The 134,185-nt window shown below is 50.2% G+C and overlaps 6 protein-coding genes across 16 annotated transcripts; 3 read left to right on the top strand and 3 right to left on the bottom strand.

Annotated features, from left to right (window-relative positions):
- The first annotated feature begins 8,794 nt into the window (after positions 1 to 8,794).
- LOC122370035 (chondroitin sulfate N-acetylgalactosaminyltransferase 1-like) lies at positions 8,795 to 12,902 on the top strand. Its single transcript, XM_043345275.1, has 3 exons — positions 8,795 to 9,005; positions 10,816 to 10,873; positions 11,631 to 12,902. The coding sequence occupies exons 1-3, from the start codon at positions 8,798 to 8,800 to the stop codon at positions 12,853 to 12,855; spliced, it is 1,491 nt and encodes a 496-aa protein (XP_043201210.1). The 5' UTR covers positions 8,795 to 8,797; the 3' UTR covers positions 12,856 to 12,902.
- Positions 12,903 to 19,104: 6,202 nt separating this feature from the next.
- LOC122370033 lies at positions 19,105 to 52,583 on the bottom strand. The gene is made up of 6 exons (XM_043345273.1): positions 52,311 to 52,583; positions 46,718 to 46,923; positions 30,428 to 30,563; positions 28,314 to 28,447; positions 27,368 to 27,614; positions 19,105 to 20,330 (listed from the first exon to the last, which is right to left on the bottom strand). The coding sequence occupies exons 1-6, from the start codon at positions 52,366 to 52,368 to the stop codon at positions 20,257 to 20,259; spliced, it is 855 nt and encodes a 284-aa protein (XP_043201208.1). The 5' UTR covers positions 52,369 to 52,583; the 3' UTR covers positions 19,105 to 20,256.
- A 7,321-nt stretch (positions 52,584 to 59,904) lies between these two features.
- On the bottom strand, positions 59,905 to 63,010 carry LOC122370037 (deaminated glutathione amidase, chloroplastic/cytosolic-like). Of its 2 annotated transcripts, none has more exons than XM_043345281.1 (2): positions 62,696 to 63,010; positions 59,905 to 61,716 (listed from the first exon to the last, which is right to left on the bottom strand). In XM_043345281.1, the coding sequence occupies exon 2, from the start codon at positions 61,692 to 61,694 to the stop codon at positions 60,288 to 60,290; it is 1,407 nt and encodes a 468-aa protein (XP_043201216.1). In that variant the 5' UTR covers positions 61,695 to 61,716; positions 62,696 to 63,010; the 3' UTR covers positions 59,905 to 60,287. The 2 variants fall into 2 exon arrangements, with proteins under 2 accessions (XP_043201216.1, XP_043201215.1); XM_043345280.1 differs by having other exon boundaries at positions 62,411 to 62,951.
- A 15,512-nt stretch (positions 63,011 to 78,522) lies between these two features.
- Positions 78,523 to 85,630, top strand: LOC122370034. Its single transcript, XM_043345274.1, has 7 exons — positions 78,523 to 78,672; positions 80,739 to 80,869; positions 81,421 to 81,670; positions 82,089 to 82,142; positions 82,503 to 82,615; positions 82,850 to 82,917; positions 84,924 to 85,630. Exons 1-7 carry the CDS (start codon positions 78,525 to 78,527, stop codon positions 85,066 to 85,068), a joined length of 909 nt encoding a protein of 302 aa, XP_043201209.1. The 5' UTR covers positions 78,523 to 78,524; the 3' UTR covers positions 85,069 to 85,630.
- A 3,636-nt stretch (positions 85,631 to 89,266) lies between these two features.
- LOC122370031 (RAC-beta serine/threonine-protein kinase-like) lies at positions 89,267 to 124,704 on the top strand. 10 transcript variants are annotated; one of them, XM_043345267.1, is made up of 13 exons: positions 89,267 to 89,358; positions 89,616 to 89,734; positions 91,516 to 91,653; positions 103,981 to 104,081; positions 108,804 to 108,937; positions 111,886 to 111,989; positions 112,777 to 112,942; positions 113,355 to 113,552; positions 116,356 to 116,547; positions 119,689 to 119,817; positions 122,672 to 122,809; positions 123,141 to 123,305; positions 123,704 to 124,704. In XM_043345267.1, exons 4-13 carry the CDS (start codon positions 103,997 to 103,999, stop codon positions 123,878 to 123,880), a joined length of 1,488 nt encoding a protein of 495 aa, XP_043201202.1. In that variant the 5' UTR covers positions 89,267 to 89,358; positions 89,616 to 89,734; positions 91,516 to 91,653; positions 103,981 to 103,996; the 3' UTR covers positions 123,881 to 124,704. The 10 variants fall into 10 exon arrangements, with proteins under 10 accessions (XP_043201202.1, XP_043201201.1, XP_043201200.1 ...); XM_043345266.1 differs by having other exon boundaries at positions 89,269 to 89,353; positions 89,674 to 89,738; XM_043345265.1 differs by having other exon boundaries at positions 89,269 to 89,358; positions 89,674 to 89,738.
- Positions 124,705 to 124,926: 222 nt separating this feature from the next.
- On the bottom strand, positions 124,927 to 127,101 carry LOC122370030 (serine protease easter-like; the record flags this gene model as incomplete). Its single annotated transcript, XM_043345259.1, has 4 exons — positions 124,927 to 125,502; positions 125,973 to 126,149; positions 126,475 to 126,661; positions 126,972 to 127,101. Coding segments are annotated over 4 exons (619 nt in total), but the record flags the coding sequence as incomplete, so codon positions are not given.
- Positions 127,102 to 134,185: the final 7,084 nt, after the last annotated feature.

Below are 134,185 nucleotides of genomic sequence, written 5' to 3'. Positions count from 1 at the left end.
ATACGTGAATATATTTATTTACTTATTTATTCATCCCAGCACTTACAAGTAGAGAGGCTGAAGCTTGTTTTCTTGCTCCAGCAATCCCCTCGCGTGGACTCATCAGTGGCCATAAATGCCTCTTATACGAATAATCGGAGGACACGTGATGGCTGACCTGACCTGACCCGGCCTGTGTAACCGCAGATGTACAAATATGCAACGATGAAAACAAAGACGGGGTCCGAAATCGCAGTCCCAACATTCATCAAAAACTTTACTTCAAGAAGGTCTTGCAGGTTTTTATGTCCTGAAAATTTGGGCCATTTATCACTTAATTGACCTGAAAAGTCAGCTTATAATTAGGACCTTTTGGGATGGCATCGGTTTTGTCTTGTCAAGAGCACACTGCACACGTTGTTTTTTTTTTAGGGAGCCTTTAGCTCCATCAAAAGAAGGTTGAGAGGACTGTCCGATCCACTCTCCCTATACCCCTATACCTAAACGTCTGGTACGTTGGCCTCATTGGCCTCTGTAAAAGGCGAATATACGGACATGCATATGGGTCATAATTTATCATAAGATTTATACCTACTTTTGTGTAGGTAAGAAAAACACCAAAATCTTGACAACATCGGACACCTCAGGGAATACTAAATGTCCCAAACGCCTTCTCTGTAACTTTCTGTAATACCTATAGGTATGTAGAAATTCCTTTATATTGCGTTTTTAATTACTTATGTTGCCTGAAATTATGTCTTTCTTGTTTCAATGCTTAAGTACTGCTTAGAAACGTTGCATGCTCTGTGTTCTGTGCTGTAATTTTGTTGCTGTGAAATTGTGACTGTTTGCTTTGAAATGACTGCTGAATCGCTCCATCAGTTAGTAGAGCGCTTATTAGCCATCCACTAAAATCATAGCCATCATCATGGACACAAGACAAATGACCAGCTGTGCACATTGTGCTGCGTGCACGGCCCAAGGTGCAAGTGTCGCAGTTTCCTTAACCCTCGCCGGCCTGGGGGGGGGGGGGCGGGTGCCGCCCTCCCCCCATAGGGTTTTTTCGCGATAGCTCCGAACACGCTGGCGATAGAGAGCTGAAACTTGGCATACCTGACCTTTGATCCAAGCCGCATCTTTTGACACAAACCTCATTTTTGGGTCAGGTCAGGTCACTGACCTATGACGTCATAAGTGAACCTCTGCACGGTCTTCAGATGTCGCAACATCGCAACGCCCTCACTGCCAGAGGAGATGTCACAGGGAAATGAAACTTGCAGGATCTAGTATCCATTATGAGTCCCACAACTTGCATATCTCGGATTTTTCCTAAAGGTCATATGAGGTCAGGTCATTTTCGTGACCTCACCATTATAAGTCAATGGGGAAAAATGAAAACTGCTATTCTGGCGCCGGGAACGATCTCCAACTATCTCAAGCACACAGAATCGCGATTTTATGCACTCCTTGCAAGGTTAGATGCGTCACTTTTGCAATGTTGACCTTGCGTGACGTCATTTATGACGTCATCAAGGTCATATTAGTTTTTCGTCAATAACTCTTGATCAAATTGAGCTAGCGAGTCGGGAAAGCCACCAATGGACTCAGGAAGACCCGCCGAATCGAATGATATGCGACATGACCCCTTTCGACCAACTTCGTGACCTGGGAGTGCTGACCTGACCTTGACCTGAGGTCAACACCCCAAGTTGACCTGACCCGGACAAAAAGTATATCATTCGACGCACCTGAGCGAGACGAACACGATGCTGCCAAAATCGGCGCTCTGCGGCCGTGTTTTGCGAAGTTATTCACCAAAAACTGAACCGTACCTTGGGGCACTTGACCTGACCTCAGAGGTCACCGGTTGACCTAGGACCTTAAAATCGGGTACCAATCTCTGCGTCTCGTAACGGCGCACACGCTCGTTTTTTCCGCGACGCGCTAGCTCCACCAGGGGCGAAACGGCGAGGGGGGGTCGTAACCCCCCCCCCCCCCCTCGGCCGGCGCGTATGTAGAAAACCAATAGGTCCGGCGAGGGTTAAAGTAATAGAACAGACATTATTCTCAATAAAAATCATTGAACGAGTATGACGCCCGCCGGAGTCGCAGCAGTGATACTCCGAGTGCGCTGAAGGCAGCACCGGATAATAATCAGCTCCGGCGCGGGGTGCCGTAGACGTGTCTGTAACTGCCGTACGGTGCAGGCTCACTGCTAACGCTCGCGTGATGCATGGCCATCAAACGTTTTCTACGGGCATAGCGCTACGTCTGCAGCTTACAACATAGCTATCACTCCTCGGGAGTTGACATTAATTACATCGGGCCAAAGCGATTGACAGGCTGGAGGAGTATGACGTCAAATAGTCTAGGGCAATTCAAGGGGTGATTATTTAGAAATGTTAAATTTTGGTTGTCAAAAGGCACGCCTGGCTCCGATTTCCTGTTGTCGGAATCTGTCGGGTGTCTATCGAATGGATTCATAATTATCTGTCATCAGCGCCCGATCACACGACGAGGCGGCAGGTCACCGTAACTTCCCGGTCTGGGAGCAGCGGTGCCCTCGGGCTGGCCACCATCTCTAGGGCTCCGCCCTACTCCCGGAGACGCAGTACCCCAGCTGCCCCTCCGGTTGGACCGTCTCACAGTGACGCAAATGGGATTCACGAGTGGCCATAAATACCGAAAAGGCCCAAGTTTCAAGTTCACCTAATCGAATAAATCGTCACATGGCCAGTCAGGCAAATGTTTGGGGTGTCTGAAAAAAAACACGATTTTCATGTTTTTGTCAAAACCGGCCTCGTGTATGATTGTCAGAAGTCGTGACATTTTCTATGCCGTAAAATGACTGTCAGATACTCGCAACTTCAAACGCCGCTAGCGTGCGTTCACTTCATAAAATGTCAAAAATTATACATGGCAATGATCCCCAAAGTTTGCTGCTTCTAATGCGGGGTCATAAAAAGCCGTATCTATTTTGGTTTGGCGTTGATCTAACTATTTGTCACCTTGTTGCAATCGCAGTTTTTTATTTAAGAATATTTGCTTCCGTTTCACCTACAGCAGTTTACACAGTGTGTGCCCGTTAGTGCACCATGCCATAGCATTCCCTAATCATTTCTGAGCCGCACTGTGAAAGAATGAAGGCGCTAGCACAGGGCTGACCGGCGCTACTAAAATTTTCGTCCGTTGCGGTCGGGTGCCGCGGTGCGGTGGGCGGCCCGGGCGGTCGCGCCGCGGGCGGGCGGCCACAGCGGGGGTTCGTCGGTGCATCCCTCTGCTGTTCCTAAACGAAGTGTCCTAACACCTCGCGACAAAAACCAACGGATTGCTCTTGACCAGATCTCGCGAGTGAGCATATTATTTTGACTTAAGGTAAATATTTGACCTACTTATAGCAGGTCAAAGTTAAACGTCTGTCGAAATTGCAATCCGTGGTGAAAGCAATCCGCCCCGACTGCGACACCCGACCGCGCCGGACAAAAACTTCAATAGCGCCGGTCTGCCCTGTGCTAGCGCCTTATTTCTTTCACGGTATGACTCAGAAATGGTTAGGGATTGCTATGGTATGGTGCACTAACGGGCACACACTGTGTAAGCTGCTGTAGGTGAAACGAAAGCAAATATTTTTTAGTAAAAAACTGCGATTGCAACATGATGACAAATGATTAGAGCACCGCCAAACCAAAAAAGATACGGCTTTTTGTGACCCGGCATGAGAAGCAGCAGGCTTTAGGGATCATTGTCATGTATAATTTTTGCAGTTTGTATTTAATAAACGCACGCTAGCGGCGTTTGAACTAACAAGTATCTGACAGTCATTTTACGACATAGAAAATGGCACGACTTCTGACAATCATACACGAGGCCGGTTTTGATAAAAATATGAAAACTATGTGATTTCAGATGCGCCACATTTCTTTGGTTAGTCATATAGCGATTTACTCGGTTTGGTAAACTTGACTTTTTGGTATTTACTCGTGAACCCCATTTGCATCAATGTGGCGTCTGAGTCACCCCACCTCCTTCGCCTCTCCGCTTTTCGAATTGGTCAGCTCAATAGCGTGGCCCACGGTATTTTCCGATCCCAATCTGCTCGCATGAATTTGGGACTGGGCCCGGAGTCGTTTTTAGCAGAAATGAATGAGTTCACAGACGCAGCCACAGGGTGGAAAGTAATTGCGCGAACACACTTTTTTACGAATATCTTTTTTTTTGCACACCTGGAGTTCTTTAGCCTTGCCTGATACCATGTATCACATAACGTTAGGTGATCCGTGCTGATACGAAGGAAAAAAGAGATACACATGAAGTTTTATTTGTTAACCTGAACATACCCTCCCTTGTTCGCGATACACTGGCGCATGCGTTCAGGCATGCTAGACACCAGGTTATCTGCACCTAACCCCTCTTCCATATAAGGGGGGGGGGGGGCGAACGGACCCCCTCGGTTTTTCATTAATAACTCGCGTAAAAAGCGGCCGCACACAACTGAACGTTTAGTACCCCCGCTTTAATCAATTTTACGCCAATTCTGAAAATTTCATGAGCCTGACCCAAATGACCTTTGACCTGTGACCTACTTTTCGAGACCATGTTTGGCTAGAATCGCGATTCGGCGTATGTTGGCTCGCATTAGACGCGCGTTTACAGTCTTGTGGTCTCAAGCGTTAACCTTCCAGGTGGTGAGGGGGCCATTTTTTGCCCCCTCCCCTTTGGTTTTTTCGATATATCTCCAGCACCGCTGCGGCGATCGTCACCAAACTTTCGGTACCCTCCCTTGAACAGCTATTGCACATTGCGACCAAAAATTTGTCCAAAGGCTCTGATAGGCTGGCCGCTATTGACGACAGAGTGACGTCATTTCTGCCATTTTCGACCCAAAAAAGGTTTCGCGGGAAGAGCTGTCAGACCTACAACTTTAGAGATACAGAAAAAATATTCGACATAAAAGGTGTACACAGGGCTACAAAACTGCGATCTCGAATTTTTGAATTTTTTGTATTGTGACCTCAAAAATTAAAAAAATAGATTTTTTGAATATAATAGCCGGAAAATCCAAAAAGTTTTTTTGAATTTCGAAAAAAAACGGAATATATGTGATAGTCCCTACCGCTTTCTATCTACATACCAAATTTGAGATCGATACCTCTTTTTTGACCAAGTTATAGCGAAAAAAAACTGTTCAAAATTGATGACGTCAAATTTTCAAACTCAATTGTTAGCAATTCTAGACCTCGTAGCGCAAAACAAAGACCATCATTAGACTCCCCGTGACGAGCTGCATCGAATCAATACTCATTTTATGCAAAACTATCAACTTTGAAACTTGACATTTTTTACCTGACCCTGACCTGACCTCCACCAGAAAGTGACCTTAACTGTACCTGATGGTTTTTTTAACCAACACCATTGAGTTGGAAATGAAAAATTGACCATAAAACATGCATCGCACAGCCTTAGTAAAGTTGGGTTTATGTGGTGACCATTGGTGACCTGACCTGTGACCTGACCTGGTATGACCAGTGACCTCTAATAGCAACATATGTACTAGACAACTGACGCCATATCGCTGATTTTCTACAAAATACGTTTTCCTCGGTGTTATAGCGCTTTCCCTAGAAGACCCGTGAACGGTGAAACAGTTTATCTTTGACCTGGCCTGTGACGTGATCGGTGACCCCGAGGTCAATGAAATTTGGTTTCCTTCGACAAATTTGACAGGGCTATCGAACGCCGTTTAAATTTTCCGGACCCGTCCAATAGTTTCGGAGATACGAGGGGGGGCAAAAAATGCCCCCCCCCCCACCGCGCGGAAGGTGGCCGTGAGGCCCACCGTCTGCCGGGTTAAAACATGTGATATGATGTTGGTCCCATGCATTAGGGTGGGTGTCAAGGTCACCTGAAGGTCAGTGTAGGTCAGGTCATTGACCTTTGATGACCTCGGCTCAATTTTTCGAGTTTTGCATGTTTCTAAGCTACTTTTTGGAGGTGAATTCGAATTTAGCAACCATTTGAACAAATACGAAGTAGTTTTGGTGCCTTCGTAACATGTTACGAAGCTGTAAGAGGCGGTTGACACGTACTACGAATACCCGACAGGACCCCTATTGGTTGACCTGACCTGACCTGACCTGACCTTAACGCAAGAAGACATCTGTGATCAAAACTAACATGATATTCGTCATAAGCACCCCGTAAAACCTCGTAGCAGCCACACTTCACGACGTTTTAACACGTCCCGATTTTCCCAGCCTTTGGGTCATTGACCTGACCTGGAAAGTCAACCAATGGATTAGGACCTTAAAATTGGGTATCATCTGCTTCCTCTTGTCACGGGCAACACGCTCCTTTTTTCCGCGAAGCTCTACCTCGATCAGGGGGAAAACGGCAAGGGGGGTTCCAACGGACCCCCCTTTATACGTTGGCGGCTGGCAAAACACCAATAGGTACGGGCGGGGGTTAATTAAATATTTATTTTAGTCTGGCTTGGAGTCATGGACCAATGTCGTATTTAGGTAAACATAAACCAACGTTTCAATGCACCTAAGTAAAGGTAAGTTTTACGCATTTAAATACACATGTTTCGTCTTTGCTCTTGCAGGAATCGTGAAGGTTCTCGAATATCTGGCAAGGAGACCAGACATTTGGAGGTCTCCATCCATGGTGAAAGAAACCAGTCCTAGCACTTCCGATGCTTCCTTCACCACACAGGCCACACGGATCATAGAAGAGCTTTTATACACAGGTCAACGATGCCTTAGGCAAAGGGTAAGTCGCACAGGTATGTACTTACGCTACCTATCTAAAACAGGGCTGCTTGCGACATCACAGTGCTCGGAAAAGGCTCATGAAATGGAAGTCCGTCATCACTTATTCTAAATGCTTGCTCTTCAGCGAAACTTCAAATGTTAGCTGCCTTGCTATTATAACTTTTTTGCCATTTTGCCTTTCTCACTAAACTATTTCTCATGAAGGTAGGGCTCATTCCGCCACACATTTACTGGCTATTGGATAAGCCAATCATCAGCCACTGAATATAGGTAAATTTCCGATGACGTCACACCTACCCAGCCAATCAGTGAGTCCAGATCGCGAACGATGAACCGCTCCACGGTGCCGTCAGCCAACGGCATGAACCGCCAGATCATGCCAAACTTTTTGCTTAGATCGCCTAGTCCTGGCAGGTCGTGGACGTCACAGAAGTCCACGTTGTCGTAACTGAAAACACACGTCATAGATTGGCAGCCAAAAAAATAATATGCTTGTACTTATAACTGTGAATTTGAACGCTCAGGTATTTTCAAAAATCAATGTTGCTTGGGATTATTTCGTGAGGCAAGATGGATATTGACATGGAATATAGCCCAAGCCCATGAAGGTAGAAGAAGAAAATCCACAAAGGCCTTACTTCATTTTATTTAGAATTTAGCAACCATTTGAACAAATACGAAGTAGTTTTGGTGCCTTCGTAACATGTTACGAAGCTGTAAGAGGCGGTTGACACGTACTACGAATACCCGACAGGACCCCTATTGGTTGACCTGACCTGACCTGACCTGACCTTAACGCAAGAAGACATCTGTGATCAAAACTAACATGATATTCGTCATCAGCACCCCGTAAAACCTCGTAGCAGCCACACTTCACGACGTTTTAACACGTCCCGATTTTCCCAACCTTTGGGTCATTGACCTGACCTGGAAAGTCAACCAATGGATTAGGACCTTAAAATTGGGTATCATCTGCTTCCTCTTATCACGGGCAACACGCTCCTTTTTTCCGCGAAGCTCTACCTCGATCAGGGGGAAAACGGCAAGGGGGGTTCCAACGGACCCCCCTTTATACGTTGGCGGCTGGCAAAACACCAATAGGTACGGGCGGGGGTTAATTAAATATTTATTTTAGTCTGGCTTGGAGTCATGGACCAATGTCGTATTTAGGTAAACATAAACCAACGTTTCAATGCACCTAAGTAAAGGTAAGTTTTACGCATTTAAATACACATGTTTCGTCTTTGCTCTTGCAGGAATCGTTGCGGCAATCGCTGTCACTCTCCATCTGGCAGGGAGTGGCGAGAAGCGCTGAGATTCTGGCTCCTCATATTCTTGAGGAGAAGTTTCCCGGAGAAGCAAAGATGCGGGAGTGGATGACTTCGCTCGGTCCACTTGATGTCCCCAGCGAACGCCGACCGTAAGGCAGGGAGGCGGGTAGTAGAGGAAATATGAAATACTTCTCCGCTGAAAGACTTTGGGATGTGAAGGGTCAAATATAGATGTGCAGAAATGGGGGCCCGAGGAGCGAATGACTGAGCGGTAGGCAGTCATGTTTAATCGACAGCCGAATAAGTTAAACTTATTCGGGAGTAAGGTAACTACCTATTAGAAAATTCCTCTCTCTCTCTCTCTCTCTCTCTCTCTCTCTCTCTCTCTCTCTCTCTCTCTCTCTCTCTCTCTCTCTCTCTCTCTCTCTCTCTCTCTCTCTCTCTCTCTCTCTCTCTCTCTCTCTCTCTCTCTCTCTCTCTCTCTCTCTCTCTCTCTCTCTCTCTCTCTCTCTCTCTCTCTCTCTTTCTCTCTCTCTCTCTCTCTCTCTCTCTCTCTCTCTCTCTCTCTCTCTCTCTCCCTCTCTCTCTCTCTTTCTCTCTCTCTCTCTTTCTCTCTTACTCTGCCTCAGTCTTCCTCCATATTTCCCTGTTTACTGAAGAAACCTACAGTTTTGGCCACTTCTTCATACGTTATCAACGATTTCCTCTGCGTATCTGTCTATCTTACCATCACCTTACCACACACACTGATTGCGGGCTGGCCACATCCTGCCAATGACGTGGCTATCGCGGCCAGTGTTCGCGATAGCCGCGGAGCGGCGGTATCGGAGCAGCGGCGCCGCGAGCGCCGCACTCAGGATGCGTCCGTCGCGTCGACTGTGCCTGCTGGCCGCCGGGCTGGCGGTCGCTGGCGCCCTGTTCCTGCTGGCACCCGTGACACGTGACAGGGGCAAAACGAGGGTCCGACGCAAACTGCCCGAAGGTGAGGTCGAGAGGGGAGAGTCCGTTGCGATCATTTATCTCGTACAAGGTGTGCCAATCTCAAGCAAAGTGGATGTAGGACGGTATCTTCAACTGTTCGTCGTGAGTGCCATGGGTGGGGTAGGTAGACGTCTTATGCGTCGTATATTGTTCGCCCATTTACGTTCAGCCGACGTCTTGGTATTATTTTATTCAATGTTATTTCTCTAAGTGTACTACACTCGCCATCCACATGTAGGGATATGATAATGTGTGTTTATAGTGCAATGAATAATGATAGTGCAATGAATTATAGTGAATAATAATGAATAATGAATAAATAATAACCCTCCTGTTAAATCGTCCACTCTATTTCGACGGAAAGTCACTGCATGAGTTGACCTCATAAATTGTGAAGTGTCCTTACTTGTTATTTAGTATCATACGGTAAGTCGTTCCGTTTTTCTCACTACCACTTAGTAAGGTTAGGCTGTCGTAAAAGTGCAGGTTCGTGGGGAGTGCACCGTCTATCGCACGCCGTTTGCGCACGTGTCGCGGTCGTGCCGGTCTTAGCGACACCCGGTGTGTCTCACCGCCTCTGTGAGAAAAGATAGGTAGGGGAGAGTGGGGCACATTCGTGCATGGGGCACATTCGTTTTCAGCAGTTTATGGGAACACGAGTGACTGCACGAGCTCAAGGTAAATTATGGAAATATGTCCATCATTGCCGCCCTTCGTTCACCGTAGAAGACAACACTGTACCTGCTGTCATGCTTGATAAAAACGCAAATTTGTAATATTCGTGAGCTTTCCAAACTTTTCTCATATCATCCATTTTCGTGATCCTGACTCGGAAATGTGGTTCAGCTTTTCAAAATTGGGGGTGAAGAAGCCCACTCTATTCACGGAACTGCTGCAAACTTGTTTGTTGAAAAAGTGTCATTTTTTCAAAAAGAAATTTTGAAATATATTACTAATAACGTTGTGGGGCAGGTTCGTGTACGCACTGCCTGGGGGCACATTCGTGCATATTTTTTTTTAGTTTTTGCGATTTATGACTTAATCTGTAGTAGGTTTCTCTAATGACGCTCGCCTGACTCAGTCTCGACTGCTTGCGACGTCGTGACGAGCAATTCACGCGAACTTGGCGAGGTCACGGAGGCCGGCAGTTGGCACATTCTTGTTGGCCAGCCCATTCTTTCTACATTTGTTGTGCAATGCATTCTTGTCGAAAGGAATCAAGTGAAATGACCCCCTGCCAATTTCCTTTGGTAAATTTCTGGTAATGCCCGGTAATTTCTCGAATTTTGCCGGGTGAACGGAAGTGCCCCATCTCTTGAACGAATGTGCCCCATAGGTGGGGCAGTTTCGTGCAAATGTTCAGAGTTTATAAAAGTCATTTTTTCTAATGGAAGCAATAATTTTATAGGATAACTTTTAAGAGGAAAACTATCTGCAATAGTTCCTTTCCATACTACAATCAACAATTTTGCCATTGCACTAACCAAAGAACAGATATATGGGTTTATCCATTTTTTGCACGAATGTGCCCCACTCTCCCCTACGTACGTTAGACTGCGTCATGAAATCTGTCAGGCCGTCTGTCTAATGTTGAAGTCAAATGTGAAATAAAACGATGGCTCCAGACTCCAGTCATCTGTTTTACATGTTTAGCGATGCAATCGAGGAAAAAGTGTGTGAGCGTCCTTGAACGATTTCATTTGACTTGCAAGTGTAAGTTGGAAGTTGTCGGCATATGAAAGCGTTCTTAAATTTAGTAGAATGTAACTGCTTTAGCGTGTTATGACTGAACCCTTCTCTACCCGTTTCAGTTGTCGAATTGGCTGCAACAGAGGTTGAAAATAACACCCGATATGACGTACCTCCAGGGTAAGTACCCATTCGCACTACACAACACAGCCTTTATATTTACCGATAAGTATGTCACTCACAGTAAATGACTTATATACAATCATCAACCGATTGTGATAAAGGCATCAATGGACTGCCGGCACTCCGTGATTGTGCCCCTTGTCGAAATAGGGCTTAATGTTCTCTTAAACTTTACAGTGAGTAGTATCCGTGTCAGTTGAGGAGCGAGTTCCTTTTTCACCTTTTCAGTTCAACATATTTCAGAGCCATATTTGCCCCATTTCTTCAGATTTAGGCAAGGTATTGCCATGGATTAGGTATTTGGTATTCAGGAATACTTCATCCATGGTATTGCGTTTGAAATACGTACGTATACCTTGCCGTCCGTCATTATCCGTAGACGTCATCAACGTCCTCAGTCTTTAATTTGTCCGGCTCCGATTAGCCAAGTGCTCTGCTAGGATATCAGTCAATACCGACACTAGCCCACAGCTGCCCACGTATACACAGACAATGTGCGTGGACATTTTGATAGCGTATCGTCCGTCTCGACAATGATAACGGCTCTGCATAAGACGTGAGTCCGACTCAGGGTCACCGTAACGCGCCCAGTCGCCGTGCTTTTAATGGACAGGATTAGTCAGGAGCTTACGTATATTCATACAATCTGTTGCACTTACGGAAACATTTCTAGAGATAGATTTGGCTTAGAACGTTCATTTGCAGCAATCTTATCGCGGAAGTGAGTCATCTAACGCACCTCCTCCTCCCTCAGGGTTGAGCCGTACCCGTGGCACTACTTTGAGATGTCCAAGGGCCGTAAGATGGTCATTGAACCGGGGGCTGAGGAGACACGGCGTGGGCCCCGGCGCGGTCCGGAGCTGGACGAGCTATCCGCCGTGTTCAACATCTCGCTGGCCGAGCTGCAGCAGCGCACCGGCAACGCGAACTACTCGTCCGCGGACACGCTGGGTGGCCGGTACAGACTGCTGCCCGGCGCCGCCGTTCAGTACGAGCTCTACTTCGCGAGCCGTGGTGACTCACGCTCCGGGTTCCACACGGTACGCGTGACACGGCCGCTGCAGCCGCTGCGCGTGGAGTACTACGGCCTCGGCGGCCACGAGCTGGTGAACGTGCTGCTGCCCTACTACTCCCGGCTGGAGACGCTGCGCCAGTTCGTGGGTAGGTTCGCCGCGCTCGTGGAGGCCGGGGAGGAGGCCGTGCTGACAGTGATCCGCTACACGGACGGCTTTCCGTCGATGGACGCTGAGCAGCAGAGGAGGGACGCGGAGGGAGCCGCAGAGGTGGTGCGGCAGGCCAACAGTCGACTGGCGGCGCACGGGGCCGCGCCGCGAGTCCGCCTGATCGAGAGGACCGGCACCTTCTCGCGGGGTCTGGCGCTGATGGAGGGCGCACGCGCCTGGGACGGGGAGGAAGACGTGATACTGTTCCTCTGTGACGTAGACATGGTGTTTGGCAGCGAGTTCCTACAGCGGTGCCGGGCCAACACCGCCCCCGCGCGCCAGGCGTACTTCCCGATCGTGTTCAGCACCTACAACCCTGCGATCGTGTACAGTGTGCAGAACAAACCCGTGGTGCCGATCCTCACCAGCTACGAGCAGGGCACAGTCATCAACCAGGAGATGGGTGCGTGGACGACGTTCGGCTTCGGCATGAGCTGCCAGTACCGGTCCGACTTCCAGCGCCTCAGCGGCCAGTTCCTCAACATCACCGGCTGGGGGCTGGAGGACGTGAAACTCTACCAGCGCTTCCAGAAGAGCGACGTGGAAATTGTTCGCATGACCGACCCGGACCTGGTGCACATCTATCACAAGAAGGAGTGCAACAAGCGGGAGGTCGGCAAACGCTTCAACTCGTGCCTGCGTTCCAAAGCCGTAAAGGAGTCTTCGCAACTCGGCTGGGGACTGTGGGTGTACAAAAATGTTGGAGACACCGCAGACGTAGAGAACTTCCTGTTGCAATATTACAGCAACGGTTGACAGTACCTGTTGATGCTAGGAATCAATATAGGTTTTTCCGATGTCTATATCCGGCGGGTGATGTTCATGTCGGTCTCGACGCGACGTGTGACACGCTTTTGGTGGTTTTAGATAGCCGATACGTCATCACAACAAACAGCATTTTTTGTGCAGTGACGTTACTTCATTTGGCTGAACTAAAGCGGATTAGGAAAGTTTGAGATGATAAAACGTAAAAGCGATGTGCGTCAAGCAATCACTATCTGCATTTCCGTTGGTGAGGTTTCAATGCTTTCGTATCAATATCTGCTTGTCGGAGAAAAAGACCGATAACAACGTTATCTTCCGTTAACTATAGCGCCGCACAGACTCTGCTCGAACGTTACATTGGCTGATGATCGGCCGGCCGTCCCTCTCACGTTATGTCCATTCCTCCATTCCTTACGCGATGTGAGAGGGACGGTCGACGAGCTGAAAAAGAAAGAAAAAAAATCGAACCCGACGGACGCTCCTCTCGGCGCGCGGGAGCGCGCCTCCGCCGCGCGCGCCGAGCGCCCACGCACTGGGGAAGCGTCTCCCGTCCCCTCCCGTCCCGTCCGAGAGGGCCGCGCCGCCGGCGGGGCCGCCCCGGGCGGCGGCGCGGCTATTCGGAGGACCGTCTCGCCGCTGTCCGGCGCTAGCCCGTTAACGAACATATAACAACGTTATCTTCCGTTAACTATAGCGCCGCACAGACTCTGCTCGAACGTTACATTGGCTGATGATCGGCCGGCCGTCCCTCTCACGTTATGTCCATTCCTCCATTCCTTACGCCAATCACACCCGACAGGACAGAATGTTATTATAGTGATCGGTGCTCCAGGAGGGACGCGGCGTAAAGTGGCCTGCTCAGGCAGGCCAGGCCGCGGCCACGAGACGCCAGGCAGGAGGCAGGGTTGGTTGGCAAACAGCACTGATCACACACTAGGAGAATGGGCGTCGACTCACCTCTGTCACTTGGTTGGAGTTTGTCAGCGCCCAGTGGAGGGCGGGGGCGCGCACAGGGGAGGTAAGGGCGTCGCGGCTCATACTGGGCCCGTCGCGGAGGCTGTGGTTGTCGAACCTCAGCCGATAGTTGCCCGCAGTGTGCTATTCAAACACAGCCGGGTGAGGGCGGGCGCCCCGTAGCACAAACAACGGTCCACTGGTGGGGAGGGTGGCGTCTCGGGCGGTCAGCACTGTGCTGTCTCCTCCGGCAGACTGCGGCTGGGCCGGAGAGCGCGTGTTTGCTGTTGGCCCCGACAATATGGGGGCAGTAATGGGGAGGGAGACTACGCCGTCCGGTGCCCGAGCCGAGCCAGCTGAGCTCGGTGTGCGGTCAAACGGTAGATTGGCGGTGGTGTGGCGTCAGCATCCGATTATAAACTGCGCTGGCTCGTCATACCAAGCCATACATATGGTCATCATACCAATCAGGGGCCATACCGAGCGTCTGTGCTATGAATCGGGTTACAGATCATTCTGTGGTCGTTAGACGCAATATAACGTCAGTGGGAGCACCGGTCGGCGGTATTGTAATGTCAGAGTCCGAATCAGTTGGCGTCGGCGCCATATCAGGGTCATACCGAGCGGCTGTGGTATGATATCAAATCACGAGCCGTCCCTGCGCTCGCCAGACGCAATGTGACATCAGCGCGAGCACCGGTCAGCGGTGTGGTTACGTCAGATCCCGGGTCGACCTGAACCGACATCATGTCAGGGCCCCTTTCGCCATTCTCCCGGCCAATTGCGGCTGCCAGAGCCGGAGGGGTGTTCACGGACACCGCACACTGCTGCGTGCGGTGTGTGCGGTGCGTCCAGCAGGCGTGGGGGTAGGCGGCTCTGACGTCACGGCTGCGTGCGGTGGACGGATTCCTGTGGCCGGTCCCGACCGGCCACAGCGGTCGCTGTGTGCGGTGACGGAAGGCTGACGCAGGGACGCAGTGGGCGGAGCTTGGAGGCTGTGTGCGGTCCAGCCGCACACAGGGCCCGTGAACAGCCCTCTGGCTCGTCTCCCCGTGCCATGAGCACTATCAGCTGGTGGTGCGCGGGCATGGGGTGCGCGTGTTTGTTGTTGGTCCCGATAACGTGAGGTCGGCAATGGGGGAGGGGAGGGGAACTGCGCCGTCCGCTGTCGGAGCCGGAGAGCGCGGGTGGGTGTCGTCTTACAATGGACACACGCGGAGTGGGTCTTTAACGCAATTACCTGCCAGCGGGATGCATTTACACCTGGGTCGGCAGCCACGATGGAACGTCAGCGTGTTCCCGGCCGGCGGGGGTGTGCGTTGGAACGGGTCAATTGGCGGTGGTGTGACAACGTCAGAACTAAGGCATGAGTGGGCTTGCCAGTGAAGTTGGTGACGCGATGTGACGTCAGCGCGGCCACCGGTCAGCGGCCCCGTGCCGGCAGAGCCACGTCAAATTGCGATGGCTTTGTATGGGCCATACCGAGCGGCTGTGATGTTCAGTTCACGAGCGGTCCTGCACTCGTAAGACGCGATGTTAAAGGGGGACCCTCCCACCTTCAAAAAAGTTAATGAATTGGCATGAAAGTAGCGACCGGCCAGGAAATCTGGCAGATGATTACCCGCTGCGGCTTCCTGGTCTCCACACTGTGGCTAATTGGTGTTATGCCAGGCCGGCACAGCACGTCCCAGTCGAGAGCTGTGTGCAGAATACCCGGATTTGCCGCCATGGCCTCTCGTGCTTTGGCGTCGGCGGCCCGAGTTTCGGCGAGGGGCCGGTTGGCGTAAGTACGCAGCAGCCACGCCATGTAACTTGTCAGCTGGAGCCCCGCCGCCGGGAAATGGTAGGCTCTGTGAGCCAGCAGTTCGGCTACCCGGGCCAAATAGTGGGCGGTGGTCGTCAGCGGGCCCCCTACTTCATCCCCCGAGTCGTCGACCGCGACGTAGCGGCCTCGGTGGCGGAGGTCCTGGGCGGCCTTGGTGCTGACCCCGGCTAGCTGGAGGGCGGGTACCGGCGGCTGCGCGTAGGACACTACCGGTAGCTGCTGGTGGTCTTGTGCGCGGTCCGCCGCCACCCCTCGCTCGCGTGCCTTTAGTTCTGCCGCGGCTACGCTCTCACTAGTCTCGCCGGCTGAGCGTCGGTACTCGTCATAGGGCTGGATCATTTGTGGGGGCAGCCCGTGCCCGGTGCTGGCTGCGCCGCTCGGCTGGGTCGCGGGGGTCGGGCGGTTGTAGGCCTGGGCCGTGGGTGTGGGGCCGACGCCGGCGAACTGTTCATTCCCGGGCGCCGGCCAGTTGGGCGCGCCCCCGGGCGCCGGCCAGTTGGACGCGCCTCCGGCCGCCGGCCAGTTGGGCGCGCCTCCAAGCGCCGGGTAGGCGGGGGTGTGTGCCGCGCCTCCCCATGAGGGCGGGGCCGCGGCGCCGGCCGTCGCCGGTCGGCACAGGGCAAGCCGGTGGGTCTCCGGCTCCGTGGGCCCGTGTTGTTGCTGGTATGTACCGGGGCCGGCTGGGGGCCCGCCGGCGCGTCAGCTCCGGTGGTCGTCTGGTGGGCGGGCATTGCTGTAGGGGGTCACGGGCCTGTCACGTCTGCCCAGGGGCCACCGATCGCGCTCCGCGCTGCGGTGTTGTCCGTTGGGGTGAGCGGTCGGAGTCCTGTAGGCCAGGATAACAGGCCGTCAGTTAGGGGCGTTGTTTGCAGTCCTGTGAGTGGGATGAAGGCGCTTAGGTCCACTGAGACGCCAGTATCGGGGGGGGGGGCGTTGGCGACATGGCGGCCTCGCCGGGAACGTCACCAGCGGTATTATGGGTACGATAACGCTAGGGTGACCGGTGCGGAGAGCGCGAAAACAACCCACGGTCAAACACCAGTCGGGCGGGAAAAGTAAACAATGGACGGTCAGGTGTCAACCGCACCACACGTTCGCCCACCGCCGTTCGACCCCGTGACCCCGTTCTTGCGGGCGGTGTGACGTCAGGACTGCTGGGCCAGGCCACGTGGTTAGCGTACGCGCGGTCACCTGATGCGTACGGGCCGTACGTGGTCGCATGCGGTGGTCAGCGTGCGTTCGATCCATTCGTGCGTACCGCTGTTTACCAGTGTATGTGAGCCGACAATGCTATGGGACGGGTCAGAGTTCCATTCGTGCAGACGGGCTGCCAGTTGCGCTATATAGGGCCAGTCAGCGATTCATGCTTGCGCGCGCGTCGGTGTGAGCGTGCAGACCATTAGGCGGGGAGCCGTCAGCGCTCCGGTGGGCCGTTCAGCGGCTGTCTGTGAGCGTGCAGACCAATTAGGCGGGGAGCAGTCGTGCGTGGAGCAATCAGCGCTCAGAGGGGCCGGTCAGTGCGTGGAGCGATCAGCGCTCAGCGGGGCCGGTCAGTGCGTGGAGCGATCAGCGCTCAGAGGGGCCTGTCAGTGCGTGGAGCGATCAGCGCTCAGAGGGGCGGTCAGTGCGTGGAGCGATCAGCGCTCAGAGGGAGGGGCCGGTCAGTGCGTGGAGCGATCAGCGCTCAGAGGGGCCGGTCAGTGCGTGGAGCGATCAGCGCTCAGAGGGGCCGGTCAGTGCGTGGAGCGATCAGCGCTCAGAGGGGCCGGTCAGTGCGTGGAGCGATCAGCGCTCAGAGGGGCCAGTCAGCGGCTACTCGAATAAGTACGGGCTGTCAGCGTGTGGAGCGATCAGCGCTCAGAGGGGCCGGTGATCAGTGCATGGAGCGACCAGCGCTCAGAGGGGCCGGTCAGTGCGTGGAGCGATCAGCGCTCAGGGGCCGGTCAGTGCGTGGAGCGATCAGCGCTCAGAGGGGCCGGTCAGTGCGTGGAGCGATCAGCGCTCAGAGGGGCCGGTCAGTGCGTGGAGCGATCAGCGCTCAGAGGGGCCAGTCAGTGCGTGGAGCGATCAGCGCTCAGAGGGGCCGGTCAGTGCGTGGAGCGATCAGCGCTCAGAGGGGGCAGTCAGTGCGTGGAGCGATCAGCGCTCAGAGGGGCCGGTCAGTGCGTGGAGCGATCAGCGCGCAGAGGGGCCGATCAGCGGCTACCCGAATAAGCATGGGCTGTCGGCGCATGGAGCGATCAGCGCTCAGAGGGGCCGCCTGGGCCGCGATGGTGGCCTAAACGACGGACAGGTAGTCGCGTGCGCCGGTGATATCTTACCGGTGATGGCGTATCCTAAGGCGGCGTGCTCCATCGTTGCACAGGCAGATACTGCACAGGAGGGAACTGCTTAACGCGGCACTTCGCTCTCCAATCTCCTCTCGCTGGTAGACTCTTCTGCGCGACGTCAAGCGCGAGACACACGCCCATGGAGACGGCGAGCTCTCGCCACGCACGACGCCCATCTGAGAGGTATTTACCGGGGATAACTGACCTGCACTGCTTAGGAGCACGTCACATCTCGGCCTCCGGCAGTGTACCCCATGGGCGAGGCGGCTACAGAGGCCAGAGAGACGGAGACAAACACTTATGACACTGCAGGGTGCCGCCATATACATGGCCAGAGGGTACGTCACCGGTGCCGATGTAGATCGCAGGAACGTAGCGGCGTGCTTATCCCACGGAGGCAGACACTACAAAAAATCGAACCCGACGGACGCTCCTCTCGGCGCGCGGGAGCGCGCCTCCGCCGCGCGCGCCGAGCGCCCACGCACTGGGGAAGCGTCTCCCGTCCCCTCCCGTCCCGTCCGAGAGGGTCGCGCCGCCGGCGGGGCCGCCCCGGGCGGCGGCGCGGCTATTCGGAGGACCGTCTCGCCGCTGTCCGGCGCTAGCCCGTTAACGAACATTTCAGGTCAATTATTTTAACTGCAAGGCTGAGTGTTAAGGTTCCTCGCGGACGTACGCATGTCACCAACGGGATAGCAGCTTATGTTTTAAGCCGCGCTGCCGTCTCTAGAAGCTGAGGCGTCACCAATGGCTTATCGGCACGCATGACATGCATCGTGATCTGCGTTAGCAACATAGAAAGCTGACGGCTGACAATAGGTGTGTGTCTTACGCCCCATCGTATCTTATTTTAATATTTATAATACAGTATATCTTGCGAGTCTTGAAATATTATCTTCGTCTCGCTTTAAGTTTTCCTGTCTTTCTGTCCCGATTACTCTGCCTCTTTTCCCTCCCTTTTAATCAGCTGAGCTGGTCTGATCAGGCTTGTGAAACTCAACGCATTTATAATAAATTCTGACATAAAACCTGCCAGAATCTATACCACCCCTTACCGCCAAAAATCCAGTAACAAAGTATGCTGCTCGTCAACTAACACCTTTAACCTGAGTAACTCGACGCAAAAACATCCAAGTCATTAGTGAACAGTGTGCATTTGTGACAAACTCAAGCATTCACAGACAGGACGGTCATTCGGGTTCTCAACAACCTGTTATCAGCGATAGGCTTGCCGCCAGCAGTGGGTTTATACCCCGCAATCTGTACAGGCATTCATACGAGTACGGCAAGACTCACCGAAATAAACATCGGCACATTATAAATATCAGTTCACCGTCCTCATTCTGCTATCGACTAGCATTTATCACAATGACAAAGCCCAGCAAACCGCCTTCCAGTTATACCTATCCGCAGTATTCAACATTGCGATCCCACGAAGAAACTGTCGGGATCGATCTTTGACTACCTGAATACAGGTATATTGTACACGGCTTTCAGCCAACAGGGCGCACTTCGAATGTCACACATGACGACAGTAAGTGATCAAAGTGTCTGGCAAACAGACAGTAGTCACTCACCAGCCGCCGAACAGAGCGGGTCACCCCTTAGAACACAGAACAAACGAGCGAACAGTCCTATACGACAGTAAGCTCGCATCAGATAGCTCACACGTCGTGGTCAGATTCTCACCGAACGACGCGCTCACACATCTCACTTGGAGTCTTAGATGCGGTAGCCGGGGTACAACACAATTTGACGGAATTAGACGCGATGAGATGCACATTGCCCGTCAGACGTTTGACTTGTCGACGAATCCACTATGGTCGGTTGAAAAGTCCACAACCGACACTAGTCTGTCATTGCTCTATCTCATGCACAGCTCTGTGGCATATCGTTGGTCTCTGGTCGTATTAGCACGCGCCTCTAGTGCCTTTCGGCACTCACACTCCCCTCCTACCTAGCCGCCTGCAAGTGACAAAGTAGACGTTCCGGCTCCGCGAGCTCTGGACGATGCAGGGAGACGAGCGCTCAACTGCAGGATCTTTGGAAGAGCCTTCTCCCATCAGTGGTTTGCGACTGTTCGAGACGTCTCAGATCAATCGGTAGCACTGTCCGTCAGACCCTTACACGTCTCGAAATATCACCGTATTACGGCGCTGCGGCTCTAGCGCTTGGGAGCTCAGATGAGACCCACCCAGGTGGCACCAGACGCGCCCTCGACGACCGCCGTCCGACGAGCGCTGCTGCCTGACACACGAGTAGGTGGCGCTGCCGGGTCCCGACTGTTCATCGGGCGAGGATGATGCCCACAGCGAAGAAGATCCACCGAGCCAGCTCCTGGCACAGTGTGCATTTTGAGTCTGAAATGAATGGGAGAAGAGATAAAGGTGCATAGGTTTTGGAAAATAAGGGCAATGTCCTCCAGGTCACAGCAGCATTTGGAATCACGACGAATAAACCGATAAATACGTGGGTTTATTATAAGGAACACATCATAGCTCTTGAAGTTCACTAGGCATTCGAGCGTCTAAAGAAGTTGACGTCGAGCGCAGAGGGTTATCATTTCAATGCAGGTACCACGCCCATCCTGCCGAACCCGGCGTAATCCAGGCTCACGTGTGCATGACCGTATCATGAGCCCCACCAGAACTGAATTTGAGCTGGTTAGGCCTGGATTCGGAAATGCAACGATTTTGATCCGTTCTCAAGGAAGGGATACACCTTGTTTTCATCGGGAAAAAATACTGGCTTACTAACAGGATATATTGTATTTCGTGCTTGTATCGCTACATAATTATGCTGGTTTTAGGTTGTCGACCACCGGGAAACATGCAGCTTCAGTTTATAGATAAAAACGTTGTGTCCAGGAAGCAAGCGACAGCCTAAGCTGCTGCTGACAGCCGAGAGGCGGGTATACCCATTCAAATTGTAAGGTAAGAATCGTGTTAAGGAATGACCAATTTATTGCGCACTTCCTGATATCACAGGAAAGAGGCAGCTGCGAGTGATTTACCGTGTACGCTCTTGCTATCATCCCGGATGTATGCCAAGCAGAATCAATACTTTAATCAACTTCATGTGAACTCACTCCAGGAAAGGTATTGAATATAGGAAAACTATAACGGAAGATGGGCACATCGTGCCAGGGGCGTCGTTTTGTATAGGCCTGGGAGTGCCCGAGCACTACCAATGTTCAGCTGAGCACTACCAATGTGTTGTTGAGCACTACCAACATTTTTCTTCACTTATTGAGAAAATTGCATTCAAACATGTCATACAAATAAAATGAATGAGGTTCTTATGTATAAAATCAACATGATAGCAAGTAACTTCAATGGTAAGTGGTAACTATTGATGAAAATCTATAGACTTACTCCACAAGTAGATTGAATTTGAATTGGTTGACCAATTCAATCTTCTTGTAGCGTACCTAAGTCCATAAATTTCCATCAATACCTACCTAGGCATCATTTTCACTTTCCACATCATGTCATTACGTCAAGTAATTTCAAGTTATGTGGTACCTACCTACCTACCTACCTACCAAGTTTCACAATAGTCAGGGGCGTCGTTTTGTATAGGCCTGGTAGGGCCCGAGCCTTGTTTATTTGGGCCCTACCAATGTTCGCTGAGCCCTACCAATCTTTTGTCACTTATCAGTTGATAAAAAATCAAAATAAACAGATAAGCAAATATTAAATAAGCACATATGCAAGTACATAAATAAGGTTCTAGCCACAGTAGGTGCATGTAGCTGATAATGAGGTTTCACGTGTCTAGGACTCCGGTCCTTAATGGATTTCAAGAGGCTCGAAAACGCAATTGGTTATAGAGGTCCATAACTGCCTCTGAGTCCCGCATACCACGCGACCGCCCCTAATAGACCCCGATCCGTCTCCACACCAGCCGCTGGAGGCCCTACACCGACTTCGGAAGGTGCCGCGGTGCTTCAGAATAGGCCATAGGTATATATTGATTTGAGTGGGTGATGCAGCCTGATTCCCCAGGGTTCAACGCCAGGTCATTACCGCATCAGACCCCGAAAACTGAAGCTCGTAACTACGAGGGGCGTTCAAAAAGTTTCGGGCCGAACAATGAAGGAGTTGGAATTTTGGCCTGCAAGGCGGTGTGTTAAATGATGTGTTATTGGGATGTCCACTTACGCAAATTAAGTAAGTGGCCATTAATTAAGTCTCTTCTGTGATTGATTCGGGCTTCTATTCGTAGCATAGTTCGCCATTTCGGATAGGATGGGCGACGCCCAGAAGAGAGCAGTGATTCGTTTCATAGAAGTTAGTGCAGAAAAGGCACCAAGCGTTAACCCTCGCCCTGGGCATTTTTCATAACACGGCCTGGCAGGGGGAGGGGTCGATGCGACCCCCCTCCGCTCGTCAACTTTCCAAAACAGGGGCACACAATTGATGATGTGCGTCCATTCGATAAACATCGAGGAGAGGCTATAGGGAAGCTGACGTAAAGTGTGCACCTGATCCGCGACCACGCACCTGCGTACATGGGCGGGATGACGAACAGTGAAGCGATGAGCTTCGAGTTGTTGTCGCATCCACTTTTTTCTCTCCGAACCTTGCACACTCTGGTTAGTGGTTGCCACCTCTTCCCCAACATAAGAAAATTAGCAGCGGCAACCTCGCTAACAGCAGGGAGACGAAATCAGCCGTCTTGGACGTGCAGGATGGGTCAAAACCCACTTGGTTATGGAGGCCTTGAGGGCTCTCGCGAAGCGCTGCGCGAAATGTGTTTGTCTTAACGGTGTTTATTTGAATAAATGAACTTTTTGATCTAATGAGTCAATGCTGTATCTCTCTGCTCCTTCATGGTCGGGCCCGTACTGCCCGTAGCCTTCTGAACGCCCCTCGTACTGTCATCCTTTTATTTTGGCAAGCAGGTCTTTCTAACTATCGTTGTGTTTCCAGTCCTCGTTAGTTGTCGAACCCTTCAATTGGCGTGGGTCTTCAAAACCGTTCCTGGCCCCGCAGCCGTCTTTTTTAGTCGGCTTGGGCCCTCAAAGCTGTTCCTGTCCCCTTTCAGCACAGCCGTCCTTTTAAGTCGATGTGGGCCTCTCTCAGAATGGCGTGCATTCCTCCGACACTATTGCCTATATAACTGCACGTTTTGTGCATGGCGTCCGGTGTGGACCCAGATTTCCAAAGGTTTTTTTTGTGTTTTTTTTTTTTTTTTAGATTTCGGTTAGTCTTGTCAATGACCATGGCGAAAAATAAGTGGCCGAAATCCGATGAGAAAGGCAGATTTGGGGGTACCCTACCTTGTAAGCCCCGTCATATATGGCCAGCCGCCGCCTTTGGGCACTACCAATCATTTTCGGAAAACGACACCCCTGCATCGTGCCCACACCTGCTCCACAGTATCTGCTGGTGTAAATGCCCGGTGTCATCTGATCAGTGGGACCGAGCCAGACCATGGGTGGCCCCACTGGTCCACACAGGGTTACCCAGCGGGGCGATCTGGGTGACCTCACCACGGGTGATCAGATTTAGCCCGCCGGCCCCTCTCAGTGATCAGATTTGGCCCGCAGCTGTCCGACCCGCACTGTTCGATCCCCAGCACTGATCGGCGGTGACAACAGAGGTCTTCTAATACCGCTGGGACCGATTGCCGGGTGACTGGATGGCTGTTGTGTCACGCATGTGTAACTGTTCGTTAAATACCTAAAACGTTGGTATATGCATAATGATAATGCATTTGATCAGCTTTTAAGTGCAAGGCGTTTATCACAGATAACTTTAAAAAAATTAAACAGCATTCGTTATGGATTTCAACAGAAGGGCCTCACCAGAAAGTTGACAGCAGGTACTTATCGCGTTCTAAAAAAGTGTTCTTGAGCGTGATATCTCGACTAACTACTTTATCCAAAAGTAGTTTTGGATAAAGCGGCTCTTTGTCGAAGATAGTTTACCACGTAGGTGACCGTATTTTACGGTAATAACACGCTAGACGGAAGCGGTAATGCGTGTGGGGGCGAGAAGCTAGAACGATACACGGGCTCTAATCAGGATCAATTTATCATCGCTGATGGCCTATTAGACTCCCAGCAGCAGAGTGAAACCAAATACGGACGTATGCGCATCTGGCTGACCTTATCCTCACTTCTGTATGGAAATATGAAATTGCCAAAATAAATTACTGTATTAAAAATCGAGATATTTCGAGCACAGCTCTTCGTCGGTCGATTGTAATTATTTACACACATAACAGGCACACAATGTCGAATTCGTCTCAAGTTCTTCAGTAATGTCGCAGTAAGAAATTTAAATACACAGATCCCGTGCAAATTGATCACCCTAGTTCCTACCTTAAAAATATATCTAAACATAATTCCCCAGTTAAACTAGCAGTACATATATAGGTATCTTTCAAGAACCAATTCACACACATTTATATACATTATTTTGGAAGAAGCTGCCATGATGTAGTGTTATCGTTAATTTTGGGCCTGGCGTCTCCGATGAAGATGGATTCAGCGATTCTTCTATCCGCTTCGTCTTTGCATACACGCAGGATTTTGGCCGTCACCGAGATGTCGCGTCGATCCATCTCAGGGTGCTTATGCAGCGCATGCTCTCCTAGGGGAGTGTCCTCTTCTCTGTTAATGCCGTTCCTCCGATGCTCGTTGTAGCGGAGTCTAACTGGCCTGCTCGTTTCTCCGATGTAGGTGTCGCCGCAGTGACTGCAGGTAAGTTCATATACCACGTTTTTGGTCGTGCACTTGGACTGTAGCCCCGCCTGGCATGAATGACAGCACCTTCGTCCCGAGGGGCAGGGGGCTGGGTTCAGTCGTGTCTTGACCAGTCGTTTCTTCAGGGTGTTGTTGGTGGTCCATGCTATCTCCACTGGTAATCCAGAGTTGATTGCAACCTTCTTCACCTGAGCAGCCACCTTATCATTAACGAAGGTGAAGAAGGTTGCAATCAACTCTGGATTACCAGTGGAGATAGCATGGACCACCAACAACACCCTGAAGAAACGACTGGTCAAGACACGACTGAACCCAGCCCCCTGCCCCTCGGGACGAAGGTGCTGTCATTCATGCCAGGCGGGGCTACAGTCCAAGTGCACGACCAAAAACGTGGTATATGAACTTACCTGCAGTCACTGCGGCGACACCTACATCGGAGAAACGAGCAGGCCAGTTAGACTCCGCTACAACGAGCATCGGAGGAACGGCATTAACAGAGAAGAGGACACTCCCCTAGGAGAGCATGCGCTGCATAAGCACCCTGAGATGGATCGACGCGACATCTCGGTGACGGCCAAAATCCTGCGTGTATGCAAAGACGAAGCGGATAGAAGAATCGCTGAATCCATCTTCATCCGAGACGCCAGGCCCAAAATTAACGATAACACTACATCATGGCAGCTTCTTCCAAAATAATGTATATAAATGTGTGTGAATTGGTTCTTGAAAGATACCTATATATGTACTGCTAGTTTAACTGGGGAATTATGTTTAGATATATTTTTAAGGTAGGAACTAGGGTGATCAATTTGCACGGGATCTGTGTATTTAAATTTCTTACTGCGACATTACTGAAGAACTTGAGACGAATTCGACATTGTGTGCCTGTTATGTGTGTAAATAATTACAATCGACCGACGAAGAGCTGTGCTCGAAATATCTCGATTTTTAATACAGTAATTTATTTTGGCAATTTCATATTTCCATACAGAAGTGAGGATAAGGTCAGCCAGATGCGCATACTTCTCATGATGATATTCCTCAGAACGCTTAACCACTTACCAAATACGGACGGGTCAAATAACGCCAGAACAAGGCAAGCGTGGAAGAAAATCCCCGTTATAAAACTTATTTTTATGGGAGCAGCGAGCGTCGGTGGAATTGTGGAGCCATCGATGTCCCACCCATGGACTCGCCACTGACAAGAGAGTGGGACGAGCCCCTCCTCTCTCGCGCGTTATCGGCTCAGTGAGGCCAAACCGGGGACAGCCTCACTACAAATCACAGTCTACGAGACTCCAAAGCACCGCCGGCGGGTCGTAGAGTGAGACAAAGGCCTCCCCTTCCGTCGCTCGTCAGGCGGCGCGCTGAGGGGCTCTGAATAACACTCGCACTCCTCCGCCGCCCCCGGGGCAGCTCAACAGCCCCATCAGCTCAAGCCGCTGGCCAAACGGTTCCCCGGCGGCCGGCAGAGCGCGGAAAATAGCCGCCCCAGCGGACCCACCGGTCACCTTTCACCCCCGGGCCACAGAAGAACCGCTGACAACTGGGCGAGCAGAGGTGGCACAAAAACGGCGCACCAGCCGCGCTGATCGTGGCGCACCGGTGGCATTCGCGGCTCACCGGCGGCGAGTGATGTCGTCGTCGACTAGCCATTAACTAAGCTCGTTAACTAGGATTCGTTAATGGGTCACGGCGTGGGAAAGAGCTGATTCGTGGTGGGAGGGAGGCGGGAGGCGCGCGGGGGTGGACGTTGGGTGGCGCGCGGGGCGATGGGAGACCAGAGAAGGGCAAAGAAGCCGTCGGGAACACCTTAGAGAGTGGATTGAGCCGTCTTAGTGAGCCGCCCGAGCCGTTTTGAGTGAATCCTAACCGCTCGAGCTAGCCAAATCGTTTTGGATAAAGTATGATTTACCCAAATCAGCCGTCTAAATAAGGTGCCTTGGAAAGATTATTGAACTAAATCGACCAAGTTTCGGGGAGTTGATGTAAACCTCTCGAAGAGTCTGACCGAGCTGCCTGAGGGAACTTGACTGACCCATTTTCTTGGCTGTTGACTGAGCACTGAACAGCCTCATTGACTGAGCAGTGACCAGTCTCGCTGACTGAGCACTGAACAGCCTCATTGACTGAGCACTGAACAGCCTCATTGACTGAGCACTGAACAGCCTCATTGACTGAGCACTGAACAGCCTCGTGATGAGCAGTGACCAGTCTCGCTGACTGAGCAGTGACCAGTCTAGTTGACTGAGCACTGAACAGCCTCATTGACCGAGCAGTGACCAGCCTCGTGAGTTGACTGAACTAGTCCGCGGCAGAGTGTGCCGGGAATGTGCTGCCGGCGAGCAGAGACCGTACGGAGACCGGAGACCGCAGTGTTCCCATGTGAATGGGAACCAGGATCATAACGCGGCCAGACTTTAATTAAAATCCACAGTGCTTGCCGCTTAATGGACGCTCATGGAATGCAGTTAAGCTATTCTTAGCATTTCATTATGTTTATTAATCCAATCATTATTTACAGCTGAATAACATAATCTCATAGGTCGGAAGGAGGAAAGAAAATAGAGGCCACTTCAGGCAACCGATATGTATGTGTCCTCAGTGCGCCGGTACATAATTGTGTCGTGTTCCCTCTCTTCCCGTCCCTCCCTCTCCATCTCCCTCTCCTCTTGTGCCCACCTCTGGCGGCCGATGTGTCCTCTGTGCGCCGGGAGAGCTCCAACGGCCGACCCTCGGAGACGCTCAGCTCGCTGCTCCTCCAGTAGAGCGGCCCCAGGGGGTCCTCCAGCTGCGAGACGCACTTCAGCTTCAGATCTCCCGCGCGGAAGTGTCGCGGACGCACGCGGAAGCTGAGTCCGACGGTGACCGTCTGCAGATCGTCGTCGTCGATGCTGGGAGGCCAGAGCTTCAGATGTGTGAAAGACGCCTGTGGGGGGCAGGGAAGGGTGTGAGCGCAGATGAACCGTGCACGCCTGCACGGAGGTAGGGACACGGAGGATTGCCAGTACCTCAAGACAGATGTGGAGATATGGTTAGAGGGTTTTAAACCTCGCACTGTGCAATGTTGATGAAAACGTGACTAATCGCAAATCTAGCAGCTTACGCAGAAATATTTATGAGCGGCTATGTGTTACTCAAAGTGCACAGCGCAATGAAACCAATATAACGTTAGCCTGAAGGCGTCTGCGCCCCAGACGCCATGCTAGTAAACGCACGTTGGCGGTGCCTTGCAGCTAATCATGTTGCACTTACACAAAGCCATAAAAACACACTCGGCACTAACAGTAAGTGGCGCTAATACTCAGGAGCCATTAGCTCGCGCTAAAAACTCGTACAGACGCACTAACAACATTACGCGCCATTAGGACACCGCAGACACCGCGCCAATAATTCAATCGCAGATAGCCAGAGCACAGACTTCCGCGAAACGGCTATTGCGGTAAAGATTTGACCCATAGATATACCGGCACTGCGCATACAGATCTTTTATTAAAAGCCTACCTTCCCAGGCCCAGTCCCAGCCTACCTGGACCGTACAGTACAGGGCTATGGACCGATCACCGGACCAAACAGAAGGCGACACATCGTAATTCACACTGGACAACATCATCGGGGAGTGTCTCACCCGTTCGTTGTTGATGTACCAGGCGAGCTGGGCGGCTGGCTGACTCCTGAACGAGGTGCAGTTGACCGTGACCCGGTCACCGACCTCGTACCTTGGGTTACCGCCGGTGATGATCGGACCGTCGGACGGAAACACTGCCGGGGAGGTGGGAAAGTTGCATATGGGGCGGCGGAGGGGCTGACTGTGTGTCGGAACTGTTATAATTTATTTCCTCCCTGCCTGAATAGAGGCGGAACCGTACAAAGACTCGATCCTGGCTTCCAGGCGTCTTGGTGTCTATTGTCTAAAGATATGTAGACGTTCCAGACTCGCTGACTGTCAATGTCTGCGCGACCTGACCCAGCCTCAGGCTCCGAGAGGCTGTCACTCAGGACAGCGCGAAAATCACATCCTTCGCCACCCACTCTGCACTGCGGTCTGTCAGCGATCGGCGAAATAGGTCGCCAGTTCCGCGCCAGTAAACCACACCACCGACTCGCATAAACACGAGGCTAGTGCTGCGCGGGGCAGGTGAATGTTGTGCAGCGGCAGAAAAAAGGTGTCTCAAACAGCACTAGGGGAGAGCGGGGTGAGTTGTATCATGTCCAAGTTGTATCAGGGCGAATTGTGCCAAACTTATCCAATAGAGAGCGCTCGTGACACGACCAGCCGACGAGGTTTTCCGGGCGCCATCTCTCCCTGTTCTGTCGTGTGGCTGGGTGGACGCGTCTCGAGGTGAGAGCCGATTTTATGTTTTTTTAATGTCATTCTAAAAAAATAAGTTGCAGGAAAATGTGTGTTTTGGGCATTTAGATGTGCACGAATTTGAAAGATCTCCGTAGCGGTGGTGAGGGTAGGTTCTAAGGCTGCGTGAGTGAAAATGGATTTCTCCAGGTGTCCGCATGTTTTTGAGCACGAGGATGTTTTTTCCAAGATGGCGGTGAGGTACATGTTGTATCAGAGCTGGGTGGGGTATGTTGTAACATGTATGTATGTATGTATGTATGGGTTTGTTGCTTTTGATCGCGAAAGCTAAGTCCTGGCTCGCGTTTGTAGGTAGCTAGTCAATACTCGTTCCATTTCGGCACAATCGGTTGGCTGCTTTGCTCTTAACGGGTCACTTTTGCGTCTAGTCTGTTGATGTTTCGTTCGTTTCGATGTTTCGTTCGGATTGACCTAAGTTTGGTCTAATAAAGGTGAAGCCTTTGAGCATATACATTGTATTAACCCCATTTAATGTTGTTCTTATGTTCAAAACCAGTAGCAAGCACACTCCCTGAAACGTGAAATAGTGATACAAATTACCCCACCATGTGATACAACTCACCCAAGCCATGGGGCAAGTTGTATCAAAAACATTGTTCTATTCGGCAGACCGTAGAAGAAAAATTAGTAGAAGTAGCGGAAAAGTTACTTTGCACAAAAAAGCAGAAGAATCAAGGAAGGAGATAGCATGGAAATAATGAGTTTATCACGGATAGTTACGAGGTTATGGGTCTCGGAGTAAAAACTGATACAACCCACCCCACTCTCCCCTAACTGAGAGACCGTGAGGGCGAATGTTTTACAAAAATTGCCAACGAAACATGAGAGTGACCTTATAGTTACCTTCATTGGTAATGGGCTGATGAAGTTATCTATGGTTACTAAGTCACAGAAGGTATTATGTACAGTTTAAACGGAGTCTTGTCCTTGACATTTGGCAAAATCGGCATTCCTGTACTTCATTAGCGTCATACGACAAGAATGTCCGAGCCAATATAACTGGCGAAAAGAAAAAATCAAAGACTTAAGTCAGTTTCTACTGTCTTGCAAAGAACGAAATTCGAGCTTATAGACAAGCTCTAGAAGGATTTAGGCAAAAACCAAAGCCGACTCGACTCTCAACAGGTCTAATTGAAGTTGACATGTTTTGAAACAATGTCAGCTCTGTTCTAGACACCCTTATTTATTTAAAAAAGTGAGCCCTCCATATCAACGACGTGCTGGACAGCGGACACGACGCCTGTCAGCCTCCTACGCCCGTCCCAATTACAGTGATCGGAGGCACGACACACACAATGATTGCACCATCCCCTGCAGCCTCTCCTCCTCCCCTCCCCCACCCCATCCCCACCTCACCCCTCCCCACTCACCGACGACTCGCACGTTGCCCTTGCCCTGCTCCGTAGCAAAGGTTGGCTTGTCGAGCGACACCTCGCACACGTATCCTCCCGAATAGCGGAGCGTCGGCGCCGACAGACGCACGTGCGTCGCGTTCGACGAATCCAGCTGAAACGACACACAGCTGTGACGACGGCCAGCTGGTGGCGGGGGGGGGGGGGGGTAAACCGGTACAGATGAGCGGTGTTTTTGTGGTGGCGATGGCCGTCTGCGGTAAGGCGTATTGACGCCACAGAGCACAGGTGTAGGCGTGGAGAGGGCCACGCGACGGATATCAGCTGACCAAAAACTGTAGTCTGCTACCGTGATTGGCTTATAGGGCTTTCCCGTATACATGTTTTTCATTTAACCCATTTACGCCCTTCGTTGCGTTTTCGCAACGCAAGTAAGCATCGACGTGATCGAAGCTTGAGAAGTGTGTAATGGAGGCTAAACGGTGAGACAGGTTTCAGTGTGTATGGCATGGTTGTGCGCATGATGCTACGCAGTTACAAGTCTGTGCGGTCGGTAAGTTACTGCCTAGAGCTCCCTGAGGGAAGTCGAAGGTCTTGTGAGTGATGACGTCACGAAAAACAACATAAATAGGCTAAGTGCTCAATGATATCGTAATGAAGATTGTGTAAACATATTCTGCAGAGTCCCTACAATAACTTAGATATGCATTTTGTTAAGAAATTATGCTGCAAAAAGGGTTTGTGACTATTTTCAAACATGACTACGGTGGCGTTGCGGAAACGCAACGAAGGGCACATCGGGAAGACAGCGATGTTGCGAAAACGCAACGAGGGGCACATTGGTAGGGTAGCGGAAGTATGAATATCAACAATAGACTTCACTCGTGATACGCTGTGGGTTCTTTCTTTCTCTCCCCCATCTTCCTCCCTCTCTTCCTCGTTCCCCCAACTCTCTTCCTCCTTCTCCCTCTCTCTCTCTCTCTCTCTCTCTCTCTCTCTCTCTCTCTCTCTCTCTCTCTCTCTCTCTCTCTCTCTCTCTCTCTCTCTCTCTCTCTCTCTCTCTCTCTCTTTCTCTCGTTTTGTAGTCATGAGGGACGTATGTTAAGTGCAAGGTGCGTTTGCACTTAAAATGTTGCGACATATTTCACATTTACTGCCTCAAACAGCTACAAAGACTCCTTTCTTTTTCTCTTACAGGTTATCGGGATGTTCGTTCACTAAGCAATGTGTTCCCTCCCATGCATCTGAAAATCGCATGGTAGGAAGAGGACAGCTGTATCAAACGGTCGGCGATGCTGACGGACCTGAGAGATAATTAGGTCCTTTGGAAATTGGATCGACTATGTACAGTAGGTCTATTAAAAAAGTCCCCAGCACCAGTGGGCGCTGCCTTCGCTGAGCCGAACCCCCGTCTGCCTGTCCCATATCGCGCCGGGCTCAGGTCAGGTAGGGTCAGCGGGACCGCTCGGTCCGGCCCGCGGGCGGTGGACGGGCGGCCGGTAACGCTTTCCGCCAGCCAGCTCTGTAGAATCCAACAAACGGGACGGCCACCGCTCAGCGCAGCGAAACCGGTGTTAATGAATGGCAGTAGATGTTCATGGCCACAATGATTATGAGATAGTCATTGTTAGCCCGTGCCCCACAGGAATGCCTAGACTCTCAAGCCCTGTTGGAGTGGAAATGGGGATTGAGCATCATTCTTATAACTCAGCTTTGGGTATTTAAGTGGTATTCGAAGTAGCGTCAAAAGTAGCAAAAAGAAGAAAAGATACTTCAGCCAATTTTAGATCGGTTCAGAGCAAAAGATCATGTCACCAGAGGTCATCGATGATAAAATTTTGCTTGGACAGGGTGCGTTGCGCGCACCGGTGCATTGGGTTTCCAATTTCCATGGATGCATCAACAGACTCGGAAGCTCATAACGCTAGCGTGGAGCCGAATTCATATCAACCGCCGCAACAATGCATGGCAGCGCAGCGCAGCGTGCTGCAGCGCGGGGCCGTGAAACACCGCCCACGGCTATCCATGTCAGGGCAATCCAACCCACGTGATTTGCTCGGCCCCAGCGGAGCATGAGGCCCAGGACTCCCGCCCAGGCCCCCTGTCTCCCCCTAATTCCTGTCATCCTTACCACTCTGTAATTGACCGAAAGAGCCTAACCTAACACAACAAGTAGCTCGTTTACCGCTATGTCTGAATAATATTGTCAGATTTAATTAAGGTCAACGGCTAAGCACGTAAATAACAGCAACTGCCATCATCGGTATTATGAGAAAACCAGTTGCTTTTCCACAAACACTAAAAGCTCTAAGCTAAACTTGCATGAAATTAATTTTACCAGCCTCGTGTTCCTCTTATCAAAACGCTTCGAATGAATCAAAAGTTGATCTTTAACCCGCGCCCCGTAGGGCTACCGGCGGACCCTACCACCCGTAGGGGGGGGGGGGCGTTTCGGCCCCCCCCTAAGATCTCGGAAAGTTACCGGCCGATTTTCAAAATTCAAACGGCGTTCGATAGCCCCACCCGGGAACTACCTTGTGACCAAATTTCATTGACCTAGGTCAAACCGATGACGTCACAGGTCAGGTCAAAGGTCAGATTTTCACCGTTCACAGGCATTTCAAGAAATGTGTTGTGAAATCGAGTAAATTGGTAATTTATTGAAAACCATCGATGGTACATTGTTCGTCAAACACATACTTTGCTATCTGAGGTCACTGATACCAGGTCAGGTCACAGCGAGGTCAGGTCACCGGGGGTCACATTATGAAAGTGTCGTGTGATACATGTTTTATGGTCTATTTTACATGACAAATGCGATTATGTGGGTTAGGTAGCCTTTGGGGCCAGCTTAGGTCACGGTTTGGTGAAGGTCAGGTCAAGGTCAGGTCAAATTAGGTCAAATTTCAAAGTTGATATTTTTGCATAAAATGGGTATCGATTCGATGCAGCTCGTCACGGGGAGTCCAATGGTGGTCTTTGTTTTGCTCTACGAGGTCTAGAATTGCCAAAAATTGAGTTTGAAAATTTGACGTCATCATTTTTGAACAGTTTTTTTTCGCTATAACTTGGCCAAAAAACGAGATATCGATCTGAAATTTGGTATGTAGATAGAAGACGGTAGGTACTATCACATATATTCCGGGTTTTTCGAAAATCAAAAAACTTTTTGGATTTTTCGGCTTATATATAAAAAAATGCATTTTTGATTTTTGGGGGTCAAAACTCAAAAATGTTAAAAATCCGAGATAGCAGTTTTGTAGCCCTGGCAATTTTACACCTTTTGTGTCTTGATCATTTTTCTCTATCTTCAAAGCTGTAGCCCTGACAGGTCTTCTCGCGAAGGTCTTTTTTCGGTCGAAAATGACAGAACATGACGTCATTCTGACGTCATTTGTGGCCAACCTATCATAGCCTCTGGAAAATTTTTTGGTCACAATGTGTAAAATCGATGCCCGGAGGGGTCCTGAAAGTTTGGTGGCGATATCTCCAGCCGTTTGGGAGATATCGACCGAAAAGGACAGGGGGGCCGTTTCGGCCCCCCTACGGGGCGCGGGTTAAAGGTCATTTCAAGAATTTGGCCGATGTTCAAAGACATGACCTGACCAGAAATGGTCATGATGCATAGCAGGATATTAGATCCGTATCGTGGAACTTTACAAACACTTTAGATGATTTCATAACTTAAGCAAGCATGTCTATCAAAAATATTTATTACATGGCTCACGTGTAAGCTGGGTGTGTGATCATGCTTACGAGTATCTTGAACGCAACTGATAATGTTCTGTTGGCCACAATTTCTATATTTAATTTATCCTCCCGGATTTCATATTTTTATTAACCCTCGCCCGTAAACGGCGATCTGCCACCTTCGCCCATGCAGGGGGGGTTGGTGCGACCCCCCCTTGGCGTTTGAAAACGGAGCGTCGTAGAGCTTAGCGGAAAAGACCAACGGATTGCTCTCGCCGAGATCTCGCGATTGGTGGTATATTTTTTGGTCCTAGGTCAACATTTGACCTACTTTTGACCGGTCAAAGGTCAAATTTTCGGAAAAATAGACTTTTTTCAACTTTCCGCGGCGATTGCGGCAAAACGGTGAGAGATATCGACTTGAAACCTTCACTATCGCGTTCCTTGATCAATTCTCTATCGTTTGGTATGTATTTCGTTTCCCTAGCTCTAAAAATGGCGCGTTGGGAGCGCCGGAAGTCGGCAAGGTCACAGTCGGCGGCAGAAATTCGAAAAATCAAAATTTAAATTTTTGAAATCTGATTGTATTTTTGGATTTCGGAGGTCCATTTGCTCCCTATAGAAGCTAATATTGCTGCATATTCCCATTGAGGTGACAAGAATTAGCAAAATAGTGGTTCGGGCGCTTTTCAAAAATAGTACCGGACGCTGTTCCTCTTGTGACGTCATAGCTCCGTGACCTGACCTGACCCGGTCAAGTTTCTTATACCATATGATAGCCAATACTTGCCCCAACATGCATGGGCAGTTTCATCACGATCCATCAACCGATGTCCGTACCACCGGCAGGAAACCTCGGGCGTTGGCACTCAGTTTGTGAAAATCCGGCCGGAGGCTGTTCCCTTTGTGACGTCATAACTCCGTGACCTGACATGACCCGGTCAAATTTTTTTTCATCAAAAGATGCGCAAGGTTTGCCCCATAAGGTACCCAAAATTTGGCGGCGCTGCGCGCCGCCGTTTTTGCACTATTTCCGAAAAGCCTCAGGGGGGGGGGTGGCACCAACCCCCCCCCCTACATGGGCGAGGGTTAAGCCGGGTTCCCACTACGACCGTTCAACATCTTAAAGTAAAATAACGGGAGAAAACCGGCAAGATCGGCAAAATCACAGCATGCATTTTTACTATCTCTGCCGGTGGTGGTGGGAACCGGGTATTTGACACGTGTTTTCGGATGGAGACATTTGTAAGGTTTTGAAAGTTTGCTCCCCATGCTGGTTGGTTGGTGAGGTCGCCAAAAAGTTGAACAGTGTTCAACTTTTTGAACGTTCTTGAAGGTTTGTGCAGATATTAAATGACAATGATAAGCATTTTTAGGCAGTGCATAGAGCAGGAAGCCCTTTTTGGGAAGTTTCTTGATATTCAAAGTGAGAAGACAAGCAGCAAGGCATGAAAGGTGGTGCATTTTTGCGGATAAAGGCTATATAACTCTAATTATATACATATGTAGATGTAGGCGAGCGCTAAGTGGCGATGAATAACAACTTTTCGGCAGGTTTACCGTAGGTCTAGTGCAATTTATTCATTTACCTACCATCAGCGCCTGGAAAATAAGAATCTTACAAATAATGTCATGCCACTGCAAATGCGGCGCAAATAACAAACGTTTATTTACATCATCTAACAGTGATACATAGCTGTAGCAGCACTTGCTCTTGTGAAACTAAAGGCAGAGTTTCCGACAATCGTGGCCACCGGCGTCGTCGCTCACTTATTACCTCAAACGGGCGGCCACTCCTCGTTCAACACACGCAGCTTCCGCCGTCGGATCGTCACTGAGGGCCTCATTCGAGGCTCAAGCAATCACAGTGTCTTCTGGATCAAGGCCATCTGGACCGCGCCATGTGATTGGAACGACGACATGCGAAGCATGCGATTGTCATTGGGCTGTCTGGTCCTTGTTATGCACATCGCATGCGACTCTTGAGCGAATGATCCTCGCTATGTCAGAACATGTGCGACTTGTAATTCATCTCCCTCTTTTCGTAGCACCGCTCCGGAACTCAGAATCTCGGAGATAGATAAAGTAGCCACCCGGTTGCGCGCCAGCTACCAAGAGTTGCATCGTAGATTTAGGTAGACAGGCTTGGGAGTTGGGATCTCAAACGCTTAGGCCAAGCTCTCCTCTGGAAGACCGCTGCATTGTAATGCCACGCCACACTGCAGAGTCAGACAAACGTCGACAGTTGCCACCATCTGCTGTGAACCGTTGTGCTCGAATACACTCGTTTATCTTCATTGAGCACACGGCGTCAGTTTCCTTGCTGAACTCATAAGTGTTTCTCGTCTGTTCAGTTGATATTAGTATAATTGCCTTTATACAATTCTAGCATCGCCTGACGAGATGGCGTAGTCACATGATGATGGTGACATGAGCTGTGACACTGCTGTAAGTTGGAATGTCATGCCGGCTCCATACACTTGCACTCGTATACCTAAATCGCTGAACCTGTGTCGGCAAATTCAGTTGCATTGCAGCCTGCTTCAACTTGCTAGACGTTTTATCGAGGCTTGCCACAATAAACTGTTAAGAAATCATCGGAACCTGCAATTTATCGGTTACAGCTTCCCGAAGGTATTCACAGCAAAACCACAATGAGTTATATCAACTGCACACATTTTCTCTTCAAAAGTCAATAGATTGTCGTTATCACAGCTGTGAATGCTTTTCGTTGACATTGTTGATATATTTTCTCATGCTCGCGTACTTTCAATACGCTGATAACTTTTAAGTTTTTCTAATTTTATCATTCATTCAGTTGCATGGGATCTTTTACCACGTCAACTACCTATATTCGGAACTTTTTTTTACAATAGCTTATTGTGCCAATCCCTCCTTCATCATCGCTCCTCTCAACCGGCTTTGTCCAAGCCGTTTGCCGATGTCTCATGATGTTTCCCCATCTTGCCCCGTATACCAGATCTAGGGAAGTGTTAAACTTTTTTTAGAAAAGTCTCTAGATCAACGATCTCGTCCGTTTTCTCCCGTTCTTGCAATTTACGATGTTGAACGGTCGTAGTGGGAACGCGGCCTTAATGACACCTTGACGATGTCGAGAAAAAAAACGCTTAGGAGATTTAACAGCCTGAGATACATTCAGTATAAGGAAGGGTCAAGGGTGCTAGATTCCTTCCGTCCTCGCATAGATAACATGAACTACCTGGGCCCTGTTCATGAAGTCTGCGGCCGCTGCGGCCGGCCGCAGGCTCTAAGCTCCGCCCATTTTTGAAACGTCATCACTCACTCGGCCGCAGCAGCGTTCCATGAACAGCGTCTGCTGCCGAAATAGTTTCCGACAATTGTTTACAACTGAAGCACACCGGTAGATAATTTGTTTACAAAATCGTCTCCATGACAACACGGCTTGCGCCTATTTGACTTCAGTGCGCCAAGTTCAGTGCAATTAGTTTTCTTGAGGCTCGGCGGTCGCTGGATTGCGGCCGCAGAGATCGCAGCGGCCGCAGCAAGATGACGTCATACATTCGTCATACTGCATGAGCCCCGCCCCTTTTTGTGACGTAACAACCCGGCTGGCCGCAGCGACCGCAGCGGCCGCAGCGACCGCCGGGGTTCATGAACAGGGCCCTGGATTGGACACTCGTTTTTGGTGCGAAAAATAAGAGGCCACTCTGGCCTCTTATTTTTAATGACGGATTTTTAATCAGTATTTTGAGAGGCTGATATCTCAGCAACCGCTGGGCCGATTCGCCTGCGGTCTTTTTTGTTGGGTAGCTCCATCCTTTCTGCCCCGCAATTCACTTATCGTGATGCATTCAGGTGACCGTCGTGGCACGTGGCACGTGAAAAGTCGGGGTGTTCAAGTCGTTCTGCTGGAGTAACAATTTTGATAGGCCTATATCTCAGTAACCACTGGGGCGATTGACTTGCGGTAACTTTTGTAGAGTAGCTGTATCCCTTCTAACAAACATTGGATACTCTTGGTGCACGTGAGTGACCCCCGCTGCACGTGCAAAGTGCAAAAAAAACAGAAGAGGTGTTAAATTTGTTCCCATTACAGTAATTCAGCAACTACTGAGGCGATTTCGCTGAGACTTGGCATTAATGTAGGCAGTAGGCACCAACCGGGCAATGCATATCCGTAATGTCATGGTTGGGGTGCTATTGCACGTGCGCACGTGCAGGGGTCGCTTCCAGATCTCGAGAACGGCTGGACCGATTGCGCTCAAATTTGGTACGCGATTAGAGACCGGTGAGAAGGGTGCCGTGCAAAACTCAGTTGGGACCCATATTGCACGTGCGCACGTGCAGGGTGCCGCTTCCAGATCTCGCAAATGGCTGGGCGGACTGCGCTCAAATTTGGCACCTCGCAAGAGACCAGTAAGGAGAGTGCCGTGCACCGGGTAGGTTGTAGCTCTGCGCGTGCTCACGTGCTCACGTGCACACCCCTCTGTCATATCTCAGGAACGGAGTGACCGATTGCAATGAAATTTGGTGTGTGATTGGATGCTGAATGTGTATGAGTTTTTCTAAGTCGATGTAGGTGAGGTAATGCACGTGCGCACGTGCAGGGGTCGCCTCCAGATCTCGAGAACGGCTGGACCGATTGCGCTCAAATTTGCCACAATTAGAGACCATCGAGAAGGGTGCCTTGCGAAAGTCAGTTGGGACCTATATTGCACGTGCGCACGTGCAAGGTGCTGCTCCAACATCTGAAGAACGGCTGTGTCGATTGCAATCATATTTGGCACATCGCAGGAGACCAATAGGTAGGTGCCGTGCACCGAGGAGCCTGTAGCTCTGCGCGTGCTCACGTGCGCACGTGCACACCCATCTGTCATATCTCAGGAACGGAGTGACCGATTGCAATGAAATTTGGTGTGTGATTGGATGCTGAATGTGTATGAGTTTTTCTAAGTCGATGTAGGTGAGGTAATGCACGTGCGCACGTGCAGGGGTCGCCTCCAGATCTCGAAAACGGCTGGACCGATTGCGCTCAAATTTGCCACAATTAGAGACCATCGAGAAGGGTGCCTTGCGAAAGTCAGTTGGGACCTATATTGCACATGCGCACGTGCAAGGTGCTGCTCCAACATCTGAAGAACGGCTGTGTCGATTGCAATCATATTTGGCACATCGCAGGAGACCAATAGGTAGGTGCCGTGCACCGAGGAGCCTGTAGCTCTGCGCGTGCTCACGTGCGCACGTGCACACCCATCTGTCATATCTCAGGAACGAACGGACCGATTACAATGAAATTTTGTGTGTGATTGGATGCTGACCGTGTATGAGTTTTTCTAAGTCGACGAAGGTGTGATAATGCACGTGCACACCGCACACCCCATATTTACAGTTAAAAACGGACAAGCCGATCTTAGTAAAAACTGGTGTGCGATTCGGAAATAACAAAGTGCATTAATTGTATGCTCCAGCACTGAATATGCATGTGCGCAAGTACACACCCAACAGCAACAGCTTAAAAACTGGAAGGCCGATTTCGATCAAATTTGCCGTGCGATTAAGGGATAAGATGACAAAGTGAATTGACTGTGTGCATCATAATCGGTGTGCGTATGCACATATGAAGGTGCACAACCCATTTTTAGAGCTGAAAAACAGGCAGAGGCTGGTGGTGATCAGATTCGGGACATAATCGATAGCGTAGCTCGCTCAGACTGGGGATTTCAGTCAGGTCAGGTATATACCTGACCTGAGCGTACTACCCAGCCTGAGTGAGCTACGCTATCGATTATGAACCGAATGTAATCACCACCAGCGTGCTCATTTTTCAGCTCTAAAAAATGGGTTGTGCATATTCACACTTATTCTGATGCACACAGTCAATGCAATTTGTTGTCTTTTCCCCTAATCGCACGGCAAATTTGATCGAAATCGGCCTTCCAGTTTTTAAGCTGTTAATGTTGGGTGTGCTCGTGCACGTGCGCACGTGCATTATCACACCTTCGTCGACTTAGAAAAACTCATACACGGTCAGCATCCAATCACACACCAGATTTCATTATAATCGGTCCGTCCGTTCCTGAGATATGACAGATGGGTGCGCACGTGAGCACGCGCGGAGCTATAGGCTCCTTGGTGCACGGCACCCTACCAACTGGTCTCTTGCAATGTACCAAATATGATTGCAATCGACACGGTCGTTCTTCATATGTGGGAGCGGCACCTTGCACGTGCGCACGTGCAATATGGGTCCCAACCAACTGACTTTGGTAAGGCAACCTTCTCGCCGGCCTCTAGCCGTGTGACAAATTTGAGCGCAATCGGTCCAGCCGTTATCGAGATCTGGAGGCGACCCCTGCACGTGCGCACGTGCATTACCTCACCTTCATCGACTTAGAAAAACTCATGCACATTCAGTATCCAATCACACACTAAATTTCATTGCAATCAGTCAGTCCGTTTCTGAGATATGACAGAGGGGTGTCACGTGAGCACGTGAGCACGCGCAGAGCTACAACCTCCCCGGTGCACGGCACTCTCCTTACTGGTCTCTTGCGAGGTGCCAAATTTGAGTGCAATCGGCCCAGCCGTTCTCGAGATCTGGAAGCGGCACCCTGCACGTGCGCACGTGCAATATGGGTCCCAACTGAGTTTTGCACGGCACCCTTCTCACCGGTCTCTAATCGTGTACCAAATTTGAGCGCAATCGGTCCAGCCGTTCTCGAGATCTGGAAGCGACCCCTGCACGTGCGCACGTGCAATAGCACCCCAACCATGACATACGGATATGCATTGCCCGGTGGGTGCCTACTGCCTACATTAATGCCAAGTCTCAGCGAAATCGCCCCAGTAGTTGCTGAGTTACTGTAATGGGAGCACATTTAACACCTCTTCTGTTTTTTTTTGCACTTTGCACGTGCAGCGGGGGTCACTCACGTGCACCAAGAGTATCCAATGTTTGTTAGAAGGGATACAGCTACTCTACAAAAGTTACCGCAAGTCAATCGCCCCAGTGGTTACTGAGATATAGGCCTCTCAAAATTGTTACTCCAGCAGAACGACTTGAACACCCCGACTTTTCACGTGCCACGTGCCACGACGGTCACCTGAATGCATCACGATAAGCGAATTGCGGGGCAGAAAGGATGGAGCTACCCAACAAAAAAGACCGCAGGCGAATCGGCCCAGCGATTGCTGAGATATCAGCCTCTCAAAAGACTGATTAAAAATCCGTCATTAAAAATAAGAGGCCAAAGTGGCCTCTTATTTTTCGCGCCAAAAACGAGTGTCCAATCCAGGTAGTTCATGTTATCTATGGTCCTCGCTATCCTCAGGATAAACCAATCCGCATCGCCCCTATAGTCTTCATGCTTCCCTCTCTGGACTGGAGGTCACCCCACCAGCCAACCTGTAGTTGATGTCGGTTCCATTCCAGGACACATAATCCTCTTCGGGTGACCGTTGGGGAGACGACTGGAACGCCCCGACAGGGCAATCGTCCCACGGGAACAGTCACGCTTCCACAGATCACTGTCGCTGGCTCGCACATCAAATTTCTACACCAGAGCATAGTTATGTCATAGCTCTGCAAGGGCCTTCTCAGACCGAAAAAGATGGCTCCCAACAAAACAAACAATTTTCTCATTCAGTATTGTATCTCATTAGGCACCACATGTTTTCAGACTTCAGAGTGTTTATTATGCGTTCCGTCCAAAAAAAGCGCAGTTCAACTTTCTCCCATTGACTTTAGCGATCTCAAAATTGACTCGACCTTTCTGTCAGCAATGTCAAACTTGCAAAGTAAACGTTTCAAATACATATACCGTTGCCCAATGAAATCGCTGAAGGTTCTAAAGCGATCGGTTAGTCGATGCATTTAGATATGATGAGCACAGGAACTTTCCTTGAGGTAAGGTCACTTGACGTGACCTGGTGTTATGACCTTCAATTGAAAGACTTGGGCGGAAACAAATGGGTCATTTGAAATCTTAAATGTTAGATTTTAACAATAATTGCGAACACTATCCCGGCAAAATAGTGAGTGAGAAGGGAGCGATTCCCCAACCCCATGTTTAGCTCCTATAATTGAGCTAACTGCTAGAGCCTCGCGGAAAAAAACGAGCGTTTGCGTCGTTACGTGACGCAGCGACTGTTACCCCATTTTAAAATATCAGTAACCTCTTAGGGCAGGTCAAGGGCCCCACGGCATTGGATTGGTTTTTAGTGAAAAACTTCGCAAAAAATGGTCGCATTATCGTCATTTCGATACAATCGTGTTTTCTGTTCTCAGACGCGTCGATTGATATGCTTTTTTGCTTAGGTGAAGCAATTTAGGATGTTTAGGTCAATGTCATGTTAGGGCAACACAGGTCACGAAGCTGTTGAAAGGAGGACATGTTGCATAACATTTGATTCGGCAAGTCTTGCAGAGTCCATTGATGGCTGTCCCGACTGGCTAGCTCATTTTGATCGGGAGTTATTGACGAAGCACTCCTATTGACGAGCACTCCGTCACGCAAGGTGAACAATGCAAAAGTGAAGCATTAAACCTTGCCAAGAATGTATGAAGTCACGATTTCATGTGCTTGAGGTATAGTTTTAGGTCATTTCCGACGCCAAATTAACAGTTTCCATATTTTCCCATTATGCTTATATGAGACTAAGTGCATTACAGATTTGCATCATTTTATAACCGACAACCGTGCAGTCTGCAGAGGTTTACTTAAGACGTCATAGTTAACCCGCGCGGGGCTGGGGGGGTAAATTTTACCCCCCCCCCCTCGCGAATTTTTGCAATATCTCGAAAACGGCGGCGCGCAGCGCCGCCAAACTTTCAGTACCTTTTCTTCTTACATCAATTTGACACGTTCCCTGAAAATTTGAGCGAAATCCGCCTCGGAAATTTTTTGAGAAATTGACGTTTTAGTGACGTCATGTTCGCCATTTTCGCCTCAAAAACGGCAAAATTTCAAACGCCGCTAACATCTTCATTTTTAAAGGAATCAAGACGTAACAAAAAAGGTTATACGTAATTCTACTTTGTCTATCAAATGGCTATCTCGGTTTTTTAAAAATTTTGGATTTTGGCCCAAATTTAAAAAAAAACTGATATTTTTGGTAATAATTATAAAATCCAAAATTTTGAGTGTATCGAAAAAAACGGAATATATGTCAGAGAAGTGGTCTATGTGCACCTTCATACCAATTGTCAGAAGAATCGGTTCAAAAATGTGGGATTTATTCAAAATTTTATGGCGTCACGACACACAAAAATTTTGAAAATGATTTTTTTGGAAGTTCTAGACCTCGTACGGAAACAAAAATAGCACCATTCGATTCGCCGTGAAAAATTGCATCAGATAGACAACTTTTTAGGCCTTAACAACCAACTTCAAAATTTGACCTCACTTGACCTGACCTTGACCTGACCTCAACCTGAAATTCATCCAGAGGTGGTCCATATCACTTATTGAGTGTGCCTATTGAATTCTATGAGTAAAATGACCCATAAAACATGTGTCGCACATGCCCTTTTCTATATTTTGTTTTTGGTGACCTGACCTGACCTGACCTGACCTTGACCTTGACCTCTGAATGATATTTTATGCAGCGAATATTGTCTTGGTAGCCTAAGAACACGTTTTGGGCAATCAGTCTCAGTCCATGACTCCATTCTTCGGCAACTACGGTGCAAGGCCGATACTGTAGGAACTTGCAATTTGTACCCTTGACCTGACCTTGACCTTGACCTCAAACTTTAAATTAAGTACATGTTTTTAGTTGTTCGTGATGAGATCTTTCGATTGACATTTGAATTTTCCAAATCGGACCATTAGTTCGGGAGATAACACGGGGGTAAAATTTACCCCCCCCCCCCAGCCCCGCGCGTTCGGCTGGAGACCCCAGCCCCGCGCGGGTAAAGTGACCTGACATGAAAACGTGGTTGATTTCAAATGATCCGGCTTGAATCAAATGTAAGGCATATGAAATGTCAGCCTTCTATCATCACTGTGCTTTGAGCTACCACAAAAAAATACAAGGTGGCGGCATCCACCCCTTTTTCTCGGCCGGCGAGGGTTAAGCCTCGTTTCGAATAATTGCAGATAATGATGCGACCGAAAACAAAGTATTTATCGGTGTCTAGAACGGCCGCTGACTTGTTCGACAAGATCCCCAATCCTAATTTGCTAGATGGGAATAAAATACTCGGCATATGATACATATACCCCTCGATTTGCCCTCGCGCTAAGTCAATTCTAATCATCACTGTCGCTTTTTTATCCGAGATGATGTCGCCGCTAAACGGGTTGTTTTGTTTGCTTGCTTGCGTTGAATGGTCATTACGGATTATTGAAGGATTATGATATGCATGATAGGAATGGGGCAAGGGAGGATATGCACTGCAGTGCAGGTGTTTAATTTAGATCACAAAGGCATCATTTCTGGCATCGTGCAGTCACTATCTTCCCCTCTACTGCACTGCGGCATCGCTGCGCCCCACACACGGCGTCCTCGCTCCACGGCCGGCCGCCGCCAACTGACCCACTCGCCGGGCGCCGCGACCTGACCCGTGTCACTGCCGCGGCCTGCGCAATTGAGTCGGGGCTGGAATCCGGGGGTTCAGCCGGCCGGCCGCCTCTGGAGCGGGGGACTTTTTTAGTAGACCTACTGTACATACATTGTGCATATATAATGAATAACGGGGATGTAGTCTGGTATCAGACGACAGATAGACATTGCCATTCTCTGGATACAATCTGCTGACTACCAACCTTTACGTTAGAAAAGATAACTCAGGGTCGGCAAATAGTGGGACAGGCCCCCTCTGTGGGTAGCAGAGAGCCCTTCGACAGGGGTAATGAGGGCATCTGGGAGAATAGTCATTTTTAGGATTCATAACTTGCATAGGTTAATAAGCTGCTTGATGTGGAGTATACGCTTGTTTTCTTACTTGGGATAGGCCTTTTATCGAATCAGACCATTTTAGAGCTAGCAGTATTATTGGAATTAGGGGAGACATTTGTCTGAGCGGGCACAGTTAATCGTCAAGACTGAGCCCAGCCAGTGGGCAGGCCACTCGTGACCCAGCCCCCCTCCCCCTCCCAAGCACTCACTGCACCCGGCTACAGGCGTGCTCCTTTGCGAGCTGCCCGAATGCTATACATATATTAGTTGCCCGTCTAGCCCGGAAAAGGGGGTTGAGGCGTGGAGATGAAGGATTCAACTATCCTGAAGATGGAAAGGACGTATCCGCTATTCAGGGAACAGTTGGAAAGTGTGCCACGGCGTCGAATCACCAGTCTGCCCTGGCATTGTCTCGAGAAAGAGGTTACACGTGAAGGTCACTGAGAGTGGGGCCATGAAAATTTTGGATCAGATGTAAACATGATAAACTGGGAGGCGATTTGTTATGATGCGCTACGCCTTGCGCGGGTAATTTGTGAAAGCCCGATCGGTTCATTTTTCTCTCTCTTTTTTTTTGCTGAGAGTGGGTACGACTAACCTGCAATGGAATTTAACTTAACTCCTAGGAGGGTGGTTAACGATCATTGCGGATACGCGTATACACTGGTGTACTCCCAACCTCCGTTCATTTGTTTTTAGTGTGGGGTCTGATAGGTGGGGATAATGGCTCTGCCTAGCATCCAAAAAGAAAGCGTCACCCTGGGTACGTGTCGACCACAACTTTAAATGGACAACTGTTGTTGAAAATGACCGTTTGTTGTCATCTCCCCGTTCGTGAATCCTGAAGTTATGCTCTCCCACTGAGGCTTTTAGGCGGGTTATAGAGCATGAGGGATGTGGGTTTCACATTTTCAAGCAATAGTTGTCAACAGTTGATTGATGTTTTGTCAAAACAAATTAGCATATACGGCAGTTCAGTGTACTTTATGGCCGCCTGATGTGCCCGTCGTTGCGTTTTCGCAACGCTGATGGCGACCGGTGTGCCCTTCGTTGCGATTTCGCAACGCACGTTTTTTACGTTTTTCTCGAAAAACTTTTGCTGCAGGCAAAAATTATTTTCGATTCCATGCAAGGCCCTGGTAGGAGCATAACATATTTTGATTTCATCGATTTTCATGATGGTCAATATTCCTGGGCATAAATGGGTTAAGATATAATTTTCTTCACAAAAAATAATGGGTACCTACAAGATTACTTAAAAAATTATTAATTATTTTGTGAGGAATGAAATACACCGAAATTCGAAATGCTTCAGCAGCTACATATAGTATATCGGTAACTATATGTATTGGCGACTGCTGCAGCACTATTATCTTAATGTGGAAATTTCGATAAAAAGTGCATTATTATCTCAATGCGGAAATTTCGATAAAAAGTGCACTATTATCTCATTGCGGAAATTTCGATAAAAAGTGCACGGTTGGCTTCTTCTGCGGCGATAAACAAGAGTGACTAAGCTAGAACTAGGTCAATGCTGTTTTTGCAATCACCGCATAACTTCCCATCGGTTCTAAGTAGCTTGCAATCTTTTTCAGACGTGCCGTATTTCGGGGACCGGAACACACTGACCGAACAGTGTCTCCATATCAACCAATCTCCTACCCTCGTCCCCCTTTCACCGGTGCGCCACAGTCCATCACCCACGGCGCCACAGTCACCGCACTCGCCACTTACGTCCACTGTTATGCCGTTCTCTGGAAAGCTCTTCTTCTGCACGGCGTTGGAGGGCTCGTATCTGTAGATCTCCTTTCCGTCTTTGTACCATTTGGTGGCGTAGAGTTGTTGACCCCCGAGATCGAACAGGCATGACAGGTAGGTGTCCTCGCCGCGACGAATATGGCGCGGAATGTCCACTTCGTATATGCTCAGACTGCACGCCGCTGGAAACAGAAGGACGCCAAATGTCAGGGAAGGGGCGCAATCCGGAACTCGACAATTAAGTTACGCCGAACTTGCTGCTCTAACCTTTCTAACCTTCATCTCCCGTATAGTCTGCAACAGACTTCCATCGGCGCATCCTGACTATGAGTAACGGACCATTTTTTTATTTGGAAGCTTAAATTCGTATGTTCACTGCCCAAACCCCTCCAGAGGAGTCACAAGCTCCAGTTCGTCCATTCCCACCATTAGTCCACACAATCCAAACACGACCGCCGGTATCCGGACCGCGAAACCTGCCGTGCCTCTGGCGCGCCACGACACCGCCGCAAACGCGCCACCAGCGCCTCCGGCTGCCGCAGCGCGCCTCATGTGCGCCGCAGAATGCCGCAGCAGCGCCGGAAAAAGCGGCACCGACCAAACGGTGCGGCCGGGACCGCTGGTCATCCGTAGAGCGTTAACGATCTGTGAGACAGTGCGTGAGAACCCCCTGGAACAATGTTTGTCCCGACCGGACGTTGCATCAAACTCACACCGGAACAGTGGAACGGTCTCATTACACTGTCATGTGGTTCGGGGGTGAAAAGATGTTCGTTCACCAGACACGCGCTCACTGTGCAATTATAATGATGATTTCCCGCCCAGGCGTGCGCCCTGCGGCAGGTGAGGGGGGGGGGGGCACCCGGAAAGTTGATTGCAAAAGGGGTGGTGGTTCCTGGAGCTGTGCTATTTGGGGTGGTTGTTAGCTGTTTCCATGTCTGCAACATTGTCTGATCACTTAAGCATGGACGAACTTCCTAATGCGTATCGTAAGTCGCCAATAGTTCACTCATCCCATCTATTTTCCGCCTACAGTTCCGTCCAATTAGTAACGTTACATTACGGTCAGCACCAGAGCAAGGCCGTCACGGCGTGCAGCCACCTGGCGACGGCAGCGTCACGGTCTGTCACGTCACGCCCCCCCCCCCTCCCTTCACGTCCCGCCGGACCCATCTGTCCCCCGCTCCCAGGGGAGGAGTCGGTAGGGGTGGAGTAGGGAGATAACACGCAAATGGGGTGCACAGCGCACATACTGACCGGACCCCTTCCCTCTCTCCGGTGCTGTTCGAGCTGCGCTGCCCACCCCTCTGTCCGGGAGGAAGTGGACATTAGGTATCAGCGTCCCGCCGGTCCGACCAGCCAGGTGGAGCGGTAGTTGGCGCCAGAATTTGGCGCCACGCTCCGCTGCAGCCAGTCCAGGCAGAGTCTGGTTAGGTCCACTGTGTGTGTGTGAACACTGGACACATTAGGGAGCTTAATTGTACTTTGCATATTTTGCTGTAAAGGTGTGACAACTGATGTTTTCTGACCTATGTGTGCTGCCTAATATGCGTAACAATGTACATATAGTGTCTTATATGTAGATACTGTACAGTGTACAGTTATATGCGCTGTCTGTTGCTTAAAGTGTGTATTGTGCTACTGCGAGCTGCGAAATTCCACTTTTTCTAAGGGCCTGTTTAGCTCTTTATATCCTCAGACATAATAGGACGCCGCGTCGATGTAGTCTCCATTTCTCATAAATCATTACATTATTAAGATATCATCTATCTCACGCAGACCCCTACGCAGTAGGTAGTATCCTCAGAAACCATCACTTATTTGGTAATGAAAGCTAGCTTACGGACTGATTTGACCTTATCTCATAGCACTCTATAACTTTTAAGAAAATGTCGCAAAAATTGCCTATTGTTGGACATGCGACCGTTTGAAATAGAGAAGAGACGCTTCCAACAAAAATTGGTTTTCCTTGCTGAGTGCGTTTAAGACTTTCCCACGCGATAAAACCGGTAGTATAATTACGAAAAACATTATTTTTCCGGATAACGACGCACGCGGGCGCACATTTGTGATGTGGCCATTCGCCGTTCTTCCCTGACTGTGATTATATCAGAAAACCCAAGAAGACAATGGAGTTGGTCTGTTTTTTGGTCCTGTTTTACCTACTGCTCTGGAGGCATTTTTTCAGACGCACTCTATACGTGTGCCACTAAATCAAAGTTATCACAATGTGGTAGGCCTATCAATGTACTGAAGACGGCGTGACATCTGACAATCAATCATATTGCTGTGTGAAATCTGATTAGTTTTGAGCGACGGGCTCAGAGAGCTGACGTGTAGGCCCATTGTCGGTCCGACGGCTAAAGGCAGCGTTATAATGGTGTTTTTACCATCGGCAAACTCTTATCTTGTATCTTATGAATCAGATTACTTTAGCTGATCATTGCATCGACGGCATAGTTGCAATTTGTGTCCGAGCTAATTAATTGGAGATTGCAGGACTGTACATGAAAGAAAAGAATTTCAGTATAAAACACCAGCCAAGTGAAGAATGTTCCAGGGAAGAACTCACTAAAAAACGTCCGCACTGCAAACAACAAAACATATGACAACATTTTTTGGCCGCCTACCTTTCTGCTCCGTTTCAAGGACGACGATCGCCCAGGGTTGACCTCCAGCCCGTCGGAAATGAATCATTCTGCCCTCATCAAGTCGGCCTCCATTGTAACACGGCGGACCATATGCTAATTCGACTTTTTGTCACGCATCATGTCGAACAGCTGAACTGGATCCGAAACAAGGCCAGCACCGGCCCCGACCGGCCGTGGGAAAAGATAGACGGGGGAGGGCGCAAATCACACGCACCAAACAATGCACGCTCTCCTGTGTAATAGCCATGCTAGTGTGTAACAGGATCTTTTCCACGGTGACGAAACAATGTAACACAGCTACTGCGATCACAGATCGACAGTTACGCATATAAGCTCTGTAGACGTTTCCTTTAATAGGCATGTAAATCCCAGCGTTTCCGGGAGTGGTATAAAGCTTTGGTAAGACCTATTTTTAATAGAAAGCTGCAAAACTTAATCTACATCCAACATCCTGCCCATTATCGCGCTAGGTCAGTAGATTATAACGATAGCCATATCCAATACCATATCTATGTCATGTTTATGGTATGTCATATTTATGTCAATTTAGCTCATTCATAATTTTTAGCACTCGTAGCCAACCCAATTTCGAGCATTTATATAATTGAGTCTCCTCGGGCTGTCGGTTGGTTCACACTATTCGTCAGAGAAGTGTCGGCCACCATGGTGCGCCCTTATATTTCATCACCGCGTCTTGCCGTGTGTGCTAGCCGATCCCATAGCCCGTCCGTCGCCTCACATACGGCACTGGTCAGAACAGAACAGACCCAGTTTTCGGCCGCAGACCCACGTGCCGGCCGGCGCGGTGGTCCGCGGCCGGCTGAGATTCTCATGACTCGAGCTGACAGGATGGGGTTGAGTCTAACGGAACCAGGCCAGGGAACTGTATCATGGCATGCACGGTGAGCTTTATATGAAGTATTTGATTACTAATAACCAGCGCCCATAATCTGACAAAGCGTCTAAAAAGTTTGGATTCACTTTCAGTATTATGTGCGTTTTCTGCCTCTATGGGAACGAGAGATTAGAGAACTTAAAACAAATCGCTTTTAAATAGACTGAACTTGTGCTGGATATGTAACCAGATAAGGTTTTTATAACAGGGCCATCAGCATCATTATGCATTCCCTGCCTTTGCAGGATCCAAGGCAAATTTGTATTCGAGGAATACGAAAACATTTGGAGGAATTTACCTCACAATGCGGACTGTCCAGCTTTGACTTCTATTACCCGTTAACCAGTCATAGCTTATCAGTCCTTAATCCATCAGAAAAACTAATCGTCAGTCGTCACAGCCTAACGGGACAACTGCGTCACCGCGGCGCCCGTATAGCGCGAAGACGCTACGTCACGCCCGGGCGTCGCAGTCGCCAGGGTGCACTGCGGGTCGGCCTGCCTGCCAGGCGGCGGGAGACTTCAACGCGCGCCGGCACGGTAAACTGCGGGCGGATGGGAAGACTTCCGTCGCTGGAATTCGGTCCCTGGTCACCGACCGGCCGGCGGGCGGGGACGATCATGATTGATGACCTTCGCATACGTCAACAGAGTCCTCTAATGGGCTGAGCCATTAGAGGCCGGGACCTGAGCTGTTGCGCGGTTGACTGCGCTCGCGGAGGATACGCCACGCTTGATCGGACAACCGGACGATAATTGATGATGCGGCACCCCCGTCACCCCCTCCCCTCCCCTCCCTTGGGCCGAAGCGGTGTGGGTGTGACAGGAGGGCAGCGCGGACGGCCCAGCTGTGCCGGTGGTCTCTGAATGCCGCGCCCCAGATAGAGTGGGCACGCGTCTTTTCAACACGACAGCAGTGTGTTTTCAGAGCAAATACTCGAAATACAAAAGATGGAGGAGGGCGAATGGTTCCTCACTTCAGAAGTTCGCTGAACTGTTAAATTCTTTTCAATATTTCACAAAGAACGTTAGGTATTTGAAAGACACGCCCATGGCACTTAGGATGTAATAATCATATTTCGGCGTTCTTTTTTCTCATTGGTAGGTACCTACATCTAGCAAAGAGGCGTCCAGTCTATACTCTGTAAGGCACTGGAAGAAATATCTCCAAAGGTGGTTTTAATTTTGATTTGACCCTTCTATACACCAATGCATTCCCATAGGATTTCAACCACACATTCATACGAATGCATTCCATACTCATTAAATATTGCATATCAACACACTTGAACACTTGAACAACACTTGTCTTGAATAGGTATTGCATATCTTGCCTTTGAATCGCCTCTGGACATTGCAGCGCCTACCGCAGGGGCGCAAACCAGCAACAGTAGCGGCCAACGCGACGATAGGGCCGCAGTTCTACAAAACCTGTCCGTGTCGTGACATTTCCTCCAGATCAGGAGCGACAGACAGACAGGCGCGGCCCCGCCCGCGAGGCCCCGAGACTGGCTGAATGGTGTCCCTAACTTCCACCGCAACAAGTTAGGAGAGGGAGTCGGCCAGTGTGGGTGGATACATCAGAGAAGTTCATTAGTACACGGAAGGCTCGGAAGATCGAAATCGGGAGCGGGGAGGGCGGTCTAATGTATCCGCTATACTTTTATAGTGTAACTAGATCACCGGTGACAGGAATTTATTGGGTCTCCTCCCATACACCATCTGATTTTGACACTGATAGACAAAACAAGTTTCAGCCACACACACAAAAAAAAACGCGACTGTTGATGAAATAATACATCCTTTATCAGATATACTCCGATATTTCAAAATAAACCCACTCATAACATTCTAAAAACACTCAACAGCACAACCGTGCAATCGATTAGTTTGATTGATTTAGGTATTATAGTTTTGGCTTGGAGTTTAGATTTATGTGCAATTACACGATACCTTTTTTACATTTCTTAATCGAGGTGGCATTTACATAATAAACAATTATCATTTCAAGTGGCGCAACCTACCTTCCGTGATGAGAAGCAGCGACGCCACTAAATACAGTCCTCTCTCGGCCGGCTCCATGATCAGGGTCCAAACCGGAGCACCAGGCACCCCTCTCTGCCCCGTCACTGCCGACTGACCTCCGCCAGGTCACGGCCCGGTCAGCTGACTGATGACCCCGGGTCAGCGGCCCGCACACTGATTGGTCGACATCGGAGCCACGCACTCCACCTTCACTGCGCCGCCAACAGACACACAGACCTCGGACTCCGGAAAACGCCGACTGGCCGGCCACCGTCACCGCCGTCATCGCTGCCGCCGCGACGCGCCGGGCGCAGTGCGCATGCGCGAGGGGCACGCGCGGCGGAACGGAGGGGGGAGGGGGTTCTCACCGGTTGAGGGCTACCACCTGTCGAGGGCACGTGCGCTTCCCAGTGGCAGGTGGGGCCGAAATGGACCCCGACAGTCCGCCGCCCCGGGAGTGGAGGGCGTTTCATTACCGGAGGCAAGCTGTCAGGGGGAGGGGGGCGATGGTCGTATTGTTGAGGGTGGCCTTGATGTCGATCAGAGTGTTATTTTGGGGGCTCGAGGTGACACTTTATGAAAGAGTGGATGTCATCAATGAATGGTGATCGAAGCTGAAATGTGATTAGGGCACAACTGACTCAAATGCTAGGGATTTTGCATTGACACCGCTTTGATGACTTTGAGCTGATATGAATATTGTATGACTCCGCAAACACCAAGAAAGGAGAGAAAATTGAATAAAACCATTTCACTGCATCAGATCACAACAAACATGATTTGTGCACTCCAACATCCCCGTCTTGTGCGCGCATTAAGTCTATCCCCTTTTGAGCCCACAGATCTTCCTCCCACAAGCTCCTTCTCTTTCTCAAACCGGTTTTTCCCACCATTCTTTCATCGATCTGATTTGTCTCCCCGCCCACATCGACCAACGTCCTGTCGCCTCCCCAAATTTGGGCACCCGTATGTGACCAGTTCAGAACGTGGTAGGCGGAATTTCGGGCACTGCTGTCGGCACGGGTTTGGGCTCTATCTGTTACTCCTTATTTTGAACTCATTTAATTTCGGAATTTAACACGCGGACTCCCATCGCGGACACCCGGATTCAAGTGGAAGGCTTTTGATGTCAATGCATACACACACGGATGAACTTCTGCAGTCCTAAAATTTTATAATAATTCCCAGACTCTGGCACTTGGGACTCCGGGACTCCGGAACGATCACCTGTCGCCGGACTCTCCGGATGCTTCGGACGCCAGGTGCTGGAGTCTCGAGCTCCACCATGAGCGACTGCCGTGACCAACTGACGACGTCCGGCGGGTAGATCCACAGTCGACCACCGCGCCCGGGGGCAGTGACACGGGCAGCGCCGGAGATAGCGAGATAACGGAGACGGCGACGGAGACGGGGACGGTGATAGTGACGTTGGTGACGGTAATGGTGACGGTAGTGGTGACGTTTTAGTGACGGCATCACTGTGGTGATGGTGACGGTGATGAAGTTGAAGTAAGGTGACATTGATGATGAATAATGGCTTTGACTCACACCGGACAGACAAAATGGATACAGAGTGACTCACTGCGAAAGTTTTATCCTAGAAGTGGCAGCCACATTGTTGCTGGCTCGTTAGGAAGGAAGTGTGGTCATTATATGTTAAACAGACATATCAGCAGTCGCATTGTTCTTCATCTGCGATGTTTTACCCGCTGTCATGTTTTAATGTCGCATGTGACGCTTGAGTTCCAGTGATGTTAGCTCTCTAGCACAGGCTAAAGGTGTTTGACTTTTGTGAGAGCTGTGACCAGGAAAAACACGAATAATTATAGTTTCCTCTGACAAGTGACAACATGAGTTACACTTAAATGTGGAAGACGGAACGAAAAACGTCAAGTGGAAAACTTTGTCTTGAGTGAAGAGCGGAACCTGACGAATGGTTGGGACATGTCTGTTGGAGTGCACTGTGCAGTAACATCAATGTCGCCATAAATGGGAAGACTCTGCTGATATACAATTCACAATTAAATGCTTTTTGAAAGGCTGCATGCTGGTGCGTTTTGGCAAAGTAGGTACATGACTTGCTTTTGATAGAAAAAAGCCAGTCTGCAGAATACTTTGGATACTGCGATGATATTTTGCAGTGGGCGACCGCCACTCACAGCCTAATTCGTAACCACAGTCGCCTTCATTTGACAGTGGCTCCTTTTATGGATCAGTCGGGGTATTGCCAGTACAGCTACCCCAATATAGAACATTGAACGAATCGCCACTGTTCGCTGCAATCGTTAACCAACCGCTCCTAACTGCTCAGCACTAGCCGAGGAACGTAGGGAAAATCATACGAGGAAAGTACACGAACTTATCATCGTGCTGCCCCCAACATTCAAACCCAAGGTCTCTGAGACATTGTCCGGGTAAAATTGCTTACATTCCTGCAAAGCTGAGTAATTTTTAATGTTAATTTACATTTCAGGGCAGCTTGACAAACGGATAAATGTTCTCATGATCGTGATGCAAACGTGATTGCTCATAACACCGTCCCAAAATGGAAATGAACTCATCCTGAGGATGTTTTTCGGTATGGAATGCAACACAAAACTAATTGCTTTTATAACTGTATGATATTGCACATAGTCGTTTCCCTGGTAATACGCAGCATTCTCTCATCACAAGAATCCTTTTGTTTCAAGCCTGAAGCCTTAGTCGAGTTGCCGCACCCTTCTTCTTTCCTTCCCGAAATTCCCCGCCGCCGACATTGTCTGGTCCAGCCCTGAAAATCTGCAATCCAGCACGAGTTCGCACGGTTGTTGGCATGATGAGGCGCCGGAAGGGACCATTTCCGGTCGCCGGACCGTCGGACCGCGGCGGACCGTACCAGGGCAGCACGGGCCGGACCAGTTGGACCGGCGGACCCGGCGGATCCAGCTGTGGACGCTCTCGTTTACAGTAGTTAGCGCTCGGGCGGGAACTGGTCCGCCGGGTGGCGTGTCTTGTCGTTTTGCCACGCTACCGCGCCGCCGCCGCCGCCGCTACCGACGCCCAGTAGCGGTTCTCACGGCAGTCATGCATATAACGTTCAAATGAGCTGCTCTGCAGGGTACAACGGTGGGAGAAGGCAGGGAGTGGGCTCGTTCGAGCTGTCGTCATCCACCAATGAAGGTAGTCGAATTTATCGGAAATAGATGGCTATGTCTAGCCAATATGGCAACATAAATGCGCTACCAACGTATGTAAATACGAGTCACGACCAATATTTGCAGCTGAGCAAATATTCTCAAACTGTAACGTTTGCAGTTCAAGAAGCAGATTTTGATGCCAAAATACCGGCACCAGAAAGTAACAAGTCGTATCATTCTGGATTGTCTCTCCCGCTACAAACCAATCTACCCTCCCTCTGAAACGACCCGTCGAATCAGACCAATTGTCGGTGCTCCCTCCCCGGCGCAATTTTCCGACCCTCGCGCTCCCCGGCCCGGATCAGTCTGATAAATATCACCGGATTAATCGCGCAGGGGGGACGACTGAGTCGGAGGGGACCTCGGATTGTCGCGTCGGACCCCGTCCACCGAGTCTTGCCATTCGTCCAATCTCAATCCGCGCTGTACGGCCAGTGCCGTTATGAGTCGGCCGTGCTAATTGTTCGGTGGAGCTGACACTGCGACAAGCGCAATCGGCTTACTCCGCGAGCCTCGGGTGGATACAGAGCCGCGACTGAAATCCCGGCGCCGGCGACACCTCGGCACAGATTAGCTACGCCAGCCGTGGGGCAATAATGCCGGAATTACGACACCGATTATTACAAATGCGAACGAATTAGACGTCGGAGTATTTCAGTAATTAAGATGGATTGGTAGATGGACGTAATTTGGCTAAGGCTTTCGACGACAGGGTATGAGCTATTGACGCGCGCCTGTCCTCTTTGGAATCCCAAATAAGGCGCAGGTATTATGATGAGATGGTTATGAGATGGACGAGCAGTTAACCTCGTGAGGACAGCTGATAGCAGGCTTAGGCGTTGTCATATGTCACCAAGAGTGCATTACTGATTTAATACCCACAGTACTGTGTAGATTTAAGGCCGAGCTGTAAAGGTATACGATATGCTTCAGCACACTTTCATTCTCGAAGATATGTGGGTGAAGTGAGTTGAAAAAAATCAATGAATTAGGTATCTAATGGTGATCAAAAATGAACAAAAGATTAATCGAGCCATACTGAAGGTAAGGTAATCCGCATTACAACCTTCGTTCCATGTTTTTGGAGAGTGAGCGTATCTGCGACCATATACTTTTTTTATTTTTACAGTTACCTACATTTACAATTACTTTTAACGGTGCCTTTCTTATGAACTGAATGCACTAGCCACTCACCAGCCACGACAATACAACTCTCGTCGCGGTTTGCCGCTCGTCAATGGATTCGAGCCTCTCCTCTCCGGGGCTCTGGCCTCAGAGAGAAGACGCCAAGTCCTAGCGGAGCGATCGACCGCGTGCAGGCCCATCTGAGGCTCGTTAATCGCACCCGAACCGGCACATTTTAATGGCGATGGATGAGCTGTCGGCGTCACGCCCAGGGGGAGTGTTTCTGTCCTCACCGCCCTCTGAGATCGATTTCCGTTCGGCGCGTGCTCCTCCTCCCCTCTGCCTCACGCTTCTCGTCCCTTCACCCCTCTCCCCTGCGTACGGCTCGGAGATGCTATTTTGAGGCGGTAAGGTCGAAATAGTCACGTGTATGAATTTCACGCACCCCCTGCACCCGACAAATGAGGCCGAGGCGCGTCGACTATGCGATAGAAGCAATCTGAGGGTGTGTGGTGACGTCATCAAGGGCTCAGGAGTAATTGGCTGCCAGCTGGCGGCGTCATCAGCGAGAATAAACGGAATAGGACGGCTGGCTGACCCCTGAACTGGCGGACATCAGTCACCGGGGAAAACCAGGCGGCTGGTCAGAACGGATGGCAGAGTCGTAAGGAGACTGCGCCCATTGAGCGCATCGAAACACAAATTCAACCGGTGTTTGATGTTAATTGTTCGTCCTTTTACGACGTCGCTATGTGTCAAACACGCCTAAATATGTATTTTCCCTAATGGTTATACTGCTTAAGCCGGGTATCATTTCCCAAATTTCATTCATTTCCCTTTGCCAAAACGCTTCTGAAAATCCGCCAACCTTCCACAGTGTTACCGTTTGCAGAAGAGGGTCGATTCAGCATTCTCTCCCCGATTTCCCATCCAGCTGAATCACTGATCACCGTTTGACATTGGCAGGGGACCGGTCCCCCTGTGTCCGTGACGTCACCCTCCCCCCCCCCCCCCCCAGCAGCACCCCGTGGGTCATCAGTCAGCCGGGGGCGGTCGGGGTCGGGGTGCACGGTCTGGCTGAACGGGTAATTGGACGGGGAGGTGGGGGTGTGTCGCTCGGACTGCTGCGGTTCGAGGGATGTCACAGAGACGGAGCGATTCGGACCGGATACCTCAGTGTGAAGACTGAGGAACCGTGGGGAGAGCACGGCTTGCGGAAGGGAAGCTAGGATTGAGTTGAGCGTTGCCGTTTGGGATCGGTAAAAGGCACCAAAATGCTAATTAGATGCATACGTAACAACAACAAAATAATAAACATTTACCTGCCTTAAACACTAAGAACCAGCTTATGCATTCATATCATCTACCCAGCTCCAGCATAGGTAATTAACACCTCGAACTCGAAGACTGTTTCCAAAATCCTTACCACGACTACAGGAATGGATGGTCCCTTCCGTTACTACGCCTCTCCCAGCCCGGCCCCCGTGCAGCAATGTCCAACTCGTGACCTGGCCATCACGACCCAACACCTCAGCGCTCACATTACCGGTGCACCGCTTAATTTTCATCAATTACCGAGCCGCTAGCGGCGCCGCCTCTGAAGATAGTCGCCGCGCTCGGAAATGACTGTATTTGCTGCCGTCTACGATCGCCCGAACAGACGTTAAAGAGGACCGTTCCAGGGTCGTTATAGGGTTTGTGCTCGGTCGTTTGGAGGTCTGTTTACCTCGGGCAGCGCCGGACAGTGAGCTGGTAACAATATAAAGGTGGCTGGGCTGGCCATTGGTCAGAAACTACTGCCGGAAAAGTATAAAGGTGTAAATTATACCTAAGACGTAGCATGCCACTAAACTTTTTTAAATAAACCGTCATCAAAACTAGGTATGGGATATTACGTCCGAGCAATGCCCGTGGTCAATAAATAAATAGCCCACCAAGACCCATCAGATAGGAGGCATTAGGCAAGGCGTCTGCCTGCAAGCCATCTATGTATAAAGTACTGCTTTTTATGTTTAGGTATACTCGTATACTAATTCAACAAAGCCAAAGGCTTGGATTTAGAATGCTAACGTGGGCAGCATTCCACCAACCAAACCAATTGTTTTCCCGCTGCGATTCCAAAGCCACACCGCCGTCATAAACAAACTGTTAGCGCGAATCGACTTCATCGATTCCGAGATCTAATTGAGTCTGCCGGCTGCGGAGGCGACTGGTTTGGACGCGGCGGGCGGTTCGTCGCGCTGCCGGGGATCAACCTCTGAGATATGGGCCTTTGTTCGCCGCGTGTAGTATGGCGGCACGGCGCCTCCCCCACTGAGGATCACCATTAGATAGCCCGCGCCGCCAGCCACCGAGCCCAGCAGAATGGAGACCTAGCCGCTGCAGACAGCACGGCGACCAGACAAAGGGGAATCCTATGTAAAATTGAGTCGATTTTTCTTCCTACAGCCCCTGCCACGCCGAGAAGGGATAGCTAGATGATGCTGTGTCGCAGACACAGCAGAATCGCTGTGCCCAAACGCGTACAATACAACTGGCAAGTGTATGCTCTCACATACATTCTCAGCATCGCTCAATTCGATGGTCATTCTCACACTACACGTCACGCTCCGTGCACTGATACACGTATTGCATGTGGCTACAGCATTACCTAAACTCTCAATTATCGCTCGTTGACTTATGTTTGTCCATTACCTGTTATGACACGGCACAATGAGCACCACACTCGTACAATCGCGCCGCGCCGAGGTGACAAAAGTACCGTCTATCTCTGACAGCTGAATAGCAGCAGTGGCTGCCCAGCCAGCCGTGGTTTCACGGCGCTGACCCGGCGCCCCCCACCGTCCGGTCGGAGCCCCTTTTTGTCCGCACCGGATACGGAAACGGGCCGTGTTCGCGCCCGCTGCCGGGGCAGCTTACGGCTCAATTTGTTACAATGGTGGACCCCGTTCAACAGAGGTCCGGAAGGACAGCAGACAGGACTGAGAGCGCTGCTGCAGACGAGTGAAATGATTCGACTTGACAGCAGTCAAGCTTGGGTGCCATGGGCCGCATCTCATTGACAATGTACCGGATATTCAAGACTACTGGCTGAAGGCTGTCAGTCAGTAACTTCCTCCTAGAGAGTCATTTGAACATTGAACAAGTCCGCGGGAACGACATTCGATTACGCTTAAAGACATTGATAGTGTTAAGTTTCCATTTTCAATACCAGTTCAACGTCCATCGACTTAATCTCATCGTACAATCAGAGCAGTTCTGCGAATGAAACGGTTGACGATCAGAAAATGAATTCACCATTCAGTTGTTTATTTAAATGTATAAAATAAGATGTGGAATAATCTGGGGGATTCATAACAACACTTTCATACACTAGACAACCCACTTGAGCACCTTCATCAATTTTCAAAAGTCAATTGAGGCATAAAAATTATCAGCATTAAACCAGTCAGGCAGTCACACAAAACATTACAGTCCACAGCATTTATAGACGGCGTTAAAATGAAATTATTTCCCTGGTGCAGCGCCATTTTACACGTCCCGTATTTTCTACGTGGGTGCTCCATGAGCTTCAACGCACAAACCTGACGTGTCATCGCATCACAAACCAAAATACACAGTGAGCCATCACACTGACACCCGACAGCCAGTCCAGTCCGATATCTCTCCCCGATGTCACAGCCGGAGCAGTTCCTCTCTGAGCATGGCACACTCCTCTCTCATCTCTCCCTCCTCTCTCCACTGCGGCGCCCCCTTGTCATGATTCGACAGAGCGTCGTACACGTCATCATTGAACGCAAAGTCGCCCGGTTTGCGGGGCATCACGTGCACATGAACGTGTCGGATGGTCTGTCCGGCGGCCGGTCCGTCCTGCACACACACGGTGGCTGAGGTGGCCTGGTGCACCTTCTCCACCAGGCGCTGCACCAGCTGCGAGACCTGGAAGAGGTCAGCCACCTCCGCAGGGGTCAGGTCAACCAGCCGCAGACGGTCAGACAACGGAACCACCAGCACGTGACCGGGAACCACGCACTTCTTGTTCACAAACGCATAGGAGAGTTTGGAACGGTAAATCACCATATCGCCATCTATCGTCACTTGGCCGAACTTAAACTTCTCGTTATCTCCGGGGAAGACTGCGGCAGCGCTGTTGATCGCAGCCGAGTCCGCTAGTGGTGGGAGCGGGACCGGATTCAGCTCAGGATACAAATCGACACGCCGCTGAGTCGCCACCGGCATACCGACCCTCACCCTCGTCAGTTCAGCCGCCGACACATCAGCATACACCACACAGTTAGCTCGCTCTCCGGCGTCAGCCAGCACGCGTCCCCACGGGTCCACGATCATGGCGTGGCCGTAGGAGGCGCGCTTCTCGTTGTGTCGCCCCACCTGTGCGGCGGCCACCACATAGCACTGGGTCTCCACGGCGCGGGCGCGCAGCACCAGTTCCCAGTGCGCGCGGCCCGTGGCCACCGTGAACGCGGACGGGTAGGTGAGGATCTCGGCGCCCTGATGACGCAGCAGCTGACTCACCTCGGGAAAGCGCAGGTCGTAGCAGATGAGCATTCCCAGCCGGCCGGCGGGTGTGGGGACGGGCGCCGTCAGGGACTCCCCCGGACAGACGTAGTCTGACTCTCGGACTGACTCCCCGCCCGGCACGGACACGTCAAACAGGTGTGTCTTGCTGTAGGAGGCGGCCAGCTGGCCGGCCGGGGACACCAGAAGGTGGGTGTTACGCACGCGGCTCTGCTCGGTGGCCTCGTGTAACCCCCCGACCGACAGCCAGACGCCGAGCCGGGCGGCCAGCGCCCGGTACGCGGCCACCGTGGGACCGTCGCGCGGCTCTGCCAGCGCCACCACCTGCTGTCGGCTGGCCGCAATGTAGTCGCACGCCTCCGGCAGGAAGACGACCCGCGCGCCGCCGGCGGCCGCCTCCTCCACCAGCGAGGAGCACAGCGCCAGGTTCGCCGCCTTGTCGTCGGTGCAGGTGACCTGCAGCGCCGCCACGCGGCAGGTGTCGGAAGATGTAGTCATTGAGCGCGCCACCAAAGATCTGAGTGGCGCCACCAGTCTGGACAGCATCCAGCCAACAGCGATGGAAACCCTGTGAATTGAAGCACTGTGACAGGTCACATATGACTAAATCAGCTGCTTCAAGACAAAAAAGAAGACAAAAAAAAAACAATGACCAATAAAATCATCTGAGGCGAAGAGACTCATATGGCTGTTAGATGTGCATGATTGTTTCAGGTTTTTCTATTCCAAGTTTAAAAGATAACAGGGTATTGAAAATTGAGGCCCAGGACCACTTTGTTTTTGCTATCATTGGATTGCTCAGGCTGTGCTTATTCTAATGATGTGCATAAAAGCCCTATAGGTAAGTGCCATATTGTTCCGATTAAAGCCATTTCAACTCTCACTTGCATTCATCTGACTTCTGAGTGCCTCAGCACTACTTTGTAAACATCTAGGGAAAGCACCCTAGCTACAGTGTCATCATCATGGCACATTGAGACAAAACATAACATTCAAATTTGTAAATGTTAACATAAATTTTGGATAACACGTGCAAATAATTGTTACCATTTATCACATACCACCATAAGTTAATAAAACAAACCAGCAACAAACCTTCCAGATATATCAAGTAGGCATCAGAACAGGCAACCAGCAGGGCAAAGATCACAAATGCACTAAACAGGTCACAACAGGACTACAGAGTTTCGCAAATGGTTAGGTACTTTACATTTAAATTCAGCAAAAAAAGGATAGGTAAGGTAAAGGTACCCCATACCTACCTAGCCAGTAGGTAGCAGATCTTATACAGAAAAAAATGAAATATCCAGCCATAGGCGGCAGAACGGGGGGGGGGGGGGTGTCACCGGCCACCAAGGCACCGTAGCGTGCCCGCCTTAATTTTGCCATTTTAACATTAGACCTATATGGGCGTTGCATGGAAAGAATGGAACAAAAGTCGGTAGTGCCCCCCCCCCCCTTATTTGAAGATGTACCGCCGCTTCTGTATCAAACAGTACAAATTGAAATTGTGAATAAAACGAAAGACCTATCCACAGCTTGCTCACCTGAGAAACCTGGGAAGCCCTACCAGCCCACTTATTGCAATTCAAGAATACAATATCAAAACTAAATTTGTTGTTGTCGGGTTAGGGCGCGTAGCCGCCAAAATTCAATTGAATTGTAAAAACATCACAAGAAACGAAGTGTCATAAAAGCAATACCATGCATCTGTTCAGAATTTAGCTTTGACCGCAAGTTACTAAGCAAAAATCTACTGAATGAGCAATATTCCTTTTGTCTCCTCCTGTTGCCGGGCAACTTGCAAAGACAGCCAATTGGATTCCACCCTGCTTCCATTACGAACAGAAAAAGAAACTTGCGTTTGTCTACGAATCGTCATGGACGTCTCAAACCTAGCTTCCATATGCATAGTTTCCCTTTATTTACGTTGCATGGCGATGAAGGAAAATATTGCTCGGTGAAAAGCGTAAGTAATTAATAATAGCGGGTAGGGCGATAATAGGTAGGAACACTCGCTATATTGAAATTGAGAGCATCGCATGACTGATAATGCGGAAATGTCACATGACGGTAAATTAGAAAATATAGAGATTCATCCATATTTTTACAACGCTGACACATCGAGGGGCGGAGCTTCCTAGTAAGGTGCCTAATTAGCGACCCCCTTAATTTGAACCAAATTTGAACCGTCATTGCTCACGCTCTGTGGGTGCCACTGTATTACTGGCTTGATTTTGGGAGAGATCGCTCATTTTTCTATAAAAATAAAGTCATTTTCTGCCCCAATATTCACTAACTTATTTGTAGTGAGCATTTTGGCAAACCATTGCAAAAAAAAAACGCTAATAGCAGGGCGTATTTTAACATGTTAACTGGGTCGGCAATTGCCGACCCAGTCACGGAGAATGCCGACCCAGTGACAGCCGTTTGCCGACCCAGTTGCCGCCCCCTCTAGGATGCAGCACGCACATGCAGGCTAGGTGCCGTCATTCATAGTGAGGCTGCTGCCCTCCGAAATGATAATGCCGCCTCTTAAAGTGAAGCAGCCGTCTATAGAAAGTGATGATCCCGCAACTCAATGTGACAGTGCCGCCCCTAAATCTGTTAGTAGCCCCACTCAATGTACCTAATGGTGCCGCCCTTCTAAGCATCTGTGGAGCCCCGCAATGTGATGATACCGCCCCTCAAGAAGATGATGCCGCCCCTTTCAGTATCGGTGGCGCCCCTCAATGTGATGGTGCCGCCCTCAAAATGCCAGTGGCGCCCCTGAATGTGATGGTGCTGCCCGCCAACGAGTCGGTGGCGCCCCTCAAAATGATGCTGCCGCCCCAGTGTTGGCGCCGCCCCTTATAGTGTCAGTGACGCCTTTCGAAGTGTCGGAGGAACCCACCAATATAATGGTGCCGCCCCTCTAGGTATCCACATAGCCCCTCATTGTGATGGAACCGCCCCTCAAGCAGACGATGCCGCCCCTCAAGAAGATGATGCCGCCCCTGAATGTGATGGTGCTGCCCGCCAACGAGTCGGTGGCGCGCCTCAAAATGATGCTGCCGCCCCTTAAAATGTTAGTGCCGCCCCTCATAGTGTCAGTGACGCTCTTCGAAGTGTCGGAGGAACCCACCAATATAATGGTTCCGCCCCTCTAGGTATCCACATTGCCCCTCATTGTGATGGAGCTGCCCCTCAAGCAGATGATGCCGCCCCTCAAGAAGATGATGCCGCCCCTTTCGGCGTCGGTGGCGCCCCTCAATGTGATGGTGCCTCCCTCAAAGTGCCAGTGACGCCCCTAAATGTGATGGTGTCTCCTGTCAACGAGTCGGTGGCGGCCTTCAAAATGATGCTGCCGCCCCTAAAAGTGCTGGTGCCGCCCCTTACAGTGTCAGTGGCGCCCTTAAAAGTTTTGGAGGAACTCATCAATACAATGTTGCCGCCCTCTAACTTTCTGTAGCGTCCTTCCATATACATAATGGTGCCGCTTCTCAAACCATCCGTGGCGCCCCTCAAAGTGATGGTGCCGCCCCTTACAGTGTCGGTGGTGTCTCCTCAAAAGTCAAGGTGCCGCCTCTCAAAGAAATGCTGGTGTCCCTCGAAGTGTCGGAGGCGCTCCTCAATGTCATGTTGCCGCCCCTCAAACCTTCCGTAACACCCCTCAACGTCATGGTGCCGCCCCCCCCCCCCCCAATGTGCTCACGGCGCCCTTAAATGTCATAGAAGCGCCGGTCAAAGTGATGACTGTGCTCCTGGCAGTGTCGGTGGCGCCCCTTACAGTGTCGGTGGCGCCCCGAACAGTATCGGTGGTGCCCCTCAAAGTGATGATGTCACCCTCAAACAAACGGTGGCGCCCTTCGAAGTATCGGAGTCCCTAAATATCATACCTATTGCCGCCCATTAACGATCTGTAGCGCCCCTCCATATGATGGAGCCTCCCCTTTAAGTATCCGCGGCGGTCCTTAAAGTTACAGTGTCGCCCCTTACAATGGGGTGGCCATAGGCGGTCCCAGGGGGGCCACGGGGGCCATGGCCCCCCTTTGGTGCTGAAAGGTGGGGCCATACTATCTTTTGGCCCCACCTTTTCAGATCGAACAAAAGTCCTACAAAAACTTTTTGTATGTTTCATTTTCTTGTTTAGTGAAAGGTCTTTCTTGCACCAGCAAAGGAAGTAAATTTCACTCATGAGTGGGCTCAGTTTCACATTCTGTCAATTTGGCGGTCAGTGTCGCTGGCACCGGTTCACAAGTATGGCCGGATGTGAGATATAGGTATTCTAACTTATGTGGAATATCGGGTTGGGTTTACTTGAGGCTATCATAGACACAGCATTGGCTGGCATGAGATCCTCCTGCCAAATGAGCGTGGTTCTACGACACTAAAGTATGACCTCATGGGTTGGTGCTGTGCAACTCAGAAGCCCGGTGTATGCCGGCTTGGTTCCTTAAGGATTAGCGTGGGATCTCCGGGGCCTGCGTATTAGAGATTGCATGAACTAGTATGTGATCTCAGAGGCCTGTGTACACAGTACACAGTGGCGGTCGGAGGGGGGGGGGGGCATCAGGGCCATCCCCAAGGACAAATAAGGGCAAATAAGGGGGCATCATATCATTTTGCCCCCCCCCCCCCTCCCAAACAGCCGTTGGGCCCCCATGAGCGTATGGGGCCCTGGCCGTTATCCGATTGTGACGAGGCTCAAGAAACCCACGCCCAGCTGTTACCTAATAGCTCCCACACCGGTCTTTGAGCGTCCTACACTGAACTCTGAGGGCCCTTCAGTGGCGGTCAAGCGCCCACACTGACCGCTAAGAGCCCAGATCGACCTCTGATGGCCCTCCACTGGCCTTTGAGGGCCCCTAAACCGGCGACTGAGGGCCTCACACCGGTCTCTGGTGGCCTTATTTCTGTCTCTGGGGTCCCAAAACTAACCTTAGGCGCCTATGAGGGCCCGCACTGGCTGTTGAAGACCCGATGCCGGCCTCTAAGGGCCCGTACCGGCCTCTGATGGCCCATCTTGGCCTTTGAGGGCCCTTTGCTGGCCTCTGGGTCTAACGCCGGCCCATGCCGGTCTTTTAGGACCTTACGCTGACCTCTGAGGGCCCCATGTCGGCCTTTGTGTCATGGCCTTTGCAGGCCCTGTACTAGTCTCTGAGGGCCCTAAACTGGTCTCTAATTGAAAACATACAGGGATGGACTTCTGAAGTTCTGAGAACGCACGCAAACTCCTGCAGAGCCTAACGTGTCCCGATGGTTCCGAGCAGATTCCCTCATATTTCGGCGCCGGGGCCCCATGAGCCGGCGTGGGTCCTTGGCTGACAGAGACCGATGAAGTCTCCAGGGCCCAGGGACAGTCTTTTTGGCAGTTGAGGATTAGGCAGGTTGAGTGAGCCCCAATAGAGTCGTTGCAAAGCCCCGCAGGAGTCTGCGCGCGGCCCCCAATGCCAAATTTGAAAGCCAGGAACCTGTGGGGGGTCTCTAGAGGTCGGTGTACCTACTCTCTCCCGCAGCCACACAACTATGTCATGGGTAAATGCCATAGTCTAAAAATGCTCTCTTGGTTTTATATGCTGCTCCGATCTGTCACCACGGTGCGGCGGCCCGACCGGTGAGCACACCTTGGGACGGTAAATGGAAGTGGTTATTTCGCTTAAATTGAGTTCAAAAATTGTACGCAAGAATGAGATGGATGTAGCCTAAGAAATGCCAACTGCGCGGCACTTTGTGGCGTCGACTTTGCTACACACGTAAAAACTTAGCCGATCACCCCCCCCCCCCGGTCGACGGATAAATGTTATGTTCCGCGGGTTTGACTTTGGCCCCCCCCCCTTTAGCTAACGGCTACGACCGCCAGTGGGGGTGGCGTCCTCAAAATAAAAGTGATGTTGCCCCCCCCCCCCCCCGAGTAATGTTGGCGTCTCTTCTAAGTATCGGAGGCGCTCCTCATTGTCATTTTGCCCCACATCACTGCGCACATGGCGCCCTTCAATGAAATGGTGCCACCCCCAACGCTCAAAGAGATAACTGCGCTTCTCACAGTGTCGGTGGTGCCCCTCAAAGTGGTTTAAGTGCCCTAAAAAAGTCGGTGGCGCGCCTCAAAATGATGCTGTCGTCCCTTAGCATATCTGCAGCGCCTCCAAAATGATAGTGCCTTCCCTTAACCGGCGCCGGGCTGAGGTTTGAACCCCCCTCCCGACCCCTATAACTTGGCTACTGGGCCACGTAGCGACACGCGGTAAGCGGCATTCGAAAGAGTGTCAAAAACTACTTGGGTTAGTTGGTTAACCGTACTTTGGTTAGGTCAAGTCAAATGTCAAATATCAGGTGACCAGAGTTCATCAAAGGTGAAATGTGGGTGAAATGTTGTCTGTTTCAACATTTATTGACAAACTGGCGCATAACTCGGGGAAGAATAGAACTACAGCACCGCGAAAAAAGCGCATTCGATTGCTCTTCAACGTTCCTATAAAGTCCTCAGACTTGACCTAACATCAACGGCTTAACCTCCAGAGCACAACTAGTTTAACCCGTGCCGGGCCGGGGAGGGTTGGAGTGGACAGTGGACCCCCTCCGCCCCTCTACTGAGCTGTTTTAATGAAGAACCTTTTTACTGTAATAATTATTGACTCACGAAAGTTATGACATTGTTTTTTCAGTACTGTGCTCCTCTCGTCGAGATGCATCGAATGAACTATAATTTGACATTCAAATGTCATTTGGGAAATTTGAGCTCAGGTCCAGGTCATGACCTGACTGGTAAAGGTCACGTTGCATATCAGTCGATTTGTATCGTCAAACTGAAATCATCTAAGGTGTTTTCATCGCTCAGGCATGTCGCATGTCTCTATCAGAAGTTATTGAAAAAAACTGCTGGAGGCCTTCCATGACCTGACATGACCTCAAGGACATAACGAGGGGTCGTGGGTGGCAATTTTCCGATTAAGTGTTTCATTTTTAATTGTTTTATGATGTTTAAATTCGTTAACTTTGACATTTGTCTACCTATAAAAAGAGGCATGCATGCCCTGATTTTCTCCCATTTCCTTATACCTAATGGAAGGGTCGCAAAATTGTCCTTACCTTTGGTCAAAGCCATAGCAATTTCGAGACTTACATTTTATATATACAGTTACACACTGTTTGTCTTATCAATCGCTGAAGTTATAAAGGGATCGTTCAGTCGGTGTATCTATGGTGAGCATTTGCCTGTTCCGTAGCTCAGTTGGTAGAGCACCGGACTCCCCGCATTGTCTTCGCTTGCGTTTTGTCCGCCGGCCGATCCGGAGAGAAAGTTACCGAGTGAAGGTCATTCAAATTTCAAAAACTCAATGAAAATGTCACTGGGGTCACGAAAATATTTGAGTAGGTAGGTATACCATTCATTAACTTGGGGGGGGGGGATGAACGTATCGTAACAAATCAATACGCTGTTCATTACGCGAGTAACTAATGAATAAAAAATGTATGACTTCATCCTTACTCCACCCGCTCTCCCTCTCCATAAAAAGAGAGTTAATTGTAATGCATTTTATTTAGATGCAGAAAAATAGAGGCGTCAAAGGATATGGCCGAATATCAGCGACCCTTGCTGTGTAAGCAATGGGGCTTGCAATGGGGTATTACAAGTGGGGGTAATGGTCCCGTCCAGCGCCCATAAAGTGGGCACCACTCGTGCGACCTGCACCGACCACTGTTTTAGAGCCATAAAACACCGTGAATGTTTTAAGCTTGACGATACGGATCGACTGGTATGCAACATGTTTTATTTATGGTGAGGTCATGAACTTGACCTCAGGTAAAATTTTTAAATTAATTTTCGTAAAGTCAAATTATAGTTCATTTGTCGCATTATGACACGAGAAATACTAGTTATATCCCGGAAAAATAGACGTAATACCGCTGAGCTTAGGTAGGTTGAATCTGAAATCATTACTTAGAAAGAGTTATAAAAGAACCGTCGAACGTGTCTTTTTTGTCATTAAATATCAGTAGGTATGGCGCCCCCCTCAGATGCCAAGTGCCGCCCCTATGAGTGCAAAATGCCGCCCCTAAATGTGATTGCCGACCCAGTGAAAATCCCTTAAAATACGCCCTGGCTAATAGGGAACTCTTCCCGATTAGCGACCGGGGAGGGTCGCTAACCCGCGCCCGGCTGGGGGTCCTGGATTTCCACGCCCTGCTGGGGGGGGGGGGGGTGTTTGAACACCCCCCCCCCTTCTAACTCGGCTCCTGGGCCACGTAGCGATACGCGGAAGGCGGCGTTCGAAAGAGCGTCAAAAATAATGACGAAATCACTTCGGTCAATTTTTTGGTCAGGTCAAAGGTCAGGTCACCAGAGGTCATTGAAGGCAAAATTTCGCCGATTTCCAGGTCGAATGTCGAAAATTTCCAAGAAGCCAACGCATAACTCGGCAACCAATAGAGCTACAGCACCGCGGAAAAGCGCATTCGATAGCCCTATTAACGCCCTTTCTGAATAATTCTCTCAGATTTGACCTAACGTCAACGGTTTTGCCTACAGGGGGCAAAAACTGCAAAAATAGCCGATTTTTTTCGGAAACAGTTTTTCTGCAATAACTTTTGACCCAAGCCTTGTACGAGCTTACTTTTACCGGCATCGTGTTCCTCTCGTCAAGACGCATCGAATGAACTATAATTTGACCTTGAAAGGTCAACTTGAAAATTTGACCTCAGGTCAAGGTCATGACCTGACCGGAAAGGGTCATGTTGCATATCAGTCGATCTGTATCGTCGAGCTGAACACATCTAAGGCGTTTTCATCGCTCTAGCATGCCTCTATCAAAAGTTATTTGCGAAAAACTGCTAGATACCATTCGTGACCTAAGATGACCTCAGGGCATAAATAGGGGTCACGGACACCATTTTCATGTTCAGTGTGTCTAAACCACTTGTAATTCAGTGTTTGGGAGTGTTTATAATGTCTTTCGTCCAAAAGAAGCGCGTTTCAATTTTCTCCCATTGACTTATAATGGGGAGGTCGCAAAATTGACCTGACCTTAGGTCATCGATATCAAAATTCTGAGATATACATTTTGTACATGCTATTGCTCTTAGCAATCGCTGAGAGTTTCAAAGCGATCGGTCACTCGGTGTAGCTATGGCAGACATTGGAACTTTTTATGAGGTGAGGTCACTTCAAGTGACCTGGTGACCTGACCTTGAATGACCTTGGTCTGAAATTTTCACAACATGTGTAGAATTGATGTATGATAAGGTGTACCAAAAACGGCGGCGCTCCGCGCCGCCGTTTTTGAGATATTTGCGAAAAACCACAAGGGGGGGTGTTCAAACACCCCCCCCCCCCAGCAGGGCGCGGGCTAATAAGTCTATGGGTTTCCCCATATTAAAAATGGCAAAAAAATGCGACGCCTGAAAAGATGAAATATGATCTCAAAAAGGTAACCTATACGCAAAGCACTCAATTACTCGAACAGGAACGTTTATCCAACACATTTGCGTAAGTAAAAACTGATCACGTGATGCACCGAAGGCGAAACGAAGGCGGAAACCCAAATTTTGCGGGCTATCTCGTATGATATTCGAGGTCCGCGCTGAATTGATGAATTCGGCACCCCTGCAGTCGGTTACGACATTTGGCATCCCCTGCCACACATTGCAAGCTTCAGCAACACCTCATTTTCATTTCTCTCTTTCCCCTTTCTTTCCCTTCTTGAGCTATTTGCGACCATGTCAGGCGCAAATAGGAAATATGAGTTGCGACACATTTTTAACCGTCATGCTGTGCACAGTTGAGCGATTCACTATGGGAAAACGGCAATCAATTGAAAAAGGAATGTCGATTCAGAATAATAAAGGTGCATCATCCTAATGTGCATCGCTTTTCATCAGAGAGGACCCAAACATACACGTTTTGGATAAGAAACTCGTCATTTTTATTCAAACTCACCTGAAACGTCCCACCAGAAACATCGACGACCGGAAAGTAATTTAATTTGATAACCAAAGTATGGCTGACCTTTTGACGATATTTTTACCCCGTTTTCTCCGGCCAATTTTTCTGTAGGGAGGTAGGTCGCAAATCGGAAAGGGTCGCTAATTAGGCACCTTACCCTACAGTTGGTGGGGCGACTGCCCCACCAACTTCCCATTTTGCCCAACCAATAAGCGTTTTGCCCGAACAACTTAAACTGATTTATAGGACTTTGTTGCTTTGCAACTCATTTTTTTCGCATCGAAGACGAAGAGCCTTGGAATGTCTGTGTAATACAACATATTGCCTACCTATCTCTAATGATAGGAATTTTAGCATTGTGGCATTTTATTCAACTTGACAATCAGACATTGCAGAATTGAGGACTTTTTGCCCCACCAACTTTCCTGGAAAAGCTCTACCCATGGACACATCTCGAACCTGACAGCCGGGGTTACCTAGCGTGCGCTCAGCATCCGGATAATCAGGGAGAATTGTCCGGATCACCGAGATCATTCGGTGCACACCGTGTACAACGGACATGACAACTAGTAGATGAGCCATTAGCGAAGCAAAAACAATCTAAAAATGTGACCAATTGCATGAATGGTCCCCGCAATACCAAATAATTCCCTAGCTACCGAGATATTGCAACTATTACAAAAGTGACACCTCTTCGTTTTGCACGTGGCACTTGCATAAGGGTTCACCCACATGCATCGGGAATAGTCCAATACTTGGTAGAAGGAATGAAGCTACCCTACAAAAATTACCGCATGTAAATCGGTCAAGTGGTTGTTGAGATCCTATAAGCCTCGCAAAAGCGTCCGCACAGCCGGCCGGCCGGCCGCTCATGCTCAGAAATTTCCGTTAATCATAAGGAACGACTCCGCTCGCTTCGCTCGCTCTGTAATAATGGCATGTTTTCTGAAAAATATAATGACATTTGGCAAATTTTGACCTTTGATGACCTCTCGTGACCCCTATCTTATAAGATCTTAATCTTATATCATTTTTCATCTTATAAGATGAAAAATGACTGAAATACTTTCAAACGTACGCATTGAGAGAGCGACTGCTTTTATCGCGTCTTTCTAGCCCTCTTAGTTTTTTTTAGTTAGATGTGGGTGGTAACATATCCCCCCCCCCCCACTATATGGCGAAGCTGGCAGAGACCGCCACTGGGGCGCGGGTTAAAGAAATTCGTACGGATCACTTTAGTAAATCGGCCATATAGCGCGTCGCCCAGGTAGCATGTAGATGTGCGGTCATGAGGGCTGACCGAGCCTGAGATGCGGAATCGGATCACTCCAGTCTATCCCCCAATGATATATTCAGTATCAAGCGCCATTAGCACCGCATGCAAATCAGGCTATAAGTAGTTGGCTATACCGCATGAATAGCTCGTCCTTATACCTACACTAGACACGATATAGAGTGAGTTTCTTGCCGTTTTGACTGCGAGTTTTCGTCAGCCTCTCAAAAGACTAAAAACAGAGGCATACGGTGCGAGCTAAAGTCACTGAATTGTTTTATGGGAAAACAACAAATCTTTCCCCGCTGGCCACCCCTCCCGAATGCTCTCACGCCATCCTCAGCCTAACACCTGTCATCGGAAGTATACGCCTTGTTTCAGTCTCTCCCCGACTCAGACAGACACTAGACAGCCGTCTGTCTGTCTGTCTCTGCCGTACAAAGCAGGTGTTCACAGTCTGTTTACAAATAAGCTGCGACTTTGAACAGATCTACCCGCCTGCTGCACGAAAATCTAGTCCGCTGTGGCAGACTGGCACTTGTGGTCGGAGAGTTGTTGGAACTCCGCCGGTCTTTGAAGGCTTACCGGGAATGATACGCTACAAACATAACGTTTAGCACGGAATTGAATAAGCCTGTGCGCCCACTACACGACTGGGAAGTTTCGATAGTAAAACGGTTTCGGAATTTCATTATTTTTTGTCGACACGAACTTTGCAGAATAATTCTTATAAAAAAGGTAAGTGTAAAAAGTGTCGGGTGACGCCCGCCGTCATAGTTAGCTACTTAATTTACAGCTTCAGGTCGGAATTGTCACCGCTAGTTTGACTCAATTAGCATGCATTTACCCTAATTCAATTTGCCCTGTGCATTTACTTCCCCACTTTTATCCTACCCTAACCAAGCTTACCTACCATTTACCTATCTCAGCAGCACTCGCCACCGAGTGAATGAATTAACGAACGAAGGAACAAATGAATGAATGAATGAATGAATGAATGAATGAATGAATGGCATCTGTACCATCGGCAATCCACACTGCTGGCACCCACCGACGCGACGGACCGTCTAGGGTGGCTCTGGATCGTCTGAGGTTCCGGTGGCGCCGCGCCGTGCCAGCGGGGTCCCGACCACTCCCAGATAGGGAGCGTCTCAATTGGGAGGCGCTGACAGGCCAAAACAAATCGTCTCGGCACCTCCGCGACCGATCAATCATCCGAGGCGCGATCCGGCACCGGTTTTATCTCTCGATGGCGGTAAATTATAGCGGGAGGCGGATGGGGTGGTGAATAGAAAACGAGTGGATGTGATGCGACGTTTTTATTTTCGTTTAGACGCGCCGTCCGGTATATGGTCGACGACTGTTTGGTGACACCCTTTTGAGCTGTCAATTGTATCAGATATTCCGTGTCTGCTCGCTCGATAGAAAAAAAATGTGTACTCAGATTTCGAAACAATTTTAGTTGTGCTTCTACAAATCGCAGTTAAGCATTTGTAACCGCAGCAAAGTACATTGATGATGATTTCACCGCCCACAAATTGTGTCAAAGCAGTCGCTAGCATCATCTTATTCTTATATACCGGTATGTGGAATGGATGAGGTCATAAACTTAAATGTCGATCACGAGTGACATTTAGAAGAAAGCAGATGCAAGCAGAAAAAGCCTTACGGATACGCCATAAGAGCCAACTATTTGCTTCTGTTTTCACCACGATATAACAGCATCGCTCAAAGATGAGATCATCTTTGACGGACGAGCCAGTTTACAGCACGGATTTGATCCGGAAGTCAGTCTCCAAATGCTTCATTAAATTTCGGGACAATCTTATCCAGAAGACAGTGGCATGCCAAGAATGGCTGCACTAAGCTTGGCTGTACTTTATCGTGACAGCACCGATTACATCAGAGCACGTGACAAGAACATCCTGTGTGTGAAGACTTCCGAAAGAGGCCGATGTGCGACCCAACCGTTCACGATCGGAGTTTCCAGTTGTCGGTCAGGGTTTACGATTCATGATGGACAATCGACATTTATGACGAATAGCGGTCTTTGTGTCACACGATAACAGATTATATCGGCTACGGCGTGACCGATATCTCAATTATCACCTCTAGATCAACGATCATCAGTCCAACTGTCGTGCTGCTGCCCTATCGGTCTCTGTTTCCGTATCCGGTAGCTCGCATCATAATCCCTCCGCTCCATCCACCGGTAGGTACTCCTCCCCCTCCCCCCCCCCCACACACACAAACGATGCGCTGAATCTGAACAGGTTTCGTATCCGGTGTGTCAATTTACCTCACCCTTCTGCGTCGGTCTGTGCTCACGTCATGTTTTCAGCGCTCGTCGCGGAGATCAGTCATCCCGTGTCCGAGAGCCGCACGGCTGACGGCTCTTCGGGAACTGACCTGTCAGTTGTCGTACATTGCACGAATCTGTCACCTGACGTCCTCAATCACGGCAGGCTTACCGTCTAACTAAGCAGTGGGCTTTCGGCAGCATGATGTCACCACTACCAGGACAAATAGAAAGAGCCTGAAATGACACAAACCTTGTTACTATCCGGTCGATAGATCCCACTTATTTCACGAGAAATGTTTTAAATATAAGTGAGATTAAAGCAGTTTTCAACTCCAATATCGTTGCATAAATTTCCGCTTTATTTTGATACAGACGACTGTCAAATGAAATGCACGATAAACTAAGCAAAGAAAAGGAGCCAGAAGAACAATGGATTTATTTTATTGATTCCCAGGTATACGCCTGGATTTCTCTCATGCTCTATTTCTAGGGGATCGAGGGAGCAAATCACGTCGTGCTCAGCCATGGTGTGACGTGATGACGACATACCTACCTACCCCGCTGTTGGCACCTATGCGCATTGCGCATACCATGAGCGTGTTAGATCGCCACTTTACAAAGGACGATATCACGGTAACACACAAACGCCATCACAGGATAAGTACGCAGCGGTGCAGACCGCCCTTCCGAGCTCCCCGATCACGAACTGCATCCGGGACCATGGCACGTGGTGACACGAAACCGATCACGACTGTTCATCAGCGATCCAAGACAGCAAATAATGGTTGTTGAACGGTTCACCAGCAATCTTTTCAACGCCCCATTTGCAATGATCGTGAATCGTGATGACATGATAGATTTCATGGGTGGCCTTTGCGTGTCCAGCTAGAAAACGTCCTCTTTTGCCGTTAAGTGCCCTTATTCAGTTGATACGTGTCACGAGTTGATAGATAATGAACGGGTCATGTTGTTGACAATGGCCAAACGACTTTCCTTTGAGGTAGTTATGTCCAATGTATCGAGCTGAGCATTCATTCGAAAATTTCGCATAAGATTTGATCGTTTTCTCTCTTGCGAGCAGGACGCCACTGATTTTTTCCCGGTAATCTTCCAACGAAGTCGCTGCATATCGCAGCTCCTCATAGAAGCCATAGGATCAGCGCTACTTTTCAGTGACGCTCGCCGTCGAAGAACGTCGACAAATGATTCAGGTGACGAGGGGATCCTTTATCGGACTGCAGGAAGCAAGATGCCGACAATAAGCCTTTATTGTTTTCAGCTAGAAAAAATGTAAAATCTTTTACCCTATTAGTGGCAGGGGGGTTGTTTTCATCCACCCCTCAGGTTTTTCGGGAATATCTCCGAAGCTGCTGAAGCTACGATGCTGAAATTTTCTGACTTTTCCTAAAACTAAATTGGGCACATTCCCTGAAAATTTCAAGTTCATAACTTTACCAGGGGCGGCTCCAGAGCACTGGGAATTGGGGGGTCCTATTCGTTGACCTATGATCTGTATCCGCCTATGATTTTTGAAAATGCATATTTTTAGGATCCATGTGAATTCCTGGTTCATTCTCTATCGATCGGCAAAAGTTGCGTTAAGATTGGTTGAGAAACCTGGCCGTGATAAACAGTCTAAAATGTATCTGCAATTTGCCCGCTTTTACCCCCCTCTACCCCCTATTGACATTTTTTAATTTTTATTTTTTAGAAATGTAGATCACGTTGAGCGAAATCGAATGCCGTTTGAATTTTGAAAATCGGCCCGTTAGATCTCGAGATATCGAGGGGGGGGGTCGTAAACAGCCCCCCCCCCTGCCACTAATAGGGGTAGCCAGGAGCCTGCCACTAATAGGGTTAATGTCCGTTTTCATGACGGCCATTTGGCACACATTTGGTGTAGATTAGGTACAGATTTGGTGCCGATTAGGTCAAGTTCGGTTCAGTGGGTTTCTTAAAATTAATCAGTTGGGGTTGCACAAATGTTTATATACACTTCATTTTTTTCAAATTACCAAGCATTATTTTCGATTAAAACAATGAAACGAATTTATGGTGAGAAGATATAAGAGACTTGGTGCAGATTTGGTCAAATTTCGCCACATCGCATGTCGTGTAACGATTCATATCTTCAACATATTTTGGGCCATAGACAGGATGAATGACTAAGCTCATACATTAATTGATACCCCTCGATTTAGTAATCGTCATTTTCTCATTTTGCCAGAAATCGCCGTCTATAACACTATGCAACAAAAAATGAAACATTTTCTGTTCCTGGAAAGCGACCGAATTTTTCTTATTCATTGGGTCCTATTATAACCGAAATGGGCATTAGTTTTGATCTGAAAATGCTTTTCCGGTTTTCAGAGACGATTTTCGATTTTTGGCCCCGAAATTCGGTTTTTGGCCCACCGTGTCCGATGTAATTGAGTAATCGACTCGTGGTAACTTTCATCGCCTTTCCTATGCCACAAGCTTTCGAATGATATCTGGTTTTGCATATTTGCGTGCAAAAATAACGTCATAAATCTATGTTAAAGTAAGAAAATGTTGAAATTTTGTAAAAATTTGACATTTTTTTTCGATTTCATTTCAAAATAGAGGAAAAACTAAAGGCCCCATCCAAATTCTGAGCCCAGTTCCTTGAAGAGCATTCAATTTCCGTTCGGAAGGTACCTTTTTAGTGCATTTTATCGGATTCCTGTGGCGTCCAGATTGAGTTAACCTAAACACATATCCTAAGTCATATCACATAGCATTAACCTGATAACGTATGTTAACGCCATAGGATCAACGAGGGGTCAACTGAGGTCATGTTGTTGACCCCTTGTGACCTCGGGTCACACGCAGGAACTTACTTTTGGACAGTCCTGTCGCTCAGAATCTTGATCTGTTGGGGGCCCGTTTTTCAAGTGACTCAATCTGGACGCCACAGTAAACCGATAAAATGCACTAAAATAGTACCTTCCGAACGGAAATTGAATGCTCTTCAAGGAACTGGGCTCAGAATTTGGATGGGGCCTTTAGTTTTTTCTCTATTTTGAAATGAAATCGAAAAAAATGTCAAATTTTTACAAAATTTCAATATTTTCTTACTTTAACGTAGATTTATGACGTTATTTTTACACGCAAATATGCAAAACCGGATATCATTCGAAAGCTTGTGGCATAGGAAGGGCGATGAAAGTTACCGCGAGTCGATTACTCAATTACACCGGACACAGTGGGCCAAAAACCGAATTTCGGGGCCAAAAATCGAAAATCGTCTCTGAAAACCGGAAAAGCATTTTCAGATCAAAACAAATGCCCATTTCGGTTATAATGGGACCCAATGAGTCCAAAGAAATCGGTCGTTACTCAGGAACAATATGACTGTTGCATAGTGTAATAATCCACCTTGCATTGGCTAACTAATATATTTAGATCACGCCAAAGTAATGCCAACTACTGCAATTTTACCTGTCTATTTACAAAAAAAAAAATGTCTTGAGACACGCCTTCAGGCCATTTCGCTGAGGCTAGGCTAAGTGTTCAGCTGAGGACAGTGGGACCTTCGCGGAGCATAGAACCCGGGGCGGTGCATTTTACACGACCGCACGCGCCGACGGGTTACGGAGGCAGCCAATGGCGGGGGGGGGGGGCAGCCGAGCTTCGGAGGCGGCGGAGCTTCGGGCGGCGCTGTCGGCACCTCCTCCACCGCCGCCGCCGCCGCCACCAACGCCACCACCGCCGTACGGCGATATGACGTCCGTCACGAAGGGTAACCGGAGACCACCGGAGGACGGCGCACAGTCGACGCCAGTCTCCCCTCCCGACATCATGTGCCGACTGACGTGCGCTAGCGCCGCGCTGATGTGTCTACTGACGGTGACGGTGATGGTAGGGGGTGTGTTAGGTAGAGTTAGTGCCGCGCCGGCCTCTGAAACAGCTCTGGAGATAGACGCTGCTGACAGGGAACTGGACGTGGACTCTGCCGCCGACCTCTGCTGTCGGCGGGAACAGCACTTTGTGCCGGTGGGACTCGGTGAGTGGGGGGGGGGGGGGGGGCGGAGACGGATGGATCACTTGAGGCACCGACAATCGTCTGTTACAAAGCATATATCTTTAAAAAATATTGTTGATATGGCACCAATATTTACGCGAGCAGAAGGGTTTCGCACGTTTTACATGCTACTGTAGGCTCCGACCTGACGGAACGCCAAGTCGCTCCGTAGACGCATTGGGGTGCCTTTGCCAACACTTTGTTGTTGATTTTCGTTAATGCTTTCTAGTTTTTGTGTTTGAATGTGGAATGTATGTTTACAATATTAAAAACGATCATCCATAGATGATCGTTTTTTGTAAGATTGTCAAGTTCAAAACGCTGGCCTTCTTATGTTTACAAATACATATTTGACTTCAACGTGAGAAGGTTGGCCGCAATAGGGCCGGGGTAAGTTGAAACATGACTGCCCAAGTATATGCTTATAGCGTGCACCATTTCACCCGGGCGTGCATTTCATGCACAAATGCCGATCCCGGTCGAAGTTCGGCAAATGCATAGTGCCCTTGGCGTTAGAGCAAATATAAATGTGCCGTTACTAAAAGATGGAGCCAAATGAAAAGTTGTATGTGCTTTATAAATGAATCTTCACCTATATTATAGCATGTGACCAAATTTGGTACAGCTTCGTTGCACCATGCTTCGTTGCATAGTTTGAACGCTAAGTTCAGAAAGCCAAAAAGTGTAACGCATAGTCCCACTCTCCCCTAAGTCAGTACAGATCAGAAGCGGGCACGCTTTTTGAAAATTTGCATGATAATGAATTCAGCTAAGCCCGCACAAGTAGCCCACTCCTGGAATTCGACGGCGGCCAGGAATTACTTAGGTATATAAATGAAATGCTCACTAGTCGACGGGCTGCTCTTTAGAAATTGTAGCTGTCGCAGATATGAATCCGGCAGTGCATGTCAGCTCTCAGAGAGCTGGCGGCATCGCCCTCCTGAGGCGCTGAGGCTGATAACAGCACCGCGCCTGGCAAATGTCAGGGGCAGCATTTGCTAGTCACCCATCTCCTCCAGAAAACATCGACCATTCTCGATCGCCACGCACCCATCGGACATCCGGTGGGCTCCCGGTGACGCCATCCAGCGCGCCGCACCCCACAGTCTAGCAGTTGGCCATCAGATCGGTGCCGTGCCGGAATGGAATGGGTTCGGTCCAGGTGCCGGGAAGGATTGACCGTCAGCAGTGCCCAGTTCACGGAAACCCCGGATATATGGTGACCGAAGTTACTGGGAAGTAGAGCACAGCTGTTGGATGGAACCTATATCTGATGCGGGCGATGCATGCCATCCCGTCAAGTCTCGAGAAAAAAACGTCTTTTTCTGTCGGGATGTTATTTGATTATTGAAAGTGTTTGGTAATACAAAACCCATCTGTTTTTCAGCAGAACTGCATTTACCAACGACGTTCTCCAAACAGGCGCTATATGCTAAGCAGCGCTGTTTGAGTAGACGACCAAGCATACCCTCAGTAAGCTATCAAACGGTTTTTAAGGGCAACTCTCAAACGGATTTTCCCCAACAAGCCAAACTGACTCATCCAAGTATGGGTGTGGGCTTGAGGGGGTATGTTATGCCGACAAGTAGCGGGAAGTAATTGTCCTGCAGTTGCTCACACCAAATCGCCGCACAGTCAAGCTGTTTGCAGCAGAGGATCCGCTGCTGCAGCGAGGGCCAATCATTGTCTGCATAGTTACGTGGTTGGCCTTTGACCGTTTCAATAAAATGCCACCGGGCGCCGCTACCAACAGCCATAAATAACACATCGCCCCAGGAATAGAGCCGTGATTCAGAGGCCTTCGTCATCTGGTATTCAATGCGTCACCTGCAAATAGAAAACATATCCTACACATGTAAGCATAAGTTGGGAGAAGAAAATCTGCTCATGTGGGGGAGATAAAGTGGTATTTTTAAAACCGTTATAGCTGTTTACTTATGTTTAACCGTTCTAAGCCCGTGAATAAAAGTTGTATGTGGGTAGGTGCGGATCGAATACGTTGGTTACTTTTGTTGTCCCGTTCATCACTGAGTCCTCTTGTTTCGCAGACAGTTTCGGCGAAGAGCTTATAATCGACGTGGGCAAGTGTCGGCGTCATTGTCGTCACGGTCCGGGACGGCTCTCCAAGACAGAGCTCCTGCAGCTCCTGGACTCGCACCGCGATACGGATCCTGTCGAGGTGAGGAAATATCATCCACTATCGACTGTCGACTATCGGTAACCCATCGCCAACCAGAGATGTCAATCGGATACCAACTTTTTGGTATACCGATACCAAACCGATACCAATTTGGAATTTGATATCTTTATCATGATGCGTTTGGTATTTTGTTGGTATTATGAGCCCTTACTTATGTATAAGAGGCTGAAAAGTTGGTATAATGTTGGTATTTTCCTCGTTTTTCCAAGTTGGTTCGGTTTCGATATTTTGTCACAGTTTTGATTGGTATTTGGTTTGGTATCGGTATTTCGATTTTCTGTAATTGACATCACGTCGCCAACCATCACCATGTCCGGAATAGGATATGTGGAGTCTTTTTCATCCTATATAAACGGCGACTTTTCTCATTTAAGGTCTAAATGATCGGAGAACAAATGCGGCGTGGGTAAAACGCCCTATTTTACTATTTTTTCAATTTCTACCATGGTGATTCGCCGGAGCTCACTTCTTGTTGGATATAGCCCTCCTGAAGGCTGCGCTTTAGGTGCTGTTTGTCTCCTCCTCGGCAGCTGTTCCTGCGGCGGCGCGCGCGCCAGGCCTCCTGTTCAGGCCCCAGTCGCTGTCAGCCCGTGGAGGTCGCCCTGGAGCGTCGTTTCACCCCGCGGGGTGTGGTGGCCCGCGAGGTGACCCGGCAGTGCGGCTGCCGCCGGCCACCGCCCTCCTGTCGGCGCCGCCGGCAAATGGTGACCTTCCACCCGGGGACACCCCACCAGCGCCGGCTGGACGTGGGCGTCTGTGCCGGGCCCTGCGGCCACACAGGTCAGGACTGGGGAGTGGGGACTCCCCCGCAGGGACCGCAGAGCTAGACGTGGACCCTGTCAGGGGGTGCGACACTGATGATTGTGGATAACGGTTTGGATTCGGAAACTTCGCCACGTGTCCATTTTATTGATGAACGGTATCAGTACGAGGACAATCTCCCCATATAAACGACCGTAAATGTCGCCGTTATGAACGTGTCAGTCACGCTTGATTGGTTGAACGCTTTAAAAAATGGCCATGAATGTCACGTATCGTCATGATGTCACATTTTAACGGACGGTTTATGTGTATGACGTGCTCAATGAAAGACTTCTACAGTTGTATCGTGCATTCATAGAACAGGACATAACTATTATTTGACGCTCGGGAGTTTCAGTGTGGTTCATTTTATTGACAACCCTGAACTCATTTTCAGCGGACAGCTGTCTACCTCTGAAAAATAGAACAGTATCTATTCATGGTCCCAATGGTGAGTACTGAGTAGTGGCAACGTTCATTTAAGCTGATAAGCCCTTTAGCTTAAAATTACTGGCCTTGATACTTGAAAAAAGGACTTAAGTAAAATACTTTGAAAACAATAGACAAGTGAATGTAGAAATGGGAAGAGAGTAGTAACATTAGTTCGCCATTTGTTTTTGGAATAGGTAAAGCACATAACAAAAAGAAAAACATCGTGCATGTTTGCCACGTTTACTTATTTGACTTCGTCATGGGTGACACAGTACTATCTCATCCGTGACTTCGTCAATAGGCCAGCATGATGTCATGTCTTTGAATATAGCCACGTTAATTTATTTTAAAGTATTGTTATACCTTTGCATCATTTTAGGTGCCGAGGTGATATCTGTCATAGAAGAGTGCACGTGCACCCACGGCTGCTACAGGATGGCACTGATGGAGCAAGTTTACGACTATACCGACTCACGAAAGCCGCACATAAAGGTTTGTAACCGTGGTCACTGCCTGGCGATGATAAATAGTAAGCACATTTTAGGTACCTATGGCGAGGTATGTTTTATTCGCCAAAGCATTTAGTATTGCAGAGAGACGACGATAAGAAATATTCATTCATTTCTTACTTAGGTACCCATTATCTTCTTAACGTTGAAGTACCATTTATGTCATAGTCGCGTGCCATGCAATGTGAGCGTCGTCCATTTTCCGGCCGTGTTTCAGGTGGTGGACGTCGGCCAGTGTATAGGAACGTGCACCAGGGAGCAGCACGGACGGGACTGCGTCTACAGGTGAGATAGGTGATTTTAGCTGCTCATCATCGCGTAAAACACACGGTAAAGAGATAGTGCTAGCTATGTCACGATCTTTTGCTATTGGTTCTCTCACTTGCATCTGGACAGTCCTTTTGAATTCGATCTTTTAACAAAAATATAAGTTAACCAGAGATCATGCCAATGCATTGCCTTTACTGACTTGATTATGATTTGACCACGGTGGTCAAGTCATCGTCAAGTTACCAATATTTAAGTCGCTTCAAGGTATATGTAATGAACACCTGAATAAGCCACAAACCCGCTCAGTTTATTCACATCCGTCCAGCCTATTTCCATTATCCCAAACAGACTGACGACGGCCCTTGTCGTACGGCAGAGAAGCGCGGCAGATTGGTGTTATCTTTCTAAGCGCCAGCGCAGTCTCCGGGATACCTTCTTGTGCTGCGTTGCAGTTCCGTTCCCAGTAGTTCGCACAAGTGACTGTCAATGGCGTGGGTCGCTCGGCGTATGTGGACGTTGTGCATATTTACTCACATATAATATCTACTCACAAAGTGCAAAACGTTCATCAAGTTTGCTGGTTTCTATATATACCTTCCTCAAGCTTTTCATCATTTGTTACCTTGAAATAGGCATGTAAGTACCTACGTGTTCTATTGAAAATTAAAATGCACTGAGCTGTGCTGTAGAATGCACTCGAATGGATGTGCGTTAGGTTTTTCAACTGGAAACCGGTCTCCCCTAAAAGGTAAGCAACTTTTGGAACCCAAACTGACAACTATAGGTACTTCGTCGCACAATGAACCTAATTTGACGAAATCTGCACCAAATGCGAACCAAATGTGTAGGTACCTGATAGCCGTCATGAAAACGGCCATCTAAACATAAAAGATATCATTTCCGGCACCTTTAGCCCGGCCACCTGTCGACCGGTCTCGATCAATCAGTCCCGCCCGTATGCAAATAAACTGATGACGTCACTGGCACGAGAGCAGCCGGCTCCGTTTGTGGGCCGATAAATCATACTGTGTTTCCGTCGCGCGTGGGCGGCTCAACTTGTGAGTAGATGTAATTGAGTTTGATCCGGCGACCCGGGAGCGGTTCAGGAGTGTGATGATGTGTCTCAGGAACGCTTCTGTGACATAGAATACCGGAAATAATGCTAAATGGAGTCAGATCATGGCTAGCAGCTCGAGCTAGGGCCACTTGTTGTTAATTCGACCGGGAGGGTTGTTAGGCGGGTATAAACGATTACCTATATGCGAATCTAAAATAGGCATGACTGAATGAGGAACCGGGAACGGAATACTGTATTAGATCGAGGATATCAGGCAACCTCCTCAATAAATAATGTTTTCCTTTACCCATTCTTTTTTATTCACGATCTTGAGACGGTTCGTGTCAGTGCGTGCATGTGACATCAAAAGGCGTTTCAATTTTAAGTTAATTGAAGTTCTCTCTCTCTCTCTCTCTCTCTCTCTCTCTCTCTCTCTCTCTCTCTCTCTCTCTCTCTCTCTCTCTCTCTCTCTCTCTCTCTCTCTCTCTCTCTCTCTCTCTCTCTCTCCTCTCTCTCTCTCTTACTCTCTTTCTCTCTCCCCCGGTCCCCGCTGACCCTTACTCCGCTATAGTGGTGTCAATCGGAACTTGAATCTTCGGAATTCCGATTTTGTCCAATGTCCAATTCGGAATTCGGTTGGACAATGGCAGCAGGCTTTGGACAACTTTGGACAATCGCTTGCTACACCTCAACATTTTTAAAAAGTAGTCGTGTTTAACATTGATTGGCTATTAGAAGGCTCAGCTTTCGATATGCTTAACACTTTTGAGCTTGTAACGGTACATGAAAAGCAAATTAAATAACAGTGATGAGTGTAAACTATTGCGTAGGTGTCGGACCTCTTTGGACAAATGGCTGGCTTGGACATTTTTAGACGGACAATTGACGTAAGCATTGGACATTGGACGGACTTTGGACATACGTTTTCTGAAATTGACACCACTACTCCGCTATGTGTTCACAGCGATCCGGTGACCTCCAAGTGTCTGATGTCTCTGCAGTACCAGGTCCGCGGTTGTGTCGCCTCCGCTAGCAGAGAACACTTTTACCGAACAGAGGATGGCCGGGAAAAGTCTCTGGTCAGCATCAGCGAGTGTTCGTGTCACTGACCTTCCCGAAGCGGGCGCGGGTCTCCGAGGAAGGCACCGATTGTGGGACAGTATGAGAGGTCTACTATACCTTCTACCTGTATTGGCACTGAAAGCCATTGGTTATCTGTCCGTAACATGTGATCATCTGCACTGATGCACTGTTGAATAAACACGGCCAAGTTGTAAAGTTAAGTTAAACATGTCAATGTTGAACGCTAGCGAAGAACTTTCTCGGAGGAAGTGAATATACAGCCTTCATGCATGTGTTTGTGTGTGGAACCTAACATTGGGTGAATAACAATGCAGGCTTTTAGTAAATTTGAACGCGTTCGCCACTCGAGATTTGTTCTTTTTAATAGTTCGTTAGGATTGCATAATAACGCCTAACAGTGATGTTATTGTACATAGTACATACCTACAGTCAACACAATTTATCTCGCAGAAAACGTTTTCCTCATGCTGCTACTCTGAAAGCTGAGGTGCTAAGCATCCATAGATATAAGCCGCTTGAGCTGTTTATTTGTACTGCACCGTGTATGTGATGAGACATTGTTGCCGTTAGATGTAAATGTTTTTGATTCATGTCATGAGGCAGGCATGAAGTTGAATACATGACACCCTTCGCTACAACCATCTACTATTGAGTGTTGAACTCCTACCTATTTGCCGCCACTTGGTACACCGATGACCAGTTGATTTTCTGATGGTTTACAAACATGAGAGGAGCATTGCGAAAATGTATAGGGGTGCTTTCCAGGGGTGTCCCAACGGCGCCGTAAAATTCCCACGCGAAAGTGTTTGAATTCGCTTCCCCGCAGCTATGCTGTCTACATGAATATATCTACACGACTACACGACTGTGAAAGCATCCACCGACATAAGGATCTTTGATCTATGACAACTTTCCAAGCCCAGGGGGTGCTTTTAACGTTTTATATAGTAAAAGATCTGCGCTGACGTCACACATTCAGGGGGGGGGGGGTAGGTAATGCATTAGCCCCTCTGAATCCAAAGTGCTGCAACTTTGAAATTAGTTTTTTTTATTTGAGTCATTTCTCGATGTTATGAGTGCTCAAACCGGTAAGTGCAAGCCAGGGACCCCATTTTGGCTATCTCAACTCAAAACTAATGTTAAATAAGGTGGGATGGTCACTTTAACCCTCGCCCTGGCAGGGGGGGGGTCGATGCGACCCCCCCCCTAAGGTTTTTCGAAGATAGCGTAAAAACGGCGGCGCGCAGCGCCGCCAAATTTGGCATAGCCTATGGGGCAACCTTTTTACATATGACCTGAAAATTTCAGGTCCGGGTGACCTTGGGTCAGGTCACCAGGTCAGAAAAACCGGTACAAGGTCATGGTCAAATTTCAATTTTCTTTTTGCACCTGTCCAACTCACAGTTTTGCACTGAGTTCCTTCAAACTTTCAGGATGTGCTAAGTTCACCGAGTTGTATAACATATAGTTCGGGTTTTTTGAGGTCACCGACCTGAGGTCAGTTAGAGGTCATTACGTCGTAATGTTAAGCCTATGGGAAAATACTAAATTCGGAAAATACTGGAGTTATCCGCTTCGTTCTATCATTTTTGTGCTTTGAAATCACAGTACTTAACAGCAGGTCACTTGGTGCTTCTTTGTTTGGTGTACTTATCCATGGGTCAGGTCAAATGAGGTCAACTGAGGTCAAATGACGTTTTTGTCAATAACTTGGCACATAATGACGCTAGAGCTTAAAAAATGGTATCATTGTGTTCCTGGTAATCAGCCGAATCGAATGATATGCGATATGACGCAATTTGGTTAACTTGAACTTAATTTATAAATTTAAGTTTACTTAAAATTTAAGAAAAACTTTAAGTACACTTAAACAAGCTAAAAAGTATATCATTCGACGCGCCTTGACGTGCTGAGTTCACTGGTGCTTTTCTTTTTGCTCTATCTTAATTAGATCAAAAGTTATAAGCGAAAAACTTTTGACCTGTTTTTAGCGAAATTTTTACATTTATACCCCCCAAAACCCCCCTAAATATTGACCTAGAGCAACCAAATTTGCACAGGGGCGAGAACTCCAGGGGGCCCACCTACCTACCAAATTTGGTGTTTCTAGGTGCCATAGGAGCCAATCGCGAGGGGGGGGGTCGCATCGACCCCCCCCCCTGCCAGGCCGTGTTATGAAAAATGCCCTGCCAGGGCGAGGGTTAATGTGCGGCCACCTTTTTCAGTGGAGTCCGACCGTTGGATCGATGAGCTAAAGCTCGGTACCTATTATGTCACAAAAATTGGTTCTCTTGAACGCATTAACTGGCAGCACATTTTTTATTCGGAGATTGGTCAAGATGTTGGACATTGACTACTTTCCAAGGCGAAGGCACATTGTTCATCCGATTGTGCAAAATGGGTTTCTCGATCATATCATTTAGATATCATTGAAACTGTAAATAGGTATAGGATTAAGTGGGAGCTAAAGCCATAACTACTCTCATTTTTTTTGTCATTTAGTGAATAGTATCCGAGAAAAACGCACGTTAAATTTAGCTAAATCTATTAAGCGTGTCATAGAAACGTAATGATTGGGGAAGACATCGTGCAAGGGAATGATCAGAGTGTCGTCAGGTCAAGTGCCGGATGTCAAATTGTTGCACACTCCGTCTTCAACCGATAGGCAGGCGTACAAATCGCGTCAGATCCGTCTCCACCCGCTGCCGGCCGCGCCATTTCCGTCTCCACACACTGCCGGGCGCGCCAGATCCGTCTCCACACGCTGCCGGCCGAGCCAGATCCGTCTCCACCCGCTGCCGACCGCGTCAGATCCGTCTCCACACACTGCCTAACGTGCCAGATCCGTCTCCATGGAGCGGGTGCACCCGCTGCCGACCACCCACGCACGCTGCGTGTTCAATTTAAATGCTCACGGATGCCAGTTGCCACGCCTCATGGGTTCGAAGTTCAGCTAAAGCGGTCAGTGGTCAGTGGTCAGTGGTCACTAATCGGCCGATCCAGGCGGACGATACAGCGCATTGGACGATCACTGCCACAATCGTCACTCGCGACTCAGTGCGAGCTCCACCTGACTGCAGACTGAGTCACCAGCCGCCGCCAGCCGCCGTTGTCGCGGCCGTCGACCTCGACCGCCCGTTTCTAGTGGCGTAGGCCCGTCGTACGCGCAGAGCCAGAGGGATGCTCCGCCTAAAGTGGCGGAGCGTACTGCATCATGCATGCGAAAGAGCCTAAAGGGGCGCCTCTGATGGCATCCATGCTAAAAAAGAGGTTGGGAAGCAATAACAGTTTAGTGCAACGTAACGCTTGTCAGGCGCCTGCATACGCCCCCCACAAAAAAAAACTGGTGCGAGCAATCCGCACTTTTTATATAAACGGTTTCGTCCATGGTTTCATTGTTGCGACGCGCGCCCAGGGGTGGCATCATTTTCTTTGGCCTACCTACTAGTACGAATCCGATACGGAAAGAGGGGGTCTTTCCGCCGCCTATCCATCAGCCCTCCTAATTCCTATACAATATTTCGCCAACTACCATCCCTAATTTTTATTCTAGCGCATGGGGCTTCTTACCCCAGCAACACGAAATATTTTGGGCCTACCCCACTCTACTCACCTGTTAAACTCACCTGTTAGGTTTCCACAACCTTGGCTCGTAAAGGAAGGAGTGGAAACCTATTGCGTGCAGAGACGCGCCAATTCCTTGGGTGGGCAGATGGCTGGACCTCAGGCAAGGAATTGGAATGGTGCGTCTGCATTTGGTATAACACTGAAAAAAGAAAACTGGTGCGTGTTTTAAGTGCCAGAATCCTAGACAAGATGATCAATTATGTAAATGAGAAAAGAGGGTACCGAAATGTGATACGTTCTCGGAAGGAAAGGTCAGGATAGGTAACCTAGGTTAGTCCACCCGGTCCAGCTCGAGAAGGGCGGGCAGCAGCTACCTAGGGGGTAAGGGCGGAATATGATAGGTAGCCCAGGCGCGTATAACCCCGCCCCAACTTGGGAAGGGTGGGGCGCTTACCTGGGGGGGGGGATGAAGGATGAGATGTGGATCGTTTGCCTTCTCTTATCTCTTATCTTCTCTTATCTAGTGTAAGCTAAACACTCTACTGCCTACTCCAGTGTAAACTAAGGTTTGTTTCCCGAGAAGCTGCTTTTCTTACAGACAAATAATTTAGTAACTGCCTGTTTTCATATATGTAACAACTGCGTCATTTATGAGTTTCCTTGTTGTTGATATGTCTGTGCTTGAAGCGTTTTCCCAAGCGTTTTACGCAAGGTTTTACGCCACAGGCGGCCCCCACCCTCAAGGCACGGTAAATAGATACGCTAAGCACTATGCAAAAATTAAATTGTGCCTTGTATGCACTTCTAAAGGTTGAATGAGTGTTTTTACATGCCTTTGTTGAATGCTGAGAAAGGTTGGTGAAAGAGGAAGTTCACAACTTGAACTGGAGGAAAGTTTGAGTTGCCTCAACCTGTACCGTTTCATTTTATTTCATGAAATTTTTCATGATTTACCTTGTTTCTTCAGATACCTGGAGATATTTGAGCTGATTCTGATTTTTTTCAGCTGAAGTTGAAGCTGTTCCAACTTCCAGTTCCACTTTGATTTGCTGATTTGATTCCAGTTCTTCTTGGTGCTGGTCGCTGGATGTCCTTGCCCTGGTCTGATGTCAATAAGAAAACCAGGCAGGTGAGTATTCTCAATTTGTATGTGTTGTCAGTTATGTGATTGAGATTGGCAATATTTTTGGCTATAGTGAGTGGGAATGATGAATATCATTAGACTGTCATGCTTTCATCAATATTGATGGTGTAATCACCATTTGAAATCGCCCCCATGACTCAAAATTGAATAAAAACCTCACTGTATTGTCATAAAACATATATAGACCTAGAAAATTGGTTATTCTTACAGCATGCATCTCACATGCCCACTAGTTTGGGAAAAATTGTGCATACGATCAATAAATGCTGTAAAAAGTCGGGTACACTGACACTACGAGCAGAAATAACAAAACCTTATCTAACCTCACCTGTCCTAAGTCCTAACCTTACATAATGTAACATAACCTTGCATGACTGAACATGTGGTTGCAGGTTGGGTGTAGCTTATAAAGGCTTGTGTAAAAAGTATCATCATTATTGATGAGTGGTCTCACTTTTTAACCTTAGAAGGATGTGTTCTTTCTTTTCATGTTCTTGTTTTGTGAATTTCTTCAGTTTTCAAAGGGTGCAAACTGCAGAAGGAGGAAATCACCAGTGTTATGTTTTTTACAGGGTTCCAGGACATATATATATATATATAGTCAATAGTCATAGAAGGCATGATTTAGTGGGTATCAAATTTAAGTTATAATTGTTGTAAATTAATTTAGATCAACTAGTTAATTTTGAATTTAGTGTTGAAAGCTGTGCAGGAACATGAAGTGACTACATTTCACACTACACAGAGGGCTTATGTAGTCCTGTTTCTCTGCTGCCAGTGTCTATTGCTTTGGAAATCAACCCTAAGTCAAATGTATGTGATGACAGCTCCACCTCAGCAGCCTGCAGGCCACCAGTGGTCACCTACTTAAAGCTGTGTAGTGGATTCCTGTTTGCTTTTTTTTTTCTTCCTTTTCAATTTCATTTTATTGCTCAATTGCCTGAGCAGCAGTAGAAAGTAAGGAGGGAAGCAAAACATCATGAATAATTTGTACTCTGAATCCTTTTCTTCATTTGAAGTCCTATTTTTCAGTCATTTCATGCTTAGCTTAGTAGAATTAATGCATGTAAACATCTTCAAAATTGTTTTCCTTTGGAGGATTATATGTGATAAGCAAAGCAAAAGTGCTATGTTGGTGATCATCAGTGGGTGATCATCTTATGATGCCACTGCTATGATATTGATGATATTGATTGCAGAAAGAGCAGTTAATACCAAGGTTAATACTAAATGTAACTTGTATTCAACTTGAAAATGTTTTTCAGTTTCTGTTCATTGTATTTTGCTTAGGCACCTGTCATGTTGTACTACAATTGCTGGTATCTTATCACAGTCTATCATATCAAATTAATGAGACTTTAATGCTGGCGAAGTTTTATAGCAGTCCATTTTACCACTGGTGACAGACTTCTGTTATTCGGTTGATAAGGTTTGTCCTTCGAAAGCTCTATTGAAGAAACGCTATGTGTTAATTAACCCGCGCCCCGTAGGGGGGGGGGCCGTTGTGCTTCCTGATGGACCAACTTTCTGACACTACCTATGCTAAGACTGTTTCCTAAAACATTGTGTTTGTCCAATGCTAAAAATGTCTGACAAATTTTCTAGTGCTGCTTGCAAATGCTAGGTGCAGGTGAAGGCTTGTGGAAACCAGCTAGATGTTGTCCTTATGTTTGCAATGTTGTAACAGCTAGACAATGTGTCTTTGAGTTCTAATAATGTCATGATCACTGATCATTGGTCTGTGCTCCACTCCACGTTTTAGGCATTCGACTAGTGTCGCTGTACTGTGGATGACTCCAAAAGCCTGTGCTGTGATCTGGGGCCGGTAGATGGCTCTGCTGCTCGGCTGATCGGCCCTGCCGGCTTCCGTCAGCGTGGTGAACCGTAAACTCAGTGAAAGGTGAGGCAGTTTTCATTGTCCCCATTTCATCGTATTGTGTTTTCATGGGCGGGTTCCCATTTCATTCTGAATGACCTAAATGAATTACGCTTTCGCATTTCGATCAACATTTACTTTTCGCATTCAAGCCTGGAAAGAATGATGAAAGGCACAATTTTTTTTTGCGTCGGTTTGGTCCTCTGTTTTTTTGCGTAATCCAGTCATAATAACGCGTTTTTACCTACATGATGCATTTGTATTTTGTGACTAAATTCCCCATATTGGTGCCCCATCTCTATCAAATTTATTTTGGGTTCCACAACGACACGATTGCGAATTTATGGCATAGTTCGTTCTCCATATCTGTCACCGTTCGATGTGTGAGAGCGGGTAGGCTTCACCCTGAAGTCCCACTACCCGCCTCGGTCTGTCTTGTGATATTTTCCACCAGGGCACCACGGCTGCGTTTTGTCACGCTAGACAACGGCGGTGCCCGACTGCCTCGCTCCACTTTGGGGTGTCCCTTCGAATGGGACGGCCGCACCGGGACCGGAGCCCGCCTGAGGACGCTCCGATTGTCCCCCACGGCTCCAGACTGACCCACTTCCCCAGATTACAGTAGGCGCGACGGCTATTGCCGCTATTCCTACGACACCCATGTTCTAAAAATAGCGGCTCTCGGGCGGCTAGCGGCTTTCTAGAATCTGGCGATTGTGTGACTACGCTCCTGTTTGTAATATGAGTTGCATTTTAACTGCCAAACAATGAACTTGAGAATTTTCGAACTAGGAACCAGTTTTTTTTTTTTGCACTCGTTCTGACCGGCAGCTTCCACCTCGGCCGTACACTGCTCCTCCCCGTCGACGCTAGGTGATCGCCGTCGAACGCGGCTGAGTTATGCCAACTCACGGTGATAAGATGCGTTCGGCTAGAAGCCAGTCACTGGCGCCGCCCTTCCTGAGTCAAATATGCAGACGTCAGACGACCCTCTCACAGGTATTGCAGCGACAATATTGGGTCGGCCTTTCAGGAAGTCCATGAGACTTTGATAAATAATGTTATTCTCAGAAGGGACAAGTTAGTGGAGTGACTTCCTTGAGCTATTTGCAGGGAAATGCTAAGTGAGCTCTAGGAAGCAAAACTTTCCCATTCCGGGTTATCTCAATGAGCCCGTTGATCATGGTAACTTTCCACCGTTACCAGGACCTTTCGCCGGGTTACGGTGCTACTTTTCACCACTGAACATCATGCTGTTATATCCTTGAAATATCTGGGATATTCCTCGGGCCTTACAGTTTCGCCAGAAGCGCGCAAAGTGCCGACGAATTGCGGCGTCTCATCAGCCCTCGCCTTGCTTCGATAAACGTTACGCAATGGAGCTGCCGCTTTTGAGCCCACCCTGATATCCCAGGAGAACAGTCGCAATATGAGATCCTGATTCCTGGTAGTCAAAAGGCAACATTATGGAGCGCCGTGTGGCATACGACGCTGTCTTGAATATAAAGCTCTGGTGTTTGCATTCTGAGGAGTTGTGATGGGTTGTTTTGAGAATGACTTTACAATGTCTCTGATTTACTGTTCAGCTACGCTGAAGCTGATGCCATATTCATGTGATGTTTGGCGGTAATAACTTCGATTTTCGCACTGTGGACTGCTCGATTGTAAGTCAGCATTTGGGATATTGATTGCCCGTTGTAGTTATAAAAAGTGGTGCCACCATTTTTTTTCTATCGTAGTATCCTGAACTAACTTGACTGGATTGTGAGCCCGAATATTCGCCCACTCCAACTCTGTGCGTTTTGGAACCAGAAAACCGTCGACTCTGTTGCGCAACTGAGGAGCATTGCGGGCCGAGCTGCGGAGGCGGGTCTGCACTGAATGCCTACCGGGCGCCGTAAACACACAGGCGCGGCGCCGTCGTCGTCGGCGGCCGGCCCTCAGTGCGGCGGCGCGGCGCGGCTCAGTCGGGGCGGCAGCTCGGCAGCGGAGTGAGCTGACAGTGACAGTGGAGACTGCGGAGGTCCGGACCGGACCGGCTAGCCACGGCCGGTAGGCAGAGGATATGGCCATGGAGGCGGAGTATGCGCTGGGGAGGTAGGTGCTATAGCAGCTCACTGACTGAGCTGTGGGTGGGAAGGCCGGATGGGGCGGGTCCATTGGCCGGCCATTACCATGGCCTTGGAGCCAGCAGGTGCACGGCTGGGTGGTCGGTCCGCGCGACAGGCGCTGGCTTTACTGAACGCACGGACGCCTCGCGGCGATCGCTGACCACATGACTGGCTAGACCTGCCTCTGTGACGGCCCCGGCAGCAGGCGTGACAGTGACCCTGGCCGTCCTCCCGCTCCCCGCCCCCACCGCCGCAGGCCGTCGATACTCGGCGGACGCCCCGCACAGCTGACGAAATTGGAGCGGCCGGCCGGCGCGGCGGTCCGCCCGCCCGGCCGTCCCGTGTGCTGCTGGTCGTTCCGCCATGCCGGTGTGTGTGTACTGAGTACTGCCGTGTTGGCTGGTCCCTGAGCGCCGGCGGCCCGGCGGTGGCGGTGCATTTTTGCAGGACACTGGCGGGCCGGTGGGCCTGAGAAACCAGTTCTGGCGCCGGCCGTCTGTGTGTGGGGCTGTGTGAGTGATAGGACCGTGCGGTCGGACAGGACAGGTCATGGAAGGACATGATGCACTGGGGTCCGGTCAGGTGATTGAGTAGCACACGAGGAGGCACTCGGATCCCCGTGGTACTGCTGCTCCTTGCTGTGCAGAACCAAGTGGAATCTGTGATATTGACCAAATGAATGATAGCTGGTTAAGCATTTCGCAAAAAAAAATCATCCATTCAAGTTTTAAAACTCATTTCATACAGTTTAGATGTGGTCAGCACAAAATATTTCGTCCCTGTGTCATTACTAACTGAGTAGGAGGGCGGCTCCATTGTCCTCCCTGCCGCCGCTGGCCTCGCTGGCGGTCCGGTCGGCACGCGGTCCATATCCTGGCGGACCGTTCGGGGAACCCGTGTCCTGAGGCCGCCCGTGCATACTTCACCGAGCGGCGCCGGCCGGGTGGCGACTCGGCTCGCACTGCACGGCGCTGACCGCTACCGCCGCAGTCCTGATTCCAGGACAGGGTACTGCCAGAAACGAGCGGCTACCTGGGCTACGGCAGCACATGTCCAAGGAATGCTATTCGTTTAACAATGGCAGGAGCGTTTTAGTAACGCTTTCCTCTCCGCGGACCTCTGGTATTGTCCTCTCCGTGCTACCACCACCGCCTCGACGCGGACGGGTGGAGTTTCCGTGATGACCTGTTATGTGGAACGGCTCCCCAGGATGTCTGGAAGCGCCTCTGTTCGCCCGGGGGGACCTGTCGAGGGCAGTCGCCGTCTGTTTACGTCCGCCCGCTGCCCAGACGGTGGCAGACGAAGACGGTGCGTCGGCCTGACCTTAGCGCTGGCGCGTTATCGAACGCCGTCGCCTCTGCGGTCTTCTACACCGTCTGAGGCAATGCCCGACACCATCAGCGCTGTAAAAGCCTTTGCTCCTCGTCGTTACGCTACGTGTGACAATGTGACGGCGCCACCCGTCGCCGATCGTCTCCCTCCGGTCGGTGCGTCTCCAGCGCGCGTGCTGCTCCCGTCTGACCTTGTCGCTGTCTGCCCGGTCGCTCACCCCGCCTGACTCACGGCCGCCTATTGACTTTCTGCGCGCAGCGGACGTTGCAGCGCCGGCCGGCGGCGGTGGCTGGATTTGTCAGCCTGCGTCCGTTGAATGTCCGCCTCACACCCACTCGGTTTGGGCAGAATCATGTAATCTTGGTGAGGACCATAGTCCCATGGAGAGGCCCATGGGCCCCTGGGTCCCGGGGGATATATCGGTGCCGCCAATGGTGACCACTCCTGTCGACCGTTTGATGTAGGCCTGGCCAGTTCATTGGTGGAGAGCGGTGTCCTGTTTGGTCCGGATGGATCCGGCTCAGTCCGACCTGGCTGGACACTGTGAAACTCTGCCCATTTGATTTAATCGGTGCAGTGTCGCGTAGACGTGCATTGGTGTCTGATGCTATGTCAAATGACAGCGTTCCGATTAGCCGAAACTAAAATCAATGGCTGCTGTCTCAATACCTTACAGGCTTCTCTAGGTCTGTGCGTTGACGGAGCGTGGTCTGGGCGCCCCTAAAACCGAATCATAATCATCAGCAAACACTTATAGAGCTGTGCGTCGAGTGGTTGCGATTTGGCGGTGCCACCTGACAGATTCGTCTCACTCCAGGCTGCCGGTGCAGCTGGCGCGGCCTGCTCTTCTGGTCGGCGGAGCGGCCCGCCGCTGACGTCTGGACCCCCGCCCCCGCCCCCGCTCCCGCCCCCGCCCCCGCCCCGCTCCCGACCCCGCCCCCGCCCCCGCCCAGTCGGCGCCCATTGGCTCCGATAGCGTATCGCGGCCGCAGACGCTACCGGCATAGCTGGCGTGTCAAGGTCGCGGCCGTCGCGCTTCTCGGTTCAGCCGTGTTTCCGCCGAGTCATCATGGTTGGCTCCGCTCCCAAATGGCGCCGCTTTTGCTTTCCTTGTTGTTTTGTTGTCCTATCCAGTTCTTGCTGTCTCAGCAGACAGCCGTAACTCCCATCCGCGGCTCATAGCTTGAGCGGGATGCCCGCATCAACTCACGGCATCTCACCGCTGCAGCTCACCGCATCTCACTGCATCAGCTCACCGTAGCCCAAAGACAGCTCAACCATATCCCCAAACCGCCGATCGGCAAACAGGTCTCACCGATTCGACAGAACAGCGCAGCCGGCCGAGCGGCTTTGTGAGCGGTTCGTAGCGGTTTTTGTGCTTGTGAGGCCGACACTGAGAATAAACGAATGCAACTAGCGTGCGCCTGGCTGAGTCATTGTGTGGGTTCTCCATTAGTGCTGCACCGGTCGAATGTCAGGCGGCAGGATGGGTCACGTGTGCTGTGTCGCAATGCCCGTGATTCGGTTTTCTCGAAGGTGGCATGCGTGCTGAGCTGTTGCGCATAGGTTCCAGAAGACGATCCGCCGTTCAACTCCGGTGTTGAAGTGATTGTAGCTCTATCCGCGCTGAACAGGGACCCACAGTCCTGACAAACGGGTACAGTCCCGAGGCCGGTGTTCCCCCGGCTAGCTTACACCTGCTGGGTGCTTGCCCACCTGCTTATGCGAGGGTAATTGTAACATCGATTATAACAGTGAGCCGGCCCGATCGGTCGGAGGGCACAGCTCTCTGGTGACTCTCGGCGCACCGGGAATCACCCGCTCCAGCCTGACAGTGGCTTCTACTGGCCGTATCCGGGAGCCTGGCGGTCACGTGCCGGCGTCAGTGGACCGAAACAGAACGGAACTCGGCACTGAAACTGCTGTCAATGCCTCACAAATATCCGCCCGTGTAGGGTGACGATTTTCCATTTTGTGTTTGCCTGGGAGTTAGCAGGAAGCCACTATTCTTCTTTCAAATAGTGCTGCCGAATGATGCATGAAATATTGATTATTTGGTAAATACTAAGAGAGTCCGGTCTTTCCCATGTCTCAAGCAAAGAAAAAAATCAGACGTTACCGAGCCCTGAGCTACAGAACCTGGGCACCTGGCGAGCTGACGAGCGGAGCTGATCTAGCATCCCCAGAGAACTATTAGCAGCCCCACTTGCGACCAACTCTTGTCTGAGGTGGACTTATCAGGAAGGAATTGTTGACTTGCTTTGTGTGAGGTCTGTCGAACAGCTGACTGGCCAGTCTCCCCCAACCCTCCCCCGTTCCGCCACTTCTGTCGCCCCTGCAAACACTCAGCTGAGCGGGGGGGGGAGGCGGGGGGGGGGGGGCACGAACGGGTCATCAGCTGATCTGACTCATGGCACAGGTGTCCGCGCTGTGTCCGATATTTGTCTGCTGTCTGTCTGCACCTGTCCACTGTCTGCACAGAAAGGGGAAGTATCTGTCAAGGCGAGGCTTATGAACACAGACTTATTTTCATTGAACGATGCAGTCTGGATCACCAGAGAGCCGCTCATCATTATCTATGACAGATGATGAAAGATATCGAGTGTGCTTCGCCCAGCTTCGCCCTCCTATGCACGCCACAGGTCTCGGCTTCGTTGGAAGTTGACACCTTTTTTCAGGGCACAACTAGCCGAGACAGTAAGAAACTGTGGGGAATGAGGAAGATAGTGTGAGCTCGGCCCATCTTTGACAAACATATTGAATTGGAACGGCTAAAAACAAACCTGTTTTTCATAAAAGTTTTGAGTCGGATAAAAACAAAACTGCTAACGTTGTTCGCACACGCACGCACGTTTGGTCTGACAGTTTGGAGCGCGCTGACAGTCTACCCTGTGTCCTGTTAGCCCCTGGCAAGTATTTGGGCCGATCGGGCCGCCTATCTAAATAAAGTGGCTGGTCCGGCCGGCCGTCGGCAGCTCTGCAGGGACAGGCTGCTGCTGCTGCCGCCGGCTGCCGGATGGACGGGCTCCGTCGCGCCGGCAATTGATTATGTAACGCACGGCCGGGGCGGCGACCGCGGCCGGCTGGCCGGCGGATCGACCGACCGGTCTGAGAGGAGGGCTGATGTGCTCTTCACAGTGTACACAGGCTCCGGGTGGAACAATTTCTGAGGTGTGCATTGTGCAGATCAATAAGTCGCTTTTGAGCTTTGGATTTGAGTGTAGCATGGGTATTGACTTGCATTGATTGAGCTTCTTCATAGAGCTTCTTGCACAGAGAAGCCAAGCTCGGAGGGTTTTTGTTACTCGGGCGGTGATAGGTATGTAAAAGGGAAGCCGTTTCAGTGCTGTTTCTTCATTGCTTTATAAGTGACAATTGGATGAAATTCCTCGTTGTCATGAAATGCCAGCGTGGCAAGGAACCGACCACCTATATATTCGAGCTTGCTAACCGTTTGTCCTGTACCCGTGACTGACACCTGGCTGTCCTGAGCCGGTGCTCAGCGGACCAGGACAAACAGGACAAATTGTAGGTGCGAGACGTTGGTCGATGAGTCACGGTGGTAGCCGGCTGGCCGGGCGGGCGGGCGGCATGGTGCGGCCGCCGACCGGGTACTTTTCCGACCGATCCACTCCGGCGGCGGGCCCGCTCCAAACTGAGTGCTGCCGCCGCGGTGGGCGGTCAGCTCACCAAGTGGACGGGACCGCTGCAATTGAGGGTGAGTCTGACGAGAAACGTCTGGGAGCATCCTGGGTTTATAGTGAGGTGGGTCATGAACTCAACCAACGCGTTATTCCGCAATGCGTAGCTTGAACTGCCATTATGACCGCTGAGCAACCTTTCCCAACTGGTCAATGTGCCCAACAGCAGGTCCTGTCAGTGCGTTGTGTGCGTGCGGCAGCCCACCAGCCGTGTGACGCCCTCTATTAGCCGCATCCCTACGTCTGCCGCGGTGGACCGTGCTCCTCCGGCCGCCATCGGCTCATGGACGGGCCGGGGCGGCAGCGGCTACTCCAAGGTCAGCGGCGCGCGGCCGCCGCCGGCAGCGGCGCTCCTGACCTTGTCAGCACCGCCCGGCGTGCAACGAACCCGCCCCGGCCGGCGGACCGGCGTGTGACGGCCGTAACGATATGTGTGACGGTATGTGACAGAGGTGACGCCAGCCGCTCCGGACTGCCCTATCGTGTCAGCCCGACGGGTGATAAGTCACGCAGTCACTTCATACGGCGCTGACGTGAGGTGGTGCGGCACGTCACCCTGAAAGGGGTACACTGAGAAAAAAAAAAAATTATTCCCCTGGAACACCTTTAAGGGTGTGTACCAAACTGCACCTCGCTGGGGTGTCAGACGGGTGTCACTTTTGACACCAATACAGGTGTCATTGGGAATGAAACACCGGGTGTCTGACACCCTTTTAGGTGTCTGATACCCTTTTGGGTGCACACCCAAAAGGGTGTCAGACACCCGGTGTTTGATTCCCAATGACACCTGTATTGGTGTCAAAAGTGACACCCGTCTGACACCCCAGCGAGGTGCAGTTTGGTACACACCCTTAAAGGTGTTACGAGAGTGTTCATTGGATGCCAAAAAAGGTGTCGACATATTCTTACATTTATTGGTTCAAACAGGCATATCGCATACAATGGCATTCCTATCTTGTATACAGCAACAAACTATAAAGTACAAAAAAAAATATGGGCTCTATATTTACGGAGAAATCCAATGAAAACTCACCGAAACACATCGGGTCCATTCACAGTGGGAAGTTGCTCGCATTTCAGCAATGATAATTAACCGTCGATTATCTCCAACCAGATGTTATTCCGCAGTTCACTTGCTTTCGTTTCCATGGTGCAATGCTGTGTTGTCATCCTCACTCCAGACTTCAAATTTCACCGAGTACAGCCCGCCTCGTCATTTGAATAAACACGGAGCAAGCTACAAATAAAAGCTAAACATTATCATTAACGCACAATCACTTGAAGAAGTACACTGCGAACAACGTTCGGCGCCACTATATCCACATAAATTCAAAAAAGCCCTGCCATCACTCACACCGCACACGCACCACGTGGCACGCCGCCGCCAACTGAAATCTAACGGCTTTCCTGCAAGGTGGCGCGTTTTGATCTTCGCATGGTTGACGCCGTGACTAGCACACAAATGACGTCACACATTGAAGCTTGCTGATTGGGTAATGATTCAAACCACTGGACCTGCTGTGGTTTCTAGCACTGCTACGGAGTCAGAGTCGGAGTCTGATGGAGTTGGCAGTTCTGGCCGGAATAGGAGTCCATTTTGGAAGACAGAGCGGGAGTGCGAGTCACTGAAAATCCGTTAGACACCGCATCCCTGGTTCCTAACACAAGTGACGTCAGAACAATTTATGTGATGATTTAGGTTCGAATACACGACAGCTTTCAAACATTTCATGACTCATGCTGGAATGTTCCTCAACAAATGACAACACAGTGAAGGTATCACAAGGGTATCAGATCCCTTTTAAGGAACATTTTTGTTTACACCTTTTGAAGTGTTGATGGTTTAGGGTGTTTGACACCCGAATGGATGTTGGTGTAGGACACCCATTAATGTGTCTTTCTGAATCCCATTATGGTGTGTTTAAAAGCGCGTTGCACTTGAAGGTTGTCATCGTGGTGTTGTACACCTCCATGATTCCCAAAACAACATTTTTGACACCAATCTGGGCGTTATATATGACACTGCAATGATGTCCGACACCCGTGAGACACCCCATGGGAATATTTTTCCTCATTTTTTTCACACTGTTTTTGGTGTCAGATCCTTTTGCAAGTGTCAATGTGACACCTCTAGCAGTGTCGGACACTCTTAACATTCCGCTTCAATAAATGGCAACACCTGTGAAGGCATCATAAGGGTGTCAGATGCTTTTAAAAGAACATTTTTGACACCTTTTAGGGTGTTTGATACCTTAGAGTGTTTGATACCCGGATGGGTGTGGGTGTCGGACACCTATTAAGGTGTCATGCTGAATCCCATTAAGGTATATCTAGACGCTCGCATGCGAACGAACACTTGAAAGGGTGTCATCGTGGTGTTGTACACCTTAATGATTCCCTAAACAGCATTTTTCAACACCAATCTGGGTGTTCGATGACACCTCCAATGGTGTCTGACACCCGTAAAACACCCCTGGGGAATAATTTTTTTTCTCAGTGTACGTCATCAGCTGTCAGACACGGGTGTCGGCATACGTCATCGTTTGACACTGGTGTCAGACAGGGGGTGTCAGACAGTCCCGAGTGTCAGCGGGACAGGGAGACTGTGTAGGTGGACATCCGCCCGTACTGAAGACCCGCCCGCCCGTATTGGAAGCCCGTGAAGTGTCTAAGCTGAAAGCTAGCTTTTCAGTTTGTTTGTGGTGACAAGCCTCTTAGTCTGGTCCTATAGACATGCGTTATCTTTGTACCTATTGAACCAGAGACCCTGTAGATAGAAATGTATGCAAGGTTCTTAGGGAGGTTTATCAGGACTCTTGAGCTGAGATAATTTATCTCATCAGAGGACAAGCTGTTTGTGTGAAACACACACTGATAAACGCCACCGTTACGCTGGCGAGGATGTCTTAGATCGACAGACCTGGCCTCTGTTCGCCTGCCTTCAAATTGTCATGTTTCGAAATTGCGAACAGTTCGAAAGCGTCCGTCGCTCCCCAAACTAGCTGTGGCAGCTACACGTTCAGGCCGTCGGACTGGGTCGGACGGCCGTACCGAGTGCCAGGATTAGTCCAGTCCAGAGTCGGACAGTCACGACAGATAGGGCTGCTTGTTGGTGGCGTTCAGTGAGATGGTGGATCATCTAAGGTTCCTCTTCTGACTGTCGAGATTCCAGTGGCCATACCTTCCTGTCCGCTAGGTGTCAGTTTGAGGAGGGTCATCTCACAACCGGTCAGAGCCTCAAACGCACCTCTCCCGTCCCTACCACCGCCACCGCTGCTGCTGAGAGGTGTACCCAAATCCTTGAACCCGACCGCAGACATGGTTCCATGAAGGTACACGCGGGTTCCTGCCAGCTGCCACCCTGGACCGGCTCGGAGGTCGGTCTCGGCGCCGGCCGGTCCGCCGAAATATGTATGAACTCGTCTGCGCGGGCGCGGGGTCGTCGGGTACGTACTGCGGTCACAAGTGTTATAGCTCTGACCCTGGGGCCAGGTGCTGCTGTGTGGTTGAACGTCGCTATACTCGAACTGTGGCTCCGGACCGTTGCGTGTGTTGATGATGGCCATTGCTTTGAACGGTCTGGTGCTGTTCAGGTAGCCTCGGCACTAGATGTTCCCTCGGTCATACCGCCGCTTTATGGGCTGTAGCTTCCATATAAGGAAAAGGGATTGGCACGCTATCAACATTTGATATGGTACACCGGGGGATCCAACCTTTTTTGCTTTTAGATTATGAGCTTCCATGGAATGGAACGGCTAACACAATATTACTTCTTATCGTGCACTATAATAGACAGCGGAATCGTAGCTTTCCGCTGCCAGCCCACATACCTAGCTTTAAAAAAAACCTAACGTCAATTTGGAGAAGCCGCAATATCATATCCGACCGCGTCAGCCAGTGGTATTTTAGTTCTCTGGAGGTTTCGAGCTTCTATTTGGGATCCACTCCCGTAGTTCAGTGATGTTATATCACAGCCGAATCTCGTCCTAGGATTACCGTTGTGAAGAGCACGATGCTCTCATGGCAATGGTTACCGTAACGGAGGAAGGACTTTTCCCACTTTGTATTTTAATTGTGGTCGATATGAGCCTTTGGTGACGTAAGCACTTGTCAGTGGGTCCTCTCTGCAACACACAGAAAGGGATGAACGCACGCGGCTCAACGGCCGATTTCGGGGAAGTGCCTACGGTCCACGCTCTGAACGGACAGAACCGTGACTCATCGGATGACTCAGACTCTGTCCGTCACTGCAGACGTCCCTATCAGACGCGTCAGTGAGATAAAACGAACCTAGATTTCTACAGAAGGATAGTCTCATACGATCGAACATGATTCGCATAAACAGCGTTAGGGGACGGTTTCGTTACTTCGTATGGTGAGTCATGGGTCAAACTCTAACCCTAGCTCGCGGGCTGGGAGCGGTTGTGCCGCTGTTTACTGCACCCCGGGGGTGCAATTCCACCCGGCTGTGCTCTGTGGCCGTCTGGCCGGGCCGACCCCGCTCCGCCGCGGCGCCGTACGATGGGCAATGTGAGCCTGCCGGGCGGTGTTCATTGTTCCGCCTCAGCGTCTGGCGTCCAACCGTCCTGCCGCCGGCCGGGGCGGCCGGGGCAGCGGTGTTGTCCTGGAGATCAGATGCTATCTGGTGATGTTGACTAGAAGTTACCTCTGATTTTTGTGTGACTTCTGCTGCCCACAGCACCAGCGATTGGTATCTTCAATTTGTTTATTTCTATCGGGATTTACTTGCCTTGCACTTCAGCTGCTTCAAGTCGAATGTTTGAAAATAACTATGTCGTTAGCGTCTTCACGCTGCTCCCCATCAGGTTCTGTAACGCTTCTTGAAATATCTCTCACTCGCGCTACCGTTGCCGTTGGTCCCTTTCAATTCTCACTTACAGATCATCAGTGTATCATTCCGATACTTCACCTGCTTCCGGTCATATCGCTGACCTCCAGACCACCAAAGAGACCCCTTCTGGCGGAAGAGCCTCTCTCTGCTCCGTTGACTGTGGGGAGACCCTCTTTTGATATGCCCTTTCCGCGTGTGAAGAGATCCCTTCTGATAGGAGGCCCCTCTCTCCACCAGCTGACTGTGGAGAATGGAAACGCTTTCGGACGAGAGACCCCACCTGACGTGACCTTTCACCGTTGACTGTGGGGAGACCCGTGTTCTGACAGTATACACCCCTCTCTGTCTCCCGCAGGTCCAACACGGTCTCGATGGCCGAGGTGCCGGAGGTGACCGGCTCGGTGGTCACCCCCACCACCGGCAAAATCATCAAGGAGGGCTGGCTCTACAAGCGAGGTGAGCGTGGGTGGCTGCGGCTGGCAGTCTACGTGGGAGTGCGGTGCGTCCAGCGTTGGCTCCTGTCTACGTGGGAGTGGGTGCGGTGAATGCTAGCTGCCCAGGACGATGGTTTAAGGGGGTGATGTAAAGTACTTGCTAATCTTTTTGTTCTGGCACAGACGTCCTACAGCCCACACTCATTGCTGCAATGAGTTCAACGGTAATAACTGACCATTCATGCAGAAGGGCTGGCTCTAAAGCGAGCCTGTGTCTGGCGTGAGCGCCGGTTAGCCATTCAAAGGCAGTATCTTACCGCTTCCTGTGTCGTGTATGGACAACTTGGGACCTGTTCCGAATCCCACGTACTCACCTGATCCCGTTGTCTCGTCTTTAGAGTCCCGAGCGAGTCTTAAACAAAGCGTGAGCCTGTGAGTTGTCCGGTCACTGACCCCCCAGCCTGCCCCAACCCTCCGATTCTAACACAAGTGAATGGACCTGTGACGTCATAGGTACCGGTTTATACCTCACAGGGGCAGTCACCGCTGAAATTATTATCGGCGGGTTTTCCCGGGGCGACAGGGCGTGGTAATTAATATCATTAATGTTTCCCTGTCAGTAGATCCTCTGGGGGATGGGTAATAGGTATGATAGCATAGCAGGATGGCTCGTGGCTGTGTGGCCAGGTGGGTAGGATGTGTTGGGAAATGGATACAGTGACGCGTTGGTGAGATGCAAGCCTCCAGGAAATATGTGAACCAAATATAGCAGGCAGTGTCCCAGTACCAAAAGGAGACACGTGACGTGAATTTATGTCTAGGAATTAGTTGGTTGGCATGCGGGCATCTGCTTATTCTGCTTGTGACTATTCGTACACGCAGAACCTAAGACGGCAGGCTAATTGTAACATTACTTATACATACAATTACAAAATACCTAAACCTACTACAAGCTGAACACAAAGAGGGGATGGACAACCTCAATCGCTCTGGAGTTGGTCCCTGCCAGCTGCCGCCACCGTTGTCACGGTTCCATGGCCACCGCGGCCCCGAGTCGCGGCACAGCCGGTCCGCGCGCCACTAAATGCCACTCCGCGCTCACCGTTTTACAACCGGCCGGCGCGGCGGCCTCGCGGCTCGCTGTGAGTTTCCGGCGGCTGCATGGCAACTGGCGTCTCTCTGGAGCTCTGTGGGGAGGAGGTGATCTGGTCTGACCGGCACCGAGGTGTGGATTAGCCTCGGCCGGCCGCTCTCGGCGCCTCCGCGGCGTCACGAACGCGGTTCTCCAGGCAGCGGTCCGGGAATCGGGCTCCGAGTCTGCAGAAATCCGCGGTGGTCGCATGTGATGGGGATGGTGGTGGCCGGCAGGTTGTGTGTGGAAGGGTGGTGACTCTGGTGAGGGTGGAGACACTGGGGCACTGAACAGTGGACACAGTTCAGGTGTCAGGTGGAGACCCTGGGTTTGGAAATTGGGTGGTGGTTATTGTAATCATAGTTGTAAGGAGTGGCATTTGGTGTTTGGCAGGTTAGCTAGGCCGAATAGAAGGTAAACTCGGGGTGCCAAATTGAGCATCTGTGTTCCAGTAAATGGTCATTTAGGACTTGATCCAATGAACGAGACAATAGCCAAAATGGTGTAGCTTTGAGTCCTTATTTCTTTCCTGGTGGCCATGGTTGTCCTGTGGTGAATTTAGGGATCGCGTTCGCACAACCAGTCTCTCTTATCTCAGACACCTATGCGCGCCTCTGGCCGCCTGCGTCAATCTACCCTCCGCAGTTCGCCCTGCCCTCCGCAGTTCGCCCACGTCAGTCTGCAACTTCGTCTGACGCTGCTGACGTCCCATTCGTCTGCCAGCTGACGTGCCGGACGTGCCGACAGTTTGCGGCCGACCGTGACGCATTGTCGACACTCGCGGCGTCCGTCCGTCCGTTCGTCCGTCCGTCCGTCCGTCCGTCCGTCTGGACGTCGGGACGCCTGTCCGCATGTTCGCCTGTTCGCCCGTCCGTCCGTCTTTCTGCCCTTCCGCCCCATTCTGTAGACACAGGTGTCCTCTCGGTGTAAACAAATGGCCACACCAGCTGGGCGGAAGGAATTACCCTGTGTTCTGTGTAGGCTGTGGTAGGCACTGAGTAACCGGGCGTCCTGCCCTTACCAACTTGTGGTATGTTCCTCCGTTCTGCCTTACAATCTCTCTCAGTCCCGTCCGTGTGTTAGGTGGGGCGCTCTCCGGGGGTGACGATGACGCCATCGCCCCGGGCCGAGTTGGTTTAGTCTCGGCCGTGTTTTGTGCAGACTGTCTGGGTGGGTCGGAGGGGGAGGGGTGGATCGTCTCGCCCGGCTCCTCAGAGGCCCATTAGCGGCGGTCTGCAGCTGTGCCGGGTGTCTGCAGTGGCATGGGCTCGGTTCCCCTGTCTGGGTCGGCGGTGAGCTCGGCACCCTGGCCCCAGTCGGGCTCCGACCGACCGAGGCCGGTTCACGGAACGGGCGAGACTGACGCACATGTTGACAACTCTGGCCGGCTGTGGAACGCGGCGGTATGCGCACCGAGTACGGAGGACACCGCACTGCCCGTGCCCGGCCGGCGACCTGTGCGCCCGGGCGGTGACCTACGCTCGGCCGGCGACCTGTGCCCGGGCGGCGACCTGTGTCCGGCCGGCCGGTGACCTACGCTCGGCCGGTGACCTGCACCGGTGCCCGCCCGTCAGTCCGGCCGTCGCGCCCGGCTCCACACAGGCTGCGCGTCGCCCGGCCGGCCGTTCACCTCTTGTTATTCACCTTCCACTGTTGGTAATTTACGATCAACTTCCGTTGTCCGCGCTCCGTTGTCCGGTCAACTTTGCTGCTATTGTGAATTGACAGCTTTGCGTCATTTTGTTTTCACCATGCACTCCATCTGTCCAGTGTTCACTTCCAACCATCAACAATCCTCTCCACGGCGCTCTTCCACTGTCCTTCTACAACATACCGTCCATCTCAGCATCCTGTCTTCATTCCACTGTCCACCTTCCACCATTAACATTCCACCCACCTCCACCGTCCACCTCTCTTCCACCCCTGCCCCCGCCGGCCGGTCGGCTGTTTCCGATGCCGCGCTGTTGTTTGCACACACATACTCTGGGCTGTTTTGGCGGCCAAGGTCACCGCTGTTTTTGCAGTCAAGGGCACCGAGGCGGCGGCCCGATCGGGAAGTGAACGACCTGTATTGCTCCGGCCGGCGAGAGATTGGTCGTAGACGGTCACGGCTGCAGGCGGGAGAGTGCAGAGACCGGCCCCGCGCGGCCGCTGCCGCAATAGTTTGGGGCTTGGGGCTGGTGTTTGTCGCTCCATTATCGTGCGGTGTGTTGGATGTTGTTGGAGACGAGAGCAATTCGTTCCGACGAGCTGTTTTTGTGCTCGGAATTCGGAAATGGCCGCGAGAAACAGTGCCTCCGCCATCGCTGATGTGGGTTTTGTTTTCGGAGTGGCTTGAGGAAAGCTGTCTTGTTGTTCACTGTCGAGTTTGTGCGTATAAAAAGTTGTTATCTCACTCAGTAAAAGTAACCATATCGGTCGAAATTGGGTGCATCTTGCACACTGTTACGGGTCGGTATTCGTCAGCTTATCTCCTTCCTCCCACATTCCAATTTTGTCTTCTATCTTCGCGACTGCTTTCCTTTCTGCTTACGGATCTGTTTCCTGTTCTGATTTCCCTCCCGGCCCATCATGTTCCTTCTCAGCCACCAGCGCCGCTGCCGTGACCGAAGCCTATTTATGAGTCGCGCTGCCGCCCGCGCTAACCCCGGAACGTGCCGTCACTAACGGCTGGCACCACCGCACCGCAGCGGTCACCACAGCGGTCACCAGTATCACCACTGCGGTGCACCACTGACCACTCGGTGTTTATGTCGTAAGAGAGAGGGCTGAAATGGCGAGGGAGAGGATGAGAGTCTGAATCGATCGTGACTGGACCTGGCGGCAGACAGCAATGGATGAACGGATAGCATTGGTGAGAAAGAAGTGAGACTGCAGACTTTCTGTATTGAAATTGACTACGATTATATAGTGGTGTGGTGGTTATAGTGTTGGCTGATTCCGTACCGCTGAAACTCCCTCCACGGCGACTCCAGTTAATACTATGTTTATTAGCCGCGATAGACGTGCTGTTTTTTCGCATGTAAAAATTGGTCGCGTTATCTGCTATTCGGCAGCTTTGTTTAAAGTGCTTGGTAAACAGATCTTGTCTCCGAGACCGAGTTATTTGCCGAGCGGCTAACCGGTTCTGGGATATTAGAGGCGGGTGGAGCTGAGATCGTAACTCTTCAACGGTGCGAAGAAGTGAAAACTCAAACACTCGTCAGCGTTCTATGGTTTGTTTAGTGATCGCCGAATGGTTGGAATCCGACGTTATAACATGGATTACGTCAGATGCCTCGCTTGCGCCTCATCGTGACTGACATCCTAGCCCACCCGGAATTTATTTCTGAGAACGCTACAGCTGAAATGTTGAATACTTTGTACGGCAGAAAGAACTGATGAAGCATAGACCACTATATATCCACTATAGATATATAGTGGTCTATGGATGAAGGCATGCATATCTCGCTTAAATATAGCAATAATTAGTTTTGCGTTGTTTCGACGTATTTGGGTGATTTTTTCACTTGTATCCCCCTGACTTTCTATCGATCGTCCCCACCCTCCTTCCGCCGTGGACATCACATCAAAACACCTGACTAACCGCCCCCCCCCCCTCTCCTTCCACAGGTGAACACATCAAGACCTGGCGGCCGCGCTACTTCACACTGTTTGACGACGGAAAGCTGCTGGGGTTCAAACAGGCGCCGTCGGCGGGCGACTTCAGCTCGCCGCTGAACGACTTCAATGTCCGAGACAGTCAGGTACGAGAGGGGAATATGTCTGACAGGTCAGACGGATGCCTGTAGCGGGTACGAGATATTCGGGTCTATGTTTGTCAGGTCAGGCCAGGTTATTACTTGGTACAGTTAGAGGTAAGAGGTAGGACATTGTGAGTCAGGTTAGGCAAGCTCGGGTCAGGTCAATGTCCGCGCCGGTCGAATATGAGGGTGTCGGTTGACGGTCGGGCTAGGTCAATGCCCGAGGCGTTCATATTGATGTTTGTCGATCAGATCAGATCGATAATCTGGTGAGGCCGAAACAATTACTGAGACGGGTCGATGTCTCATCAGTAAAGTCAGATCAATACCTGCCACAGTCCATGGCCGTTGCAGGCCTCAAGAAGTTGACTGTTGTGGGCGAACGAACGCCTCCTCACCCGTGGGCACGGAAATGGTCCGTCCTGAAACGGCAATGGTAGCCAATCCCACCAAATGGTCCCAGGGGCCACAGAAGCTGCCGTAAAGCCTTATTGGGGACAGCAGTCGCAGCCATTTCTGAGCCGAAGCAGCTGAGTGGGTGACTCAGGATGTGTGAGTGGTTTGTTTCTGTGTGTTATGGCGAACCAGAAAGTTCGACTCGCGCCCCGCGGCCGCCGACGCGGACGCTAACCTGCGCGGCGCTTGTGCAACCGAGCGTTCACCCGCGTACACTCGCACCAACGCAGTCCGGTCATAACATCTTGTTTTCGTTTGCCTCTGCGGTGGGGTGGGTAGCGCCGGTTAGGCGGTAGGCGGTATTGTGTGTTTTTTTAGTTACGGTCTTGTTTATTGTAACTCGCTCTGATAGGGCGGTAGGGATGTTTAATGCGTGTGTGTAACGTGATAGTGCGTCGGACAGGTGTTATTCGGCGGGCGGGCGTCGGTAGGCCTGTCTGATGGAGGTAGGCTGGGGGAGATAATAATGTGATAGGACACGCGTCATGTCGCGGCGCTGGTATGGTAAGGGTAATAATGCGTATTCTGCTACAGCCCATCGCTCCGCATTAACCACTGAACTGATAAATCGATCCCTGCCTATGTAGTGTCGTTAGCCGTGGCTCAGCCACGCTCCCCTCACTGAGCAGGACACGTGATGTGATGACCACACACTGCCACAGGTGTGCTGGGGGAACCTGGGGCCTCCGCTGCTCCTCACGGCGTGAATCAATTGCGGGGAGTGTAGCATTGCTAGATGTGGGGAGAGGTGGCCATTGGAGGATGGAAAGAGGTAGTCAGGGTAGGGATTACTCAAACCACAGACTTCTCTATATATAGAGACTTCTTCTCTATATAGAGAAGTCTGTGCTCAAACCGATCTAAGATCCCAACCTTCTGGCACGCCTGTATTTGTGTTTGTTCAGTGACGTCTGCTCAACTGACCGGCCAGGAGGGGGCCGACCGTGGACGGAGGGCTGGTCTTGGCCGTCGGCCGGCCGTCCTACCCCACCATCCCCCTCTCAGGAGGGGGAGGAGGAGGGGCCCACCCCGTCCTGGCCAAACCGACGGCCGGTCGCCTGTGCTCAGTCATCCCCTCCCCTCCCCATTCCCTCTCCTGACAGGCTGCCCCACCGACCGAGCGACTTCCCTGCCGCCCTTAGACGCCCCGAACAACCAACCCTGCCTGGACTGAGGGCTCCCACCCCGCTCAGACCCCATCGCGTGGCTCGGGCACCCTCCATGACCGTCTGCAATGTGGGGTCGCTCGGTCTCGTATGTCATATGCTGGGGAAGGGCGGCCGGTGGGGTGCGGTGCGGGCGCGGGCCAGAGGCGCCGGTGGGGCGCACTTTGGGGGAAAGGGAGGGCTGCTTCGAGGTGTATGGGAGGAGAGGAACATAGGTCATAGGAGAGGGTTACGGGGTACGGGTGACCGCATGGAAATTATGCGTCGTTCCCAGGAACCTGTTATTCTTAGCATACTCAACAGTTATTGCTCAGCTACATAATTTTTTATGGAATTGCAATACCTTCTTACGCGTGGTTTATTGCGCAAATTTTGAGGATCGCAGAATGTAAGAGAATGTGACGATTAGCATCAGACTCACTTTGCGTTTTACCAGATGTTGTCGTTCATCTGCCTTTCGCCGTTCGCGGTCGCTTGCTTGACATCCCATCAGTGTGCAGTGTGTTGTTGATGACTGCACAATAATGACTCATGACTTATCTCATCTCCACGTTGATGACTCCCTCTCCCCCTATCTCGTTCTTTGTCTCTCCCGCTGTCCATCATTGGCTAAAACGATGGAGCTATCGCCCTCTATCCTGGTCATTATATAACGACCCGGCCATGCCACTGGTGACTGAGCATATTTGATGGCATACCGTGGCTTACTGCGCCTCACAGCGCTGCGAAACATCACCGCATCTGCTGAGTCAGTGGCGTGCATCTTGAGAGACTTCCTGGAAGCTCTGCCTGATGTGTGCTGAGCTGTTGGAACTGTTTTGATACTATCTGATAGGCTATCAGTTAAACAAATAAGTATTGAGTCTCCACTTCTGTAGTTTTGGCGAATGACTGCCCATTTCGATTGCCCTACTGTATGATGAGCCAGTGAATTGGTGACTGATGACCGTTTGGTGAAGTGGTGAATTGGTGTGAATTGGTGAAGTGGTGACCGTTTCGTTTCCATCGTGCAATGCCCCGGTGGGGTGATGACTGTGACTGCTGATGTCCTGTGTATTGCTTCCGCCTGTGGGTGTCACTGCAGAGGAATGATTGATGTACAATGTACATACCTTGATGGAAAAAATGGTACACCTCGATACACCACCCTGCTTGCAGCTGTGACCTTTCCCAGCAGAATGGTAACTAATGTAACCTACTCTCATACCCCGTATTCTCTTGCCCACACCTGTGCGAATGTGTGACTGATGTGACCTGACGACTGATGTGGCCTGACCTCTGACCACTGATGTGGCCTGACGAGTGACGTGACCCGCTGTTTACCCACAGGTGATGGTTTCGGACCGACCCAAGCCTCACGCGTTCAGCATTCGGGGTCTCCAGTTCATGTCGGTCATCGAGCGCAACTTCCACGTACAATCGGACAAGGAAAGGTATGCGTGCTCACTGGCCACAGGGTGTTTTAGTTGGGGAGAGCCGTGTGCTGCTAGAGTCGTGCAGGGATAGGGAGACAGAGACTAAGGAAAGGTGCGTATGTGTTGATGCCTCAGGACGAAGTGAGACACCACAGTATCCGTTTGGTCTGTTTTGTTCCGTCTGTATCTTTGTTTGATCTGGTCGGTCTGTGTCTGTGGCTCTGATCTGTAAGAATCTGCTCTTGCCTAACCTGCTCTGGATGATCTGGTTCCGACCTTCCAACTATTTGCCCGCTCAGCTGGCAGTTCTAGACTCGGACATGCGCCACACATCATGTCGAGCTCTGTATACAGATGTGTGTTTTCCGTCCTCGTGTTCCTTCGGAGACATATGCCACTCCCCCTTGTTTGTCCCGCTCTGTGAAATGTTACCCCTCCGCGCACCCCTTCCTTGTACCCATCCTACGCTTGCATCCCCGACCCCACCCTTCCCTGAATTATACACTCTGACCAACGCCTCGCCGTAATACTGCTCTTCTCCCCCTATTCTGAAACCCTGCATCGCCCTCCCCCTCCCTTCTGTCTTCCCCGCCTGTTTCTCTAACTTACTCTCCCCCCCTCATTCCGCAGGGACGAGTGGATCCTGCATCACTATCCCTCCCTTCTGTCCTCCCCGTCTGTTTCTCTACCTTACCCCCCCCCCTCATTCCGCAGGGACGAGTGGATCCTGCATCCCCTCACCCTCCTGTCTGTCCTCCCCGTCTGTTTCTCTACCTTACCCCCCCCCCCCCCCCTCATTCCGCAGGGACGAGTGGACGCAGGCGATCTCATACGTCATCAACAAGCTGGCCGATGACGATCGGGGCGGTGGTGACGTCGAGATGGGACGTGTGGCAGAGGAGGATGACTTTTCGGCCAAGTTCCGAGCAATGTCCACCACACAGAGCAAACACTCGGGAAAGAAGAAAGTGGTGCGTGCCCGTGATGGTGGGGAGGGGTTTTGGGTAGAGGTGGGAGCTGTGGGTTCAGATCGATAAGGAAAGGATGATGGTGTTAGTCGAGCCGGATACGCTCAGCTTGGGAGGGTAGAGTGAAGAGCTATTGTAAAAGTAAGTTCCATTTCAGGAACTGTTGATGCTTTATTCAAATTTGGTTCATCAGCTGCATAACACGCCGCGGATGTTTGTAAAATCACTCGCTGAATTTCCATCCCCCACGCATTGTAGCGACTTTACCCGATAAATATGACGTGCAACTGGCGACTTGTGTTTGCCCAACTGTCAGGCTCTACTCTGCGACCCTGCCTACCTCACTGGCCACTCTGACCCTATCGTAACCTCTTTGTATACTAATTGCACCCGTGCTTACGTCTTCCTTCTACAGACGTTCGACAATTTCGAGTTCCTGAAGGTGCTCGGTAAGGGCACGTTCGGCAAGGTGATCCTGTGTCGAGAAAAGTGCACCGGCCACCTGTACGCCATCAAGGTGTTACGGAAGGACGTCATCATTGCCAAGGACGAGGTGACGCACACGCAGACGGAGAACAGGGTACTACAGCGCACCAGTCACCCCTTCCTAACGGTGAGTGAACTGGGCGCTACAGCCACCCCTTCCTAACGGTGATTGAACAGGGCACTACAGACACCCCTTCCTAACGGTGAGTGAACAGGGTACTACAGCGCACCAGCCACCCCTTCCTAACGGTGAGAACAGAGTACTACAGCGCACCAGTCACCCCTTCCTAACGGTGAGAACAGGGTACTATCGCCACCCCTTTCCTAACGGTGAGAACAGAGTACTACACCCGCCCCTTCCTAACGGTGAGTGAACAGGGTACTACAGCGCACCAGCCACCCCTTCCTAACGGTGAGAACAGAGTACTACAGCGCACCAGCCACCCCTTCCTAACGGTGAGAACTCAGGTTACTACAGCCACCCCTTTCTCACGGCGAGAACAGGGTACAGACAGCTGTAGCCTATCTCCACCAACCATCCTATCCTCAGGTTTGATGAGCCATGGAGAGCCGAGAGGATAGATCGTCCGGCGTTTGTGATCAGTGTCCTGAAATTGATTTTTCGGAGAGTGTGATTGAAGCCGCGAGGACGTCGCTATTTCAAAAGGACGTCGATATCGGTGCGGAGCCTAAGCCACTAAAGATCCCTTACCTAAATCTCTTAAAATTAGCGATTTTCATTGGCAATATTGACTAATACCACCTCAAGGCACCTCAAATGGTCATATATAGACACAAAGTAATGCCAATTTACCCCTAGTAAAATACAAAATTCAAGCATTCACCACAAACACCAAAACAACACTTTGAAGATGTCTAGTTCTTGTCCATGACCGTACACAACAGTCAAGAACAAATATGCTTCAACAAAAATCAGCCCAAGAGCCAGCGGCTATCACTAAATATTGACGTCATAAGAGGGATATCATATCGAGCAAGAGGACTGATGTAAAAAAGCAGACGTCCAAACAAAGAGGTGGAAAACAGTTCGGAAAATTAATTTCCATAGCTTCCTGTTATGAAATTCAATTAAGAAAACTCCAAGGTGGACGCTGAATTTTTCTTGGCTGGAAAAAAAATGTGAAATCATTGTGCACTTTTCAGTTTTGTACCGACGTCGATTAAATGGGAATAACATGGTCAATCGACGTCCCCAACATTTCGTGTATTTTTAAGCCAAGGACGACATACTTGAATTAATTCTGTTGAAATTCGGTAACTTTATTCTAATTCAAACAGATAAACATTAAACTTTTTCCCCAACCATTATCAACATATGCAAATTAAATACTTTTGAAGGGCATGTTCAAGGGGCAGCGCTAACCCGTTACTGTGACCTTCTGAGGGGAAAAAATAATTAAATATGTTACAGTAATTTGATACGAAAGGTATGTTGCGTGCTTATAGTTAAATGTCCAAGTAATATATTCGCATGATTATTTTTTATCTATACACTGCACTGTTACTAAAACTGAAAAGTGGAAAACGACGTCCTCAGATCCCTCTATTCCGACATCTTTTCTCCTTCATATGGCAGCATTACCTTCACATGGTAAAGGAAAAAACCTATCCATATCTGACGCACAGAAAACGAAAATAAAATAAAACCGTGTTGTTTACTGTTGCGGCAGATGGCCAGGAAAGGGGAGTTGAGTGTAAGCGTGGGTTTGTGAGGACTTAGGATATATTTATTGTCATTTTGCATAGCCGTGTCTTTAGGCTACAGAGGTGATATTTCCTTTTGTTAGTTTGCTTTTGGTGTTCGATATACCTATCGACTTTTATCTGTCAGGGACGTCGTTTGGCTTTCCGGGACGTCACAAAGAGAATCTGTTAGGTGTGGGTTTCCACCCAAATTCACGAAAATCAAGACTCTGTTTGTGATGGTTGTAGTGGCGAACCACAGTCCCGCTTTTATCGGGTCTCGTGATCATTCGCCATTGGGAGAGGCATCTTCGAAAGTTGTGATGAGCTGGCTGGTGTATTCTGAACTTAGTTCGCACCTCGATAGGACGATTGTGTTAGCGGTCCCATCCCATTTCCCGTCCCTCGCTTCCTCACCTCGTCCCACCCTATCCCATTCATCCCTCCCCTCTCATCCCGCGGTCGCCGGGCTGAGATCCGCGACTGTTACCACATTTAGCAGCAGTTTCATTCTATGCTGGAGAGGGATATCCGCCAGTTCGCCTTGTTTGCGCCGGTGTGAGTGTTTGGGCGTGCCATTGCGGGCGGCCGATCAATAGATTCTGTTCTGTGGGCCGGGTGACAAGTTACCATGGTGATTGGTAGAGTGGAGTGCAGTTCCGTTCCCGGCTGAGTCGAGTGCAGTGTCAGACGGTACGACCGGTAACGAGATTGCTGTCCGACATTGGGTCGCCGTGCTGTCTGAATCCAGCAGTGGCAATTGTCTTTGGTCTCGGTGGCAGAGAAAGTGGGGTTTGTGGTACCTAACCAGTAGCTATCTTTTCGAGCGGGAGGACGTCGGGAGCGAGGTAGTTGGGTATAACTTATTTATTCCAGCCTTCTGATTAAAAGCTGGGGAAGAGCAGATGATCTTTCTTATTTCAGTTATGACATTGGTGAGTTCGTTATAGCAAACATTTATGAATATGCTTGTGGTCAATCTCAAGCTGTTTTTTTTTTCAAAGCGGCATGTCGCAACTTCATTTCAAGCGTGTTAACTGACATATGGAGACCCAAACATTCACCAACAGTAACTGCCTTTAGCACTGAATATCGCCAACCTCTGCCAGAATATATGTATAGCAGCTCCCCATCGCTCCTGTTTCGCTCCCTACAGACCGCTGAAATACGGATACACCTCCCGCGCCCTACCGCCCGCAGTAACCATTCTCTTTGCCCGTTTTCAGTCACTCAAATATTCGTTCCGGACGCCGGACCGGCTCTGCTTTGTGCTCGAATACGTGAACGGCGGGGAACTGTTCTTCCACCTGAACCGGGAACGAAAGTTCTCCGAAGAGCGGACGCGCTTCTACGGCGCGGAAATCATCTCGGCGCTGGCCTACATGCACAAGAACGGCATCATCTACAGGGATATCAAGGTAGGAGGTTTGATGAGGGAGCTTCAGCGGGAATCATGGAATGGAGGGAAGAGTGATATCGGGGTGAGAGGCCCGAAACCAGGGAGAAGTGGGGGTTGGGATGTAAAGGCAGGCAGACGGGGTCCTGAGACCAAGTGGGAGGTATGAAACCGAGACGCGAAGGGAGCCGCGAGGGACGTTTGTCAGGGGCGCCTCAGATCTATTAGCTGGAAGTGGAATCAGTTATGGATATGCTCCGTCACGGCACCGCTTTGCTAATTAAGGCATCGAGAGTTTGTGCGCAAACCTTTCAGACGTCAAACAGAGTGATAAGTGTGGCATTATTGACAGCCAACTGGGTAGAGATGCGGAATTCCAACAGGCAAATCTCAGAGCAGGACAGACCCTCACCGTGACAAGACCCGCCTTCTTGTACCTTAGTCCAACAGCAACGTTCGGCGCCATCAGATGCCTCTTCTGACTGTCATCAGAGCCATGATCGTTGCCAGTCGCCATATCCCGTCCAGACTCTGATCACGTTACATATTCATGCGGGTTTTGTCCTATTCCCTGTCGCTAGCGGCTGTGGCCTGGCATCGCGCCCGTCTTTTGGCTGGGGAGATCAGTGACCACTGTCCTGTCCTCAGCTCCCTCTGTTAGTTTGGTGTAAGGTAGCAATAAGGGATAAGTAGTCGACTGACCTTGATGAGTGATAAGCCATCTAAAATGTAATGCGTCTCATTGATTGGTGCAGCTTCCTTGTTTGAGGCAATGCAATTATTGCCTCGTTATGAGGAAGTTACGGTTCCATTGGGACGGGGATTATGTGTCGCAAACTGTGAACAAGGATCAGTAGTCCAATCATATTTGGTGGCGCATCTCGCTAAACAGTTGCATCCCGCATCTCACATTATCCCGATGATTGCAGCAAAATGCAGTCAGCGATCGGTCGGCATCTGTGATTGTTTATGGCGGTAGACCTACCTCAGACTCAACCAATTCTCACTACTCTGGCTGTGGTTTCCCACCGTGTCTGCGCTGGTCAGAGGCGATGGCTGTTCTGCCCAGTTAACAGCAGTTAGTCTGGTCGGCTTTAGCCGGATGACAGCCGGGTTTGTCTGGCCGACTGCGGACAGCGGCGGGCGGAGGCTTCGGCCGGCGGTCGGTGGCGACTGAAGCCAGGTGGATCGATCGGGTGCTGGTCACCCGGCGGTGCCACTGCGCTGGCGGCCGGCGGCACGGGGACGGCACGAGATGGTGCTGCGGGACGGTACGGGCGACCGGTGGCACGGGACGGCACGAGATGGTGCTGCGGGACAGCTGGCGCCCGGCGGCACGGGACGGCACGAGATGGTGCTGCGGGACGGTACAGGCGGCCAGCGGCACGGGACGGCACGAGATGGTGCCGCGGGACAGTGCGGGCGGCCGGCGGCATGGGGCGGGACGCTTCTCACCGACGCGTCCCAAACTATCACAGCAGGAAACCCGTGATGTCCTGCCCTGCCCACGGTCCTGGCTGATAGCTTCGGCTTTCCCTGTCCAGTTTTATCACGTTAGCACAGCTCGATCGTCACTCCCTCTCCCTATTGGAGTCCAATGGTATTTAGAGTCCAACTCTCACTCATTGACTGCCAACTGCAATCGCTACCGCCGCCACAGCCGCCCAGCAGCAGCAGCAGCCGCCTCGCGCAGGTCCTGCAGGTTTTGTCAGACCGCGCCCGTTCACTGGTGTCGAAACTAATGAAGCTGATTAACGATAATGCACTCCAACTAGAAGCTCGGGCTTCCGAGCGGGGCCCGCCTGCATCAACCCGCTCAATACTGAGTGTTGGGAGTCCCCGTGGCGTATCAAAGCCGTGCGACCGAGCCGCTGTGACTGCAGTCCACTGGGTCAAAGGCCCGGCTCAGAGTTGTCGGCTGTGTTGTTCAAGCATTAGCTCACCCTGATGATGTAGGTACTAATGGCATTTACGTAACGTCGGTAGATGACGGATTTTATAGCTGTCGCGTCTGTCTAGGCAGCCGGCCTGTCGGTCCCCGTCATGGCCGTAATGTGACGATGTCTATCCTAGAATCAGAAATGTTCAACGAAGATCGCTCCGATCGCGTACCCGTCCCATCGTCACCAACCCGAACCGACTGGGCTGCTACCGGCACCGGGCTTCGGTAGTGGTGTCGGCTCGTGACGACGCATAACATCCTGATTAACCCCTGTCGCGGTGCGTCTAAATCGGTCTCAGAGAAGCGGGAAGGTCTGGATGTCTGCTACCGCGCAAACTCTGGTGAGATACTCGTCAGCGGCAAATGTCTGTCCCAACGACAGACTCATGATGACTTGGCGACTATGCAGATGAAAACCGTGGGTCGGGTAGGGGTGGGTAACGGTCTTCCCTTCCAGTGTCGTAGGCGGGAGCAGCTGGGGAGAAGAGTCACGTGGGATAGACGTGATGCCAAGAGGAATGAATTGATAAAGTGCATCGACACGGGAGACGTCGCGGGGTCGTCATACGCGTCCTTGTGCAAGGACAGTGCACTGCTTGGTAAAAATACGACTGGGGCGCTGATGAAAGCATTTTATTACGGATATTTTCCGGTAATATAACGGTTGTTGTTTGTTTTTCGATTATTTTTATTGTTGGTATTGTGTTTCTGTATATTTATGGTAAGCCAATATTGCCTATTTCCCGCACGTATCCATTTCAGGGCATTTCTGTTTGAGATTTTATCAGAAGCGTTCACCAACGGTATCCGTTTACTGTTGCTTATCGTTCCCTAATGTGACTGGTTGTATAATGGCCGGTTGACTTCTGTGCGTGCCTTTGGCCGTGGTCAACATTCACTCCATTCTCCTGTGCCATTTTCCTGTTCTGACGTCAGCTATCTGCCGTCAACATGTGAGTGCCGGATGACGCGTCCGCAGTGGTGTGCACACGTTTGGAAAACCTGCTGATGGCCCCTGTGTGTTTCGTTTGTTGGTGAACCTGGCTGACCTGTGGTTTATTTTCGGTTGGCTTACATGCCGCTATCCTTTCTTGTTCTTCTGTACCTAATTCCGATTGTCATACCAGTTGCCTTTTGGCGGTTGAAGAACCTACTGACCTGTTTGCCTTCTGTCAATTTGAGGACCTGATACTGACCTGTGTTTTTCTTTCTTTCTTTCAGTTGGAAAACTTGCTCCTGGACAAGGACGGCCACGTCAAGATCGCCGACTTCGGTCTCTGCAAGGAGAACATCGTCGATGACACGACGACCAAGACGTTCTGCGGCACACCGGAGTACCTGGCGCCAGAGGTCAGTATGGGTGAGGTCAGGTCACGGATGGGTCACCGGTGAGGTCAATGTCAGTTTGGTTGGTATAACGAAGGGTGATGTAGCCGAAGCGGGCCAGGGGAGGTTGTGTACTGTGTAGTTGGTGTCAGCGTCTATCATTATCCGTGTTGTGCAGGGACGGATGCGGGCTGGGGCAAATTACGGTTAGTGTTAGTCTCAGTGTCAGCGCTGTCTCAGTGTCGCTATTTAGATATTGTGTCAGTGTTAGCATTCAGCATTCAACATCCATATTGACGTGTGTGTTTATATCGGGCCCGGTGATTTGACAGTGGCATTGATACCTGATTCTGTGATCTTGCATTCATACCTGACGCGACAGTCTAAATATGGATGGAGTAGGGCTCGGGTGGCAGCGACAGCCGCTGGGATCCCCCGGGAAATCACCGACAGACCCCGGCTCCAGCCACCGCCGCCGGCGGTACCGCTCTGTGGGCTGAACAGATGACCGTCAACGCGGCAGGCAAAGCAGCTAGATATAGGGCCTGGGCAGCTAGTGAAGCTATTTGGTACGGGATGAAGTGACATCTGTCTGACTTTGTCGCCTCCGACAGTGACAGGCCCTGGCCACTCTGAGTGCACAATCAGGCCTATTCGAAGTTATTGCTCACGTCTCAGATTTGGTGTCTCACAGAAATGACCAAACTCAACCTGTCCTCACATGTAGACTCTGCTGAATGCAACGCATTATTTGTACTCTCCACGACTTCTATCGCGATTCCATATTCTCCTGTTTCCAAAATATGCGCTGCTGAAGGCCCTGAAGTCATTCCTCCCAAGTATTAGTCTTTCCCACTCCTACCCTACTTCCCTTCTTTCCAAACTCGTCAGACACCTTCGCCCAGGCTCTCTCTGAGCTGCCCAGTTACCGCCGCCAGGCTCTCTGTGAGCTGCTAAATTACCGCCGCCTAAGCTCTCTAAATTCCTCAGTTGCCGCCGCCCACCGGTCTCGGTGCACGAGTTCCGGGCTGTTCGCCGAACTCCTCCTTATAGCTCTGTCGTCAGGCGTCGAGGGATTCTTCCGCGGCTGCGGAGCTTCAACTGAGGGAGGCGGCTGCTCTACCAGGGAAGCGGACGCCTCACAGGGCTTTAGATCGTGGAATGGACCGAGATCTGAGGGCTGGTAACGCCCATCGCGACATGAGGTGTCCTCTTTGAGGGAGACTGCTCCGGAATCTCACAGCAGGTAGAGAGAGCTGGCTCGGAAATGGGCGTGGTCTTGTTCCTTGTACCGCACGAGCGAAAGGAGGAGGCCACTGTCTCTTCTATCCCCGAACCTAACCAACCAGACTACAGGAGCGAAGTATGCATTGCCATGGGAGCACCTCAGGGGGCGTTGTTGGCGCAATACGGAAACTGCTGGTCAACCAGCGGTGAGTGGGTCCTGTCGTGCTCGTGGGCTGTGACATTGCCAGTTACACTAGATCGGTGTGCGCATAGCGCTGGGGCGGGCACTAAAAGTGGGACGTTGACCAGCACTGGAAGACGTGATTTATGACGTAGGCTTGCCCTCTGTGATACTCTGGGTCATTGGAAGTTGTTTGGACTGGCTCTAGTATCCCAATGCAATTTACTGGACTTTTTAAGCGATGTCTTGAAATAGGCTTGGTGTTCCCTTTGATGTCCTGAGTGTATTCTCTTTCCAATATTGTTATCATGAGAGCGTATGATTCAAGATCTGAGATCCGTTATTTCATTTGGATGGCTGAGGTCCTTTGGCATTACCCTAAATCAGCCTCTCGGCTTCCATGGACCGCTCGTTGTACAGAGCCTACGACCACTCCGCGACTGCCACTCGGCGACTGGCTGGGCCTGCTGTGGGCCGCAGTGGCTGTCGGGAGGCCTCCCGTCGTGGCACTACCACGCTCCCGCAGCTGGCACTGTTTGTATCACGGGTAGCGGTTCAACTCCCGAGACGACCAGGGGCCCGGCAGGGGCGGTGGGGGCGGCGTCTACATAGACTGGCAACAAGGGTAGCGGGACTGGCGAGACTGGTAGTGGAACTGGCGAATGACGCGGGCGGTAGCTGGGGTGGCTGGTGGGAGTTTGCAACCTCAAGGGCTGTGTGGTGTCCTTCTCTATGTGCTAAATTTGCCTTGTGCTTTTTGAATGTTTTTTGATGGATTATTATTATGTGGTGGCAGGTGGGGTGCACTGTTAACAGCAGGAAATTGCTGTGGTGCTTATAAAATAGTATTCATTTCTTGTTGCATTTTATCAGGTCTCTATTAATTTAGGAGGCTGGCCGAACTGGCGACCACTGGTTGTTGGTTCTGTTATTTATGCTGGAAATTCAATTAACACTGATTCGTTATGACGAAACACTGGGCTGTATGCATTCCATATGCATACAAATTCCATTTTGACGAGTCGTATAAACACAGCCTAGTTGCTGGTCGCCTTGTAACCTACATCTTCTCACAAGGGTCAACTAACAGTCAACGCTCTGTACAACGCTGTATTTTGCTGCTGTTGACCGACTTTTAGCGCAATCGTCGTATTTTGAGTACACCCCTGTCATACACCGCACGGATCCCCACATGAATTATTGTCAAACCCTGGCTTCATTCTGCTGTCTGTGTCACCGTTTGTTGGCCACCGCGTCGCTCTGGCCTATGTTGCTTCCAATGAATATCTCGTGTTTGATTTCAGCGCCTGACTATTCCAATATCAGCATAAACGGTCCCCAAATCAAGCTCTGCCGGGACACCATTGCCATTGCAATGACCGAGCGCCCCTAGAACTTCATCATCACCATCAAGCTATGTGTAAACTGATGTCGCATCCCCTCCTTTGCTGACCGTCACTTCTTCCGCAGGTGTTGGAGGACAACTACTACGGTCGAGCAGTGGACTGGTGGGGCATCGGCGTCGTCATGTACGAGATGATGGTGGGCCGGCTGCCCTTCTACAACCGCGACCACGAGCGGCTCTTCGAGCTCATTCTCGTCGAACAGGTAATTGAGTGGATGAGGGAATGGGAGGGAAGCGGAGATGAGGGAGAGGGATGCTGGTGTGGAATGTATGGTGACCCGGGTAGCAGGAGAATGATTAATACCGTCTTTTCAGAGGGGCGGGTGACAGCGAATAGGAGATTAATCTGATCCGTTGTTTTGCGTCATATTTGTGTTTTCGTGTTTTTAGTATGAATAAATTACCCTCCCTTTGACGAAACACGCTTCAACAGCTCCCGCACACTTCTGCTATGTCCTCCCCACGCTTTTCTCTCCCATGATGACCGACCCCCGCCCGTCCCCATACTGACTCTGTCCCCCCTCTTTTCACCAGGTGCGGTTCCCTCTGTCGCTGAGCGACATGGCCCAGTCGCTACTGCAGGGCCTGCTTCAGAAGGACCCGGCGCGGCGGCTCGGCGGCGGCCCGCGAGACGCCGAGGAGATCAAGGAGCACCCCTTCTTCTCGCCCATCAACTGGGAGGACCTCGAGGCGAAAAAGGTGAGGACTGGCCGCGGGCTGGGTAGTTGGGCACTGAGGGGGAAGATGGGCATTGACTTGCGTTACGAAAAAGGTGTTAAGCTTTTGTTAGTTTGATTCAGAGGAATGTGATGATTTATTTTTTTGTTGATGTAAAACAATCGGCCTGGCGAACTCCATGTGGACTAACAGCTCGTATGATTGTCTTGCTTATGAATTACAAGCGGAGTAATTCGGAGTTCTTTCGGGAGACTGGCTCAAGAGCGAAGTGAGATGTGCTCGCGCACTTTTATATTATTATCTGGTTGTCCAAGACATGCTCAACAGTCAACTACGGCTTGATCACGTCCTGACGACCTCGCCGATTGCCACCGTTTTGCTATACGCTTGCACCTGGCCTGACACTGTCTCTCCGCCAGATCACCCCACCGTTCAAGCCCCAAGTGGAAAGTGAGACCGATACGCGGTACTTTGACTCCGAGTTCACCGGCGAATCGGTGGAGCTCACCCCTCCGGAGAACGCGCCGCTGGACGCCATCACGGAGGAGCCCGCCTCTTACTTCACCGCCTTCAGCTACCAGGACTCGCCGCGATAGGTGGCGCCACCCGCCGCTATAGGTGGCGCGGCGGGCTTTGGTATAGGTGGCGCTGTCGTCGGCCTGTGATAAACTTGCTCCACGGCGGGGGCGGTTTGTGCTGGGAGCGCGGTGAGCTGGCGCGGTGCGGTATCGTCCGGGCCGGGGCGGTGCGAATGAACTCGCCGCTCGACGGACGGTGGCGTGTCTGGATGCCAGACCCGCCTCCCCTCCCCTCCCTCGGCCCCGCTCCCGCCCCATGTTGGCTCGGCGACCGGTTTTGTTTGTCTGAATCATGTGTAGTTTTAATCGGATGGCCTCGACACTGAGGCCGGCGGGCTAGCCGCCGATGTCTGTTGCCGGCACGAACTGCGTGTGTCTGCGTTCGTGCGAACGTATACAGTGTCTGTGTGTCTCTGTGCGCCCCTCCCCGCTGTTCCCCTTCCCCCAAGATGGCGGCCAACTGGACACTGGAACTCAAGAGCGCGACAACACAGGGATAAATGCACTCTCTGACAGTGGACCTAGTGGATGATGAGCGTGCGTCCGACCGCCGCGGCTGTTATGAGTGGAACGGTGGTTCGGAACTGTGGACGCCGCGGGCGCTACACTAGTGCCACCTATTTGTGGCAATTTGAATTAGCAGCGCCACCTACCGGACGGTGGTCTTCGCGCCCGCGCTAAAGGGCATGAGGGTATGTTCGTGAATGAACGAGTGCGAACGTGTAAGTGATACGCGGGTTAGTCAGAAGTGGTTTCCTTGTGTGAAATGTTCCCGTATATTGCGTATACTTCAGCAGAACTGTCCTCCATGCCAGTCAAATACAATGGAAGCTGCCGTATGATGCATGACTTTAATGTTGTCCGTGGTTCTATGATGGTTGCAGGCTGCACCTGGCTGTGGAACCTGGAAACGTAAGCGTATAGAAACTGCGGGGCTAGACATGATACTGACATGCTCGCACCTCCACAAATGAGTGATGTAAGGGATGTTGTTTCACTTATTGTCTCATTGTTTATCGCTAACACTGCCGTTCGCGTCAGTCACAGACTCAAACCAAATACTGTTACCCGGTCATTATTTTATTTGGTTCGGTTAATACCGCTCCGACGGATAATGTATGGTACACAATAATGCTACGGTATAAATTCGGGTGCAACACATCACTAGTCTCCCGACATGACGACATCTACCGTCTCAGATAATGCCGTTTTCACCGTTTCGTCAGTCATTTCACCAATAATCTCACTTCGCCCAGCTTATTTAACGCTGGGAGGTTCATATCGCCACTACGCAATGCCATGAACCGGCGAGACTTGGAAATTTCCCTACTCGACAACCCTTACTCGAACAAAGTCCCGGGACACGCCTCGGCTTGCAGCCTGACGCTAGTAGCTCGTAGGTTGTTGCTCATTGTCCTAGATGTCGCTCGTGGTGACCCTGCCTGCCTCCGACCCACAGGGCGGGCGACGGCTCACAGCTGTTCCAGTGGCACATCACGGCTACTTCGGTGATGATCACAGCTGCTTTTCTATCCATTCGACGTAGTCCCTGACGCGGGTGTAGACGGCCTCCCTGATTCCGCAGGTGTGAGTGCCGAACGACGTCACTCCGACCAGGTACCAATGAGTGCCGTGAGGGCCTGCGGGTCAGTCACACACCGGTCAGTTGTCAGACACTCTCACCAGGTACCAGTGAGTGCCGTGGGAGTCTGAGTGCCGTGGGGGGTCTGCAGGTCAGACATCAGTCAGTAGTCACGATCACGACACTCCGACCGGACCTCAGTGAGTGCCGTGGGGGCTGAGGGTCAGTCACACACCGGTCAGACACTCCGACCAGGTACCAGTAAGTGCAGTGAGGGCCTGCGTGTCAGACATCAGTTAGTAGTCAGACACTCTAACCAGGTACCATTGAGTGCCGACGGCCTGAGGGTCAGTCATACACCGGTCAGGAGTCGTAGCGGCTCGAGTGGCCATTCTGGCGGAGCAGTGGAGACTGGAGACTGGCTGAAGGCAAGGGGGAGGGGGCAGAGAAGCTTAGCGGCCTCTGCCTTCCTCACTTCCCACTCCTCCCACTTTTCCCTTGACAAAAAAAGCCCGTTCTCTCACTCACTGTGCGTCATCAGCGGGCCACCGGAGTCGCCCCGGCAGGTGTCCACGCCAGTACCCTCGCCGGCGCACAGGCGGCTCCCGAAGGCGGCCGTCAGGCTGCGTCTGTAGGTGTTCTCACACCTCTCCGGCGCCACTATACGGATGCTGGCCTCCTGCAGCTCCGGGGTGAAGCTCTCCGCTGTCGGCGACAGGACACGGTTGTCACAACTGTGAGGGTTAGGATGTCACTCGCTTGTTGCTTCGTCCTCAGACGTTCAAGGCTGTCGCCATGGCCAATCACAAACCTTTCAGTCGTTCCTAGTCACTCTTACTCATCCATACTCCATAGTCACTCAGTTATTTAAACATTTACAGCGATTTGCTGGAGCTCTCTGACCAGCACATACTGCTAATTAGCCCCAGCCACTCTCAAGAGTCCACAGACCGTCCCCAGCCACTCACAGGAGTTCGCTAATCGTCCCCAGCCACCCACAGGAGTTCTTTAACCGTCCCCAGCCACTTACAGGAGTTCGCTGACCGTCCCCAGCCGGTGATGAAGACGCGACTTCCAATGGTGTCGTCGGCACCTCCCCGCAGTCGGGCCAGGTCGACGGGCAGACAGACCGGGCGGACGAAGTCGGTGAACGGTTCAGCAGAGCGAGCCAGGCGGATCACGGCTATGTCGTGCTCCAGGGCGTTCCCGAAACGGCCCTGCGAGGGTGTCGGAGTGGTGTTAGGGGGTCACTGTCAGGTTTGTCTCTCCTTGATCTCAATAGCTTTTGGTTTTGCGTTCGGTGTCAGCGCATGGTGGCGGGTGCGGTTCAGTTCGCTTATGAGCAGGGGTCAGGCTGTTACAATTTGTGGGTTGCTGTAAAGCCGAAGTAGAAATGCATGAATTTTAGACCTCCATGAAATTAAATTAACGATTTATCACGAAATCACGTTCAAATCACGACGCCGCGCCGGACCGTAGATTAGTGCTTTATGTTGGTACCAGCGGCAAGCGATCCGTTTCACGCACCTTGTAGAGCTCGTGGGGCCGGGTGCTCTCGATACGGATGTCCCTGAACCGGTCGGCGCAGTGACTCCGGTTGAACGGCAGACAGTCGGGATCGGTGTTGAAGTCCAGCTCGCCGAGACGGACCACCAGACTGAAACGGTACAGACGCCGTAGGACGTAGCCGTCAGTCGTCCGCCATAGATGAAGTGGCTCAGCAATATGGATCGACCGATGCTATCAGCTCCAGGCGCGGATACAAGGGGGGGGCATGGGGGCCATGCCCCCCCCCCTTGGCCGATTTTTTTCCAAAATAAAATAAAAAGTTAAAAAGTTAAAAAGCTGAAAAGGGGGCCTCCTGAAAATAAAGTGGCCGAAATCCGATGAGTTTTTTTTTTTTTAACCTACCCACTTAGTTATTTCTTAGAAGACTAGCTGAGAAGACTTCTTTGTTAGAAGATTGGTAAAGCTTTTCATAACTTGGAGGTCTCTTATACTCACAGAGATGACCACTTTTACAGGGCCTCCTAACCTGCACAGAGGGCCTCCAAGCCTGCACAGATGTTGAGATGTTGCCTGAACAGCTAGATAAGCTCAATAGACGCAGTTTTTTTTTTGGGGGGGGGCCCAACAAGTGGGAAGATGGGGCCTCCAACAGGTGGGATTATGGGGGGGGGGCCTCCTGGTTTCTAATGGCCCCTCCCTTGGAGATTTTCTGGATCCGCCCCTGATCAGCTCTTATATTGATAAACGGTATGATTTAATAAAATGTTTGCCTCCTGGTTCATATTTTAATTTAAATCGATCGACTTTTTATTTAAACACGACTTCTATTTATAGCCAGATTCTCATTTGATCTCATTGGGGATTGCTAGTGCAGAGTTAGCAGAGACTACTGAAAAAATCCATTGCTTTTCTAATCTGTCAAAATATTTTGATGTGAAAACGATTGCAAACCCCTCCCCCCCCCCCCACCACCAACTGCCACGACCTACAGGAAGTTGGATACGACCTTGGACTCGAGCTGTACTTATTGTTTGTACTTTGCCCCGCGGCGATACAATGGACCACGTGACCAGTCACCAGTGCCGGTACCGGCCTCTCGACCAATCAGAGCTCTGAGTCAGCTGACTGACACGTACGAGTACGACGCGATGTAAACCAAATGTAAACTTCCGCCTCGTACGGTCAGTGTGAGGGGAGTGGAGTGGAGTGGGGGAAATGGATATATCATATAAGTGTGGCCAATTTTGGTAATTGTGCGTTGGTGAATTGCGTTACGTATTTGTGTAGCGTTCGTGGTTCTCGCGGTGTGATATTGTGCTGTTTTGTAGCGATGTTGCCAAACTTGAAAGTGCGTGGTTTTCGTTGCGATAACTCAAACTGAAGAACTGAGGGACGCGCTGCGAATTGTTGCGCAGAATGCGTTCACGGACAGTGGTTCCTGTTGGACGACATGAGAAGGGAGTGCTCTTCGCGAAAATGAGTTGAGTGGGAGTGAGTCGTTGGACGTAGGCCTAGATCAAAAGTCAGATCGATCAGCTTAGTGTAAAGAGACTAGTGACCAAGAAGCGTGCCAGTGCTGGCCCGTTGCCGCGCGAACGTCAAACCAAATTCAGGTTGAGGTTGACAACGGGAGAGATATTCTGCCTGAACTGGAACTGGATCGCCGACAAGGTAAGTTCTGAGAAATCTTATGAGACTGTAGCTCTAAATGTCTAGTCCTTCGCAATGGATACCAACCTGAACCATGTTTCGCCGTGACCCAACCCACTCACCGTTCGCTACGCTTTGCTAAGATTCATCGTGATCGGTTCACGATGGGTCCAGACTCCAGTGTTTCACGCATTAGCGTCGCCACGGGGGGGCAAGCGGGGCAGCTTGCCCCCCCAACCTCGGACCGGGCACCCCCTGAGATCGATACAGATCCGATGAGATTTTTGAGTCGGGAAAAATGGGGGTACCTTTCTGAGAATGCCTGTGAGGTCAGACTCGGTTGGAGCGTGCAGTTCAAACCAGAGTCTGACTCGCAGTTGCCAAAATCTTCAAGACTCCGAGTCGAGACTCGGAAATGTCAATGCTGTGATTCGTTCCATGTTCCTAGTTCGTTCTTTATTACACTTTACAACTGATTTTCATAAGTTTTGGAGTGCTCACACAACTTACGTTCAAAGCGTGAAACGAAACCTTCGGGGCCTTTCTCAACTCTCGTCAAATGTCTGCGACATGCTCAAGTACCGTACAAGTGTCGCAGGGCTCATGAGCTTGCTTTAAAGGGACCCTCCCACCTTCAAAAAAGTCAATGAATTGGCATGAAAGTGATGTCGCTCGGTTCAGAAAGAGCAAAAACGAATATCTACCAAATTTCATCGAAAAATATTCACCGGTTTTCAAGATATTAGACTTTTACTTTTGTTTACTATTTGGGATCTCCGCTGTTCCTAGCGACTTTATTTGAAAGTGCGGCATTTGTTGCGCGCAAAGCAGCATATACCACCGCGTGCTACAAAACGTTTTAGTCAAACATTTAACGGACGTTCGAAAGCCTGATGACGTCATCAGACTCCCGTAATGGTTAAGAGATAGGGACTAAGCTGGTCCCACCCTGCAAGTAAAGGGAAGAAATTTCTTGAACACCATAAAGCTGCGGGGGTTGCGACCAGGATATCCGAAGGTTGGGACTTTTCAATTAGACAATCACTATTCTTTAGAATTGTGATTTTCTATTGAAAATCCCAACCTGAGCTACCTCTCTAGGGGGGTGTTTAGCGTTTCTGCCGCGATTTGGGTCATTTTGATCGCCGCCGAAACGGCTCGGTAGATTTTCTTGCCATTTTCAGCGTTTGGTCCCGTGTGGGGGAGCTACCGGCTGGTACCGGTCGCTTGAAATATAATTAACCCGTTTTGGGGTAATCGGCACGTGCATTTTCCCATAGGGTTAACATGGGGAAAAATTAAAAATGCGATTTGCGCAAAATCTGTTCAGTAATATTTGTCCACTTTTTTAGGGTCAGTTCTTGGGCTGGCACCTCACCTTCTGGGGGTAATTATTTAAAAATCATAGGGTACAGTTTCGGGTAATCGTGACGGACAGTTACCCCATGTTGAGCCTATGGCGATTTCGAAAAATTATTTTCAAATCGATTTTGCAAAAAATTTCCACGTTAGATTTTGAAAATGTTCCAATATGTTGTGCCCCGGGGTGTCGGCTACCACATGGTATGGGTCAGATATGGGGCGATTGAAAAGCACGTGCCACGTGCAAACGTGTTTGATGGGGTAACCTCCGGGAAAATCCGACATTGTCCAACTGGGGGTCCTATGGCGCGGAAACGACTTCATCTAGCGACACCAAATCAATGCAGCCGGTGAGCAGATGAGTCCAGCTTGTCGCACCAGTGGTCACGTGGCGCACGTGCTATTGCACGTGCCGTGGCACGGGGTCAATTTTTGTTCTTAAATACACCAACATTGTGAAATGCAAGGAATGGGGGAAATAGCCGTCAGGCCGTCAGTTTTTATGATAGAGTCGATCTGAAAACGGGTGTAGACACAGAATGAACGGCGCTAAAAAACTGCTATCTCGGATTTTTTGTAAAACGAAAAATTTAAAATTCTAGGGAAATTATATATTAGAAAGGTGAAATTTCCCTAAATTTTCCCGTTTTTCAAGTTTAGCCGTCCACTGTTCAGTGACGATGACACCGGCCGGGGTCATCTTTTACATGCTAATGGCCACGTCGATGGGTCATCACGTGGCGTGAACGGTGAAGCTGTCAGAGGTCCGGCACGTGCCACGTGGCCACGTGTTTGAGTCACGTACCTCCCAGATTATCGTGTGTTTGCCGACTTGTGGCCTTATAGCACGAAAACAGCACCAGTCAGGAAGCCTGAAAGGGCACAATCGGTGAGGGGACAAGTCCTGCTTGTACCACCGGTGGTCACGTGGCACACGTGTTCAGCTGGGCTCCTCCTTTGCGGAGATATTTTATCGTGAAATATTCAAATGTCCATAACTTTCTCAAATATGGTCCGATTGGGTTCAAATTTGGTGGGTGGCTGCATTGTTAAGCGTCAATGACAACTGAGCCGCGTTTGATGCACCGCGCCACATTTGTCATTATGCGCCATAATCGCCCGAAATCGCAAAATGTTTGTAACTTTGTCAAACATGATCCGATTTGGATTCAATTTTGGGGACGGATGCACAACACATACAAAGGACTGCCCTTGCCGCAATGCGCCACAATTGTAACAGTGCGCCATTTATGCCGCAAAACGCACCAGTCCACAACTTTGCCAAATAGGGGCAACACTATTCGACCGCCACCCTTGCAGCATTCTATAACTCAGGAACCACTGGACCGATCGGGATGAACGAAACACCATTCGAATTAGGGGATACGATTTTGTCAGCCGTTTCGATGATGATGACCTCAAGTGACCTGCACCTGGGTAACCTCAAAAGGTCAACTTGGCATTAGCCGTTTTCACGACGGGCTATCCGGCGAGTGCACCTTATTTGACCAAATCTGCACGTAATCTCTGGTGCAGCAAATATCTTCATTTTATGAATTTATAATTTTAATCGATGATACTCTCTGATATGACAAAGCAGGCCTAGGTATAAGTAATTATTGCAACCCTAGCTGATAGCTACTAAGAGATACACTGAACCTAATTTGACCAAATCTGCACCTAATCTGCACCAAATGTGTATCAGATGGCCGTCGTGAAAACGGCTATTGACGCGCCTATTGCAGCCATTCTATAACTCAGGAACTACTGGGCCGATCGAGACGAAAACGCCACCAGTCGACTCAGCGTATGCGATTTCATCAGCCGTTTCGAAAATGGTGATCTCAGCCTCTCAGGTGACCTCGGTGACCTTGGGAGGTCACATGACCGTTGTCGCCTATGGCAGCCATTCTATAACTCAGGAACTACTGGGCCGATCGATGCTTGCATGATGCTGCGTGATGCTGCGTGATTGTCGTATCAAAGAGCCCTCAGCAGGCCGCAAAGGGCTCTCAACTGACGTCAAACGGCCCTACGAAGGCCTCAAAGGACTCTTAGTTGGTGTCAGAGGGCCCCCAGCAGGTGTCAGAGGACCCTCAGCTGACATCAAATGGCCCTCAGCTGGCGTCAAATGGCGGTCAGAAGGCCTTAAAGGTAGTGTGCCACCTTTGAAAGATTTCCCATTTTATTTTTCCTAGGATAAGAAGCTTCTGTTTTTACCTAATATCGTAAAAAAATCAAAAATGGGCCTGGAATAGTGCCTTTTTCGCCTAAAAGTTTTTCGGTTTTTAGATATGTATAACAACTGTAGTGGGCTCACCTGCAAACAGGCGTCGGGCAACAATCGCGAATGCGGCGCACTTGTGACAATAAGCAAAGGTCATTATAGTGTTACGACCATACGACGTACGGGAATGAGTTATCAGCTGTCTAATCGTAGACAACACAATGTCGAGCCTTAAACTGTAAGCCCGTATTGGTATTGTTTCTTTTATTTGGCTGTCGAACATTATTTATGGTTTGAAATATGATTTTATGTAAAATAATTGATATGAAAAAGCCGTCTTATAAGTTATGACCCCATTTCACCACACGCAAGTGGCAGAAATGACAATGATCAGCTGACGCATTTTTCTTGGCCGAAGTCAGAGCGCGCGGCCCGACGCACCACGCGTATTTGGAAATTCCGACCTCGACGAGCATCAGAAGCCACCTAACAGGCTTGTTCGAAACCGCAGGAGATGATGATGAACGGGTTTATCGAAACTTGATTGGATGAGCATATCGGTAATAGCGATTTCAGTGTGTGCATTTATTGTTCATAGTGGTGTGAAATGTGGTTGGGGTACGACCGACAACCCGTCGGGGCGAATTTCGCACTGGGGTACTCAAAATTTGAAGAATTTAAGACGTTTCCATGAGTTTTGAAGGTATGGATAAGTTCTAAAAATCCGGTTCTCCTTATCTGGGCCATTAACTCCATACGGTCCAAGAAAGCTGGCACACTACCTTTAAAGGGCCATCAGCTAGGGCCAAAGCACCCTCAGCTGACGTCAAACGGCCCTACGAAGGCCTCAAAGGACTCTTAGTTGGTGTCAGAGGGCCCCCAGCAGGTGTCAGAGGACCCTCAGCGGACATCAAATGGCCCTCAGCTGGCGTCAAATGGCGGTCAGAAGGCTTAAAGGGCCATCAGCTAGGGCCAAAGCACCCTCAGCTGACGTCAAATGGCCCTCAGAGGACCTCAAAGGGCTCTCGCCTGGCATTAAATGGCTCTCAGAAGGCCTCAAAGGGCCCTCAGATCTTAGGGCCCTTTGAGGGCTTCTTCGTTGTGACAGTGCTGCTTTGTCGGTAAGGTGCGCAGTCGCCGTGGGTCCCTCGCTCGCCGCCGTGACAGCGGCGGGACAGGGACGGGACAGCGAAAGGTTGGTGATCGGGGCCGCCGTATGCCCTGGTACGGTCTTCCTGAATATCTGTTACGACTGTTACTAGGAAAGTGAGCATGCCGCCTGAAAATTGTGTCTTTGTAGTTTGTGGAATACAAGTGAGAAGAAAAAACTTTCAGTCTCTGGTCTGTGATCTCGCCACGTATCATTGTAATGACTTTTCATGTCGATGTGCCTAAATAAATACGCGAATTGGCATGAAAATGGGGCGCTGCCCCGCTCATACACATCCGGGCAAACCCGTGACTAGCCTCCGCTTCTAGCAGCCGGGATCGGTCGGCCGGCCGGCAGTCAGGCGATGCCCGGGCTGATTTCCGAGGGTCCCTTGCATTCACGCTTATTAACCCGCGACCGCCTGGGGGGGGGTCGGATTCAACTCCCCCCCCCCTCCGTTTTTCTTGAATAACTCATGAACCGCTTACACTATCAACCTGAAACTTGGCATACCTTCTCCTCCATCAATTTGACGTCTCTTGTGTAATTTTTAAGATTTTTTTTCTACAACTTTTTTAGATATATCGAATTTAGCGATGTAACTCTATAGATGGCCTTGGATGTAACTACATGGCGTTTCCACTCAAAAGGTGGTAAATGTTTAAAAATAGCCAAAAATCAAGGTTTTAATCAAATTGTAAATTAGGGACATGAATAGACGCAGCTCAACGAGTTTTAAAATAGGTATCTCGGATTTTCCATGACATGCGTTTTTCACCCCTAAATATTCCAAAAACTTTATTTTTTGGAAAACAGCTAATGAAATCAAAAATTTTGAGAATT

Source organism: Amphibalanus amphitrite, unplaced genomic scaffold (assembly GCF_019059575.1).
Source record: "Amphibalanus amphitrite isolate SeventyFive unplaced genomic scaffold, NRLGWU_Aamphi_draft 001092F_arrow, whole genome shotgun sequence".
Classification (NCBI taxonomy): Eukaryota; Metazoa; Arthropoda; class Thecostraca; order Balanomorpha; family Balanidae; genus Amphibalanus; species Amphibalanus amphitrite.
The sequence above is the reverse complement of the archived record's forward strand: the minus strand, read 5'-3'. Positions and strand labels throughout refer to the sequence as shown.

Coding starts and splice junctions, on each gene's coding strand:
- LOC122370035 (XM_043345275.1), top strand. CDS start 8,798: ATGACGTGGCTATCGCGGCCAGTGTTCGCGATAGCCGCGGAGCGGCGG. Junction 9,006..10,815: donor CCGACGCAAACTGCCCGAAG/GTGAGGTCGAGA, acceptor TACCCGTTTCAG/TTGTCGAATTGGCTGCAACA. Junction 10,874..11,630: donor CGATATGACGTACCTCCAGG/GTAAGTACCCAT, acceptor CTCCTCCCTCAG/GGTTGAGCCGTACCCGTGGC.
- LOC122370033 (XM_043345273.1), bottom strand. CDS start 52,368: ATGGAGCCGGCCGAGAGAGGACTGTATTTAGTGGCGTCGCTGCTTCTC. Junction 27,615..28,313: donor GGTACATCAACAACGAACGG/GTGAGACACTCC, acceptor TGCCCCCCACAG/GCGTCTTTCACACATCTGAA. Junction 20,331..27,367: donor GGACACATCGGCCGCCAGAG/GTGGGCACAAGA, acceptor CATTCATTTCAG/ACTCAAAATGCACACTGTGC.
- LOC122370037 (XM_043345281.1), bottom strand. CDS start 61,694: ATGCTGTCCAGACTGGTGGCGCCACTCAGATCTTTGGTGGCGCGCTCA.
- LOC122370034 (XM_043345274.1), top strand. CDS start 78,525: ATGGTAGGGGGTGTGTTAGGTAGAGTTAGTGCCGCGCCGGCCTCTGAA. Junction 78,673..80,738: donor CTTTGTGCCGGTGGGACTCG/GTGAGTGGGGGG, acceptor CTTGTTTCGCAG/ACAGTTTCGGCGAAGAGCTT. Junction 82,918..84,923: donor GGACGGGACTGCGTCTACAG/GTGAGATAGGTG, acceptor ATGTGTTCACAG/CGATCCGGTGACCTCCAAGT.
- LOC122370031 (XM_043345260.1), top strand. CDS start 93,695: ATGGCCATGGAGGCGGAGTATGCGCTGGGGAG. Junction 108,938..111,885: donor TCAATGTCCGAGACAGTCAG/GTACGAGAGGGG, acceptor GTTTACCCACAG/GTGATGGTTTCGGACCGACC. Junction 122,810..123,140: donor AGCTCATTCTCGTCGAACAG/GTAATTGAGTGG, acceptor TCTTTTCACCAG/GTGCGGTTCCCTCTGTCGCT.